Source organism: Ictalurus punctatus, chromosome 17 (assembly GCF_001660625.3).
Source record: "Ictalurus punctatus breed USDA103 chromosome 17, Coco_2.0, whole genome shotgun sequence".
NCBI lineage: Eukaryota > Metazoa > Chordata > Actinopteri > Siluriformes > Ictaluridae > Ictalurus > Ictalurus punctatus.
In genome coordinates, this window is record NC_030432.2 from 13,814,521 (window position 1) to 13,958,699 (window position 144,179).

The 144,179-nt window shown below is 36.1% G+C and overlaps 7 protein-coding genes across 9 annotated transcripts; 3 read left to right on the top strand and 4 right to left on the bottom strand.

Moving 5' to 3' along the window:
* Positions 1–23,035: 23,035 nt before the first annotated feature.
* LOC108277582 (olfactory receptor 1D2-like) lies at positions 23,036–23,974 on the top strand. The gene has a single exon (XM_017490399.3). It carries the CDS (start codon positions 23,039–23,041, stop codon positions 23,972–23,974), a length of 936 nt encoding a protein of 311 aa, XP_017345888.2. The 5' UTR covers positions 23,036–23,038.
* A 2,649-nt stretch (positions 23,975–26,623) lies between these two features.
* Positions 26,624–27,562, top strand: LOC108277583 (olfactory receptor 142-like). The gene has a single exon (XM_017490400.1). It carries the CDS (start codon positions 26,624–26,626, stop codon positions 27,560–27,562), a length of 939 nt encoding a protein of 312 aa, XP_017345889.1.
* Positions 27,563–29,964: 2,402 nt separating this feature from the next.
* On the bottom strand, positions 29,965–53,850 carry pgm2l1 (phosphoglucomutase 2-like 1). Its single transcript, XM_017491639.3, has 14 exons — positions 53,471–53,850; positions 45,909–46,076; positions 42,535–42,641; positions 41,970–42,054; positions 41,791–41,874; positions 41,412–41,605; positions 41,142–41,331; positions 40,384–40,481; positions 39,176–39,356; positions 38,559–38,652; positions 33,358–33,487; positions 32,798–32,987; positions 31,590–31,723; positions 29,965–31,400 (listed from the first exon to the last, which is right to left on the bottom strand). The coding sequence occupies exons 1-14, from the start codon at positions 53,570–53,572 to the stop codon at positions 31,298–31,300; spliced, it is 1,860 nt and encodes a 619-aa protein (XP_017347128.1). The 5' UTR covers positions 53,573–53,850; the 3' UTR covers positions 29,965–31,297.
* A 3,982-nt stretch (positions 53,851–57,832) lies between these two features.
* Positions 57,833–77,342, bottom strand: abcg1 (ATP-binding cassette, sub-family G (WHITE), member 1). Its single transcript, XM_017490425.3, has 15 exons — positions 77,259–77,342; positions 76,160–76,403; positions 70,549–70,666; positions 69,394–69,526; positions 68,933–68,983; positions 67,182–67,327; positions 66,096–66,219; positions 65,456–65,570; positions 64,644–64,789; positions 64,410–64,511; positions 61,709–61,877; positions 61,290–61,390; positions 60,109–60,267; positions 59,884–60,002; positions 57,833–59,529 (listed from the first exon to the last, which is right to left on the bottom strand). The coding sequence occupies exons 1-15, from the start codon at positions 77,319–77,321 to the stop codon at positions 59,301–59,303; spliced, it is 2,019 nt and encodes a 672-aa protein (XP_017345914.3). The 5' UTR covers positions 77,322–77,342; the 3' UTR covers positions 57,833–59,300.
* Positions 77,343–83,565: 6,223 nt separating this feature from the next.
* On the bottom strand, positions 83,566–86,568 carry spcs2 (signal peptidase complex subunit 2). Its single transcript, XM_053687265.1, has 5 exons — positions 86,434–86,568; positions 85,523–85,606; positions 85,272–85,436; positions 84,923–85,053; positions 83,566–84,780 (listed from the first exon to the last, which is right to left on the bottom strand). Exons 1-5 carry the CDS (start codon positions 86,524–86,526, stop codon positions 84,594–84,596), a joined length of 660 nt encoding a protein of 219 aa, XP_053543240.1. The 5' UTR covers positions 86,527–86,568; the 3' UTR covers positions 83,566–84,593.
* A 734-nt stretch (positions 86,569–87,302) lies between these two features.
* On the bottom strand, positions 87,303–93,330 carry rnf169 (ring finger protein 169). The gene is made up of 6 exons (XM_017491423.3): positions 92,903–93,330; positions 91,261–91,334; positions 91,024–91,113; positions 90,717–90,823; positions 90,510–90,609; positions 87,303–90,325 (listed from the first exon to the last, which is right to left on the bottom strand). Exons 1-6 carry the CDS (start codon positions 93,306–93,308, stop codon positions 89,129–89,131), a joined length of 1,974 nt encoding a protein of 657 aa, XP_017346912.1. The 5' UTR covers positions 93,309–93,330; the 3' UTR covers positions 87,303–89,128.
* A 2,119-nt stretch (positions 93,331–95,449) lies between these two features.
* Positions 95,450–99,109, top strand: lipt2 (lipoyl(octanoyl) transferase 2). 3 transcript variants are annotated; one of them, XM_017490129.3, is made up of 3 exons: positions 95,450–95,559; positions 97,827–98,313; positions 98,403–98,715. In XM_017490129.3, the coding sequence occupies exons 1-3, from the start codon at positions 95,536–95,538 to the stop codon at positions 98,636–98,638; spliced, it is 747 nt and encodes a 248-aa protein (XP_017345618.2). In that variant the 5' UTR covers positions 95,450–95,535; the 3' UTR covers positions 98,639–98,715.
* The last annotated feature ends 45,070 nt before the right edge of the window (positions 99,110–144,179 follow it).

The window sequence follows — 144,179 nt, forward strand, 5'->3', positions numbered from 1 at the left end:
GACTGTACCAAAAGAGAAGCAATCATCTAAGACCAAAACAAATCCGTGGGTTACTACATGCCACCAACAAACAGAGTTCTGTTTGTTCCATGTTAAAGGAATCGTATCATGATTTTTAAACATTAATTATTTTGTTTATTGGTTGTAATAAAATAGGTTAACATACTTTAATGTTCAAAAAATGCATTATTTGTCATAATGTACATTATTGCAGTGTCTCTATTCCCAGGCTGCCTGAAACGCTCCAATTTATTTAAAGACCCTCCTTCCAAAAAGGCCAGAGTGCTCTGAATGGCCAGCTTACGTGTTGCATGTGATTGGCCAAAAGCCTCACAAGTGTGTCAGAAAAGTAACACCCTTAGGGTTAACTTTAGCCTCCAGGGCTTCTAAAGCAATTCTAAGCTAGTAAGCAACATGGTATCAGAGCCAGAGTCAGAAAATGGGGTTGATCAAGCCAAAGCAGATTTGCAAGCACGACTTGAGCAGAACGTTTCACAGTGGTAAGTTTTTTTTTGTAACTCTCTTACCTTTCAGATACAGTGTGAAACCCCCCACCCCTTATAAGCTAGGATTCTTGTGATTCGATTGATATAAACTGTTTTAAGATACAATCACAACAGCAGCTACAATCAACATCTCAGTCAGACCACCAACATACAAACAAATACTTGAAAAATGGGGCAACTTAGCAAACTTTAGCTAGTGTGGCAGGGTAAGTGATTTGGCTATCCTATTGGTTTTGCTTGGGATATGGTTTTGGCAGACCAATGGGATGAGAGCTACCCAATTATTTAAGGACCCTTATTTTCCCTCGCTCCCCTGGCATTTCCGGGTTCCCACTTCCGTTCAGGTACATTCAGGCTTTGTCACGGCGTAATGAGGTGAATACCTAAAGGCTAATTTGCGGCGCTGTTGGTGCGTATATGGTGGCGCGTGCATTGTGGCGAATTGGCGCCAGAGATCGCGTAAAGTGATCGCAACATTTAGCCGGTGGCTGAATGATGAGTATATCTGTCGAGCCGCAGTGCCTGTGAGTAATTATACAACTTCGCGTCCGGTGTTTGTTCAATCTAAGGGTAAGTGTACCTCTCCCTTTTTCACATTGGGGCTTGGTAGATTTAGGTTGACACTCTGATCTTTGTGTTAAGGTAAGAGTGCGGAGTTGAGCTAAGTCTTCTCTAAGACGAACTCCTAGCCGAAGACGCTACATGTGACGCTGCTGCTGTTTTGCTTAGTGGACTGTTTTGCTTTATTGTGTTTTGCTTAGTGATTGTTTTGGTTTTACTTATTGTTTTGGATGTATATCTGGTTTGTATTGTAACCACATATAGTAAGAGTGAGTAATCTGAGAGTGGTACAATTAGTGTTTACTAGCCTGAAACCTGTTTCAGGTTTGTGATTCCACCTAACCACTTTACTACTGAGAGGGTGTATGTTGACCCTTACTGTCTCCATGCTATAGTGGCCATAATTGTCATATGTATTGTTTGCCATAATTCTGATTCTGCTTGGGTGCTATCCACTGCCTCCATTTCTTGTGGTGGTGTCAGTGGGCCTGGGTGGTATAGCTACCATACCACAGTGTTTGTAATATTTGTCTTTCTATGTCTTCTTGTTTAGTGTTTGTATAATTTTGGGTTAACTGGTGTCTTCTTTCTCTCCAGGAGTCAGTGAGTCTTGGTGGGACAGGGGAGGCTAGCTGCATTTAGACGGTGGTGTGCTTCACGGCATGCTCAGTGTGCCAACACAACTTCCTTATGGTGCAGGTAGTGTGATTTTTGGTGTGACTTGCAGTGGGTTCGGATGACCTCCCGAGTTGGAGCTGGCCTGCCTTGTCCCTGCCAAGCCTGGGCCTGGAGAAGTCCTTAGTTTTAAAACCCTTATTGTCATTTCATGGGAAAGTGATTTTATATTTTCATGTTAAGTTTTAAATGATGCTGAAGTGTCATAATAAAATATAATTTTTTATATTCGTACTCATGTCTCGCTGTCATGTTCCTTGCCCCGATTGGTGAAACTTATCTGTGTGCCTTTTGTTTGGGAGTATTTCCCTGGTTTTCCCCCAGGGTGGCGTAGTTGGATTTACTGAATTTGGGATAAACGTCTCCCTCCAATTGGGAATATTGCCACATTCTGGTGTGGTCGGCAGGGTAGATGTTTTCCCTTCATATTGGAATATCGCCACACTAGCATGCTAGCAGATGTCTACAACTGAGCCACAACACAAAACTTTGCATTTGAACAGTTAATAACAGATACTTCATAAAATAATCAAAGAGACTTACAGGTTCTGATTCAGAAGCACAAGATTGTCCAAGCAAAGTGGGAATTGCCCCAGTTTTCAGGAGTAGCCTTCATATATAGCCTGCCTTGTATTCACCCAGGCTCAGGACGCTGTCCTCTGTAAAATGCGCTGCGAACAATGTTTGGTTAAACAGTAACCACTGATCTGTTTTCAGAAGGGTAAACAAAGAGGTTTTGCTTTCACACCGAAACACACAGGGTATCCATGACATGGCACCTGAATTCACTGAAGCCTTGTCTTCTTTCTTCATGGCTGCCTTTGGGGGGGATTATGCTGATAGTGCACTCCATGACATAGAGAAATCCATCCATCCATCCATCCATCCATCTTCTACCGCTTATCCTCTTCAGGGTCACGGGGAAACCTGGAGCCTATCCCAGGGAGCATCGGGCACAAGGCAGGGTACACCCCGGACAGGGTGCCAATCCATTGCAGGGCATACTCACACATGCATTCACACACCCATTCATACACTATGGACACTTTGGACATGCCAATCAGCCTACCATGCATGTCTTTGGACTGTGGGAGGAAAACGGAGTACCCGGAGGAAACCCCCGCAGCACATGACATCAAGAGAACACTGAAGAGTTTTCCTGGAAATCCTTATCCCAGTGTTCTGTGTTTTACCTGCTAATCTGTCATACAACTTATAGAGCTTATAGAATTATTTTCTCTTACCTCTTCAGGAAGCTTTCGTGCCTCTGGGCTCGAGAACCATTGAAGTCCTTTCTCTTTCCTTTGAAGAAGTTGATAACAAAAGGAGTCGTACTTTTGCAGTGAGGTATAAGAATCGTCCTTTATATGGACTTCGGTTTATTAAAGAACAAAAGGATTACAATTATCTTTAACTTTTATATTTTAAAAATAATGAAAAACCTTAGACCATGCAGGATCTGAATAGTGGTTTTCCTTTTACAAGAACTTAAAATGACCGAATATTCACCCGAAATGTGGCAACTCTGTGCTGGCTTCTTCCAAGTATTTATACCTTTATCTATTGTGGTTTTTGTGCGCTAGCTCGCTTTCTGAAGAGAAAAACTTGGAATATAGCAGTCATTTCACAGAAAAGTGTACAGCGCTAGCTCGCTTTCATAAAGATGAAATAGAATGTACATGAGTTGTCAGCATAAAGGTCAACATATTGTTAAAGAGTGCTAACTTGCTTTGTTAAGAGAAAAACAGGATGTAAGCACTTACTTGCATTTAACAGAAAACATAAAGGTCAACATATTGGTGAAGAGTGCTTACTTGCTTTCTTAAGAGAAAAACAGGAAGCTGTGTTTTTTGAGATAACAAGATGCATATTCTTCTATGGTTCACGGACATGCTTCATTTTTATATCAATTTGTTTTATCAATCTTTCCAGTTCATTCACCTGTGTAGTAAAAGAAGAGGGCCTTGGCCACTCAACACAGATATGCGCTTCTTTTTTAATTTTCTCAGTGTATTTTCGCCCATATCTCTGATTTAGTCGTCTAATGTTTTCAGCACATCTAAATTTAGCACGGTCTTTTAACATTACAGCTTCAGCCCCCTTTCTATTCAGGACACTCCTTATATTATCATATTCCTTCATTAAATGATTACTTTCCAATATTAGTTCCTCAGTTCTCTTCACATCCAGCGTGTCGAGTTGTAAACCTCGTAGATCCGTCTTCCTCCATATTGCTGGATACCTCGGGACAGGCTTGTTCCCTTTTTTCTTTTTGGACATCTTTTTCCCTTGATGCGATTGTATTTCCCCGGGCTGCCAAGGTTGAGGTTCTTTACATAGTTTAATCATAAAACATATTTCAAGGCAGTTATAATATATGAACTTGACATATTATATCAGCTTGTATTTACATTAAGCAAGAAATAACAGCAGGGCTGAGACTACAAATTGCGGAGATCCAGGTCTCCTAGAACAACATGCAAACTCCACACACACACAGGGCCATGGTGGGAATTGAACCCCCGATCCTGGAGGTGTGAGCCACTAAGCCACCGTGCGCCCTACGTAGAGAAATTACAAAAGTAAATTTGGACTTTGAATGATGCGTTTCAGGCAGGTCTGGAGCAATGTTCTCTGTTAGACAGAATAAATCCCTTTTGGGATAACATGAGTTTTGGGACTTTGCAGAGCTTATACATGCACAAACAGATACATTACATTCCTAAACAGAAGGAAAACAATAAAAATCATGTTATGACCCCTTTAAAAAATAGACCATACATACCATGTAGTGATGGATGATTCTCAAATCCAACGTGTATAAGCGAGCAAATAGAGGACAACATCTAGTGAAACTATAATTAAAATAATATGAATCAAAGAACCTCATACAATGTCTGCTACTAGACTACTTATTGCTGTAAACATAACCCACACTTACTGATTACAAGTAGCAAATTTGCCTATGAATGAATGCAGGCACACTTTCCAATCCACCCTAAGCAAGCGGCAAACAACAAAGGAAATGCTGGCACCGGTAAAAAAGGCTAACAAAACTTATGTGAAGCAAACCCTGATGTCTGCATCTCTGTGTTTAAATGCCTCACCTCCTGCACCATCATCCAATCACCGCAAGGTAATGGGTGTGAGCACTCATTTTATCACAATTGCATCACACAATTTCTGCAGATTTTTTAGATGCACTTTTATTCTGTGTTCTATCACATCCCAAAGGTGTTCTCTGTAATTGTTGCCAGTGAGTCTGATCAGCTTGTTGTGATGATTATCACATCCTGCAGTGATATTGCTAGTCCAGAAGGCCACCAAGAAAATAATGCTGGCTACAGCAGGACAAACCTACAAGTTGGCCGCACACATTGAAAGAACAGGCATAGGAAGAAGAGCTGGTTGTCAAACCAATTTTCAGTCCAATCTGCAGTTCAGGTTGATCCCCAGGTAAGTGTAGGACTGCACCACCTCCAACTCCTGCCCGTGGATGGTTAAGGGTCTTACAGGCTCTTTAATACACCAGAAAACCACCACCAACTCGAGTCTCATGAACTGTGGCCTGTTGGAAAAATAGCCCAAGATACAGCACCCTGTGCTGCAATTTTTCTCAATTGCTATGACTCATTTCTTGAAACAGTTTTAACATTTTGAAAACTCTAGGTGCAGTTGTCAAAACAGATTATATGGAACAGCACAACACTGTAGTTCATCTGCAAAAGGTTATAACGCATCTGAAACAATCTACTCATGCTTCAAAATTTTGTCATTGTGTCAGTAAATTAGCCAATGGCACCAAAATGAAAGGTTATTTTGTCATTAGCCAGTGGTGGTCAAGATGTTTATATATTTAGTCACTATGGCAGTGCACCCTGATAGTGTTCTGTCATGAAATGCGAATGCAGATGAATGCAACTGCAGTAAAAGGCTTTTATTGATCAGCAGGCAGACAAATCCTAATCATGTTCAAAACATAACCCACAAACAGGCAAGGGTCAGGCGAGTTGCAAACAACAATAACAAGGACAATCCAAAAGCAAAAACCATGAAACCAAAACAAGATTAAGAGATGAGGAAACAAACATGGAAACAAAGGCTCTGTAAAGTTCAGAGAGGTATTCCTTGGGCTTGTACCTTGAAGCCAGTTTAGGTGGCTAGCCAGCTAAGGTTAGTTTAGTTTGTGCCAACCCTGGGTTTTAGGTGCCATGAAAGTGGTTTGGCTTTTACCGGTTTTCGTCGCCATAGTAACTTACACTCTATGGCTATCCTGCTCCGCGGCAGGTTAGGTTCTGGATTCGAGATCTCAGATTGAAATTTCACCAATCAGCTGTGAGCAAAGACACATATAGGTGATGTAACTAATTCAACTCTCCAGCGCAAACTGTAAGAAGAGCACTTCACGGAGAAAGAGTTTTTAGGGATAAATAATACTCCCCCTGGCTTTCCCTGAAACTTACTTGCATGAAAGATATCGATTTTCCACAGATGGAATCTCATATCTTTGTCAACTTGAGCTGCAACTCAGAGTTAATGCGCACACATGGTGAGAACATAAAGACATTGTTAATGGATTGCCAATTTCAGGAGTCACCATGGAAACCCAGGGTGAAAAAAACGAGCTGTTTACTTCAACAAACCAGAGTTAGAGTTTTTAATGCATGCTTATGAGGAATATATGTTAATGCACTTTATGGCACTGCAGGTTTTTACCCTAAATTCATGTGTGATTTATTGACCCAGTTTCATGAAATTTCATATGTCGGATGTCTGATTCAGGTATTTATTATTTATTCATCTGCTTTATGTGATGTATCAACTCTAACAGTAATGGCATATGACAGGTATGTGGCCATATGTAAACCACTCTGAAATTAACAGCCAAAAAGTTGTAAAATGTATTCTTTTTTGTTGGCTTCCACCAATTATTTCCATGGCTATTGTAGTGTTGTTAACATCAAGACTAACCCTATGTGGCTCAAATATTGAAAAATTATACTGTGAAACATGGGCAGTTGCTAAACTGGCCTGTTCCTCTACAATAGTGAACAATGTGGTTGGATATATAATTATTCTTGTTTATTTTGGACATGCAGTATTGATTGTTTATTCATACATTCACTTGATTAGAATCTGCACAAAGTCAAAAGAAAGCAAATATAGATTTATGCAGATTTGTGTGCCGCATCTACTTGCTCTGTTTAATATTGCTGTTGCTTTATTGTTTGATGTGTTCTACAGTCGATATGGTTACACCATATCTGTTCCTCAAAGTGTGCGAAATTTCATGGCATTGGATTTCCTGTTTGTACCTCCTGTTTTAAATCCCCTTATTTATGGATTAAAACTGGCCAAAATATGGAAGTAAGTGATAAGAATGATCTTCAGATTCAACATTGCTATTGCATAATCTGGAAATAGCTTGATTGCACTTGCATAGTGTTTTCAGCAAGCCACTGAAAAACTCGCAAAAAATTATTTTTATGTTAATTCTTACTAATTGGATAACATTCAACACATTTCATTTATTTATTTATTTTTCTTCAAATTCACCCTTTAGATTAGTAATTACGGACCTCTACCCTTTTAAGGTAGCACAATGGACCAGTAATACGGTTTTACTTTTGCAACTACAAATTTAATGAATTTTGATTGTAAACTTTTCCAAGTGCTTAGATATGAAATTCCAATTAAATATTTTTAGACATTTAGTATCCCCCACACACTAGACAGGACAAAACCATGACTTTCACCCTCTCTCTCTCTCTCTCTCTCTCTCTCTCTCTCTCTCTCTCTCTCTCTATATATATATATATATATATATATATATATATATATATATATATATATATATATATATATATATATAACCAACAAACAAAAAAAACAGACAAACAAATACAACAAAATAAAATATGCTGGCATATTTTATATTATATTATATTTCCTAGCACTACTTATCAATTAAACAGCTTTTACATTTTTTTTTTCTTTTTAAATATTTCTGAGGACATCTAAGTAATTTATTTATGCAGAGATACACTTCTAAAGGAGCAGAAAAAAATCCCATTCTAATATATTTAAATTTGATGTTGCAATACAGCAAAAAGAGAAATAATCACTCGGCGGTGTATACTTTCTGGGGGCACCATATCTAGAACTGCAAATAAACAAAAAATGTATACAAATAACTAAACAAAACTTTACACTTACAATTTATTTGCAGTATTTACCTATTACAATGATAAAATAACAAGCAACACTAGTAGCATAAAACAAGGTTCTACATAAAAATAGATAAGGATTTGGTTATGGACTGATTATTGTATTAATCAGTGAAAAACACATTAACAAACCAAAAATGTAACAGTAAATCTGAAAACACAATGGTCAACATAAAGTCTGAAACAACAAACTACCTAGCTACAGTTGCGGTCGGAAGCTTACATACACATGAACATGAATGTCATGGCAATATTGGGCTTTCAATAATTTCTCTGAACTGTTCTTTTTCTGGGGCAGAATGATTGTAAAGCATATATTATTAATAAAATCTAATAAAGTAATCTTAAATCTTAATAAAATAATAAAAAACCAAAACAAGAATTTGGTTCACAAGTTTTAATTTATTTGGGGTCAAAATAAGGCCAAAATTATACATACAGGGTCACAAATATACATACAGCACATGTAATATTTTGTTGAATGTCCTTAGTAAGTTTCGCCTCGAGCAGACACTTTTGGTAGCCATCCACCAGCTTCTGGCAGAATTCTGGTTGGATATTTGACCACTCTTCTCTGCAGAATTGGTAAAGTTCAGTGACATTTGTTGGTTTCCTGGCCATGACTCGACTTTTAAGCACAATCCTCAAATTTTCGATAGGGCTGAGATCAGGACTTTGGGAAGGCCATTCCAAAAGCTTAATGTTAGCCTGCTTTATCCTTTCCTTTGTGGTCATTGTCCTGTTGGAACACCCAATTGTGTCCAAGTTTCAACCATCTGGCTGATGGTTTGAGATTATGCTAGTACTACTAAGGTAGTCCTCTTCCTTCATTTTTCTATCCACTTTGTGCAATGCACCAGTTCCAGTGGCAGCAAAATAGGCCCAGAGCATAAGGCTCCCACCACCATGCTTCAAAGTTGGTACAGTGTTCTTTGCTCCTCCAAAAATACTTCTGGGTATTGTGGCCAAACAACTCAATCTTTGTCTCATCTGACCATAAAAACTTTCCTACAGAAGTCTTTTTCTTTGTTCATATGGTCAGCCGCAAACTTTAGACAGGCTTGAAGTGTAGATTTTGGAGCAGGGTTTTTTTTCCTGGAGCCTTTCAGTCCATGGCGATGTAAAACTCACTTGAGTGTAGACAGTGACACTGATGTTCCAGCAGTTTCCAGTTCATGGCAGGTCTGTGCTTTGGTGTTTCCTGCATTTTTCTTGACCATCCAAACCAATATCCTCTCAGCTGAGGGTGACAGTTTGGGTTTTCTTACAGACCTTGGCAAAGTGGCTACACTTCCCAATAACGTGTACTTGCGTACAATTGTTGGAACTGATGATCCTGAAATCTGCAGTTGTTTAGAAATGACTCCAAGAGACATTCCTGACTTGTGTAAATCCACCATCATCTTTTTCAGATCTGCACTGTGCTCCTTGGACTTCCCCATACATTTACATTTACATTTATTCTTTTAGCAGACACTTTTATCCAAAGTGACTTACAGTGAGGGAAAAAAGTATTTGATCCCCTACTGATTTTGTACGTTTGCCCACTGACAAAGAAATGACCAGTCTATAATGTTAATGGTAGGTTTATTTGAACAGTGAGAGACAGAATAACAACAAGAAAATCCAGAAAACTGCATGTCAAAAATGTTATAAATTGATTTGCATTTTAATGAGGGAAATAAGTATTTGACCCCCTCTCAATCAGAAAGATTTCTGGCTCCCAGGTGTCTTTTATACAGGTAACGAGCTGAGATTAGGAGCACACTCTTAAAGGGAGTGCTCCTAATCTCAGTTTGTTACCTTTATAAAAGACACCTGTCCACAGAAGCAATTAATCAATCAGATTCCAAAACTCTCCACCATGGCCAAGACCAAAGAGCTCTCCAAGGATGTCAGGGACAAGATTGTAGACCTACACAAGTCTGGAATGGGCTACAAGACCATTGCCAAGCAGCTTGGTGAGAAGGTGACAACAGTTGGTGCGATTATTCGCAAATGGAAGAAACACAAAAGAACTGTCAATCTCCCTCGGCCTGGGGCTCCATGCAAGATCTCACCTCGTAGAGTTGCAATGATCATGAGACCAGTGAGGAATCAGCCCAGAACTACACAGGAGCCCAGAACTACCCACTACGCCGTGAAGGACTGAAATCCTGCAGCGCCCGCAAGGTCCCTCTGCTCAAGAAAGCACATATACATGCCCGTCTGAAGTTTGCCAATGAACATCTGAATGATTCAGAGGACAACTGGGTGAAAGTGTTGTGGTCAGATGAGACCAAAATGGAGCTCTTTGGCATCAACTCAACTCGCCGTGTTTGGAGGAGGAGGAATGCTGCCTATGACCCCAAGAACACCATCCCCACCGTCAAACATGGAGGTGGAAACATTATGCTTTGGGGGTGTTTTTCTGCTAAGGGGACAGGACAACTTCACCGCATCAAAGGACGATGGACGGGGCCATGTACCGTCAAATCTTGTGTGAGAACCTCCTTCCCTCAGCCAGGGCATTGAAAATGGGTCATGGATGGGTATTCCAGCATGACAATGACCCAAAACACATGGCCAAGGCAACAAAGGAGTCACTCAAGAAGAAGCACATTAAGGTCCTAGAGTGGCCGAGCCAGTCTCCAGACCTTAATCCCATAGAAAATCTGTGGAGGGAGCTAAAGGTTCGAGTTGCCAAACGTCAGCCCCGAAACCTTAATGACTTGGAGAAGATCTGCAAAGAGGAGTGGGACAAAATCCCTCCTGAGATGTGTGCAAACCTGGTGGCCAACTACAAGAAACGTCTGACCTCTGTGATTGCCAACATGGGTTTTGCCACCAAGTACTAAGTCATGTTTTGCAGAGGGGTCAAATACTTATTTCCCTCATTAAAATGCAAATCAATTTATAACATTTTTGACATGCGTTCTTCTGGATTTTCTTGTTGTTATTCTGTCTCTGACTGTTCAAATAAATCTACCATTAAAATTATAGACTGATCATTTCTTTGTCAGTGGGCAAACGTACAAAATCAGCAGGGGATCAAATACTTTTTTCCCTCACTGTACAAATGAGGAAATATAAGCCAAGCGATATATCGAGCAGAGAACAATGCAAGTAGTGCTATCATGCAAGATTAATAATTGAGTTCTAGAGAAGAAAAGTGAGCAAAATAGAGGCGTAAGAGCCAGAGTAAATAAATATTTAATTTGTACTCATCCTTAGAATAATATCATAAAGAAAATATTTTTCTTGGTGATTCATCTAAAATAAACTGTTCTTTGCTCCATTATACAATGCCAACAGTATGTGCTTTCTGCCCATAGGTATAGTGTCAAGAATACACAAAATAAATATTTAACCTGTCAACATCTCTTGAAATATTTATATATGTCTTTAAAAAAATAGATATCTGTAGAGTAATCTGAATACTACACACAAGAAAATTCAGTACACTGCAAGCAGCAAGAGTCTTCCTGCCTTACGAACTACTGTACAAGTCACTTGTATGCAAAGAACATCAAACTCAAACATGTTCACATAATGCAATTTCAAATGATCACCCAATTGTTGATAACGAACAAATGTGAAATTAGTTAATTATCAGCCACAAACACAGGATCCATGATTGGATCCATGAAAAGGGTCTTCCCTTTTCAGAATTGTTTAAGAATTCATAATTAATATACAATTAATAAAAGTAATAGTACAAAATCTTCCATGTCCAAGAACTACCAATGTCACTGAAGGAATTTGGGATGATGGAATAAAATCTGTCTGCTTATTTAACCTTGCATTCCATCACATTCTGGCAATGACTGTGCTAAACCTGTGGTGCACAGATATGCAGTGCCTGACAAAAATGAAATATACTACATTGGATAATGCTTGCAATCAAAATCTACACTCTTAATGTATTTAGTAATGGATAAAAACTATACATTCAACCATCACTAACTTAAACTACATACAATTATTTCAAGATGTTCTATTAATCCTAGATGTTTTACCATAAAGCGTCTGCTTTACCATTATTAGTGCCTTTTTGAAATGAGATGGTAAACTGGAACCAGGTGAATATCAGGCTTGGTGAGAGTTAAGTCATTTAGCAGTTCTCAGACATTCAAGGTTCTTATGATTGGTCAATATGAAGGCATGCAGGATACTCTTGAACCAGTGTCTCTATTCTTCCAGTGCAAACTTTATAGCCAGCAGTTCTCTATTCCCCATGTCACAATTACATTTGGATAGTGTGAGTTTTTTTGAGAAGAAGGCGACTAGATGTAGTTTGGGATTCTCTCTGAAACTCTGTGAGAAAACTGCCTCAATTCCTATATCAGAGGCATACACCTTGACTATGAAACCTTTTGGTGGATCTGGGTGTCTGAGACTGGGGGATGAAGTGAATGCTTCCTTTAGTCATGTTGTTATGACCCAAGGGTCGTATATCTTGTTTGGTGTGCGTTTTCTCCACTTTCACTTTCCCTCCACTATCAAAACTCTTAGGTTCTTGCTATTGGCTGTATACCACATCAGTCATCATCATCATCATCATCATCATCAGTCTCCTTTACGTCACCACTCGAAGACCCAATCAGAGCATGATGACATTGTATATAAACCCGGGAGTGAGAAGGGAAAGAGAAAAGAGAGAAGGAGGAAGACGCCAAAAAGGAAAGCTCAGTTGTTTATCCAACTGACACTCATTCTGTTAATTGCAGAACAACAGTTAGAACAACCTTTGTTTATTCCTTACAGTTCAGTCATTTCAAACTTATTTTGAATGTTATTGTGCTAAAACTTTTTGTATAGTGACTCAGGTCTTCCATGACCTACCAGACCAGAGAGGAGTGGATAGGGTAGTACATCACATGATAAACATAGTACAGCATGTAGAGTTTGAAACTGTATATACACACTAGGTAAGGAGCCGGTGCCATCATTTGTATCTTTTGCTTATATAGCTAGAGTAGTTAAGGTACGCTGCTCCTGAGCTGAAGGTTGTTTATTTGTTCTCTTTATTTTTGGGACAGTAGTCAGGTAAGAATTGCGGGCATCAAGAGGTTGTGATCGTTTTGTTTTGTTTATTTGTTTGGTTTAGCCCAGCTCATTGTGTCTCTCTCCTGTGTTCAAACCCTGTTCCATGTACATACTGGTTATATAATTGCTATCCTGTTTATTGTAAATACTTGTTACTTATTTTGTACTATTGCCTGTAAATATTTGTATCATTTATATTTAATACAGAACCAAAACTCATTCCAGCGTCATTCTCATTCTGCATTTCGACACATCATATCTCAATAGTGGTTATTTCCTAATTCCCTACTTAAATTTCTTTACTTTAATTTACCTTATTTCAAAAATATGTTATGTCCCTTATACTCCTAGACATTAAAAGGAGGGCCATAACAAATGTTAAGACCTGATTCACCTCGGAATTCCACTTTCTTGAGACCTATCTTTACCAGAGTGGTTAGTGGGCTTGTGATTGAGCCAAAGCCCTGACTGAAATGTTTGCAGATGCTTGACTATAGTGGGTCTCAAGGTTTCTCAGTAATTCATTGACTGGTGGATGCAGTTAGCACTGCAGGCACATGAAAACATGATTTTTGGCATTGTGATGACCAGATGATGATCTCTCTTTCTGTCCAGGAAAATGAGGGTTGTGCTTTTGCATCCAGGGAAAACCAAGGACAATGGGATACTTGGAGGTGACAGTGATTAACAAGTAGATGGTTTCATGATGAAGGGCACTGTCTTGAAGATGGAGCAGTTTGGTGCGAAGGAATCTCCTCCAATGGGGCCTCCATCAATGGCTTGAATTTGAAGAGGATGTTGATATGTTGGAGAGGTTGCAGGCAGAGCTTGAGATCTTTGGAAATGGTTCATTCTAGGGATGCATCAAAATGAAAGTTCTTGGCTGAAGCCGAAACCGAAAATAATGAAAAACTTGGCCAAAGGCCGAATACCGAACACGGTTTTTCGTGTTTTTTCCATTTATTTTGCCATTTTCACCATTGTATAAATAGTCAAAATGTGCTTTTCATTATTTTGTCTTACTTTGCAAAGAAAAAAAAAAATCAACTAAAAAAACAATTTCAAAATATTTATTTAACACTGAACATTTTTTTTCATTCCAGCAGGCATAGGCTACCAACAAGGCACAATATAGCTTTAAATAAATAAATTAGTAAAATAAAAATAATTTTTATGTGGTCACCTTTGAGCCCCCCTTGAATAGCCTATGTTGGGCCTATAACTGACTGCTGAAAGAATGTAACACTCGGTAGCCTACAACAAAAAAGTGCATTAAAAAGTGCATTGACAAGTGCAAAAAATGGTTCTATTCGGTTATATACGGCTGATTATATTGGGGATATATACTGCTCGCATCCCTGTAAACCTTGCAGAGTATTATAGTAGATATAGTATAGTTAGATACGTTGTTAATGTTATGTTCCTTGATAGATTTAGTTAGTTTAAACTATAGATTAGTTCATTTAGTCTGCGCTGTTTTTCTGCTCTCAGTCCGTAGTACTAGTTCATGTTTCTTGTTTTGTGTTTTGACCCTGTTTTCTGTGACTGCGACTTTGATTCCTGCTTTGCCCCGTTTATGCCTGTTTGCCGATCACCTGACCCTTTGCCTATCTTGATTACGTTTTTTGGATTACGATTAGGATTTGTCTGCCTGCCCTTAAATAAATACGTCTTTACCTGCTTCTGTACTCTACTCCCTTATGTCTCGCGACGTGACAGAATACTCTGGAACAGAAACAAAACAAACGCAAGTGTCCACAGTAAACAATGTCATGGTTGTCAACATCCAAAGAGCATGCGCTCGCTGACCGCCTTTGCACGTAGCTCGTGCATGTGCGTGCCCCCTCATCTCTCCGAGCGCACTGCCGGAAGTGGAGGTCATGACATTCACGCGTCTCACTCTGGTTGCTAGGCTATTTGGTCGCATCATCAAATACGTCATTGTTCGGTCAAATTTATTCGGCCTTATCATTTATTTGGCCGAACACCGAAAGTGCTTTTTTTGCTATTTTCGGCGGAATAATTCCGGTTGCCGAACATTCGGTGCATCCCTAGTTCAGTCGATGAAGTTTCCTGCTGCACGGATTCAATCAGTGCTATAAGAGTAGAGACACCTTCTGAGTGCCTTAACTGAACAGAAATCAAGGAAGCTTGAGGGAACAAATACTTAGAAAGACTCACTGAAAGTGGGCATTGATAGAGTGGAAACTGATCCTTCATGATGGGTGATGGACTTGGAACTGGACATACTGGACACTGAGCAACTCATTGTTGCTTTCGTTAGTGTTCGTTAGTATTCATTAGTCTTCTTCTTCTGCTCTTATGTCTATGGCAGCCCATAGAACCGCTAGCGGGAAAGTTATGAAATTTGGCACACAGTCTCAATATTAACCAGAGAAATTTTTGAGTCTCTATCTCAAATCCTCTAGAGCCACCAACAGTAAGGGGAAATATTTATTCTGACACTTGTTTCTTTGAATCGCTTACCCATTTAATTACTTTATAGTTACAGCACAAATAAAAATCATAATACACTACTTTCACAGTTTGAAATATGCTTTATGACTTAAGTTGCATGTAGTCTTTAAATATCAGATACTTACAGCTAATCAGCAATGTACTTACATGAACACAAAGGGAAATCCTTAGTGACCTGTCATATACCATATAAGCTCAGGCGTGTTGAATGCTTAGATATTCACATGGAACCTTTTCTTGCAAATATTAATGCAGTTCATTTTAATTGTAATAAGGCACAGTATGCTTCCCAGTTTATTAATGAATTGTTTCATTAATTAAGCATAAATTTATATTATAATATTACTGTCATTTATTTAAATTTTTATCACTTTTTTATAATAATGAGAGTAGAGTATTGGTAACATTTCTGAGGATAAAATGTCAATGTATAATGTACAAAATTCTCTGTTCTTTTATTTCAATTCAAGACAATGACAAAGTTTTTGAGTGTAATGGAAAATGATACTCTTCTTTATTTCTCCATGTTTGAAAACCTGGGCCACTTTCGATACCTTTACTTTATTTTAGGATCTTCTGCTATACTGTACTATCGTATTCTTCAATGTCAATATTATTCTTGTAATATTAATGGAATCTCCTTTGCACCAGCCTATGTACATTTTGATAGCATGTTCATCAATTAATTCTCTTTACAGCACTTCTGGCTTCTTTCCAAGATTACTAACTGATTTGTTATTATATTCTCACTCAATTACTCATTCTGGATGTCATTTATACCTATGCATCATGTGAATTTACAATCTTAACATTAATGGCAGATATGTTTAACATATGACAGATTTGTTGCTATATGTAAGCCATTGCAATACCACAGCATTATGACACCCAGGGTGCTTACACTTATGGTAGCTATTTCTGGGATTTATCCAATGCTTTCTATTGGTCTTTGGATTATTTTCACTGCTAGACTAAGACTGTGTGGTAATGACTTAAGAAAATTGTATTGCAACAACTGGATCATTGCAAAGCTCTCTTGTGAAAATGCTACTTTTGACAACATGTATGGTTTTGCTGTACTGGTAACTACAGTTTTGATCCCATGTTGTATTCTTATATTAAAATTATGATTTGTCAGAAATCTTCAAAAGAATTAAAGAGCAAAGCTTATACTTGCCTTCCTCATCTAGTGACTTTTCTTAACTACTCAATTACCATTTTCTGTGAAATACCTGTTTTGAAAATTTACCTCCAATAATAGCTATCATTCTGTCATTAGAGTTTCTGATTATACCTCCCCTGCTAAATCCTGTTGTTTATGGACTTAATTTTCCTGAATTTCACAGAAAAATTCAACATCATCTTAAAAAAAAAAAAAAAAAAAAAAAAAAAAAAGGACTGCTCCTCTACATGCAGACTGAACCTTTTGCCATGCTATCATGTATTGAGTAGCTACCATGGTTTATTAATATCAGGAAATATTTTTTATCTTAAATAAATATACTGTCATAGATACAAAATGAATACGTCCCATTCTTAATTCTAACCTATAATTAATACATATACTCTACTTGTCATATCTCCGCAAACCAGCAACTTCATTTCTCTGAATACAGGATGGCCGACAACAGCTACACTTCCCAAACACACACACACACTACTCCTTTTAAGAGACTTTCATTCACTCATCTAGTTGTGAAGTATACGCTCAGTTGGCTTGTGTCTCTGTTTAAACCCTGTCTGTTTATTCTGGTTTTTGACTTTGCTCACGTTTTTGACCTCGTCTCTTTGCCCTGCTTTGTTTGTACTGTATGCCTGACCTCTACCTGTTTATTATTATTGACTTCTGCCTTATCCTATGGACTTCTTGCATTATTAAACTGCCATACCGGCACTTGTTCTGTCTGTACCTCCATTACGTGACAGTACTATTATTCTGCCCCCGCTGCAAGTAGTATGCACCTCGACAGATAGCTAAACTGGTTGAGGATGGAAGGAAAGTCGAAACTGAATGAATTCCTTTTCAGTGTTTTACTTTGAAACTTCAAATCCACAACGTCAATTTGTGAAACTACAATACACACAAAAACACACATTAAATATAAAGGTCAAGGTACTGTAAAATTAAGGAAAGTGCTTAGAAAGAAAACATAGCCTCACATTATTATACAAAGAGAGGTAACTATAAACTCCTTCGCTAAATGTACAGCAAATGTTTTAAATTCCATAAAATACACCTTTAAACATAGTTGACATTAAATAAACAAAAACTTACAGACAATGGCCTCTTTGGCATGAAATACGAGAATATGCCTTTTTATCCTATGAACATCTGCTGCTACATCACTGCTGTGTGCAGCGAAAACTAAAATGGCGGCCATGACCTCTAACCTAGGTGATATGACACATTTCAACCAATGAAATAAAACAAGCTAAATAACTACTTCAACAGTCAGAACAACTATAATATTAAAATGTTTTTTATTCATTCAGAAACTTTCAGTCATAAATTTGTTGTTTTATTTCTTTCACTGTTAATGCCAACATTCTACTAACAGTTTCCAAGTCTTTTCCCATACTTCATTACCAAGCATTAATTAAAAAAAAAAAAAAATGTAATGCTTAACAACAGTTAAATTATAAGTATATGAAAATAAATGGACACGGGGTTACTAGATCTTCAGTATAATAAACCCAAAGGTGAAGAAATTTTTGCACATAATTATTTTTAATTATATCAGTTACACAAAAATAATAGATAGTGATTGTTTTTGAAGGGAAAAAGTTAAATAAATTTAATTATGATATTTTGTGCAAGTTAAGCTGGAGAACTTTTTTAAACCTATAAAAGAGCAATATTCTCTCTTTAAATTTTCTGTTGTTATTGTTGACTTTTTATTGTCTCTTTTTTTTTAAACAAGCTATGTCATCACTTCACTAATAAGACCAGAAATGTCATAGCCCAGCCAGTCTTGCTTCTGTGTGTGTGTGTGTGTGTGTGTGTGTGTGTGTGTGTGTGTGTGTGCGCGCACAGCACTTCATTTCACTCCTCGTCTGACTGAAGATTGATCTCAAATGGTCAGACTCCCCCGACCATTTAATCTCCCTGGCTGTCAGGATGGATAACCACATACGGGAGCGGGGCAAAGAGAGAGCCAGCCAACCCCAGGCACCTTTCACCTCCATTTCTCCTCTCTGTTCATCTGCCAATCCTGCCCCTGAGCCTCAGCCTCTTCCCAGAATTCTGGCACCTAACTCCAAGTCACCCGGGGAAGACAAACATACTAACAGACAAGAACACTCAAGGAGAGGTGTGACAACGTTCTCCATGTAGTCTGAGATTCAGGTTTTTCCCTTCATTTTAATCTTCTATTCTAAGTAACCTGTAACTTGCTACTTGAGTAGTCTTCTCATTGGATACTTTTTATTCTTACTCAAGTAATTATTAACATTATTAACAATACAATGAGTTACAGATCTAAAGAAACAATAATACCAAGATTGTTACAAATAGTCAACATTTTAATAGCTTTTTTTATTCTCAAATAAAGTAATAAATTTCAGATACTGCTCAAACTCCTTATAAAAGACTATGTATGAATGCTTAGAGTGGAACTTTTCATTTATGAATATGAAATTAAATAAGATTGCAATTATTATATAATAATTCTGTTCACTGGCTTTTTCATGATGAAGAAACACAATCACTATATATTTCCACAATAGCGACAAATCAGCAAAAATTGTGCACTATATCTCTTGTCATAGTCTTTTAAAATACAGACAGAAATACCCAAATGAGTTGACCACTTACCTTTGCTCATATACCCTCACTGAACACTTTATTAGGAACACCTGCAATTATCTATTTAGCCAATTGTGTAGCAGTAGTGCAATACATAATATCATGCAGATATGGGCCAGCAGCTTCGGCTAATATTCACATTAACCATCAGAATGGGGAAAAATATAATCTCAGTGATTTTGACCACATCATGATTGTTGGTGCCAGATGGGCTGGTTTGAGTGTTTCTGTAACTGTTGATCTCCTGGGATTTTCACACACAATAGTCTCTAGAGATGTTAGAATGGTGCAATAAAGAAAAAACATCCAGTGAGTAGCAGTTATGTGAACAGAAATGCCTTGTTAATCCCGTTGACCTCTGGCTGGAGCTCAGCAGGTGAGACCACCTCGAAGGTGTCGATCTGGAGCTCTGAGGTCACCACGTTGACCTCTTTCTGGAGCTCGGCGGGTGAGACCACCTCATGGCTCTCAGGTTCGAGCTCCGGTGCCGAGGTCACCACGTTAACCTCTGGCTGGCGCTCAGCAGGTGAGACCTCCTCGTGGGTCTCATGCTGGAGCTCTGAGGTCACCACGTCGACCTCTGGCTGGAGCTCGGCAGGTGAGACCACCTCATGGGTCTCAGGTTCGAGCACTGGGGTTTCCATGTTAATCTTCTGATAATATGTCCAGTCTGGAAGAGGATGTGTGTCTATATTGTCTCAACGCACTGTGAAGAGGATGGTTCTAGTGGCCAAGAAAGGATCACAGCTGGAGAACTGTAGAAGGTAGTTGCATCTTGGGGTCAAAAAGTCTCCAAAACTACAATCCAAAGTTACCCAAGTTTTTTGGAAGGGTTGCAAGAAAAAAGCCTCTACTCTCAACCAAAAACAAACTCAAGTATCTTCAGTTTGCCAGACACTACTGGAACTTCAAATGGGATCGGTTCTATGGTCAGATGAAAACAAAATAGAGCTTTTTGGCAATAAACATCAGAGGTGGTTTTGGCACACACAGAGAGGTAGCCATATGGAAAAGTACCTCATGCCCATGGTTAAATATGCTGGTGGCTCTTTAATGTTTTGGACCTGTTTTCCTGTCAGAGGACCTGGACATTTTGTTAGGACACATGGCATCACGTACGATCAAATATCAACAGACATTAAAAGAAGTTACTGTAGCTTTCAGTCGCTTGGGGCAGCTCCAAGTTATTAAAAATTATACATTATAATACATTATACACTTAACTCTAAATGCAAAAAAACAAAACAAAACAAAACAAAAAAACATTATCTCATAACAATAAATGAAACCATAAACTGTACCATCATTTTATCCATATTTCCATGCTTCTTAGGACAGAATGTGGAATTATCTAATATTTTGTAATCCATGATATTTCTGGTTCCTTGATAGTTTCTTTCAAAACTAGCTGCTTTTGATAAAACTAGGCTTTAAAGTTTAAGATATACTTTTCTTTTACCAAATTGGCATCTGTTGATATTCAGCAGTCTTTACATTCTTGGCAGTCCTAATCCATATGCTATAATGCCATCAGAATGCTTAATTTATGAGTGTCTCAGGTCCCCATACAGTGACTTATTGTTTGCTCTTGGTTAGTGGTCGTAGTGAAATAGACTTATTTATTAATATAGGCCTAATATCAAGATTAATTTCACAATATTAATATTAGAAAATAAACTAAATTATTATTATTATAGTAATAGTAAAAGTAGTAGTAGTCATAATAGAAGGTGGTCTATTTTTGGGGAATAAACTTATTAGATATGGATTCGTGTTAGTGTTAAAAAATAAAGTGTTAGTCCTGATTGAGGAGTTGTACAGCTGAGTGGTGCAGCTCTCCTACACTGCACCCAAATGATGTCCCCTGACTAGTTAACATGCTGTCTTGATTGTTTTATATTCTTTGTCACACTGTTCTTCTGTTTTTGTTTGCCTATTTTATAAATATTACTTGATATCTGTTCAGTGTTATTTCAAATAAATGTTTAAATAGTATTTATATTTCTGCATTATGTTTTATGCTAGTAAGTGATGTTAAAAATTGGTCTAACCATCGATGAGCTGGTGTGTTATGATGTGACCTGTTGTGGGTGGGGTGTGGTGCTCTGCTCTGGGTCAGAAAGTCCAAGGCCACTTTTTGGTCTCAGTTCAACTGATTATTGCTATTAATGCTAAATATTGTATGGTGAAAATTAAAATATTGATGTTAAAATGATGAAACGAGGGGTCCATCTCTATATTTTGCCAAGGGCCACCAAATCAATAAATCCATCCCAGGCGGAATTCAACATTCTCCTAGTCAGGAATATGGGGCCCTCATGTGTTTTTGAGTTGTGGTGAGTGGCTCTTGGTTGTTTAAAGACTTGTGTTGTGGAATGTTTGAGTGGAGGCTTCATCGGATGGTGGAATAATCCTGAAAAAAGTTTCCAAGAAGAACTGAAATACTTCCTCAAGGCTGGTGTGGAGAGAAATCTGGATATTTTGTGGGTAAATTGTGGACAGAATTTTTTTCAAGTGGCCAATCGTGAAAGTTTGAGGATTTTGCTCCAAAATGTGATCTGTGTCTTGGAGGTGACAGTACTTGAATTTCGTCTGTGTCAGGGTGATTGGATTGTGTCTCATCCATGACGTCCATAGATTGAGGGTGTTTTTCCGAATCAGAGCATGCCATTGTTATGATGCTCATGGTAAGGACTATAACTTTAAGTCTTTCATATCAATTACTTGCATAGTGAGGCAATTATATCTGTGGGTTTAGCAGATATTTGTGTGATAGACTGGTGAGCATGAGTTTGAATGAGCTTATACACACCATGGTTAATTGATTGTGGGTGGAATCAACTTATCAGCTGAGCATCAGCTGGTACTGGTTAGCAACCGTGTTCTGCCTGAACTGTGTTTAAGCTCTATTTGATCAATCATGCTATATTTAATTTTGGCCCAAGAATTAACCAAGATTTCTTCAGTTCTGAGTGAGGTAAAGAGAAAACACAACACTACTTTAAAAGAAGGCATCTACAGAATTTGCTTTGATTTAAACGTTTGCAAAGTTTTTATATGTTAATGACATTTGCTTGGAAAGATATGAGGAAAAACTTGCTTGTCTACGCAGTAAGAAAATACAACAATAAATACTAAGCCGTTACCCCAGAGTTTGTATAAACTACCTACCCAGTTAATGAATACAATTTAAATGTTTGTAAAGGATTACCCTTTTTTTTGGTGGATGAAAAAAAATCCTCAGAACAGCAGTGAAAACCTGTTATGAAAATGGCACTTTTGTATTGTTGTGATTAAATAATGTTTTTTCTCTTGGGGGAGTCTTTAGAGAATTTTCAGTAAGAAGGATCACGACTGCTTATAAATTGGTCCAACCATCTCTTCATTGGAAGAAACACCAGACATAGGATGGTATGGCATCATTATTTCTTGACTTTTTAAGGACTAATACAATACAAAAAAAAATTTTAGCATATTAATCTGTTCAGAGTCTAAATAAACAAGCAAGGCTCTGATTTTTTTTCATTATTATTATTATTAATAATAATAATAATAATAATAATAATAATAATAATAATTATTATTATTATTATTATTATTATTATTGCTGTTGTTGTTGTTACATTTTTATTTTTTTACATTAAATCTACATGACTGTACATAGTTAGATTTTTTGTTCATAGGCAAAGGGTAATAAACAATAATGCAATAGTCATTAATTAAACCTAACAAATTTTCTGTTATAGACTCAATCCAGAATGGATAATGTTTCCAGGATCTTCATGTTCTCCCTCTCTGGATTAAATGTTACAATGGAAACCAGATATGTTTTTTTTTCATTGACCACACTGGTTTATCATGTGATCTTGCTGTGCAATATTATTGTTATTTTATGCATTGTCTTAGACAAGCAGCTTCATGAGCCTATGTACATATTTTTGTGTAATTTATGTATCAATGCACTTTATGGCACTGCAGGTTTTTACCCTAAATTCATGTATGACTTACTGACTCAGTTTCATGAAATTTCATATGTTGGATGTCTGATTCAGGTATTTATTATTTATTCATCTGCTTTATGTGATGTATCAACTCTAACAGTAATGGCGTATGACAGGTATTTGGCCATATGTAAACCACTAGAGTACCACTCTGAAATGAACAACCAAAAAGTTGTAAAATGTATTCTTTTTTGTTGGCTTCCACCAATTATTTCCATGGCTATTGTAGTGTTGTTAACATCAAGACTAACCCTATGTGGCTCAAATATTGAAAAATTATACTGTGAAACATGGGCAGTTGCTAAACTGGCCTGTTCCTCTACAATAGTGAACAATGTGGTTGGATATATAATTATTCTTGTTTATTTTGGACATGCAGTATTGATTGTTTATTCATACATTCACTTGATTAGAATTTGCACAAAGTCAAAAGAAAGCAAATACAGATTTATGCAGACTTGTGTGCCGCATCTACTTGCTCTGTTTAATATTGCTGTTGCTTTATTGTTTGATGTGTTCTACAGTCGATATGGTTACACCATATCTGTTCCTCTAAGTGTGCGAAATTTCATGGCATTGGATTTCCTGTTTGTACCTCCTGTTTTAAATCCCCTTATTTATGGATTAAAACTGGCCAAAATACGGAAGAAAGTGATAAGAATGATCTTCAGATTCAACATTGCTATCGCATAATCTGGAAATAGCTTGATTGAGTTTGCATAGTGTTTTCAGCATGCCACTGAAAAACTTGCATTTTAATCCTTTAACAGGAGCACAATAAAATATTTTTGCAAATAATTATTTTTATGTTAATTCTTACTAATTGGATAACATTCAACAGCATTTCATTTATTTATTTATTTTTCTTCAAATTGACCCTTTAGAGTAGTAAATACAGATGTCTACCTGCCCTTTTAAGGTAGCACAATGGACCAGTAATACGGTTTTACTTTTGCAACTACAAATTTAATGAATTTTGATTGTAAACTCTTCCAAGTGCTTAGATATGAAATTCCAATTAAATATTTTTAGACATTTAGTATCCCCCACTCACTAGACAGGACAAAACCATGACTATCACCCTCTATAAAAAAAGAAAAGAAAAGAAAAACAGACAAGCAAATACAACAAAATAAAATATGCTGAATATCCTATATCACTTAGTCCTAAGTCACTTCAGTTTAGCACTACTCATCAATTAAACAGCTTTCAGATATTTTTTATTTTTAAATATTTCTGAGGACATCAAAGTAAATTATTTAATTTATTTCTTCAGAGAGTCACTTCTAAAGAAGCAGAAAATAATCCCATTCTAATTTATTTAAATTTGATGTTGCAATACAGCAAAAAGAGAAATTATCACTAGGGGGTGAATACTTTTTTGGGGCACTGTATCTAGACCTGTAAATAAACAAAAAAAAAATTATACAAATAACTAAAAACTTTACACTTACAATTTACTTGCAGTATTTACCTATTACAATGATAAAATAACAAGCGAAACTAGTAGAATAAAACAAGGTTTTACATAAAAAGAGTTATGGATTTGGTTATGGGCTGATTATTGTATTAATCAATGCAAAATACATTAACAAACCAAAAATGTAACAGTAAATCTGAAAACACAATGGTCAACATAATGTCTGAAACAACAAACTACCTAGCTACAGTTGCGGTCGGAAGTTTACATACACATGAACATGAATGTCATGGCAATATTGGGCTTTCAATAATTTCTTTGAACTGTTCTTTTTCTGGGGCAGAATGATTGTACAACATACATTATTAATATAATCTTTAATAATATTTAAATCTAATAAAATAATCTTAAATCTTAATAAAATAATAAAAAAACAAGAAATTGGTTCTGAAGTTTTAATTTATTTGGGGTTTTCTGTAGTCAACACAAGGTCAAAATTATACATACAGGGTCAAAAATAGACATACAGCACACTTAATATTTAGTTAGGGTTAATAGCAAGTTTCGTTTTCTCAAGTTTTGCCTTGAGCAGACGCTTTTAGCCATCCACCAGCTTCTGGCAGAATTCTGGTTGGATATTTGACCACTCTTCTTGGCAGAATTGGTATGTCATTTCAATGACACTTTCAATGTTTCCTGACCTTGACTTGACTTTAAAGCACAATCCACAAATTTTCGATAGGGTTGAGATCAGAAGGCCATTCCAAAAGCTTAATGTTAGCCTGCTTTATCCATTCTGCAACCAGTCTTGTTGTGTGTTTGGGGTCATTGTCCTGTTGGAACACCCAATTGTGTCCAAGTTTCAACCGTCTGGCTGTTGGTTTGAAATTATGCTATTACTATTACTCTTTCTTCATTTTTCTATCCACTCTGTGCAACGCACCAGTTCCACTGGCAGCAAAACAGCCCCAGAGCATAATGTTCCCTGTACAAATGCTCATCACTGTGCTGTGCCACTTTTAGTGGCACAGCAGTTTGCTGCAGTATCTACAATGCTTACACTCCACTGCACAACCACATCACACTCTTTTACTGTATTCATATATATATATATATATATATATATATATATATATATATATATATATATATATATATATATATATATATATATATAATGTGTATGCTTCATTTATAGTGTTATATCACACTTAGTATGCTTAACACTCTGTGCTGCTGTAATAGGTGAATTTTCCTCTGGGATGAATAAAGTGATCTATCTATCTATCTACTTTGAGTTCAAAATGTCAAAGTGCGTTACATAAAAAAAAGTAGATGATAGATTAGTTTAAAGCAACATGTGTGTATATATATATATATATATATATATATATATATATATATATATATATATATATATATATATATATTACTAACCATTTAACTCACTAACCATTTAACTATACACCTATACTTTATTATTATTACAACACTTTAATTACTATAAATCATCCATCCATCCATTTTCCATTGTGCTTATCTTATACAGGGTTGCAGTGGAACCAGGAGCCAATTTATGGATCTGCATTGTATTCATCACCAGGATAACTTGCAAAGTTGGTCCCAGATTGAATCACCCTTGGCAAACTCTGTCTTCTGGGAGACTTCCCGGTTGTTCATGTATAAACAGCAAATGCCTCACATAAAAACAACTGCATATATAAGCTAGAGAATCAGAGACTCTTACTAAAGGAAACACATTGTAACTTACAATTCCCAATCAGTGACCATGCTGTGAGCCCTTTAAACTTTGCATTGACATTTGCACAAGAAGGTGTAAACCATTCAGAGGATTCTTATTTTGAATTATTTTTTAAATGCTTGCTGTCTGTTTTTGTCTGTATACACACTGAAAAGAAGTAATGGAAAATTCCTCTGGAGAGTTCATGTTTGTGCTTCATGGATTGAAGGACACAAGGACAAACAAACATATTTACTTTGCATTTGGTGTAATTGTCTATAGTATGACTCTATTTATAAATTTGATACTAGCTATTGCAGTCATTCTTGACAAAACACTTCATGAACCTATGTATATATTTATATGCAGTTTGTTTTTTAATGGAATGCTTGGGGCTTCTGCGTTCTATCCAAAGATCCTTGCTGACCTTTTATCAGAATATCATGTTATCTCATATGTAGGGTGTCTCTCACAAGTTTCCATAATTTATTTTTATGTTTTCTGTGAATACACATGTTTAACAGTCATGTCATATGACAGATACATATCCATTTGCAAGCCTTTGGAGTATCATTCCATTATGACCCTTCAGAAAGGTTTTAAATTATTGTTTTTTACTTGGCTATGCTCCCTTCTAGAGTCCTCTGTTGGGGTTTTGTTGACTGCCCAACTCCCGTTATGTGGTAATGTCATTGACAAGCTTTATTGTTCTAACTGGGAAGTTGTTAAGTTGTCTTGCACAGATGTGTCTGTGAACAATGTGTATGGTTACTTTATAATATTCTCTCATGTATCTCAAGCTGTGTTCATCATTGTGTCATATATCTGCATTATCAGAGCTTGTTTAAGGTCCAAGAGACAGTGGCCAAAATTCATGCAGACATGCCTTCCCCATTTAATAGCACTCACAAACTTCACTATTGCCCTGCTCTTTGACTTAATGTATGCTCGTTATGGCAAAAGCCAGGGACTGCAAGCTCTGCGCAACATCTTAGGCATTGAATTTCTTGTTGTGCCTCCTCTCTTAAACCCAATAATCTATGGATTTAAACTAACCCAGATACGGCAAGGGCTTCTGAAAATGTACTGGCATAGATGTAAAGCTTTGCAACACAGATGATACGTGTAAAAATGGGTAAATTTTTTTATATTTTCAAATATATACTGTACATTTCTCAAAAGTACAGGTTTTCTTGAATTAAATATATTTCCCTGCAGTTAACTCAATCAGAAGTAAAGATGTAGCATTTTAAAATCTGGTTACCTGATTAAGTAAAAAATGTAAAATTCAAAGATTTTATTGAAATTCCACTGAAAGATGCCCACCTTCCCCTATATTTATTATCTAATCTACTTTTGTGAAAGCATTATTGCAAAATTATAAGTTTACAATGGGAAACAAGTCATCCCTCTGATTATCAGCACAATCTACATCAGTCACTGTCTCATCACCTGTGGTAAAAGTCACTCTCAGCATTTGACATACCAGATCCTTATCACTGGCTCTTCACTCAACTCATCATTGTCTTACATTGATGAGGAAATAATCACTGATTAATTCAGTCAGAACTGTTATGTTGACAAAATTTATTATATTAAACTCTGTTTTAACAATGTGATGGCATGGAGGTATTGTGAACATTTTGACCACCAGTATCTGATTACAGTCTGAATTGATTAGGCTTATGTCCATTTCACTATGGCATTTAAATATCCAAAAACTTCAAATCATGAGAAATACACTTTTATTTATGAAGTTTTTAAGCAGACTGACTGCATGTACCACTGTAATTGATAAACCTTACCAAACATTATCTTTACAGGCAGACAGCTAAGGCTAAGTAACCCTAAGTAAAAACATTTGCACTTCATTTATGGTGAAAATTGTTTGTTTTTCTTAATTATTTTATGTAATATTCCAGAATTCAGTTGATGACATCCTACAGGTTTTCACAGATTGCCACATACTGTATATCAGTGGGGAGTAGAGGGGATCCATACAAGAACATTCATCTGCCAGGAACTCAGTCAACCATGTGCTGAGGATCTGGCATGATAGAAGTGCTTGAGATAACTTCAGATCTTTTCCTCTCCTCTCCACCAATAGCTGGTGTGTGGTGGGCGTTCTGGCACACTATGGCTGCCGTCGCATCATTCAGGTGGATGCTACCCACTGGTGGTGGAGATTTCCCTCTCATACAATGTAAAATGCTTTGATTGCGTAGAAAAGTGCTATATAAATATAAGTTTATTTGAACTGTTCGGGGCCAAGCACAAAAGGTGCTCTGGCACCTATTGTATCCGTTAGTTTTCCTATTGTTCTTCTTCTTCTTCTTGAGTCTATGACAACACAGAACTGCTTGCTGGAAAGTTATGAAATTTGGCACACAGAGAACAGTATATTTTTTTCAGCGGTTTGTCCGATTTTCACCGTAACTGAATCAGATCATCTTCAGACAATGATGGCAAAGAAGTTATCAAAAGCTTTTTGATCAACTGAACTGTTCTTGTATAGCGCATCAACAAATTTGATGAATAGCATGCCAAAATGGACATGAGGCTGCCTCTCCACAATGGTTTGGCATATTAAGATGAAACTTGGTATCGGTCACATCACAAGCATGAGTTGAGGCCTGCACGGTTTCGGTCACAAGATATGAAAAATGGTTATTTTTGTTTATAACTTCTGAACAGGTTGGCTGAAAATCAAAATACTTGTCTCATTAGATTCAGTACAGCATACCATGTCAAACTGTACCTAATTTTCCCATTTTCAATTTTAGAGTAAAATGCTACATACTACAATATTCTACAAACGCATTGGCATATCATTATGTACACTGGTAGGTGTCATCAGCACCATGCCCTGAAGTTACTCAAGAAGATTTGAGACAGCTCCACCTTGTGGGCAAAAAGTATAATTAAATTTTTTAAAATGCTAATAGCTTTGAAATAAGATTGCTTATTGTAATGAAAGTGGTCTTGATAGATTCCACGAGTCATGCCAAGAACAATACCAATTATAAAACCTACTTTTTCGAACTGCTCCTAGACTCCTCCTGATTTTCACCAAATTCGATTCAAATCATCTTTAGACCATGCCAGCCAAGTTATCAAACATTTTTCAATTGATGAATCCATTTCATTTAACACATCAACAAAATTGATGACATGATGCCAACCTGATTCTGAGGCTGTACCTTTGCATAACTTTGGCATATTAACACTTTGTGTGTGGCATTTACACCAAACCCTGACTACAGCACATCAATTTTGTGATTGTCTGTGTGTGTTTCATCCATCTTCTACCGCTTACTCCTTTTCAGGGTCACGGGGAATCTGGAGCCTATCCCAGGCAGCATCGGGCACAAGGCAGGGTACACCCTGGACAGGGTGCCAGTCCTGTCTGTGTGTGTTTGGTGTTTTTAAAATTATAGCTAAAAAAGTATTAATTAAGCAGGGTGGAAATGTGCTTCCAAAGATTTTGTCATATAGTTTAAAAAATGTACTCTTTGACAACAGTGTGATTTGTATATTTTATTTAATTAAATTCACTTAAGCAGAAATGTAATTGTTATGGAACAAATGCAATATATTGAATATATTTGGAGTATCACCACAAATAAATATTTCATTTGTACTCATCCTTAGAATAATACCATAAAGAAAATATTTTTCTTGGTGATTCATCTAAAATAAACTGTTCTTTGCACCACTATACAATGCCAACAGTATGTGCTTTCTGCCCATAGGTACAGTGTCAAGAATACACAAAATAAATATTTAGCCTGTCAACATCTCTTGAAATATTTATATACGTCTTTAAAAAAAAAAAATAGATATCTGTAGAGTAATACTACACACAAGAAAATTCAGTACATTGCAAGCAGCAAGAGTCTTCCTGCCTTATGAACTACTGTGCAAGTCACTTGTATGCAAAGAACATCAAACTCCAACATGTTCACATTTCAAATGATCACCCAATTGTCGATAACGAACAAATGTGAAATTAGTTAATTATCAGTCACAAACATAGCATCCATGATTTTGAGGTCTTCCCTTTTCTGAATTGTTTATGAATTCATAATTTATCTACAATTAATAAATGTAACCTTGCATTCCATGACATTCCTTCAATGACTATGCCAAACCTGTGGTGCGCACAGAGATATGCAGTGCCTAAGAAAAACTAAATATACTACATTGGATAATGCTTGCAATCAAAATCTACACTATTAATGTATTTAGTAATTGATAAAACTATCCATTCAACCATCACTAACTTAAACTACATAAAATTATTTCATGGTGTTCTATTAATCCTAGATGTTTTCATTAAAATTTGCCCATTCTATAAAGCAGTACAGCAGAGTAGCATTACATAATCTCCCAGTAGCATGCTGGACAGTTATGGCATAATGTACTCCTGAGCAAAATCAGTTTTTAACTTTAGTGAAAGGAACACTATGTTGTGAATGACAAATAACCCAGATCATTATAACAACCACTGGGACACTACATTAAAACACAGGAACTGACATTCCATATTAGGAAAATTTATTTAGTTAATTTAATTAGTTAGCCTCTGATAATTAACCAAAGTTTTCTGGAATTGATAAAGCCATAAGGACATTTCAACATAATGACACTAGAACAGCCAGGATACATAAATCATAATGGCAGAAACAGGCATGTTTGCTGACTCTAATGTTTCACACCTTAAGACCTTTGCACCAATGAATTAATTAAAGCTGGACATAATTTTATAGTGAGATAACATTGCAGGCATTGAAATTATATTAAGTTGAAACTAAACCGCAAAGATGCCTGCCCAATTGCTCCTGGTATGACAGAGCTATACTGATCTTTGGATCAGATTGTTCTTCTCAGGCTCCAGATACTCCTCCAGTAGAGCACAGGTCACTTTTGCTAACTCCTCTTCAAGACTTGAAATATCTCTGTAAGGATAAGAAAAATTATTTTGGTTCCTCTTTTTTTATTTATTTTTTTAAAAGAAATTCTCTTTTCATCCTCCCATCCAAAAACATCTCACATTTCTTAGAGTTGCATACTGCACATACTGTATTTGTATCCAAAATATGAATCAAGTCTGAAAAACTCCTTTCATGCCCCTTGAAGACATGTACCTTTTTCCAGGTGGTGCACAGAACTCTGTGTAGTACTTGATTTTGGGCTCTGTCCCACTAGTCCTAAGGGTGGCAACAATACCATTTTGAAATGTAAATGTCACCATTTGGCTGTTTTTGGACACTGGTAGGACCTATGAGAAGATGACATACAATCACAGATTCTTTAGTATGAATTTTTTCCCCCAAACATCTCCAGTCCTGGAAACATGATGCCTCGGACAGTTTGATGCTTTTCCTACTCTCCACATACACATATTCCAAGTGATTAAGCACTTCATAATGAACTGATCTACTGAATATGAGAGTCTGTATTTGCATAACGGAGTATGGAAAACCTTAAACTGTGCAGGGCATGGCACTTCCAGAACTGGAGCTGAGAATCTCGGAGCTAGCAGGTGCTACAAGTGTACATAATTATCTTGTCATTAGCCTAGCTGTAATATAAAAACAAGTCTCTGAAACTGTACTGGAGGTACAAAGATTTCCATTTTTAAAAAATTATCTAACATGTCACTCCAAAATCTCACATATGTGTTTAATTGGATTGTGATCAGTGAAGGCCATAACATATGATTTTCATTGTCATCAAACCAACCAGTGAGCCCTCATGTGGAAATGGCAGAGTCATCCTAGTACAGACCAATTCCAAATACCATTGGCATTGATTTGCAGTGATGCTCCTGGTATTTATATCTAGATGTGTTAAGTGACATAGAAAATAGCATATTTTGTATCAGACCACCCAATTTGTAGGAAAGCAAAAGATATTGTAACATGTTACTGACAGGTGTTTCTTGTTACCCAGTTGTGCCCTATTAGATTGAATGTTTAAACAATTAATAGCACTGAACATCTGCTCTTGGTTTTAGTCTTCAGTTTCACCTGTAAATACTGCATGTGTTGTTAAAAAGGATAAGCCAAGATGAAGATCAGAGAACTGTCAATGGGAGAAAAGCAAGACAATTTTGAAGCGGAGAAAAGAGGGAAAATCAATCAGAGGCATTGCACAAACATTGTGCATAGCCAATACAAGAATTTGGAATGCACTGAAAAAGAAAGAAACCACTGGTGTACTGAGCAACAGACACCGAATTGTGACAGCCAAGGAAAACAACATCTTGTACTCGGTCCATCTCAAGATAACTTCGAGGAAAAAACCATACCCTATCATGCATTATATCCACTGATATCAAGAGGATACATACACATTTTTTGTCAGAGTGGCTGCTATCATATCCTGTAGTCACATCTCTGATGTGTGTAATGCAGCATCCGCCACACTTCTTTGGGTAAACACCTTCGCCTTCAAAGTTACGTAAATGATCAAATATTCTCTTGACAGTTGGGGGGTCATTGCAGGTAACATAGGAAGTTCTTGAAATGTGATAGCCATAACTGAACAAAAACAGTGGAAAAAAGTGGTCACGACACAAACAGCCACATAAGCAAATTTTGCATGTAAATGAATAGCAGCTTGACATATTATACATCAACATGTTTGTAGACACCATTACACAACATAATCTCACAAAACTTGTGCCTTAAGGGCTTAGAGAATTAATACTTATATTTAAAAGACATGCATTGGCATATATCGTTTGATTATTCAAGAAACAAGATTGACTGGATAATGCTGATAAATATACAGTAGACTGCATTTAATTTTAATATTTATTATTTTACATCACTTAAAGGGATTCTTGGAAAGCATTAACAACAACAAAAGAATGATTAAAAAAAAAAAAAAAAAAAAAGCAGGACTCACGTTTCATAGATGTTTTGAAGCTGCTGGTTAAGTGTTACATTTTTTGTATGCAAATATACTGCCATCTCAGCAACAACTACAGCAGCACTAACTCCATCTTTATCAGGGACCATTCTTCCACACAGAAAACCTGGCACCAAACACAAGCACAGCTAAGTAACCATAAATTACATAGGCTACAAAAACTTCTTGAAAGGACAATTAGGGTTTACAGTCCCCTCTGAAACTATTGGAACAGTAAGGCCAATTCATTGTTTTTGCTGTAGACTGGAGACATTTGGGTTTGTGATCAAAGGACGAATATGATATAGTTTTAAATTTCAGATTTTATATCCAGGTATTTATATGTAGATGTGTTAAACGACATAGAAAATACCATATTTTGTATCAGACCATCCAGTTTGTAGGCGAGCAAAAAAAATTGGAACATGTTACTGACAGGTGTTTCTTGTTACCCAGGTATGTTCTGTTAGATTGAATGTTTAAACAGTTAATAGCACCGAACATCTGCTTTAGGTTTTAGCCTTCAGTTTCACCTGTGATTACTGCATTTTTTGTTAAAAAGGATAAGCCAAGATGAAGATCAAAGAACTGTCAATGGGAGAAAAGAGGGAAAATCAAATCAGAGGCATTGCACAAACATTGTGCATAGCCAATACAACAATTTGGAAAGTCCTGAAAAAGAAAGAAACCACTGGTGTACTGAGAAACAGACACTGAATGGTGTCAACCAAGGAAAACAACAGTGGATAACAGAAACATTGCAAGAGCTGTGAAGAAAAATCCAAAAACAACAGTCATTACTGACATCACTAATAACCTACACAGGACAGGGGTGAAGGTATCACAATCCACTCTTCAAAGACTTTGAACGCAGAAATATAGAGGACATACCACAAGATGCAAACCACTAATCAGCCTTAAGAATATGACTGCCAGATTGGAATTCACAAATAAAAATACAGAGATGAGCCACAAAAGTTCTGGTATCAAGATTAACCTCTACCAAAGTGATGGAAAGACCAAAGTGTGGAGAAAGTAAGGACCTGCTCATAATCCAAAACATGGTAGAGGTAGTGTCATGGCTTGGGCTTCCATGGTTGTGTGTGTGATGGTATACGAGTGTGTGAATGGATGAATAAGCGCTTTGTAGTACCAACAAGGTTAAAAGGCACTATATAAGTACAGAACATTCCTTGGCTGCTTCCGGAATAGGTTCACTAATGTTTATCGATGATGTAACTCATGATGGTAGCAGCAGAATCAATTTATAAGTTTACAGGAGCATTTTGTCTGCCAATTTACAGAGAAATGCATCCAAATTAATCAGGAGGAACTTGCAGCAAGACAATGATCCACAGCACACTGCCAACTCAAGAAAGGACTTTAGGGGGGGTGGGGGGGGGTGGTGGTGGAAGGCTTTAGACTGGCCAAGTCAATCACCAGACCTTAGCCCAATTGAGTATGCATTTCACCTCTTGAAGAGGAGACTGATGGGAGAAAACCCCGAAACAAACAAAAACTGAAAGAGGCTGTGGTAAAAGCCTAGAAAAGCATCACCATAGTAGAAACTAACAATTTGGTGATGCCAGTGAGTCGCCAGCTTGATGCAGTTATTGCAACCAAGGGATATGCAAACAAATGTTAAGTGTTATTTACTTTAATTTACTTCAAGACTTATTTGTTCCTATACTTTTGCTTGCCTTATGACATAACATGTATATATATGTAAATACCAAAGAAATAAAAGCTGAAATGCTAAATTCACATCTTGTATCCATATTTTGATCTCAAACATAAATGACTTTACTATATAGCACAAACAATTTCATTAGCCTTGCCATTCCAATAGTTTCAGAGGGGACTGTACTTTGTTTCCATAAGAAGTCATTTCAAAACAATAGCCAAGAGGCATATTTAATTTATTTCAGCTTTTATTTACTATCACATTTTCAGTGGGTCAAACGTTTACAAAAACTTCGTTAGTATTTGGTGGAATTGCCTTTAAATTGATTGAACTTGTATCAAACACTTGAAGTAGTCTTCTACAAGCTTCTTACAATACTTTGCTGCTATTAATTTTTATTGTACCAATATTTCAGCATTGAAATATTAATTCTTAACTAGTAATTCTTCACTTAGGAATTTAATGTTTTATATTACTTTCTGCCAGTAATTTTATATCAATCAGTAAAGCCTTTAAAAAAATTAGGATGGTGTATAAAAGTACTGGCAGAAAAGTTGTTATAGTGTCCAATACTCCAAAGTACCTCTGGTGATATTTTGAGGAATCAGCCAGCTTCCACAGAGAAACAAATTTATGAATGCCCAGGTGAAAAATCATATTAGTAGTTCAATGCTGACATCTAGTGGTACAATTAGTGGTTAATTCTATATGCTTTGTCAAAGCAAAGAAGTCTTAGAAAAATGTGAGTAGCAGCTACTGTAGCTGCAGCAAGAACATTTCTGTTCCTGTAGACATTGAACATGCTGGAACTCAAGCCTGCCCCTAATTCTGATTCTAAGAAAATTTTAGTAACCATAATACTTGTTTGTTTGAAAATAGCTACCATAAATATTTTCATAGTGGGAAACAGGTTACAATGCAGCAAAAAATGTACAAAAGATTTTAAAGTTTATCTTATATATATATATATATATATAAAAATAAAAACTAAAAATAAATCTGTCCTCAATTCATTAAAATATTTTATGAATATTTATATGAATCAACCAAGAGGGAAAAAAAAGTCCTAGAGGAGTTGAAGCCATCACAATCATAAAGGAGGATATTCACCTGTTAACAGAAACTTGTGAGTGATTCTGGAGTGACCTATTCAGCAACAGGTGTAGATGATATGGTTCCAGTGATTATCCAAGTAGAAACAACATTTTCTGCCAACAGCAGGGTTGATTTCATGAAGTTTTTTATTGTACTACACTGATCCCAATCGGTTTACCATTTTTTGAAGACATGAGTTTCTAATGGGTTTGAGGTCTGATTGAAATATGGCATTTTTTGAAAATGCTGCTAAGGAGGCCTCATTTTCATGAGGCCTCCTTAGCAGCATCTGCATGCTCATTCCCTGGAATTCAACAATGCCCTTGTACCCAACTAAAATAACTCAAATTCTGTGCCTCCAAAGGCTGCAGTCCATTTAAAGTTTCTACAAAAACTGGTTGTTCGTTTTTAAGAGGTGCCAGAGTTTGAAAACATTACTCCGAGTCTGTCATTATTAGAGAATTCTGTTGTTGAAAAGTTATAATATGATCCAGTGCCAAAATAACAGCACTTGCTTCTGCAGGGACAGACTTCCCCCAGGAATAGACGCATGTCTTGGTGATGGACGGTGTCAAGATATATGATTTGATGAGTGATGGATGAGTTTTTTCCAAAAGTTTCTGCAACAATATTAGCAATTTTTTTGCTTTGTGGTTAATACGCTTAACTTGAATTCTGCAATTCTTGCCCATCATACCGCATATGTGATGTGATTGCCAAGGAAGACCACCACCCCTCTAAAAACCAGGTATTCAATTCAATTCAATTTTATTTGTATAGTGCTTTTTACAAGAGACATTGTCTCAAAGTAGCTTTACAGAAATGTATAAACACGGTATACAGATAGTAAAAGTGCGAATTAATCCCAATTGAGCAAGCCGGTGTCGTGTACTGTGTACTGTGTCTAACCATGGCTGAAGTGAGGAAAACTCAATGCAGAGTCAACCCACGGAGAACTGCTGGACCAGACAACATTCCTGGCAGAGTGCTCAGAGGATGTGCAGACCATATGGCAGATGTTCTCACGGACATCTTCAACATCCCCCTGAGCAGCGCTGTCGTTAAATTATGCCTCAAGGCCACCACCATTGTCCCCATGCCAAAGAAGTCTTTAGTGTCCTGCCTCAATGACTACAGTCCCGTTGCACTCGCACCAATCATCATGAAGTGCTTCGAGAGGCTCGTCATGAGGCACCTCCAGACCCCGCTGCCCCCTCACTGGACCCCCTGCAATTCGCGTATCGGACCCAACCGCTCAACAGATGATGCCATCGCTTGATGGCCTAGACTTCAGTTCAACATTCAACACAATCATTCCTCAGCACCTGATTGGAAAGCTGAACCTGCTTGGCTTGAACACCTCCATCTGTAACTGTATCCTGGACTTTCTGACTGGGAGACCACATTCAGTCCGCATCAGGGACAGCATCTGCTGCAGCACACCCCACCCCCACCCCACCCCCCTCCATGGCCTCATATTTATGCCCCTGCGAAACAGGAAGTCATGGTTGAAAAATTTCCTGTTCCTAGTCACCCAAATGTACTAAAAAATTTTTTTAATATGAATGAGAATATACTACAAATATATTTTTCTCATATGTATTCATAGGGGTGCCAGTAATTGTTGCACACCTATATTTAACAAATATATATTTTTTTTATAAACCTGTGTTGTGTTTGCAACTGTTGATATCCATGAGAGCAGAGTATTTTTGTGCATTTTTTTTTAAACAAAAGATCAAAAGGTTAAACAATAAAGACAAATTTTCACAGCCTTTTTTGCTCATATTTACCAAGGGTGCCAATATTAGTGGAGGGCACTGGATATACATGAAATACTTCTTTAACTGCATATCCTGTATCACTGATTAAAATAATACTAATAATAATAAATAAATTTATATATATATATATATATATATATATATATATATATATATATATATATATATATATATATATATATATATATATATATATATATATATAAAAAAATTTTAAAAAAACAAAAAAAAAAAAACCACTTCAGTTCTACTGATAGAGCTACTGAACAGGTTAAGTGCTCAGCAAATTTCTGGTTAGGTAAAAGTCAAACACATTAAAAGGGATATGATCATATATTTGCCTTTACCTGCAACTAATTTAAATAGATTTTGTCATTGCCCAATATTAGTATACGAGCATCAAAAGTAGTTTAACTTTGGCATTGCACCTAATAAGTAAATGTTATTCTTCTTACAGTTGACCATGGTGTTGATTGAGCAAGAAACTGAGAAAACAGAGCCATGTTTACTGGTGACCCAATATGCTTTTTAATGTTAAACAATTAATAATAAAGAAATGACATGAGAAATGGAAATATTGTATGCGTCAGGCTTACTATATGGGTATTCTGTTACAAATGTATATGTCTACTTACCAATGGACTCCTCAAAGGAAAAAATGACCTCCTTTCCTGTTTTAGCTAACTCGTGGATTTTATTTCCAATCCATTTGAAGCCAGGTAGTGTTTCCTGAGATGGTGAAACGTCAAACAGGACAAATGGAACAGGACACAGGCAGCCTTTCAATCGACAAGAGTGCAAAAGTTTAACAAATATGAATCAAATCTATAATATATATTTTATATGTCTTATTTGTGATTTTCTTAGAATATATGAAATTCAATTAAGGTTTGGATTTCTCTCATAGCTTTTTACCTTCTTTTAACTTTACCAAGAGTGCTGGAACTGGACTGTTGGAACTGACTGTACACTTAATTGCAATTATATAAATGCAGATAATTTGAGTGTTTGCCTAACACTTACACAGACATTAGCAGTAGTATACTGAATAATACAATAAAGCACAAGAGATTCTGAGTAAAGCCCCAAACCGGGCATTATGCAAGGTGTTTAATTTACATCAAATATACGTACTGTATATCAAGGGCAAGACGCCTTAGCTGTGGCAGTCATCCATCATACACTGATAAAAGACAAATAGAATGGTTTTCCTCTCTCACTGATGATAGCCCTCCTTACGGTTTTCACTAACCTCAAAATGGAAGCCCTCCATCTCTGCCATGGTCTTGAGGATTCTAGAGGAGACTGCTGTGGCCAGCATGTACACACACTCAATCTCAGCTGGATCTGGGTGAGTCTCCTTCCAGTTTAACAGCATCCACCAGCCCAGCAAAGCAGCCAGTTCATTCCCAGTAAAAATTTTCCAGCCACATCTGCCCACAAATTTTTTTGGGGGGAAATATTATTTTATCAACAAAATAATGACATGATAGCCATGGGAAATTTCTCGGCACCTATTTGAGAAGAGGAGGTTAAAATTTTAGGTAAATTAATCATTTTTTGAAAGTACTAAAATGTGCATACAGAGTTTAATCAATGCAGAGTTTTGTATTTCATTATTTTTGTGATAATTACACTCAGCATGACATTCAAAAAATAAATAAATAAATAAATAAATAAATAATTTTTTTTTTAAAACACCGTATGGTCAAAAGTATGGGGACACCTGACCATCACACCCACATGGGCCTTCCCCAAACTGTTGCTACAAAATTACTGGAACTAAGGGGCCCGAACCTGTTCCATCATGCCAATACCACTGTACACAAAGTGAGGTTCATTAAAACATGGTTTGCCAAGGTCAGAGTGGAAGAACTCAAGTGGCCTGTACAGAGACTTGACCTCAACCCCAAAGAACACCTTTAGGATAAACAGGAAAGCCGACTGCACCCCAGGTCTCCTCGACCTACATCAATGCCTGACCTCACTAATGGTCTTGTGTTTAGGCTTCGCACTACATATTTATAGGAGCAAAACGACACACCGCAGGAGCACAATGTGGGTAACATAATATTTCACAGCACAAAATGCTTCAACAGGCACCACTCTCAGCACCGCTAATGGCCCACATTTAACACGCAAAAATCATCAAATCATATTGTGTATTTCGCTTTGGCCATCCTGGGCCTGTGCCCAGGTGGACCTGTTCGGTAATTAATCCTTACATAAATGCATAATTTAGGCCTTCGTTTCATAAGGTTCTGATTTTTTTTTAACAAATGAGTTAATGTTATAATATTATAATTTTTTTTAAATAAATGTTCCATCAAATATTAATAATGGAATTTCCATGCCTATATATTTTTTTGTCTAAAGTACCAAACAAAGTACTATATCTATGTATATATTAGTAGATATATCAAGTTACTATGTGTGGGCCTAAAACCAAGAATGACTGACTTGTCACACTGCTCTGCAACAGCCAGGCGATCAGCATCAGGGTCTGTGGCCAGCACAATCCTGGCTCCCTCTCTCTCAGCAAGGCGAAGAGACAGCTCCTGCAAGGAGCAAATAAGACAATGTATGATTTCAACATGACACTGTAGCATGTGCTATAAATACTAAATTTGGTGATAAGGCTAAATGAAGTAGCCTTATAGTTATACAGTAATAGGACACTGAACATTATAACATTTCTGATTTGGCTATATAATCAATATTTTTTCTATTAAAGACAAAAATAAATATTCTGTACATAAAAGTATAGAATGTTATCGTTATTTTATTGGAATGATCATGTATTGAAACGATCATCTTGGGTTTTCTGGCATATGCTTTAGGGGTGCAGTTAGTATTGTGATCGCTGGCTGAACTGTGATATAGTTTGGTTAAATGCTTTTTAGTTGCACTGACTGGTCCTTGGTTGTTGCTGTTGGTGCATGTACTGTAGATTTAAAAATGTGGATTTAATTGTCAGTGACTTCATGTGGACCACCACATAACTTATTTTTTGTTTGTTTTTTTATTTAAACAGACAGGCTATATATACACTAGAGCCTTTTACAGATGTTGATGTGTGAAAACCTTTCCTTGGTTCAAGCTGTATGGTGAAATTCATGCTTCTGAATACATTTGTAACCACTGAAACTCTACAGAATTCAGTTATTAACAGGCACGACAGTCTTCATGTTTATCTTATCTTGGTTTCGTTTTCTCACCAAAACTGACTCTCCCTCTTCAGGGTTAGGGCAGCTGACAGTCGAAAAGTTTGGATCTGGATCCATCTGCTCTGGTACAGGGATAGGAGGTGGAAAGCCAAATGCCTGAAACGCCTTCTGGACATAGGCATGTCCAACTCCATGAAAAGATGAATGCACAAACTTCAAGGGAGACTGTGTGTTGAGCTCTCTAGAACAAAAGAATTACATCTCTAAATAACTACATACTGCATATAAAATCTTTTTTTCAGCAGTGGTGTTAGACAGTACCTATGGAAGCAGAGAGTACTCAGCTCCTCCATATACCAGGTGCAAATGTCTTTCAGTGGATCAGTCCTTAATGAGCTGCTCTCAGCCAGGTCTTGATTCCAAGACTCAGCCCAGGGCTCTGCATTTTGTTCTATACAACGTAGGATCTCCTTATCATGTGGAGAAGAAATCTGAGCACCGTTCTCCCAGTATACCTTAAAAGAAAATGTAAATAAAATAAAAAAACACTTCATACACTGACCTTAGGCACACATTTATAACACATGAATATGTACCAAATAAGAGACTATGATACAAGAGTTTATAGTAAAAAACTATTTTAAAAAATTTGCATCCAATGCATTCAATGACTTGGCATTTATTGAGGACCACTGTTTACCTTGTATCCATTATCCTCTTTTCTGTTGTGAGAGGCAGTGATCATTACACCTGCAACAGTTCCGCACTTCTTTACAGCATAGGGCTGCAAAGGTTAAATTATTTAATAAGTAAAACATAATGAGTAAACTATGCATATTAGATGCAATTCAAAACAACTTATTAAACATAGTATCTTACCACAAACGGGGTAGGCACATATGTTGAAAACAGATAAACTGGAACACCCTTACTAAGCATGACCGCTGCAGTCAAACTTGCAAGTCTGCAAACAAAAAGGTGGTAATATAAGGAAACCAATGCAGACAAATTTTCTGTACAGTCCATTACTTAGTTGAGTATTAGGATGGCAAAGGGCACATTTTTGTATTAATCAGAAACCACATTGATAAGTTTCACTTCCTTGATTTAGTGCCTATTGTCCATTAACAAATTGTTCTCACTGAATTAACGGTAAGATGCGAGTTACAACTAAAATATCCTTGTGAATGAAGCCCAAATTAAGTAAACTATCAAATAAATATTTTAAAGACATAATAAACATAACACACATGCCTGTAATTAATTTTATTTCTAAAATATATTGAACATTGTTTGATAATTCACAATAGCACACAAAATATTTAGAATTTGAATATTGCAAAAAACTATCTACTGGTTAATCAATTAATCAATCAATAAATAAAAATGTTTATACATGTGAAACCTTAAATGTGCAAGTGAAAAGTTTATGAATGTTGATTACCGTTCACTGGTGCAGCCACTGCACTCCTGTGCTCGTGTGTCATATCCAACCACCAAACCTCTGCTCCACAGATCAGGGAAACATTTAGCCAAGTATACATACATCCCCTATAATGAAATTGCACAGGTGGTTACTGGCATGTGATACAGATTTACAGAATACTCAGATTCAGGCTAAAAAAGGAAATGATTTACCACATTTTGAAAAAATATAATAATACCCTCTGGAATTATTGCCACTATTAATCAAATTGAACAAAGAAGAGTGACTCCCCTACTTCAGAGGGTACAGAAAAGCAGAGCACAGGGAGGCTTCAAAAGAAATATTATGAAACGAAACTCAGTTCATAAACTCTGCAATGACTCATGTCCCTGAAAATAAAAATTGTAAACAGCAAAATTTATAAAGTATTTTTTTCAATCTTAAATTGAAGATGTCAATCATTCTGGAGGATTATGTATGGAAGTATACAAATCAGACCAAATACATTCTGCGATAGATAGATAGATAGATAGATAGATAGATAGATAGATAGATAGATAGATAGATAGATAGATAGATAGTCATGTGAAACAATAAGCACACCCCATGTAAACTGTTGGCTTATTTTACATATTTGGACAAGCAAACATTTGATCCTCTTCGAAACAATGCCTATAAATATAGTTGATACACTATCAAATAACACATAAAATTAACATTTTGTAGTAATTTTCACAATTTAAATTAACAAAAAAAAACAAAAATATCAGTCACACAGAAAAAGTAAGTACACCCCTACATTTATTACACCTTCTAATCATAAAATTAGAATCAGGTGTTCAATATTGGGTGCAGGTGATTAGAACCTGCTTAGGGAATGCAGGTGGAACCTGGTGGTCTTATTTAAAATGCTCATATTTACTGTCTGGTGTTCCCTTTGCTATTGAGGTGTGTGGTGTCATCATGCCAATATCTAAAGAGTTCTATATGGCCTTCAGATAAAAGGATGTGGATGCCAACGAGTCTGGCAAGGGAATTAAAAAGATCTCAAAATTATTTAAAATACATAATTCCACTGTAAGGAAAATAATCTACAAATGCTGTAGATTTCAAATGACTGCCAGTTTGTCCAGGACTGGCCGTCCCAGCAAATTCAGCCCAGGAGCAGGCCATCTGATGCAAAAAGAAGTCTCCAAAAACCCAAAAATTTCATCATAGGATCTGCTAGTAAGACTTGCAACTGTTGGTGTCAAAGTGCATGCTTCTACAATCAGAAAGAGATTGCACAAATTTGAGCTGCATGGGAGAAGCACCTCATACCAACTGCGAAGCACAGTGGTGGAAATGTTAAGGTTTGGGGTTGCTTCGCTGCCTCAGGGACTGGGCAGCTTGCATTCACTGATTTAACAATGAATTCTGCATCATATCAAAGTGTGCTTGAAGATAATATGAGGCTGTCTGTCCAAAAGTTAACGATGAACTGAAAGTGAACATTTCAACAGTATAATGATCCTAAGCACACTAGCAAATCCATCAAGGAATGGCTCAAAAAGAAGAAATGGAGGATTATGGAATGGCCTCCTGAAAGCCTGGATTTGAATCCCACTGAAATGTTGTGGGGGGGATTTGAAACGGGCAGTACTTGCCAGAAAACCTTCAAACATCTTTGAAATTCCAGGAAGCCTGGTAGACAATTATGCAAAATGCCTACAAGACGTTATTTCTGCTAAAGGGGTCAATACTAGCTTCTGAGGCCAAGGGTGTACCTACATTTTTCACAGAAGAATGTCACATCTATTGCCATTTCTGTTGAATAAATGACTGAAAAAAGTAATTTTCCTTGTGGTTTTGTGCAAGTATATCAACTTTATTAATAGGCACTATTTCAAAGATGATAAAATGTTTGCTTGTCCAAATATGCCCAAAAAAAAAGCCAAAAAAAAAAATTTTAAAAATTCGCGACTGCAAATAAATTAATAAATGTTATTTTTCTGTCCTGTCTGTCGATGTGTTGTAATGGTATTGTGTGAGTGCATGTGTGTATGCATTTAAAAGTTGTGCAACATTTTTTATACTATAGAATCCTATTGTATTGAAATGCATGCCATGTTGCCAGAATATACCCTGGTCCATAAATATTTGGACACAGACATATGTTCATCATTTTAGCTGCCTACCACCGCATGTTGTATATAAAATTAAGTTATGAATATGAGCTCAAAGTTTGGCTTTCATTTGAGGATATTTACAAGTGAAAGGTGCAAGTTATAAGAATTACATGACTTATTATATGTGCTACAGAAACCAAAACTAAATGGTCATAAATTAAATTGTCATTTTTAATATTTGGCTGCAAATACTCTGCAGTCAGTGACTCAAGTCTGGAACCTATAGACATCACCAGAGATTGGGCTTCTTTCTTGGTGATGATCATCCAGGGATTTACTGCAGCTGTTTTTAGTTCCTGCTTGTTCTTGTGGTGTTTTGCCTCCAGCAAGTGAAATGTTGCTTAATCGGATTCAGGTTGAGTGTATCACTTGGCCACTGCAGAACATTCAAAGCCTTGGTTTGCTTTCGAAGTATGCTACAGGTCATTGTCCATCTGCACTGTGGAGTGCTTTCCAATGAGTTTTGAAGTATTTGCTAAATCTGAGCATATAATGTAGCCCTATACACTTCAGAATTCATCCTGCTCCTTTGGTCAGCAGTCACACCATCAGTGAATACAAGGATGCTGTACCATAGGCAGCTATACATGCCCACACCATAAGGTGAATTGGTATGCTTTGGATCATGAGGAGTTCCTTCCCATCTTCATACTCTTCTCTTACCTCTGGCACCCTGTGGGCTCATGCCTACAGATAAATCACATCTGTGCCAATATTCAGTATAACAACTTGATTGCTAGTGCGATGTTACGTTTATACATCAGTTCTATAAACAAGAATCTGTGTTCATTATTAATATCAAGTAACTGACATTTTTGACACAATATGGCCAAAAATGTTGTGTTTATTTTTGTTCTGCTAGTGGAAATAGATCCTGAAGAAGCCACACTCACTTTATAGCCCATCAGCTAGCTCGCTAGTTAGCGGACACTGATTTATACATTCTGGTTAAAGGTATTATTTTCATATTTTCACTCAAAAGTTACATTCCATTAAGAATTGTTTGTCTGCTGATGATGTCACTAACAATAACAGTTTCAAACTAGGAAATGGAATTGTACATGGTGAACACAGACAAGAGGAGGGATACCCACAATGAAACGTCCCAGTACAGTTATAGGAAAGCACTCTTGGACAGCAACCATCCTGCAATCAAATTGTTGGACCAGAACTAACTATTGTATAAAATTATGTATATATAAAATATAATAATTGAAGCCAAACCTGTGTTGACTGGATGACAGTGAGATCATTAACATGGGAAAATCCAGCTCCCATAGCTGCTCTTAATCCAGCTGTTCCAAAAGTCAACCGTGAGCACAGTCTCCTCCTGAGTTCTTCTACATGGGTTTCCTGGATCAGGCTTTTAATCTGTGCCTGCGTTGCTGCATTCTAACAGCACCACAAAACAAACAAACAAGCAAACAAACAAACAAACAAACAAAACACACACACACACACACACACACACAGTTAGTCCTGAAAAAGGTGACTAGAGAATTTTCTTTAGTGTCATTAGTGCTGGGAGATTTTCACAATTAATTCAGATAATTTTAATTAATGTTTTAACACTATTTTCAACATGTTCTAATCGAAATGTTATGTTTATATATGCATATTTACATTTTTAATTAAAACATCCATAAATGGTTAAAAGTTACCAATGCATTGGTTAAAACCAAAACAATGGAAAAGCACAGTCTTTTTAACACAGTCTCCTACAGCCTGTGCTACTCCCAAACATGGCATGCTTAGATTAAAAAAAATAATAATAATAAAGATGCCAAGATAAACAGCCAACAATTTGCCGAGGACCGAGATCATAGCAAAGAAATGTGCAAATATCACTTCAGATGTATGGAATAGAGCTCTGAAAAGTCAAATGAACAAGTTTATCTAAAATACAATGCTGCATGACATTCTAAGTGGAATTACATTGTTTTCGACCACAGCACGTTCAACAGAAAGTGGGAAAATGGAAGCCTCCATGTTCGTATTTTGTTAGCAACAATCTAGGCAGCTAGCTCTGATAAGTGATGTATATTTTCTAATGTTATCTAATACTTGTATGTAAAGTATTACTTAAAACTTTTACTTTATTTCTAATGCTGTGTGCAACCATGCTGATTTGACGTCACTCTATAAATCAGAGAAGGAATTCGAATTTGAGAAGAATACCCCAAGTTGACTTCTCAGTTGCATTTCATTATTTATTTATTTTTTATTCAATGCCACAAGAAAAACAGGTAATGAACATGGTTACATTATTTACAACATTAGTGCTGCCAGACAAAATTCATTACACAAAATTCAATTATTTTAAAACACTGCATATTTTCAGTGCTTTTTTTGTTATTTGTTTGTTCCAGAAAGTTTATGTATAATTCAAAGTTACTTATAAAATTCATTAAATTTGGTTTACAAAGAATCCATTTATTCTTATGTATATGGTGTTTACCTAATAAAATAAGTAACTGAACAATGTATTATTGCTTACATACCAAAATCTAATTTTGAAAATTAAAAAGCACATCGAATACACAAATTTCTTTCACATATCCCAGTTTTCTATTAATACAAGTTTCTAAATCCTTTTTTGAAGAAATTCAGTTTATGAAAACAAATATTCATTCGAATTAATAAACTGCCTTACTAAAACAATCCATTCATTGAACCAAGTATAATAGAACAGTAATTTGTTTTTAAATAGTATATCTTGATTGTTCCATATGAAATAACTGTGTGGTGATAAATTGTGCTTGTGGATCAAATTCCATGCTAACAGGGTTTGTTTATGGAAATTGGCCAATTTGACAGGAATTATGCCAACAAAAATTGCACTTCAACAAAAAGTAGAAACCCCAAAGAGTTTTAAATATATAATTAGGAAATACATTCCAAATACTTTTCTAATCCTTCATAAACTCCATCAACCATTTAATTTTGAAAGTGCTCCAAAATCTAAGACCTCAAGGCCCCCTTGCTCTTTAGTGCTCAAATTACCTCCTTTTTTTTAAATAATGTGGCTTTTTCCTCCAAACTAAGTCATAAAGTATCTTGTCTAATCCTTAGTCACCTTAGGAGGGACATCTAATGATAAAAAATATACACATATCTAGATATTCCTTCTGCATTTGACAATAAAACCCTTCCAAATATTGATAAATCGCTCATTAACAAAGTAAATTTGTTTTTAATTTTTTCTATATTTGGGTAAAATTTAATTGGCTCCTTTGTTTTTCATCTTTACAAAATTACTATACCATGATATGTTACTTTTTGTTTAACTGGAATACTTTCTATTTCTGTAAAAGAATATTCTTTAAAGGGAAACAACACAGATTTGCAGTTGCATTTCATGACAGGAGATATGGTCCCCACTTACTCTGTCAATAAAGAAGGGTTCACCAAGGTGTGTACGAGTGCCTTCTATAGCAAATGTGCAAAAAAAAAAAAAAAAAAGGTTTTTTAAAATATCCTACATACATTACATATATTTATATATATATATTTAACAGAACCATTATTTGCTATAGATGCTGCCATTTTTGCACATTTACATTTTTCAAAGTGCATTTTAATAAATAAACTGCAGAATTTTACTATTGCATTATGTAAACACACACACAAACAACGAAACTGTAATTGACAATCATTCATAAATTTAAACAAAAAATCTAGATTTTGATCTTTTATTTTATATTGCCCAGCCCTAAGTGTCATCACTAAATCTTATTTCCTTTTTTTTTTTTTTAAACCTGTTAATGTCATGGCAAACAATCTTTTCAGCCTAACAAAAAACTTCAGAGCGTAAGTAGATGCCAAAAAGTCATTATACTTCATTGAAACAATAAAGTGACAGTCTGCAGAAAGTCTGAATTATACAAACACGTCTTTATATACATGTTCAGATCATGTCGGGGTCAACAAAAGTAACTGTTTACATTTTCTTCAGTCATACAGTGGGCAGCCAAGAGATTTTACATTACCGTTGTTTATTAAAAGGCTTCCTGAACGGTGTCTGCTTCTTGCAGAAGGGCAGTAATGCTGAGACTATGCACAGACTGTACTATATAATTCCAAAGCAAAGCTGAAGCCAACAAAACATTTTATACAGGCCAAATAACAACTCAGATCTAATAGCAATACATCCAATGCATGATTCATATATAATCTTGAGGAATGAGACCAGATTTGTGTGATTAGTCTCTATAAAAGCAGAAAAACAGATACTAGAACCTGCAAGGGAGCATCAAAAGAAACTAATGATAATGAATCTTTATTGGTCACATATACACTACAGCACAGTGAAATTCTTTTCTTCGCATACCCCAGCATGTTAGGAGGTTGGGGTCAGAGAGCAGGGTCAGCCATGATACAGCATCCCTGGAGCAGAGAGGGTTAAGGGCCTTGCTCAAGGGCCCAACAGTCGCAGATTGGCAGTGCTGGAACCCCCAAACTTACAATCAGAAACCAAGAGCCTTTACTGAAAAGCCACCACTGCCCACTGAATAACTGGATAGAGCTTAGTGTTGTCACAACACTGGAATTTCCAACTTGGATATTGTGAAATATTTTTCCTTATTTTCCATGATTATGATTCAATCATTTAAGATCAGTTCAATGTGATTTTTGCTTACTCATGGTCCAATGAAGTTTTTGGGTTTCTGTCCTTGAGTATGTTTTTTGTCAAGGCGTTTTATCTTTTGTCTTATGTTTTTCTCTCATGTTTTTCTTAATTGACCTTGGGTATGTTGCTTTCACGTACAAAAGCCAACTGCGTCCAATTTATGTTTAGACTAAGATTGAGACTACGAAACGCTGTAGTGCCCAGGGTGTCTCTGTGAGCATAATAAACCATCTCTTTGACTATACCCTGGCTCTTGGTCTCCAGATTCTCCAAACATATTACTGTACTTCTGGTGAAGCTGAAGCATTTTAATCATCCAGAAAAGATTTACATCAATACAATACCTTGAAAAATATCGATATACGATTCCATTTCCGATACCACGGGGAACATTAAGGGCATAAAATTGCAGATTTTTATTAAAAGATAAATATAATAAGGCTACAGCATGACACCAATGCATATTTTTACATTCATGAAAACTTCTTGAGGTAGCGCACTTGTTCAAAAGCCTCTAAGATTGTCACTTAATCAAAAGGCAACAGAGTGCAGGGTAAATAAATCAAAAAACAGTGCAATCTTGTGTATTTTCAAGCAAAAATAAATATCTTTCGCACACACTCCACACCATGTCAACAGCTGTCAAGTGCAAAAGCCACTAAAGTGCAGGTAAAAACAAAAGCAGTGCAATCTTGTGAATTTTCAAGTAACAAATGAGTAAAAAAAAAAAAATGGAAATAACTACTATTCTCATATATACAGACGTTCTCTACAGAGGTGAGTAAGAGTGACACCAATTACAATGACACCAACTAGCAAACTACTTGTAACAGGACAACAAACTTATCAACAACAGTTTACTGGGCCATCTTGTATAATCCTTCACTGGTGTTGAAATGGGAGCTGTTACCAACCGTGTCATCCTTCAGGTGCTTTGCTAAATTAGTGTTGTTAGTACCTTTTGTAAGAATTGCTCTGTAGCAACATTTGCATATTGGCTTGCTTGTGTCCTTTGGCGTTCCGTGTTCATTTTCCTCAAATCCGAAATATTTCCAAATAACACTCCTGCTGTTTTCTGTATCCACCAAAACCGGTTGCAGAGGCTATGCACTTGCCATCTTTCTAACGCCATAACAATTCTATGGGAAGCCAAACAACTCAAAAGCTGGCCCAAACTGAGCTACTCCGAAGAACCGCACAGTGAGGACCAAATACCTGCACAACTCACTGGCTAGCGTGGCGCTAACCACTGAAGAGAACAGCGCTGACCAACTGACATGCGTGACCCACTGGACAGCATGGTACAGGTGGGTTTTAACCAGGCTGTGCAGACCATTTTGGCCTCCCAGCACGAGTGACAACACCTGAGAGACCCACTGAGCAGTGCAGCACAAATTCATTTGAATTCTTCCACAAATTTTTACTATAAAATACTACTTATATCAACAGTTCCTATAACAGATGGCGAACAGGGCTAGGAGAATATTTGAAACTACTTTAAATAGTCCCAAGTTTTATTCATAGTCATATTCAAACTGTTTATCTTTAAAGAGCAGGAATACGTAACTGTAGGCCTATCTGCATGGCTGTAAGTAATCAAATGATTATCTATTTAGTGTCCCAGTTTATTTTGCGCTGCACTGATCAGTGGGTCGTGCAGATCTCATGCTGGGAGTTCCGAATTGGTCTGTGCAGCACGTTTAAAACCTGCCCACCCGCACTGCCCAGTGTGTCATGCATATTAATTGGTCCCCGCTGCGCTACCCAGTGGGTCGCACAGGTATTTAGTCTGTGCTGCACGCTTCTTCTGAATAGCTAAATTTGGAACAGCTTTTGAGTTGTTTGGCTTCCCATACAAAACGCTATTCAACCAGAGCGAATGAGACGAGTGGCGAGAAGACAGCACTGTGAGTGAGTGAGTGAGTGAGTGGAGGCGGGCTTATGTGGGCAACGTGGTGTGTGTCAGCTCGTTGTCGGAGAGAAGAGAGTGAGAAAAAGCCACTGGTATCAGTGAATCGGTACTGCAGAAAATCAGTATTGAAACTGTTTCAAATATTCAGAATCGTTATGTGAAAAATATAGATTTTTCTATACAACACTAGTAGAGTCATTAAAACATTCTCATTTACTATTGATGTTTAAGCTGTATTCACCATAGCAATTTGATTGCTAGCCATTGCTATGGTATGTGAATACTTTTGCAATTACACTTTACAAGCTGGATCCAGATTCATACATAATTACAGATTTAACTTTTTAATTTCATTTTCAGGCCAACTAGCCCACCCAGAAAGCAGACAAAGAGTTTAATTCAGAATGTGTACAATATATGTGAGCATATGCTCCTTAATATAACATACTGTATTTATTGTATATAATTAATCACAGTGTGGTACATCATCAAATTCAGACAATGACAAGCGTTTTGAGTCATTTGGGCCACAGAAGATATAGTACGAGGCACTGTGATTCAATACTCCTATGTCCAAGCATGCATTAGATGTACGTCTGTGTCCCTTTCAGGCCAATAATAGACAGAAATGTCATTTTTAATCATATGATGTATGGGTTACTTTACAGTTTTATTTCGTTTCTCTGAACACCAAATTAATAACAGTAGTACAACATGTTACATCTTTTTTAGCTTTAAAAAGGAAAGACATTTTAAGAATACCATGTGAAATTAAACTTTCCTAAGGCCTGCATAATATCCCCATAGACAAAATATAACTATCAAATATTAAAATATCTGTGCTAAACACAATTTTTCATTAGATTTTTAATAATCTTCTTGTCTTAAAACTCGGCTAATTCATGTCTCCAGCAGGTTTAAGAAAATCCTCAATTAATCCAAGGACTCAACAGTGGAGTTTAAGAGAACACTTTTCTGGTTGAAAAAAATATGCTACATTTCATACGGACTGTGTAACTGCTCTGAAAGATACATGGAGGTTTTCACACAATATCATCCGCACACGGTGCAGATTCACATGCATTCACCCCTTACGTTTGGACTAAAATTACTTATAGAACAAAAGATGCAGACAGACCTTGCAATCTCTGATGCTGGTGCTGTCACTTCATTAATTTCATATGAACATGTAATTTATGACTTGTGAAATGCTGTTTTCTCAAGAAGCCCTTATGCAATAGCTTATAGTTTGTATTTGCAGTTTGCAATGCTTTATGACCTAAACCTAGATGGTGCATTCAGTGTGCACTTGCAATGCATTGAACCCCAAAAGTGCTGCTGCAGATGTACTCCCCAGCAGCAGAATTTAGCCTGCAGACTAATTTAAATGTCTGCCTCATAGCCTCCGTGTGCATATAAATTATAGCTTGTTTTGTTTAATTTGACATTCAACTTTGCAGGTAGGTGGATATTTAGAAGCAGAACTTTACATTTCAGTGATCGGCTGCCACCTTCAAATCAATTTACAGCATTTTATTTGAATGAATCACAAAGAAAGTGTTTGCGCATGTATTCCAGCCTTCAGAATTCATAAGCAGAGCTTCCACTGCAATGATCCAACAGCCAGGAGCCATATAAAAATACTGACCACTGATGACAAAGCACATTAATAGAAAGTGACTTGTCTCATATACTAAATTAGTAAGACTGCCCTTTAGATCTCTGTGTGAACTCTGTACGATATAATTCAGTTGAAATTGAATTTAATTAATCATTATGAAGATGAAGCTGGATTGGTTATATTGCAATTATGCAAAGAAGGGAATAAAAATATATTAGGAGCCTTAGTCTCATACACACAGACAATTTACTTTCCTGTACAATACAGAAAATACCGTAGAAGGCACAGTTCAATATACAGTTCTACTATTTGTATTACGCACAAAACAATGTTTGCACCTCTATATTTTATTCTTATTTTACTGCTTTGCTGTTGAAGCTCTGAAACTTAATAATTCCGCGCACGTTTATACTAGTTATGCTATGTAAACCCTATAAACTGTGAAGTGACCATAAATTTTAATCTTTCCGAAGTTTTGCTTTAAAGAAAACTTAAACTATGACACGGTACAGTATATAGATCACATTATCGTCACTATGTCTGACCCAAAGCCCATATCGAATTTAACATCTAATGGAAAAAAGGTGGAAATCAAAATGTATCTAATAAAAATAAACACTAACCTTATCCCAGCTGATCCACTGATTTACCAGCTTGTCCAAAGTGGCATCTCCAGTGCTCACTAGAGCATTGTCGTTAGCGTCGAGATCTTTATTTGACCACATGCTGACCAAAAACACAATTAGGCACCGAAACGTGGTCTTCCCAATATCTCTTACGTTGGACTGGATGTTAATTTACCCCGTACAAGCGCTAGATGGGTTCAGCGGTTCAAAATCAGTTAGGTAAACATTCCGACACTGTATATCGGACACGCTTGAATATGTTAGCTGAAATTAAATACAGAACCAGCAGTGCGAGATTCTCGAGTAATATCGCGAGACGATTATACGAGAAGGCTCCAGTTCGGTTAGTCCAGAGCAAATGCGGCAGACGTTCTCTATAGACCCTTCTCACAATGACGTCAGAAAGCTTCCGCCTTTCCACAAAGCAGTGTATACATACTTCCGTTTTATCTTACGTTTCCATAGTACCATGCGTGCCGCAATTATCATTCTACTGTTTTTGACAACAAAAGAGTTTTCTTGCTGCTAAAATTAAACATTCTGGAGGGAGAACAATCTTATATAAAATTCACCAGTGTATATATCCTACTAGATGAAGGAGAATCGGTGTGTGCTCAGCTATCTACCTGTGGCAAAAGCACAAGTGCAAATTACCTTAGCTTAGCTTGTGGCCTTAGCGTGTTAAAGCAAAATAATAATAATGAAGCACACTCACTTTTTGTTGCAATTGAGCTAAATCCCAGTGTAGCTCCTATCTCAGTGTCATCATCGGGGTGACATCCGCTGTATGTTCGATGGTAACCGGGAGCCGGTCCGCAGCTTTTTGGCAGTGGCCTCTGTGTTTCCTGGGTGAAGTGTCCGAGTTGGTGCTGCTCATTCCCGGCCGCTGAAGCAACAAGAAGTCGAACACTTCACCCAAGATAGGAGCTACACTGGGATTTTGCTCGATTTCAACAAAAAGTGAGTGTTTCATTATTATTTGTTTAATTTATTTATTTAAGATTAAAATTAAGATCCTAGGCTAAGCTAAGGTAATACATTACTGACTTTTATCTAACAATACACAATCTATAGCTAACATCAGTAATATGGAAACACAATTGCAACAAGAGATTGCGGTCTGTATTACAGTAAATTAATCAAGAATAAGGACTTAAAGACTTTCTATTTTCAGCTGGTCAAGTAAATTTGGCACACTGGGGAGGGTCTAAGGAACATTCAGACCAAATTTGTGCCAAGTGAAGTGGCCAAACAAGATGTGAGGCTGCATCTCAGAAATGTCTTTGTGCACTAACATAAAACCTGTTAGTCAACTTCAGGATCACGACCCTGAGGCTATGCAACAAATATCATGACAGTACCACTTACTGGTCAAAAGTTACAACAGCATGCCAAAAATGCTTTCATCTAAGTGCCATTTTGCTACCCCTCCTCCAAATTTTGTCTTCACCAAATTTGGCTCACTGCATCTTGAGACCTGTCTAAACAAAACTTATCAAAGGAATTTTGGTATTCAAAACCGTTTTCCTGTAACTCACTGGCAAATGCAAAAAGCTACCTATATCTCCCTATCATCACAGAACGTATCACATCTTCAAGATCCATGCCCTGAATGGATGTAACCAAAGAATATAAACAAAGAAGTAACCAAAGAAGTTTTGTGACTGTCCCACCTTGTGATCAAGAATTGCAACAACTTTCATTTTTTCCTTTATAGCATTTGTAGTATTTGTGCAAAATTCAGTTCTTTTTTCCTATTATTCCCTGGAATATGCTGAAGTGAAATCACACCAGCATCTGAAATTCAAGTGTACTTCCTGTCGACCATCTTTTTTCTCTTCTCCTCTTACAAATTATGCCCAATCAACACGAAATTTGGCATACATCATCTTCAGACCAACCTGGACAAAAGTTTTCAAAAGGTTGTTGATATGCCAAACAGTTTGCCCGTAATGTGTGCTTGGGCCCCTGAAAATGCTGCTTGCGGCTTTAATTTTATTATTTGTTTTTCTTTAATCTCATTATCCTACTATTAAGTTTAAGAACCTTTAGTTCTTTATGAGTTATCATTCTTCTGATTGTTCCAATAAGAAAAGTATTTTTAGTGTACTTATACCAATGTTTGTCTGTTTAAAACTGTAGGTTTGGTGCAATTGCTTTTCTCCACCACTGATTTGATGAGTCAGATTTTTTTTTTCCTTTAGGTGAAATTAATCCAGATTTCATTATGGCTGCACTGTATGTGGGTGATCTACGCTCCAATGTGACAGAGCCCATGCTTGTGGAGAAATTTAGCCCTGCATGGGATAGGAAGATAGGCTCCTCACTCGCTACGCTTACATCAACTTTCAGCTGCGGGTCAATATTTTTATAAGACATTTATTTTCGTCAAACAATGACATGGGAGATTAAGTTGACAATTAAAGGGGAGATTAATTAACAATTTACACTGGATAGCTACCCTTTAGCAATCAGTGTTAGGTCATTACTGTTTCCTGTGACTGTGTTACAAGTTGCATGCTACTGTAGTAAATAGGGTGTAAATATAATATGGCACCTACTCATAAGCTATAGTGTTATACTATTTAGAATGGTTGGACAAGGTTTGGGATGCAACCACAGATAGGGCTTTTGTGTAGCAATTGAACCCTCTAGCCAGTTAGCTAACAGTTTATGCAAAATAGTTTTCACCACAAATGTATTAGCATAGCAGGATATGGTTAAGAATGCAGCCTGTGACAATATGTCTTTGTTTGCTCCTTTTTTTCTGGATGTTTGTATCATTTACCTGCTGCTAGCCTCTAATTCATATAACCACTGCTGTGGAACCATTGTTTTCTAACAAATCACAACTACAGTGCTCGTTTTTAAAAAATGAGAATGCCACTTGTGTAGTTTGCTAAATGGTTTTCAATTCGCTTTAATATCCATTTTTATCTTACAAAATTAGACAGCTACCAAAGTACACAGCTTAGCTAAATAATGCTAATGCCACTCATCACCCAAGTTTATTTGAGGTATGGACTCTCTGGGTGCAGGCGGAGATTTATCCTGACATTTTAGTACCTGCTCTCAAAAAGAAGCATAATTTACTCCCAGTTGCTGTTAAATAATTAAATAGACAATAACGATATTTAATTATTTTGAGTATTGATTTGTTATTTGTTATTGTGTTTCATGAAACCTCTTACATTAGGGTTTACATTAAGAGCTTACAGTTGGTTTTACTTACACTTAGAAAGAGAAGTGTACAGTATAAAATACATATTTTTTTTAACAATTCAAATTTATTATTGCTCTACCATGTTAAAACATCACATAAAATCAACATGCATTCCCTTCAAAAATGAACTAACTACTATAATACAGCCCCAATGACTTAAAAATAGGAAAATAGTTTGTTAAAACTGTCAAGAGGTTTAGATGGTATGTCAAAAAATAAAAGAATAAAAAAAACATGAAGCCAATATACAAAGAAAAAAGTAAGGCAGATAATGCCTCCTAGACAAACCTACCAAAAATGGAAAGACCATTTTGCATCTACATGAAAATATATAAAAATCAATGATTGCATTAATATTTCCACATGAAGGTCCACAGCAAAGAATTTCTCCCTTATATTCATATGTAACAAATTGTATATGTGCTGCCGTAGAAAGCACCATATGTAACACAATTGTAATAGGTTATAATAATCTTGTTTCAAATCAAATGGGAATATCAACTCCTGGGTAAATATATTTTCATTCTGTTTCAGTTACAGTACCATGTGTGATATCCTGTGTCTGTCAATGAAAGGCTTTAAACAGGGAAATAAATACAAAAATCCAAAGATTGTTATAAAGGTTCTTGGTAGATAATATGCTGATGTGCTTATAATTGCTCTGTATTCATTCCTAAACATTTGTGTCACAACCAGCTCACTATGATAATAAATGTCATTTTTGCTAAAGCTGTCTGTATTATAATTTGTCAAGAGATCCTAGCATTAAAAATCTTACAAAACATTACAAACATATCAGAAAAATATTACTTCATCTTTTTCTGGATAAGTGTTTCCAAATAATTTCACATTGAAAACAAGTTGCTGTGACATAAAATGAACATTTAATATTTGGAATGTCAGTACCTTGGCAAACACAACATGTATTTAAGATGCCAATTTCATAAGCTCCATCTGCATTATTAGCCAGGGTGAATGCTTTAGAAAAAAAACAACCTACAGTGATCATTTGACATCAAAACAAATCATGCTAATTTATAAATAGCCAGTGTTGTTTTAAAATGATTTTCAAACGTTTACATTTTTGGAAATATAAACATCTTTTTAAAATATTTTGTGTAGAATAGTATATTTGATGCCACCTTTGAGAAGCTAAATTATTCCATATTGTGTGTTTTCTTTTTTTAGTAAAAGTTTATGTGGGCAAAAACTTTATTAATTTGAAAACTCAAAATGGTAAATTCAGTGCACCAAGAGTAAATATTGAATTTTATGATTTCTTGACCTAACCCATACACTCAATTGGGTACACTGTGAACACAATGTAATGGATAAGCTTACCAAGCTGGATGCAAGTCTATTTAAGAAGGTGTAGTTCAGTCCCCATTATGAATATTATTTAATTGAAGTACTTTGGCATTTGGATGTGTTATGCAGGCATGTTACAGGCTCAGTGAGAGTATTGATGGTGTATGAGTTTTACTGTCCATCAATATCCAGTCATTGAATTTCAATGGCAATGGGAGATTGCATGGCTATAGTTGTGAATTCTATAATAAAACGCATTAGGTGCCATGGGCTGATAAATCATTACCCAGTTTCACTTGGGCCACATTACAACTAGTCACAGCTAATTTAGAGCCTGCCAGAGCATGCCAGCTGGCCAAGGCCGATTAAGTTTCATTTTCAGATGCTGCTAAGGACAGAGCTGAATGTTCAACTCCCAAGTCAATATCAGCCTGGTAAAACTTCCCTGACACTATTGCACACATAGCATCCTTCATCCAGTGAGCTATAAGGTGGGTTCTGTTGATGAGCTTCCACACTGTGCTGTCTCAAGTCCAGAATCAATGACTTCAGCTGCTCTGCCAGCTCATTCACACGAGTGCATTTTATGAATCTGTATGTCCATAAATAGTGTAATATGATACACAAATTTATTATTGCACATATTTCTGTCATTAACTGTAGCCTAAAAAAGCATTGAAGCTGGAAAGGTAATTCATACTGTAGCTTGTGTGTGGTAGTTAATTGAAGTGCAGTTTGGTGTGTTCTTTGGTGCTGTTAATGACTTTTTACTGTAATAAAATAACCTAAATTAGCAATATTCTGAAACAGTTTTTGCTTTAACTATGGAAAAGATGATTAGTCCTTAAAAGTCACGCTACCCCTAGTAGAGACCAGCTCTTAAAATTGTGAAACCCTTTCCTATTTACCTAATTGATTTGTTGTATCCTATTTATTAAGGATTGGATCCATCCTTCCCAGGCAGACAGAATGTTATACATATAATGTACACAGCATAACACAAGACAGGACATGAGTCCAACTCCCTGATAACTGTTCAAACCAACTGTAGATTGTCTCTTGTACATATACTTATATTGTCAATCCATACGGGTATCCTTGTATTTTTTTTGTTCAAAATAGTGCACCAATGGTGAGTAGAAAAAACTGTTCAGTGTATTGCTGTATGATAGGGGCATCCACAAAGATAGCAGTCCTTTTTTGAAGCCAAGTTTGAAGAAAAATAACCCACTTTTGTTCTCTCTGCTCACCCTTCCTAAAATGTAAGTCTTGTCAAAGTTGTCATTGTCTTGCTGTCTACCTCTCTGCACTGATTTTGTAGCGGAGGACAAAGTAGGCAATAAGACGCAGGGAGACAAAGAAGATGCCCAGCACAATGAAGTCAAGATACAACTCAGCGTTTTCGACATCTAGCTCCTTCAAAATGGCCTTGGATTTTTGGAAGTGGCATGTCTCATCTTTGTCACAGTGTAGGTCCTCACGGTCCAGCCCATAGATGGACAAGATAACTCCTTCAAAACCATACCTGAAAACCATAGAATGGCTGCATTAGACAACTGCCACATTAGAAGAATTATTGCATTAAAAGGCATTATTTTTTGCTTGAAGAAAAAGGTAATTTATACTGAATAAATAATTTTACTCTCCAATGATTATAAGCAAAATCAAACAGTCATCCCATTTCCCCACACATACAATACTGATTTGTAGTAAACATCACCTTAATACATTATTTTCTATTACCAAAATTATTAGTGTGCTTGACAATGTATTTTAAGATAATTATAAGCCCAGCTACATCACTTATCTATTTTTAAATATTCTTAATAAAGGCAATGTATAAAAATTGTTTCCCAAGATTAAGTACAACAATTATTACCTGACATAGGAAATATAAGATATCCACTGGAGGTATTTTGGGATGGTGTCAAAACTGACAAAAAAGCCTGAAAATAGCAGCACAGGTATGGCAGTCACTGGCCCTACAAAAGTGGCCACCTAAGAAACAGAATATCACAAAAGAAAAGAAAACAGTAAAGTCAGTATTTACATTAAAAAAATAATAAGAAGTAGTATATAAAAAGAGATCTCAATGTAGTATCACCTGCAATGATGTAGATGCCGCCCCAATCAAAAGACCCAAAGACTGTGCCACCAATGATGTCAGCGTACCCAAAGCCAAGAAGAGGATGAACCTAACAGCGTCTGATGGTTGAGAGGTCATCCAATAAACAATGCTGCAATATGTCACTGGGAATACAATCTATAAGCCAGAACCAATTAAATCAATTATAGTTACATTCCATTTTTTAAAGAACTTACAGTGTTTTAGTACTAAACATTTAAGAGACAAGACATTCAATCTTATAACTGGCTCATAACTCTTTAAAAAATGGGAGTATTTAAAATCTGTTTTTAACCATTTGCATTTTTTGGCCTGCTCAGGGCAACAATTAGACTGTAGCAGTATTCGTAGTTTCATTGTTTTAGGCATGTTACACTATTAGACTGATGAATCAGAAATATTTGAACCTAGAAATTTGAAGGATCTGGAGAGATTCTGTATGCAGGAATGGTCTCATATCCCTTGCCATGTATTCTCCAACCTTATCAGGCATTATAGGAGAAGACTCAGAGCTGTTATCTTGGCAAAATGAGGTAGCACAAAGTGCTAGGGTGGCAATAATTGTTGCACACCTATATTAATTTATATATATATATATATGTATATGTATATGTATATGTATATATTGTATAAACCTGTGCTTTGTTTGCAATTGTTTGGTATCCATGAGAGCAGAGTATTTTTGTGAATTGTTTTGAACAAAAGATCAAAAGATTAAACAATAAAGACAATTTTTCACAGCCTTCTTTGCTCATATTTACCAAGGGTGCCAATATTAGTGGAGGGCAGTGAAAATGATAACAATAAAATGTGTACAAGCTCAACTATGACAAAGGATTCAATATGAAAAAGCTTATATTCACAGTTGTTGCAACCATTAGTGAATATTAGTTTTAGAGAAAAAGCTTAGGGAGCACAGCCTGCTTATATAATGCTACTGCTGGATCCTAAATTAGGAGCACTATTCTCTGACCTGATAAATCCCCTCTTAGCTTATGAAACATATTAGTGCCATCAAAGCTTCAACCTGTTCACTGTTTTCGTTCTTATGGTACCATGAAAATGTGATCTTTAACCATCCTTTTAACAAAAGTGTGAAATAAATTTTTATAGCTATCATTCGATCACTATAAGACATTTCATATGATAAGACATGTTACCTGGAATGGGACATCAGCCATAGTCTTTGCTAGGTAGTATGCCTTCAGACTGTACCAGTAATTTAAGTGTTCTCTCAAAAAGACACCCATCTCAAGAGGAACTAGAATTGAAAATACAAATTAAAATATATCAACTAATGTTTCTTGATATACGAATGAGAATGAGAATATACATTAGACTGTTCATTTAATTATGCACATAATTATGTAGCTTGAGAATATGCAAGAGATCTGATGACACATTTTATATTACTATCAGATAAAATTACTCATGATACAAAACCATCCACGCTTTCATGTTTTCAGACATGCAAGTAATTAGAAAGATACAGTAGATACTCTAGATTGATAGAAAGGTTAATAGATATTTAACAAAAAGACAGAAAATGAATAGAAATTTAGCTATTTAATCCACTCACAGGTAAGCACAGTAGGCATCAGAGCAGCAAACATGAGGAAGAGCATAGAGAAAAAAAGGAAACCAGAGTTGCTGAGGACTTTCTTGGCCTCATTTCCGATGCCGAGGTACAGAAGCCCTATCAGGAACCCAATTCCAATATGAGAGGTGATGCGCAGGTGGGTCAACACCTAGTCAAAAAAAGTAACACTATACTATTTTATTATTCATTATGCAAGGATGCATAGTAATGCAAGGATCGGGCACAGAATTAAAAATAAATCCCAAATGTCAACATTCTCACTGTACATTCACTGTGCTAATTATGATATTAAGCAATGTATGTTAATATATAATATATGCTATTATATTTGTAGATAGGGCCAAGAGTAGTTTTAGTAACTGGGTCAACAAAATGTGATCTTTTACTGCTGATTATCATACATTTGCTAAATCTATACCTCATAATTACAGTACTGCATTCAAATTTCTGCTCATTTGGAACTCATTTCATAACAACTTTTCACAACCAGCTACCTATTATAGTGCAAGTTGCCATTAATATTTGGATAACATCTAATTCTATAGGGGACTCTAGACTCTATTTAGGTTGGATGCAGCCATCTTATTATTGATGACAGCCCCCACAATGTATAGTCAATCACTCACAATTAATTGATTGAGCCTGTTCGGCACACACTGCAGCATGATGCAGTGCTATGAAAAATTATCTGATTTCTTCTGTTTTTGTGCATATCTCATACTAAAATTGTTTCAGAAATGAAAAGAAAAACTAAGATAAAACAAAGGCAACCTGAGGAAACACAAAATACAGTTTTTAAATGTTATTTACTGAAGCAAAAAAGTTATCCAATAGCAACTGGGCCTGTGTGAAAATGTATTTGGCCCCCATAGTTATGAATTCCACAAATCTATGAAACTGCATTCATAATGGGGTTCAGCTGGAATAGACGCAACCAGGCCTGATCACTGCAAATCCTGTTCAATCAAATCAAAGCTTAAATACACCTTTTTCAACAGCATGAATTTGGTTAAAATGTTAGGCTTACCCAGTGACACACTATGCCAAAGTTGTAATAAGTTCAAGAAATGATAAGGAAGAAGGTGATTGAAATACATCAGTCTGGGAAGAGTTACAAAGCTATTTCAAAGGCTCTGGGACTCCAAAGAACCACAGTGAGAGCCATTATCTCCGAATGGAAAAACTTGGCAAAGTAGTGAACCTTCCCAGAAGTGGCCGACCTTACAAAATTCCTCCAAAAGCCCAGCAACTACTCATCCAGGAAGAGCCAAGGACAACATTAAAGGAACTAAAGGCCTCTCTTGCATCAATAAAGGTCACTGTTCATGACTCCACTATCAGAAAGACACTGGGCAAAAATGGCATTCATGGAAGAGTGCAAGCCTCTGTTAACACAGAAGAACATTGAGACTCGTCTGAATATTGCCAAAACACACCTTGATGATCCTCAATCCATTTTGTGAAAACATTCTGGGTAGTACACCTGGGTGACTTGGAACAGGAAATTGTTCAACTATGACTTCCTGTTTTGCAGGGGTATAAATATGAGGTAAAACATAGGCCAAATTCTATTACTCATTTATAACAACGGGTAAGCCCAAAGAATATAGCTATAGTGTGCGGCAAAAGGTTGTTGAGCTTCACAAAATGGGAAGTGGCTAAAAGACAATAGCACAAGCATTGAAAATGCTCTTTCCCACTATCAGGGCAATGATTAAGAAGTTTCAGTCAACTGGAAATGTTATGAAGCAACCTGGAAGAGGATGTGTGTCTGGACTGTCTCAACACACTGTGAAGAGGATGGTTCGAGTGGCCAAAAGATTAATCCTCACTTAACGATTATGCCTCCGTCTGATGGTGACCAAGGTCATGCTGGGTATAAAAGGTAACGCTGACATAAACAGTAAACTGAAGAAATTTATTTTCGTTGACCCTGGGTATTATCTTAAAGCTAGCAACATCACGTTACATGTGTTTGACATAATGTGTCATCGCCTGGGTAATGGCTTATACTTCTGGTTAGTAAAAAAAAATTCTAGTGTTCCATTTCAGACTATACTATCCTTCTAAAATTCATCCACTAGACAGAAAAGTCCACTGTGTATAGTGTAAGTACATAGTACGTCATTTGGGACACTTTGGTCCGTACTCTCCAATGTGTGTTTTTGTAACAGAAGTAACGCAATGAGTAAATGTGCCCTGTGCTGTACGCAGACTAACTAATCGATAATGAGATTCGTTGACAACGATTTTCATAAACGATTATTATCAATTTTATTGATTAGTTTTTGCAGCTCTAGTATTCACCCATTGGAAGGCACTTGTAAAGGAAACATAAAGGAAATTTAACTGTTGGGCAGAATTTATATATTTAAATTTTGAAACTCCTGGCTGTTAGATCTGTTGTCAAAATGCAAATTATATACTCTAACTTCAGGGACATTGTTATTGTGTATTTAATAATTCAATGCATATTTGAGTTTACAGCCCTGTGCACTGTGCTCATGTTCATTAGAGCTTTGTTTCTGGACTGAAATTTTTTAATTTAATCAACTTATTTGATCTATTAGACAGCATATTAGATGATAATAAATGTAGTGATTTCATAAAATATTTCTTGATCAAACATGGTGTTACTAAATCTATGTAAATGTATACAATGATCAGCAGTTTTGTTTACCGAATCCCTAATGATGCTGAGGAAAGTTCTTTTAAAGAGGATACAGAACTGCGTATGACAACTGGCAGAGAAACTGTGACAGCCGTCTGTGGAAGAGGAGCCCTAGAAAAAATAAAGTTCTTATTTAAGTGAGCTTATATTAGCCCATTGGTTGAATAATACCTCTTTTCATTTCCAAACTGAAAAATTTTGTATTACATTTTGTAGGATATAAAGCATTGTCTGTGATTGTACCTCAGAAGGTTTATGCCAAAAGTTGGATTTAAGAGTCCCATCACCATTCATCTCACTTTTGTAATCTTTCTCACACTTCCCCTCATTAACAGCTTTTACCAACCGAGTCATGTGGTCACCATAGTCTCCAGAGGCCACTTCCATTACTGAGGGCACAAAAAAATTCATATATACTTTCAGAAACATGCGGAACATGCACTATTTACAATATAAAGTATACATTATAGGGTCTCTACTCCATTTTGTGCAACACAACAATTCCAAAAAATCTTTTTATGGCAAGACTGAGATTTACATTTACATTTACATTTATTCATTTAACAGAAGCTTTTATTCAAAGCTACTTACAAATGAGGAAATACAAGCAAAGTGATATATCAAGCAGAGAACAATACAAGTAGTGTTACCATGCAAGATTTATAATCGAGTTCTAGAGAAGCAAGGTGCGCAGAGTAGAGGTGTAAGGGCCAGAGTAAGTTTTTTTTTTAATGTGGGGTTGGCATTTTAGGGGTTTGTTAAGTGCTCACAGAAGAGGTGGGTCTTTTTTTTAAAAATAGTGACAGATTCTGCGGTCCGGATTGAGGTTGGATGTTCATTCCACCACTGAGGGACAGTTAGTTTGAAGGATCTGGAAAGGGACCTTGAGCCACGTTGAGTAGGCACTACTAAGCGTTGGTTGTTAACTGATCACAGATTGCGTGAGGGAACATAAGCCTTAAGGATATTCTGTTATGAGTATGCATATAAGGATAATCATCATTTATATCTACTGATATACATTTGAATTTTAACAGCAACAATGAATTTCTTACTGAAATCAGCAGGGTTGTGATATGTAGGGCAGTTGAGTCCATGTTCCCTTAGATAGGGAATTAGGTTTGATACTTTCCCCTGGTAGATGCACTGGCCTTGGCTCAGAACATAAAGCTGTAAAACAATTAAAATACAGCTGTCAAATAGTGAGATAAAGTTGTATTCATATCCTATCCTTGCATTAGAATGTTCACTTAAGGACAATGGCAGATCCTGGCATGGGTAAGATGGGAGGCCATCGAGGCTGGCATCGTTTTGGGGGCGGCTTAGGGCACCCACACAAAAAATGTCAGATACAGACATAAATCTACAGTTACTATTCTGTTGCTCATGTGCATGTCAGTGATGTCATGTCACCGTATCAGGCATTTAACTTTGTCAGAATGGGCATCTTGTACTGCATTACTTGCTGTCCCCCCTGTTTGCACAGCTTAGAAGTCTGAAATGGGGGACGGTGGGTGATCCTGTCTTTTTAATAATTTGCTGAGGCTGCTAAGTAAGCCAGAACTGCCAATGCTGAAGAAATGGTGAAGGATTTAACTAAAATATGGATTCTTTGTTTTTTATTATCAATGAACATAATGTTATTATATTAAGTTATTACAACCTCACTTTAACACTTAGCATAATATAGCTTACTTTGTCAAAGAGCTCAAAGACTTTGGCACTGGGCTGGTGAATGGTGCAGATAACTGTTCGGCCTCCTTGAGCCAGAGCTTTCATCAGTGAGACCACCTGGAAACAGGAGGCGCTATCCAGTCCACTGAAAAGAAAGCAAAATCTAAAAAGTCAGATTAGCTCTTCCGTCCCCCCTTGTCTATTTTTTCCACTGAAATTGAAACAGTTTAACTTGTACATTGTAAACTGTATTACACCATAAATTTATGCATGTACCCATAAAAATACACATGGGTGACAGATTAAAGAAAAATAATAATAATAAGATGGTGGGCCATGACAAGATGCAAAAACAACTTCAGCGCACCTTGGCATAGATACTTTGAATTGCATAGAACTGTAGGTTTGAACTGAACGGTTTCTTTCTTTATCAGAGCATTCCAAATTGTTGTACTGGCTATGCCCACTGTTTGTGCACTGGTTCTCATAGATTTCCCCTCTTTTCTCACCTTCAAAACAGCTTGCTTTTCTCTCAGCTTGCTTTTTAGCCTTTTAGAAAATGGAGTTTTCTCAGGCAAAACCAGGACTCAAACCAAGAGTAGACATTCAGAGTGGGTTCAAACAAAAGGTGCCATGTTCTAAGTTGTTTAACACATCTAGATGGAAATATCAGTAAATTAAATTTTAAATTCTGATCTATCACCTCATATTCATGTTTTGAGCTCAAACCCAAATGTATTCAGTGTATAGCAAAAACAAAAGCATTGGCCTTGTTGGTACAGTGGGAATCATTTTAATTATATGGCTTCATCAGCAATCAATTATATGGTTTAATCCCCTAGGAGAGACCCATAGGAAGAATAAATGAACAGATTGACTAATCATCCTCTTAGGAGCCTAAGTAGTTATCAAAACCCTCTCACAACAGCTAACCATAGCAACAACCTGTGTTCATATTTATTGTTATTCTCTTTTTATGTTATACAACCTTATATTTGGCTCTAGTGCATGCTATGATGCTCAGTGAGATTACTAAAAATAATCATTATTACATGTGAGGGCACAAAAGAACATGTATTATGAGTGAGTGTTTCTCAAGGGGTTCACCTTGTGGGCTCATCAAAAAACATGACAGGTGGGTTGTTGACAAGTTCCAAGGCGATTGCCAAGCGTTTCCTCTGGCCACCAGAAAGGTTAGATGTGCGTGTTTTAGCACACTCCAACAAGCCAAGTGCAGTCAAGATCTCGCTCACCTGCAAAGACAGAGGCATTATTAAGTATTATACAACAGTTAGTTCTGGACGACTAATTTGACTGGGCACGTGGAGTCCCAAAAGTGCTAATATTTAGTATCATAACACTGCTACATTTAACTGTTTTTATTACTCTGCTTCTCTGTGCTTGCTACATAAAATTCCAACTCCAGCAATAGTTTACTATACTCAAACCATTGCAACATGCAACAGTCTTTCCAGCTGTGGTTTCTTTGGTAAATATTTTCATTGATGGAGCAAAAATGCCCTAAATATTTGGCCATAACATGTCTGAAATGTCAGTTAATATATATTTATTTCTTGTTTTTGAAATAAGTTGTATAAAAGCAATATCACACTTTCAACCATGCTGTTGTACTAAATATAAGTGGCCTTGTCCCTATGTATGAATTACACTGTGTTGAAATATGAAGGCACCAATGATAAACGATCAGAGTCACATTGTACTTGAATTCTAGAATTTGAATTTAAAAGTTCAGAACCTTCTTATGTCATAATAGTTGAGAACAGAGAAAATCTTGATATGTTCACTAGACCCATTCATAATCTTTATGAAGACACCAAAAGTTATCAGCCATTATTGTTTACATTGTGTTAATTGAAGCATGAAAAAATGCTTGTGCAGACTCTGATCTTTCTTTCATGGGTATTCACAGTAATACAGTGATGAACTTACACTAATTATATTCAACTGAGCATCAACATCACTTAAATACTGAAAACTCAAAGAATATACATTATACATCAATCTCAACTTGAATATTACTAATTATTAATCATTAATATTAATTAATATTAATAGTAATTAATTATTTATTATTACTATTATTATTATATTATTATATTAATATTAGACCAGTTACTAATGAGATATGTTGAAGAAATTTGACAGTAAGTTAACAATGAAATTCACTCAGCCGGGCGTCCGCCATTATTCAAAGCCTATTGGCTGATTTCAGTCATGTGACTGGACTGTGATCATTTTTCCATAGCATGGCTTTATTTTAAATGGAAAATTCTATGACTGTGATCTTTCTATCATCCAAGTACATTCATGAGCTCATTCTTCAATGCTCAATCAACAGCCGTGGATGCACAACTCCAAAAATACAGTTTTGTGACTCTGATTGTTTTTTCATTGTGGTCTTCATATATAAAGTGCTCTATAAAATATTCAATCAATATTTGGATCATCAGAAATCTACAAAAGTAAATTAGCTATGACAATACTATTTTCCATCATCGAAGTGATAGTTACTTATCAGCTTTTGTAATTGAAAATCAAAATCACGCAAAATACCAGAAATAAAAATCACAAGTTTAACTGTAACTAGCTGAAACCGGCATACTGGTACTGAAATACTACGGCATTGATTTCCAGAGGACAATATCTCCCGATAGACCTATTTCATTTGGAGAATGAGAGCATTTCAAATACCTACATTTTCCTTTAGGTATTTTTAGGCAAGTTATTGCACAATCCACCAAAATGTAATAAAAATACAAAACCATGCCCTATATTCCAGTTCTCTAACATCGGACAAGTAGTTAATGTGTGAAGAGGTTCACACGGTTTTCTCTTACCATTTCTCTCCTTCCCTCCTCCTTTTCCTGGAGCTTCAGATTAGCTGACACCTGAGGAGGCAGAGTTCAGAGGCTTTTTAATCAAAATTATACATTATAAGCCTATGTTTCACTTTTTCTCATTACTGTCAAATACCCATTAAGGTCTGCAATCCATATATCTTTAGCCACTGAGAGCTATATTGCAGCTACCTAGCTTGTGAAGGCTAAAAACTGTACTAGTAATAACAAGGTGACGCATTAGTTATACATCTAAAATAAATCTAAACTAAATGCAAAACCTAAGGTGAAAAATATAGGTACAGGTATTAGTTAATATACATATTCTGCACAAACTATGTTCTGTGCATCAGTTTTCTTCATGTATACAATAAATTTCAAACAAACAGCTGCATACAATTAAAAGACATGAAAATAATTTTGTTGCTTTCACAGAAAACACTGTTTCAGTAGCTCCTTACCATCATGGCCTCCTGGACCGTCAGGTGTGGCAGAAGCATGTCGTCTTGCATAATATAACAAGACACTTTCCTAAAGGACCGCAGATCTCTGGATTGTCCGTTTATCGAGATATCTCCTTTCATTCCTGTTTCTCTAAAAGACAAAGCAAACTTTTTTGAGCATGTATTTAAACTTTAACCTGTGTCTTTTTTTTTTAAATCAAAATGTCCATTATAAACATAAACCCAGTAATGTAACCTACATTATTATCGCTACAGTGTGATCTAAAGACAAATTATCACTGAGTCAGGGAACAAAAATTCTATATTGGTGTTCAAAAGCTGCTGTACATCTTGCTGATAGTCCTGTAATAATAATTCTCAGTCAGCTCTCTGTTGGGGATGTCATTTGGAACTGGTAGGAAATTTATAATTACACATCAGATCAGACATGTCAAATTTCATCACACCCCAACCAAGCATAATGACATGAGACAGCCCAATATAGTCAAATGCCGAGTAATGTGCTGTGACATTACAGAAGGTCAAGCCTTTCCTCTTCAACCAAAAGTTATATTTTATCTAGCAAGCAAATATTAGGTGACAATAGTTCATTCTGTAGGCTATATGCTGTCTATAATGCTGTAGAATGAGCACAGTTACATTGAGGCATCAGTGAAGCCATGATAGCCAACTTGATGACAATAGTTAAAAGACCAGATCTTGTTGACTAAAAAGTGTTTTGCTCTTTTATTTAATTCTTAGAAAATGCTTTTTGGAACACAGGTTTGAATTCATATTGAATGTGTATTGAATTTGCACTTGCAGCTGAGAGATTAGTCCATGCAGTGGGGAACAAAGTGTTCTTCTCTGAATAGCATGCAGTAGCATTTTTCTAACAGAGAGGGTGATTATGATGTCTTTTATTTTACGTTTCTTCTTTTACAACAATCAATACATGAAAAAACACAAAGATATATGATGAATGATTAATAATTCACTAAAGGCTTCTAAAAAGGGAATTTACAAAGTTAAATAATGCTTCTATTGCTCCTAGTGCTCGCATTCACAAAACTGCAGACAACACTTTCTCACATGTCCATATATAAAGTACATACAGCAAATGGTGAATAGGCTTGTGTGTATATGTGTGTGTGAGTGGCATGGCTTGTTCACCTATATCCTGCCAGGATGTTCATAAGCGTTGACTTCCCTGCTCCTGAGGGCCCCATGATGGCCACTAGACCTCCACTGGTAAAGTTGCCAGAGATGCCTTTCAGCAGGGTCTTGTAACCTAAGAGGGAAGAGAACAGGCCAATGTGTACCTGAGAAACATTTCCCAGTGTTCACAGCAGAGTGCTGTGCCTGAATAAAACATATTCACTTAGCACCTCCTCCTCACATAAGTGGTTCTTTGTGAATGGGGTGAAAGAAAGCATTTGTTATACACCTTTATGTTTCTCAGATTTTTTTGACAGATAATGCTCATTCTCACTTGTCATATGACCCTTGCAATTTTTTTCCCCCGGTTCTACTAGTTCACTTACTATTGTCCGATTTGACAATGCATTTTGAATTTGATCCAAGGTGTTGAGTGTTGAGACATTTTGTCACGTTGCGAGACGTAAGGGAGTAGGATACGGAAGCAGGTGCACGTAAAGACGTTTTTATTTAAGGAGGCAGGCAGACAAATCAAATCGTAATCCAAAAACGTAGTCAAAACAGCCAAAGGGTCAGGTGATCGGCAAACAGGCATAATCTGGGCTAAGCGGAAATCACAACGAGGAAACGAGAAACAAGGTCATACAAATGGAACACGAAACATGAAACTAAGACTGGGAACGGGGAGCGGAAAACACCAACGTGGACAAAGTGAACTAATCTAACGTTTAAACTAACTAAATCAATCTAACTATATTGACTTTATCTAATACTCCGCGCCGTGGACTGGGTGGTGTGCAGTATATATATCAAATATAATCAGCGCTAAGTGCTGGCAGCTAAAAACAATAAAGACACCCCCCTGAACAACAACCAACAACAGAACAGGGAGGAGACAGAACAGAAATAAAACAAACGCACTTGTCCATAGTCAACAATGTCACGGTTGTCCACATTCGAAGAGCGGGCGCTCGCGCACCATGCACGTGCGTGCCCTCCGACTCGACAAGCGCACTGAGTAAAGGGAGGACCGTAACACATTTCTAAAGACTTTTCAGCAATGCACATTTTTTGTAATCTGCATTTACATGGCTATGTAGTATGTATGTATGCATGTATGTTTATATACAGTATGTGTGTTGTACGTACTCTTAAGAATGAACAGTGTCAAATGATTTTAATTTCTATATGTACTGTATTCAGTAGTGACAAGTGGATGGTTGGAAACCCCAAGAAAAATTTAAAAACAGTAAAGTTTCTCATCACCCCTCTCATCATAATCATTGTCCCATTCAAATTGTAATTTTTCTCTCAGCAGGTTTAAAGGGGAGACTACAGAATACATCAAACAAATAATTAAAAATAAAACAGTGGCAGTTTGTGAAAAATGTCCAATGGTAACCTGTTATTTGTCTAGCTGAAATGCTAATCCAGTTGATTTCAGTGCCTGCAAGCTTAATTGGATTTGTAGTCTCAATCCGTCCAAGCAATACACAAATATCTGTGACCTTCACTGTCCTCTTTTAGTGTGGGATCCCCATACGACCTCTTCAAGAGGATGGTTTTTCACACTCATAGCCTTGCATCACCATAAAAAATAACTATTGTCAAGAAAAACAGAGACAGTCCCAAAAGCAGGCATTTATCCAAAAAAAAGTTCTTGATTACACATGTGTAAACACTAGGACTAAAGTCAATAACAAAAAGAGTCATTGATTCCTTCATAAAGTTTTCAAATGTCTCAGCAACTCATTGACCAAGATCTTATAAGCTGTTGTTTCTCTACTAAGATTACATGTATGATATATTATTCAACTCTCTTTAGTGCTTTTATTTTCTCTTGATATGTTTAACTGTGAGGTGCTTATGCTTTGTGTATTACAGCTCTGTGTCAAACTTTATTTAACACAGTTTGTCACTGTTTGAACAGTGAATACATGTTCTTGATAATGAACAGATCATCTGTCATCTGTGCAAATTAATTAATGCGCTTGGTAAACAAAAATCTTCTGTCAGCCAGATTGCACCTCAGCTGATGTGAGTGGTGCAGCAGGTGGTAGGATTTGTGACAAATAGCACATGCTATAGTTATAGTATTGAGGTTATAGTATTGAGGTATGTTGCACAACTGTGAAGCACACTACATTCCAACATAACCTACATACAGAAGGAAAGATTTTGTTTTCAAAAGTCAGCAATGACTGTTTTGTTGTTGTTGTTGTTGTTGTTTGGACGGGATGTTAAACCTACTTGCCCTCTTTTGATGCACATTTTAATCTTTAAGCAAAAATGTCACAGGTAGCCAGATACTCTCTACTGTAAATACTTCGTCTATGCTATTTACAATATCTGGTTCCCTGTGCCACATCAACAAACTGTTATTTCTTGCACCAAATGAAGTGAGATCCCAGCTACATGTCACACAAATTAATGAAGACAAAGGTGAAGTCACATTTGTGTGTTGTGAATGATGGACACATAAAACTAGAAACTGCTCAGCACTGCCAGCTCATACATCAGTGTTTAGTAAATACACCTGAAACAGGGTTGGCTTCACGTAGACTGAAGCTGTTGAGATGCTTAGTACAGTATATTACTTACTTTATTGGCCATGGAGACAATTTTGCTTTTCTAGTACCTTTAACAGAGGCAAGAAAGCAATTCTCTGAAAAAAATATTATAACAGATAGAGTGTGCACCTACAGTATATGGAAGTTGAAGAATAAGCCTTTTCCAGGCTTGTTATCTGATATTAATCTAATTTATTCCCCATCCTGCAACACTACATGTGTAGTCCTAATGTCCTGAACATAAGGTTGGGGAAATTAGAGATAAAAATTTGTGTGAATTCCCAAGTATTAACCTCTTCCAGTAATATTAATATAACCAGTAATATTCTGAAAGATATTCATTCCTTGCCGTGTTGCCCAAGAGAAAATGTCTTATTTCTTAGAAGCAGATCAGGTGGTCATGAAACTTTTTTTATGACCAAGTCATATGTATGGAGATGAACATCTTGAAATTTGAATGTTGTCTTACAATCAGTGTAGCATTATGTGCATTTTAAAATGTTTACTGAAGAACTATGAAAACTGATTGCCCAAAATGTCGGTAAATCACAACCTATGATTAAAATGTGCATGCATCCACATAAAAATCTTGAACCCTAAAAGCTGTATTACAACACTTATTAAATCAATGTAGCAGAGTGTGCATTTTCAAATGTTTTTTTAAATGTCCACTGAACAATTAATCATTGGCTAAATTTAAATCTAATTTTAAATACTGTAGTATGTGGCAACACAACACATGCCACAAAATATCACACTTACCAAACTAAACATCATGTTACCTTCCAAACAAAAAAGTCCATCCTACACAGCATCACTCTGTACTGCTCTTATCTCCATACGTGCACAGCTGTTAGTTTCATCCTAACTGGAGAAGCCCAACCCAATCCCTTTGCTCATAACTGGGGTTAATACAGTTTGTTGACCGACAGTTACCAACTGAGCTTTGAGCACGGATCAGGGTCGCTGATACTACTGTAGCCAGATCTCACTTTCCACTAAGTATGGATTACAAAGATTTGTTAGACAGCTCAAAGGCATTGGATACAGTTGCACTCAGTTAGGGATGAGGAACCAGTGAAGGACAGATGTCTTAGATGTCTTGGTCCAATGAAATAATTACCCATCAATAGTATTTCTATATAGTTCCATAAAGTGTTTTTGTTGGGTCTTTCCCTTAACACTACGTGCTAATATAATATTATACTAGATGCCTAAATTATACTCCTGAATAAATCAGTAAAATAAATGTTGTTGTTTTTTTTTTTTTTTTTTTTTTTTTGTCAAATTCATAAAACAGAGCTGTAAGTACATGAATGGAAGGGTATTAACCTGATTTAAAAAAAAAAAAAACTGGTGTAAAGTTGTTATTATACGTAGGTGGATAATGTTACAATATAGTTGCTTATAAACTTGTGGCATTAAGACATCAACAAAGAACATAAGATTTATATAAATTAAGATTTATATAAACAGTGACACAATCATGAAAATTATGTATTCTACTAGATATTTATTACCATAACCATAATAAATGTATTATTAATTGGAAAGGATGAATAGTTCTATTTCACTGGTCTGCATGTAATCCCAGCATTTATTCACTAAGACCTCCATAGTGTACTCTAGCTACAGTACATCAGGATCAAACTGGTCCTCTCCACTATGTTAACAAAATGAAACATCATGCTAACTGCTGCCATTCCTGACCATTTTCGTACAAGCTCAATACCAGCCCCAGGGCTTTATCTCTGGAGTTGCATGCTTAATGTGCCGGCAATACTATCGCACTGGCTTTTAAGAAGAAAGGGTTCAAAAGAATCGATAGCCATCTATGAAGGGTGATGAAGAGTCAAACAGTGTAGCCAACTGTGTGTGCCAACCAGTCACAGGGACACATTCATGAATATTTCATAACAACATGATTGTGTACTCAGTAATAGTATGACTACTGGACATACAATATTGAAATACTTTGAACCAGACCTAAATTGCAAGAGAGGGTTGAGAAATACCCAAAGGTGGCCAAATTCTAAGAGGCAGCACAGAAACTACAAGAAAATAAGAAAAAAAATACATGAATACGGCAGGCAAACAATACTGTATACAGTAGGTCAAGTTCTAGGCAGCCTATTCTTGGCTGTCTATAGGATGCATGTTGTGCAAATAAATAAAAAAAATAGAAGCTTGCATGCTCATTATTGTAAGGTTATGGCATTCTTTCATTCTGTCAAGAAGTACACAACACAAAATCCTTTAAAACTTTTGGACATTTTGAGTTATGTGTTTCATAAAGCATTGTAAATAAATTACTTTTCTTCTTAAAAATCTCAGCACCCAAACTGAATTAAAATTGTGCATAAAATGACACTGGATAACACATTATCACTTAAAGCCCTTTTCAACTTATTTTAATAATTAACTTCTTTCTGTTATCTTCTGGCTGATTTGATTTGGGCATCACTATATTTACTAGATATGGTGTCAATATGTCAAGATTACCAAAGAACCAGTCAGAATGATCCATTTGCTTACATTAACTCCCCTTTTAATGTAGCCAGAAAAACTGAACTGACTTGTTCCTATTCATTTAATTCAGCATGTTTGTGAAGTGCAGATCCAAGAATGACCATGTTGGAGCTTTGATTAAAGTGTAGTTCAACTACAGTATATGCTGGGACCATATCCTGGTTTACTTTTGAGTCATTTTTGAATGAAAGAATCTACCAAATGGCTAAATGCAATTTGTATGTTACAGTATATTTTAAATATATAATACTTATAAAATGTGACAAGTACAGTATGAGATTAAAGATACCCTAAACTTTAGTTTCACAGACTGAAAGATTTTAGTATTTCACAACTCACATTCCTGTGTGCAAATACAGGTCATGCAAATAATGATTCAATATTCAAAATTTAAAAAAGAAATGTTTCAAAATAGAAAAAATGGTGGTCTTTTAAATAAATGACTATAAAATCGGACTAAATTATGCTCTTACAACAAAGTCCCCTTCAGTCAATACTCAGTTTGTATTCATGAAATTAAACGATACCTTTCTTTCTCCACCATGGCCCCTCAGGAACTGAGTATGAGAGGTCTCTGAATTCAATATTGACTGCTGGTCTGTGGGGCAGGTACGAGAAGCGCTGTGCCTCTGTTAGATTGTTCTCCACTTTTTTCAAGTGTGCATGTAACAGTGGGATCTGTTGGTTGCCAGTATGGTTGGTCATTACATCATCAACAGAAACACACACTGACTTGGTGTCCAACATGAGATCAGGAGGTCCGTTAGTGTTCTGAGATAGGAACATAATAAAACAAGGTATAAAACATCTCCTATAAATCAGGTTTAAAAAAAATCATTATACTATAACTATTATTTTCCTGAATATTCAGTCTTACTACAGACGTATTAGAATTCCTTATGTGTCACATTGTTTGTGAACCCTTTAATTTTGGCATTAATAATGTGAGTAAACAGTTAAAATAGAGACTGCTTTCCTTTGTATTGTGATTCTGGTGTATGCAGTAATCGTGTTGAACACTATCTGGGAAGTGTGGATAGCTAACTGCAAAGAGACATGCAGGTGTCTAATCCCTGTCCCTCTGGTCACAGAAGACATATGGGCTATCAGCCAAAGCTTCCATTTGGCTAAGCAGAAAGAAAACATCCAGTCTATAGCTTATGCTTGAATGAATAACATGCTCACATGAAAACAATCTACAGCAGTGTCATATCACTAATCAAGCAAAGCCACAGTCTACACTGGATATGAAAAAAAAAATGTAATAGAACAGACTATGTCAGGATGTGAGTGGACACATAACATTTTTGAGTCTCTATACACACTTGCAGAAGTCATATTCTGTTTATAATTATTTTAGATATTAAAAACGTTATATGATAAAATATATATTTTAAAAAAGTTATATAATATTATACGTATTCCTATGCACTTTTCTAAAAGGTCCTCTGTTGTTCTTTATTTCCAGTCTCAAATGAGGTAACTCAAGTTCATTTGATCAGCACAGACACTATCGAAACAGCTACTGTTTCACCGTTTCAGGTATCTTATAATGGTGCACATCAGACGGTCTTATCGACCCAGACATAAACAGCCACCGAGGTAAACACTGATTGTCTTTCTTACCATTATGATAGAGTTGGTCACAGTAGTATTGCTGACTGAGAAGGCTGCCATAAGGTATGCCATTCCTCCCGAGTGTAACCCTGAGTACCTGGCCTGGTGGGAAGAAATCTCGCGCATGATCCTTCAACGCGCGCTCTCCGTCACTTTCTCACGCGCTTTGTTTACAACCTGCGGCTCGCGCTTGACGCGATGACGTCACACACTGGCTAGCTGGATGTTGAGGATTTTGATACAAGCGACTGATAAAGTTTGTTGTTGCATGATCATCTTCATCATCTATTGTTTCATCTTGTCTTAATGATGATACTCGAAATACAGTATGATTAGCTTTTTTAGATCTCAGTGGTACCTGTGGTGTTAATTTGAGCTATGATGTTACAAAAAATTTAGCCATGATATTACAAAATATTATTTCTTGAATAACGTGGGATGTTAGGCTATGTGTGAAATACTTTTGTCTTTTTCATGACTGTTTGAACAGCAAAAATCACATGGAGTCTAACATTTTTAATGCCCTTTTTTGGGGGACTTAACTGGAGCTCTTGGCCTGTATTTGCATAGATTGTGCTGCTGCTGCATGATTGGGTGACTGGATAGTTGCATGAATCAGCAGGTGTATAGGTGTTCCTCATAAATGTGCGTATAATACATTTCCAGGTTGTTACACGACAAAATATGAAAAAGATCAAGGAGGGTGTCCATTTATGAAATATAACTAGCTATATATAAATTGCAACCTGTTCATCTGTTTAATCAGGTTGTGCATTCCGATTATATTTGTCCTATAAATGCTGAAAACTGAACACAGTTAAGTTGACTTGTTGATATGTTTTTGGTCTACTAAACTGATATATTTATTTATTTATTGTCAGGTCCACTTTACATTGGAAAGATATGTAAAAAAAAAATGAGTTTAAGCTACCAAATAGATATAATAGACCAAACACAACTTCAAGTCCTACAAGTCCATTAAACGTCTCTGTTGAGTTGGTGAGGTCCCCGTTGATCTGAGATCTTGAACACGCAACATGGCACAGATTTTGGTTGTTAAATGCCTATAGTAATTTGTTAATCTATAAAGATGTGGGCAGGTTATTCGTAAATAGAAAGAACACCACAATGAATACAAATGTTTACATGTTTACAAATATCCGTGGAATATTGTCAGAAAGAAATTTCCCCTGCACATCCTTTTATCGAAGAGATGAAGGCAGAGCAGATACATACGTTATTACATGCGCCCCCTTGCGGACTTTCTTACAAATAACATTTGCCTACTGCGAGAGAGAGCAATAATAAAGACCACCCGGCATCCTCGAGGAAAATCGACGCTGTTCCTCTGACAGATAGAAAACTATTATGACGCCAGAATTTTGAGCACTTTAAGAAAAGTGTATCTAATAAACATTGCACAATATTTATTATTTGTTTATCGTTTAATTTTTTTTTAAATAAATGCAAACAAATTGTTATCTTTGAAAAAAGATCTCAAGTAACATTGCTGTTGCTTTTGATTACACAAATGTACAATCCTTATCCAGCAGGGGAACACTTTTAACACAAAATGACTAGATGATTTGACTTACAAAAACAGTCAGATAATGAATGAAAATCTTCCTTCTTTCATTATTTCCTTCCTTGACCTCCAGTGACCATTTTATCCTGGTTATTACTGTTGTTGTTGTTGTTGCTAATAATAGTGAGGAGGATGCTGGTCCAAATATCATCGTTTCAGAATATCACAGTTTAATTTAGATTTGTTTAGGTTGTTGTAAACAAAATCAACCTATGTTGTACTAATATATTTTACATTTAATTAAATTTAACCTGAAATGTTTACACCAAAAAGTTAATTGACACCCTCATATATGTATAAACATTTAATATCTGCAGTTATATAATCAATGTTTATCTCTTCCATTTTACACCTATCATGTTTTCCAACCATGTTTATGTGTAGGAGGGGTGTCTGGTCACAAGGGACTGCATGTGCCTCTTTTGCTGTTGCTGTGGAATCTGAATCTTTTTTGCTGACGAAGCGTCTCGTCCACCACAGCAGCACCACTGCATGTTTATATAGGTTTAACAGTTAATTTTACTAACACAGAAACAATGAAAACTAAGAAAAGGAAATTCATACTTCAGATAATGATGTGTGTGGGATGTGTTTAGGTAAGGGGCATATGATATTTAAACAGAATCATTAATAAAGAAAAGCATGCAACGTTGTGTAAACCTTGTGTAATCTGTACAATAGATAAAAGACACATGAAAGCTAATATAATTATGCATCAGAATATAATATTTCATTCCTGTCCTCTTTACTAATAAGACTTTTATGTGTGCATTGAAACACCATGTATATTATCTCTAACCTCTTAGTGGACTTGTTTTTAATGGGTTGTTTCTCAAAGTTCAGTTTAGTGTCTGAACAAAATGTAAGAGAGAGATTATTACTAAGCCTCTCCCACCCACCCCTCCCCTCTATGGGTGTAATAGTGCATAAATGGAGCCTGGCACAGGCAGCTATGATGCCTGAGATTGTACATTTTGGGTTAACAGCATGAAAATTTGGGGATTGATCATCTTTACTATATTGATGCTGACAGCTAGCATAGGTATTACATGACATATTTTTGCAGTAAATGATCAGATGCTGCTAATTAGGGCTGTGTTAGTTTGGATGGATATATTCCTTACATTACCTGTGTGATGGTTCTGTTTTTCAGCTTGTGATACAGATGTTCATGGCTGGACATGTGGCTATCGAGGGCTTTGCAGAAAGCAATGCTATGCCCAAGAATACATGGTGGGTTACCATGGCTGCCCTCATAGATACAGGTACTATATATTTAATATTTAAAAGGTATTATTATCACAGTAAATTTAATTTCCTATGCAAATGATAAATAGCTAATGTTTAGTAACCAAGATATTAAACACATTATTAATTAATTAAAGGATCAAATGTACTGCACTTATCTCTGCTCATTTCCAGATGCTGTGCTTTGAGATTTTAACCATTAGTGACCAAATCCTTTCCTGAAACAGCATTCACTCTTACTCTTCACATCTTGTTTGTCGTTTTACAAAAATATTTTTTTTAGATTTACATTACATATTTGCATACATATACACTAAATGTTTCTCTACTTATACTATGGAATTATGTAAAATAGTATTTACAGAAGAAAACAAATTTACAGACTGCAAATGGTAGAAAAATACTTAAACCAGTTATTGTGCTGATTTGAAATGATTTTAAATGGAGCAAATATTTGCATTTTGGTTGTAATTGTATTAGAGCTGTCAAAGCAGCTCAGCTCATGTCCTGTATTTCACAACACATAATTGTACAATAACAAAGCTGATTGACACAATGACTAAATAAAATGTGATTAACTTTGGTCTTGAGGTTATACTCTAGCCATCATCCCCATATCAACTTCCCCACATGTCTGTTCCATTGACTCCTTTCCAGATTTGTTCATAGTTTCCTGTTCCTTTTCATTTCCCTCCCCAGTGTTTGTGAAATATTGCATGATTGTTCAGCATTTTGAGCAGTATTTTGCAGTTGTTTATTTCTTAGTTTGCTCTTTTTGTGTATAATGAATCTTGTTTTGTTTTCTGTGAACCAATGTTTTGGCTGCAGTCTGATATAACAGCAACAAGGGTTGGAGTAACACTATTAAACATGTCAGTTACACACTTGCCCCTACTTTGTGCATGTTACAAATGACATGCACTGAGTGCAATCTAAGAGTAACTGGAGTGATATATTCAAGATCTGATTTGAAAGATAAGAAATCTTTTTATGGATAATAATCACTTTAAAAACTCAGTATGATACATAAAACGTTTCCCAGGCAGTTTTAGATATTTTAAATTAGGTGACTATAGTAATAATAAGTACTCAGAATAGCTATAAATGTAATATCATTCATTAAATGATTAATAATCATAATAAATAAAACCAGATTATTAATCCTATATATTAAAGTACACAGATATTTTAACTGTTGCATAATGTTGCATAATCATAGACATGAATATTATGTTGTCACAACTGTTGTTTATTTTAATTAAAATGCTAATTGTGCTGTGAAAAGTATTTGCAGATTTCTTCTGTTTTTGTGTATATCTCAGAATAATTGTTTTAGATTTTCAAACGAAATACAAGATAAAACAAAGGCAACCTGAATAAACACACAATACAGTTTTCATTCAATTAATTTTTTTATTGAAGTAAAAGGTTATCCAACACCTATCACCCATGTGAAAACAAATTTTCCCCTTAACCTAAAATCTCGTTGTGCCACGTTTAGCAGCAATAACTGCAACCAAATGCTGGAGATCAGTCTTTCACAGCACTGTGGTGGAATTTTGGCCCACTCTTCTTTGCAGAACTGCTTAGTTCAGCCACACTGGAGGGTTTTCTGTCCTGCCACAGAATCTCAATTGGGTTCAAGTCAGGACTTTGACTAGGCCATTCCAAAACTTAAATTTAGCTTTTTTTGAGCCAGTCAGATGTGGACTTACTCCTACAGTATGCTTTGGATCATTGTCTTTCTGCATAATTGAGTTGCGCTTGAGTTTCAGCTTACAGATTGAAGAAAAGTCATTCTCCGTTGGGATTTTCTGGTAGAGAGCAGAATTCATATTTCCCTCAATTATTGCAAGTGGCCCAGGCCCTGAAGAAGCAAAACATCCCCACACCATCACACTGCTACCTCCATGCTTGACCATAGGTATGATTTTTGTGGAATTCCATGCCAGATGTAACGGGACCCCTGTCTTCCAAACAGTTCCACTTTTGACTCATCAGTCCACAAAACATTTTCTCAAAAGGTTTAAGGATCATTAAGGTGTGTTTTGGTAAAATTCAGACAAGCCTCAATGTTCTTCTGGGTTAGCAGTGGTTTTCACCTCACCACGCTTCCTTGGATGCCATTTTTGCCCAGTGTCTTGTAGACAGTGGAGTCATGAACGGTGACCTTTATTGACAAAGAGAGGCCTGTAGTTCCTTTGATGTTGTCCTTGGCTCTTTTGTGACTTCACTACTGGTTCACTACCGTGCCAAGTTTTTTCCCATTTGGAGATAACAGCTCTCACTGTGGTTCTTTGGAGTCCCAGAGCCTTTGAAACAGCTTTGTAACCCTTCCCAGGCTGATGTATTTCAATCACCTCCTTCCTCGTCATATTCTGGAATTTCTTTCAATCTTGGCGTAGTGTGTTACTGGGTAAGACCTTTTAACCAAATTTTTAACTGATTGAACAGGGTTTACAGTAATCATGCCTGGTTGCATCTAATCCATCTGAACTCCATTATGAATGCAGTTTCATAGATTTGGGGAATTAGTAAGTAACTACAGGGGCAAATACATATTCACACAGGCCCAGTTGGTATTGGATTTTTTTTTATTTTTTTTTTTTTGCTTCACTAAATAACAATCATTTAAAAACTGTATTCTGTGTTTACTCAGGTTGCCTTTATCTTAGATTTTGTTTTCATTTCTGAAACAATTTAGTATCATGTACACAAAAATAGAAGAAATAAGGATACTTTTTCACAGCACTGTATAAGGTTTTACATTTTAAAGTTTTTTTTTTAATGTGCTTTTAGTATTAAGCTTGTAGAACCAAACTGCAATTTAGTTATCTCCAGGTATATCAAATTAATGATTAACATTAATTAATAAAGGTTGAACAATCATCCTTATAAAAACTCATAAACCAGAAATTTTGAAGTCTGTGGGAATAAACACAGTAGTAGAGAAATGTCAATTAACAGAGAACTTAAGGATTATGAGAAAACATTGCAGAGCAGAAAAGCAATTCAAACCATTGATACGATGCCTCAGTATAAAGGCACCAACATAAACAGACAGCCACCATCCACACAGCAATGATTGAGCTCGCTCAGTCATTGTGTCAACATTCCAGCAGTACAATGAGAGAAGAAAACTCATTAATTGGTAGCACCAGTCATGAATTCACACAGAGAAACTAAAGGTATGAGATCATAAGGCAGAGTTAAAGAAACAGCTAAGCAGTATCTTTTCTCTTCTTCAATCATGGTACAGCCTGCTTAATGTTAATTAAGGCCTGTTTCAAGTGTAGAACTGAGTGTAGGTACTGGGGTGTCCTGTACACAAAAATTGGATAATTTGAAAATCATTTTCTTACTAAACAAAAGTCCTCCTATCTTTTTATGAAGTGCACTTAACCACTATATAATTAGAATTCCCAAACATCAAAATAAACTGTACTTACAAATGAAGAGAAAGAATAAAAGCACAGTAAAATCTTTAAAAAATGACAAAAGCTTTACTTTAATTGTATGCTTTTTTTTAAATACAAACAGCAGGATAATAGCTAAAACAGTGAATTTAATGACAAAGACTGCAGCTATTTAATTCTGTAACTCAAATAAAACCATATGCAGGTGTAGGATTCTAACCATTATAAAATAAATAAACATTTTTTAAAAACCATTTGAATGATATACTAATTTGTTGATATTTAAATAAAGCCACACATTTCTGTGTTATCATCTGGGCTCCCTTTCATAATTTATGCTTCACACTCAAGGTATGGAAGGACAAAAACAGAGAGAGACAGAGAGAGACAGAGAGAGAGAGAGAGAGAGAGAGAGAGAGAGAGAGAGAGAGAGAGAGAGAGAACACACAAAGAACAGTAGAATCTACAAATACATTTTGTATGAACAGAACTTGAAGTTTATTATTACCATTTGACCTTTAAAGCAATAATAAAAAAAGGAACAGATTTCACAATAATTCTAACTCCGGCTGTCTGAATAAACAATCTCTTAGATGTTCAAGGAAGAAGAGAAAAAAAAGATTCAAGAAATTGACACCAATCACTTTAATGATTCTTAAAACAATAAATGTATGGTGGGGGGGGGGGGGGGGGGGGGTGGACAAAGACAATTCAGGGACATCAGCACTTGAATAAAACATTTAAGTCTTTTAATAGATGCTGCTTATGACAGATACTCAATATGTTGTTAACCACTCACAGGTTCCCCATCAAGAGGAATCAGTGAAAAACAGTATTTTTCTTCACTTTCAAACTAAATGTTGAACTGAGACATTTACTCTAACTGAACCTTTAGGTACACATATTGTGATGCCAACTGAAAACAGTTATACTATGACAACCTTTACACAAAATTCTTGACCAAAGGCTAACGTTTGACAGACATTAACATGACAATTTTTCCCAGTGAAAGAGTCAGCCCCACCCCAAACATCCCCCCCTCCCCAAATCAGTGTGTGCTGGGGCTATGCTGGTTCACCGAGTTTCGGTTCAATTTTACTTAGTTTTCTTCTCCATCGCCAAGGTGTCATGAAGCTTTGACACACACTTTTCATACTGGTCCATCACCAATGTTCCATTTCCATCAAAGAACACACCGACTGACTTAGTGAACTCAGTCGCCCTAGACTGCTTGGTTTTTCCATCTGTAAAGGATGCTTTCAGCGTGTACTTATCATCAAACCTACAAAAGATAGTTCCATCATTTAGTACATATTTCCAAGCAAACATTTAAAGTTTCAGAAGTGATGGGGGCTACAAGTGTTTAAAATAAACAAAAACAAACCAAACACAACAACAACAAACAAAAAAAGACAAACAACAACCTTTTAAGACTTGATGAAAGCTGCCAGATGTGATCCGGGTCCATGCCAGTTGGGTCTTTTTGGACAGCCACAAGAAAGATATTTTTCTCTTTGTAGGAGGTATACAAGGTTAGGATGCCCATCATTATGAAATATGTGTGAGGTCATTAAGGAAACAACAGTGAAAGTACAGAATCTAGACATTATAAATATTATTTTCAAACAAACAATCCAGGATTAAACTCCAATTTTATAGGTTGAGGAATAGATATGAAAAAGCATTATACGTATTAACTAAGCTTCAAAAGCTGGATGAAAAATTAAAAGGTAAGGTGTACTGTAAAAATATCTTCTGTTTAAGCAGAAAAGGATATGAAACAACACAGCATGCTAGGACTGGTTTGGACTCTGGGAATGGGTGCAAGTAGTCCCAAATTAAGGCTACAATGGCAAAAAGGCAGGAGACTGTGCAAATGAAAAGACGTCCATCAACAAGGTTGAAGTTCTCAGCGTAACCATACTTCTCAATAAGTACCTAGCAATAAGAAAAATGACAGTAAGCCAAGAATAAATGAAGCATGACCCTAACAAAACAACCACAAAAATAACGGTTTCACCTACCTTCTTAGCTGCATCGTCAAGAGAATTCTTCACAGCTGCACCATCCCATTTATCAATCTTGACAGGTTTTTCATCAATCCTCCACTGAAAACATGCAGATATTCACAGAAGAGTTTTTTTTTTTTTTTTTTTTAGCAGATTTTCACCTCCATTTAAAAATTCACCATGTATAAAATGCAACATGTATCCTGATTTCAAATTCGTACAGACTAGGTCTTCAATAATTAACAAACAACTAACAAATATCAATCTTTACATGTTAGATGCAGTGTCATGCATCCATGAATTAAGTCATGCACATGACAAATGGCTGATATAAAAATGCATCAAACAGATTTTCTTACTTGATTGTATTCTTTTTTTAAGATGAGGTTCAAGTGTAATGTATACAAATTCTAGCCCTCGTTTTTAATAGAGTTAGATACCCTCGCGTTGTATTGCCTAGCAATTGTATTTCCTCGCATGGCTAAACAGTTAAACCGCTCTCTCATTATAGCGAAGTGCTCCTTGTTCATTTGGCGGACCTTATGGCATGTATTGTCACATAAGAATAAACCTTGTTACAAACTTTAAACGAAGTTTAAATACATGCCGAGATAGCGGGCATGCCTTTAAACTTTACAGGTCAGATTTACTCATGTGCTGAGATTTTAAAAAATAATAAATACATAAATAAATAAGTTTATGTTTAAGAACGGATGTGTTTTTCTTTCAGGTTTCCGTTCTGAGCTGCTAGCTGTTAGCATGCTCATACTGTAGCTCGTGCACATCACTCTGCTCTCACAAATAAAGTCCGTAATAAAGGTTGTAAAGAAATACAGAAGAAAAATATGCCTTGAACTCAATAAACGTTTGAAAGCGAGGGTGAACAGTTTCCACACGAACTGTGAAATGTAATACACAATTCTTACTTTTTGTAGCAGACCATTCTTTCCATTCTTTGCAGCCATCTTCTCTTCCTGGTCAGCCGTGTGACCTGGCTCACTCTGATTGGCTGAGCTCATACGCCACGCAAGCAGCCAAACCAAAGCGCAGAGGGCTCGAGCTACCTAATTTCTGGCTGCGGCAGCTTAACGGAAATGTACGTTGTGCGTGCTGTTCATGTTCATATCTCCTCTTAGGATTTCTAGGCATGTTGTCTTGAACTATATAGAGTCCGTTATCTTATTAGGTCCACCTATATCTACACTCATTTGCCAGTTTATTAGACACACCATCACTTACAGTGTAGTTGGGAAAATCCATCATGGATGTTGTTGCTAGACAGGCTGGTTTGCTGCTGATCACCTTAAAACTGGAGAGTTCAAGAGCCCACTGTAATCTCAGACAACTGTTTTGGCTAACATGAATGGAACCCAATACAGTTTTCTGCTGCTGCAACCCATATGCTAGGTGATTCTGCTCACGACAGTTGTATGAAATGCTTATTTGAGTTACTCTACCCTTCCTGTCGGCTTCCTGGCTATTTTCTTCTGATCTTTCCCATCAACAAGACGTTTTGGGCTGCAGAACTGTCCCTCACTGGATGCTTTTTTTTTCTTCCTCAGAGCAATTCATGTAAACTTCTGTTGTGTGTGAAAATCCCAAGAATTAAGCCACTTCTGAATTACTCAAACCAGCCCATCTGACACCAACAACCATGCTACAAATTCCCCATTCTGATGTTTGTTATAAACATTAACTAAAGCTCTTGACATATAGTTGCATGATATTAGGCATTCCACTTGTGTCATGTGATTGGCTGATTGGATAATTGCATGAATGACCAGGTGTACAGGCGTTCCTAATAAAGTATTTTTATTTTATTCGAAATGTCAGATAACATATATACAATTTTTAAAAAAAAATGAATTTACAGCATTAAATTTTTTTATTTACATGTTACAATACATTAGTTGTCCTAAGCAATTGTTGTCTCATTATCCTAGTTGGACTTATCTTAACCTGATTCAATATTATCCTGAGCTGGCAAGCTATAGCCAGCCCACATTCCCATATTTGAGTTCTACAATTTTGAACTGGCCTTTCTTAATACATGAAATATTTCAAACAAAAACAGTCATTCATCTTCAGTAACTGTTTTATCCTGCTCAGGGATAATTTATAGTCACCAATCCACAGAACCCAGAGGAAACCCATACAGACAAGCAATAAAATAGTGTTTTATTTGGTATTTATAATTTATTTACTCCAAAATTCATGATTTAATTCAATAAGACTGTTTCCATCCTTATGGAAACAATAAATTGTTTGTGCAAACAAAATTTGTGAATTTATGCATTATAAAATTTAACAAACTTTAACAGAACTGGATTACTAATTATCAACATTGCAATGCAGACTAATAGTGTTAAACTGAACTGATAAGCACATAATCCTATGGCTTAAAATGTCATATTTATGGAATATTATTTTTTTTTAAGTATATATAAAAAAAAGAATGCTTGCATTTGGTCTCATCATTCACACATTGTTCAAATAATAAACAACATTTGTCAAATGCAATTCAAACATGCATGGGAATATATCCAATAATAGTCAAAGAGATGAGATGAGATGAGATGAGATGAGAAGGCTCAACCATTACTCCCTGTGCATACATCCACATTAATATACAATCAAAACTCAAGCTTTTTTTAAAAAAAAAAGTATTATTATTATTATGTTTCAGAAAATAAACGTGAGAGAAATATGAATAGATGACAAAAATTTGGCATATGAATAAAACCTCACAGCGATTCTATTGTTTTTTTTGTGTGTGTGTTTTTTTTAAAAAAGATAATCATTTTCAAAGAAGTCTACAGTGATTACATGTAATATGTGTATGCTTATTCAAGCATATAGTGCAATATATATTTTTCATTAAAAGGTCAAGCTGGCCAAAACTTTTGCAACACCATAAAATGAATCACATCAAATTCTAACAGAGAAAAAAAAGACGTACCTAATGCACATAGGCAAAACTCTGAACATAAATTAATTTAAAGATCAAGCAGCTTTCAGAGGAAGAAAAGGGAAAAAAAACACCTTTTAAGAGTAATTGTAGCAAGTTGGGTAATGTAAAGCTTTTACAGTTCTATACATATCAGTCTAATTTGAGACACAACTGTATGGGGCTCTTATGCAGAAATTCAAGCCTTTGAACATTTAAACTTAAAATCTGAGGCCAACTGCCTATTAAAGTAAGAACTTTACAACTAATACTAAGCATTTCCTTTTTAAACACAATCTATTACATTTATATAAAAAAAAAAAAAAAAAACAATAATGCATTGGATAAAAGAAGTGCATTGTTTTTAGTATTTATGTTTAATGCCCCAATAAGAATAGACCGACAGGAATTTTCTGGCTGTTGATTAGGTAGTGCCAAATTAAAGAGAAAAATAGTAAGGGCAAAAAATTCTGCAATATTTTCATCTAAGAAAAGAGCTGTTATTTGGTACAATTATCTGAGATATATAGTATGAAATAAAAATGAAATGACAAGCATAACCAAAGTTGTCCCTAACACTAAGACCATTCCAAAAGATATCAGTATTCTCTGTCCTACAGATAAGGTCAGACTCGTTTGCTTTTGTCCTTTGTCAATAACTTGATTTAAGACTTTTAATTAAAGTGTTTTATCTTCCTAGAAATCCTTCCTGACCTGCGTGGATTACGAGATGCTCTACCATCTACACAAATCCAGGACCGTAGAAGATATTTATCAGAACTCATCCTATGCCTTTCTACTTTCTGGCCTTCTTTGTCAAACTGTCTTTGTAGCTTTAGTGCCAGTTCTCTGTCCATTCTTTCTTGATGGATCTGTTCAACATATAAATCATTTTGTCTATATTGTGGGTCACAGCTATCACAGCTTTCTATTTTGGATATTTTTATTCTCTTTGCCTCTTCCAAATGTTTGGTCTTCTGGCTCCTCTTTTTGCCCCTTTTTGAGGTAGGTCTGTTAAGTACACAACTTCTGACAGTTGGATCATTCCGTAAGTCTTGAAGGTCCTCTATTCCCTGATTATGACTTACTCCGATATGTTTGTCCACTATTGGTGATTTCAAGTTTTCAACCTGTCCTGAAAGTGAACAGTGTGGTTCAAGAGCACCACACTGATTGTGAGTATCAGAATTACCCAATGCCATCAATGTAGGATGTGCATTTGTAGACTGTGAGCCATCATCTCTGTTACACTGATCAAAAATCAACTGCCGCTTATTGTACAGCAAAGACTTTCCCCTCTGCTTTCTAGACAAGTTTGTATTTGCAGTACAATTACAATGTTGACCCTGCAATGTTGAGCCTTTTTCCATGGGACCACAGTTACAAGATTTGTTCTCTTGGTCTTCTTCAGAGCTCTGTGTGATGCTGTAATCGTCTGCCACTGGACTGGTGATGGTTCCTTTGGACATGAACTTGACACGCTGCCGATCTAGCTCAACCTGCTTCCACTTTTGCAGGATGCTAGGACTGGCTTCATAGCTGGTGCTTTTCTGCAGGTTGTGGGTCAGGTTCCTAGGTGTAGACTTTACTATGGTGGGTTCCATTAACCGGCCATCTGGTAGTCTCTTCGGTGGCGTGCACGGTGAACAAACTATGGGCTTGAAGTGGTTCAGCTCTTCTGAGATGCTGTCGTTGCTCTCTGGGCTGACTGAACGCTCGGGTTTAGTATGAGGCACTAAAGAGGAAGGAGGAGAGGCCAAGATGGAACGCCAGTGATGCCTCTTGTCAAGGGGAAGAACTGGTGCTGAGAAGGAACGACTGTTCTCAGAGGATAAGAGTATTCCTGCATTGAAACTATGACAGATACTGGCCTATATTAAGGGGAAAAACAGGAATTATTATTATTATTATTATTAACAACAACAGGAAAAAAATAACAAATGCTTTAATATTAGATGAGGGTAAACACAATTCTGCCTATGTATGTCTGATATATATTTAGCATGACAACAATCTGTGCTGAAATAATTTTGCAGGTGTTTAATTCTGTCATACTTTTTCTGGTAAAGAAAGGTGTGACTGAGCTCTGATTTTTCTTCTTCCTTCCTCAGAGTCAGTACAACTTTGGCTCCTTTGTACACCGATGTTGTACAGACTGCATAAATACAACAAAAAGGCAGGGACATGAACAATAATTTGCACACTCTATATAAAAAATTATGTAGTATAATGCAGATCTTTTGTTATGAATTGTGTTGATACCTTTTACAAAAAGATGGGGAAAACCTTGATCGGCGCACAAATGCTGATGCATGCCTGGTTCTCATTCTCATAGGTTGTTCGTTCTCAGAGTCGGACAACACTAAAGACTGAAAAATATAACTACTTGTCATGAACATTTTTCTTTTTAACTAGGGCTTGACTGATGTATCAGCTGAAAATATTTACTTCTGTATGAGTATGAACTATGGAGTTGTGAGGCAGCAACACAGAACCAACACTGGCTGAACCCCGCTTATTAATTGAATGAAATTAATGAATTATATTAATATAAAAACTAAAAACGTACAGTATCCTGAGAATGTTGCAGTCCACTTTCCCCTTTCTTACGGCAGGGTAATTTTTTCATTCTATCTTCAGTTTCTTCATCCTTCATCATCTGGAAGCACAATGTTTAGATCAAAGTGATAACTCTACAGTGGATAATCATACTCAATTTATGAAACCTATCACATTCCTGAACATAAATAAGAAGATCCTTAGGTTACATGAACATATTTCTTATGATTATAATATGTCAACTAACCTTATTCTTTTGCTTATCATACTCATGCCGCATATCTCCAGGCTTACATATCTGTATAGGTGAACAGAAAACATCTGTGGAAAACAAGACAATAAAACACATAATTAGAGCCAAACTCTGACAATCTCAGCAAACACAAAAGATATCCAAACTAAATCAATTATATCTCTTTTGTGTCAAACGATTTTTTTCTTGTTTTTCTCCTATAGTAACAGATAACAAAGGGATTATAAAATGTGTGCAACATCGTATTTATACCCCAGCGAAATAGGATATGGTTAAAGATAAGGGTTCCTCTGGAATTTTTCATGGCGAAACATCGAAATTTGTGACACCAACACACTCACGACGTGCAGCGAAAATTCAAAAGCTTTGCAATTTAACAACATCAAGGCCTTTCGATGAGACAGATTTTTTTTTTATCTAAATGGTTGATTTCCTGTTGAGTTTAGGGCATGGGTATAAGAGACTTTAGTAGGTATTGACATGTTACACGTCAAGACATGTTACACACCGAATTACGTATATGCAGGTGAAACATAGTGCGAGGTGCACATAGTTGAAATTTTGTAGGTGGCGCTATCGAGCCATTTTGCCCCAATCAATACTAGACCCCCATCAGGTGTAAATTTTCACCAGTTCTGACGCGTCTGCAAAGTTTCTTGAGTTTTCGGGTATACTTAGGCCCTCAAAAATGCGATTCATTTGAAGATGATGATGATAATGAAGAAGGCGAAAAGATTAAGAAGATGAAAGAAACGGAGCAGATCCAACAGGGCCTCACACCAGCGGTGCTCCGGCCCTAAATACCGCTGTTACTCTGCTTGCGTGTTTGTTTGTTTTTTTCCTGCTGAAGTGACACATTCTTGGGCTGTTGTGTTTAATGGTTCTGTGGAAGCAAGCGCACGTACACTGGTGTACAGTAAAGAGTAGGAAAAACTACGGTGTGTAAGGTTGGGGACGTTTTTTACTTTCCGGAGTTGCTTGAAAGCTAAAGGAATACGACAGATAATCTACCACAGGACATCCAGCACAGTGCACTGTAGTTGATGAAGTGTGGTAAGAACATTTACACAGCGATCACTCCGGCGCAGTCCGTGCACGAGCTGTCAGTGTTATTTTGGCAGTGATATAAATAAGTGTTCTGACTTTTGGAGTCGACTCCGACTGAAAATCGATGCAGTCGATTCCAGTGTCCATTTTTTTCCCTCGATTCCAAAAACAACTACACAAAACAGAAAATGATCTCTTGTAAAAAAAAAACAAAAAACAATGCAATAATAATACATAATTGTGGTATTATTAATAGTATGACTGAGAAGGAGTGTTTATTAACATCATTTTACCCATTCACAACAAACAACTACCATTGTATACATCAACGTCTTCTTTTAAACCAGAAAACCCTAAAGCTTCAGGCTGGAATTGAAGAGTCGATTCTTTTGATCGGATTCCTTTAAGAATCGACTCCCAGGCTTAAGTTAAATCATACCGTATCTTTCCGTACCTGCGTCCAAGTTGACTTAAAACTTGAAACTGCCAGTTTCGTCGGCAAACATTTTTTCGCACAAACAGTTAGTCGATTTAAATCATCCCTGTATGTTTCGCATGATTTTAACTTTAAACAGCTTGTTTACATCACCTTCCGTAGCAATCACTCGGTCCCGCTGCTCTAATCTACGGCCGCATCGTTCCGGATAAGTTTGGCGCACCATTTCCCAGAGCTCGGTGTTGACGAGGCTTTTCTCTCGGGACTGTTTATTTCGGGCCCAGCTGGACACACGCAGCCGGCAGGACGGGCAGCACAGTCCGCTACACTCCACCGTCCGCTTAAAACACTGGAGGCAGACCGAGTGTCTACACGGCATAGTCACGGGCTCCAGTAATATCTCCAAGCAAACCGGACACCGAGCTTCCTCCAGAGTAAGACAGCGCACATGACGATGATTAGAAACGGCTCCAGGCCTCGCTTTAGCCTGCTGTCCCGGTCCGCTGACAGACCCGGCGCACCCCGCCGCCGCCATTTTCAGCTGCTTTCTTACTTGCATGGTTTGAAAACAAGCCCCGCCTTTTTTTTTTTTTTTTTTTTTTTTTTTTTTTTTTTTTCACACATCAGTGAATGAAACGCGCTTTCCTCCTTTTTCTTTTTTAAATATGTAGTCTTCTAACTGTTAAAGCTCGATTTATGTTTATTCCTACAAATCTTTACAAAACCCAGGTCAGGGAATACATTGTACAGTAAAGTTATTACTTTCATTGTTTTCTAGATTTAAAAAAAAAATATCTTACAATTTAATGTATGGTTCTCAGAGTGGGTCCTAGCGGTCCATGAAGCACTGCGGGGAGATCCGTTTATAAAGGTACTACAGGTGAATGAGGTATTCAAATAAATAAATACATACATACATAAACAAACACACACACACAAACGTTTTTTTAAGAGCATTGCAAATGAGGCTTGACTGAATTAAATATGCATACAATTTGCATATTTTATTAAACAAAAAAAAGGGTGATGTTAGAATTAAAATATTAATTTCACCGTGAACACACTTAAGAAAAAAGACATTAATTTATTATTTAATCAAGAAAATACCAAGGTTAGTTTTTTTTTTTTTTTTTTTTTTTTTTTTTAATATAAATGTTTTTAAAGGAAACTACAAAGGAAAGGACCCAGAACCTGATATTCATAGCTTTTCATGTATATATCATATGATTTGACTGGGAAGTGGGCGGAATTAAAGTATAATTCTCTATAACTTTCAGATGATGTGGTGGTCATACATTAAATGGACAAAAACAGTGAAATAAACATATTACATATTGACATATTGACATAAAATTGTCCGTCTCACAGCTTACAGGACACCCCTTCCACAAATATATGCAGCAAAATACACTACTGTTGAAATGTAGAAATGTTGTTAATACATGCCAATACAAGTTGAACTCTTCCAAACATGTCCAAAAAGTGCACAACACACATTTTCAGATAAAAAAAAAAAAAACGATTGCATATGTATTCGGGCATATTTGGTTTGTGTGTTTTGATAGAAACAATAAATCACTGACTAAAGTATGAAGATGTGTTATAATACTGTGAAATACTGAACAGTTTCGAATGAAAAAGATGATTGATACAGATGCACACTGACAGGTAATGTGATGATTCCTCACAGAATAATGTGAGAGACACAGCAACTGAAATGAAAAAATAAAGGAACAGTTTAAATGATTAAAGAATTGGGGAAATTCAGCAACACAGCGATGTTGATTAGTTAGTAGTAAATAAAACACAGATGAAGATTAAACTTACACAAATCCTTTTGAGCAACCAAAAGGTCCAAAAGGTAGTTCTGTGAGCAGGCACACTGGACGGCACACACCACTGTAGTTTGTACAACCCCAGGGAAATGCCACCATTGCATTACATTCACCTGAAATGTAATATACACACTATTTTATGTTCACTTTAAGGAAGAACTATCTCTTTACTGATTTAGCCACACAGGCACATAATTATACATAACATATCTCTATTCAGTTTTGCATGAAAAAGTGACTAACAAATTTAGCAAATAATTACCAGCAATGGCCAACATGATCAAAAAACAAAGGAGTATCATTCTTTGATATATCATGATCATTCCCTGATGTTGTCTTTCCTTAGTTCTGCTAGAATGCTGTACGATCTTTAATGACTATATATATATATATATATATATATATATATATATATATATATATATATATATATATATATATATATATATTTTTTTTTTTTTTCTTCCAAAAGGAGGAGCAAATGAGGATTATGAACAAACTCTTGTACTCCAAACTGAGTAATGCACTTCAGAAATTAAATTAGGGCACATATAAATGAAATTGAGTTCATGTGATGTTGCATAATTATGTTTAGTTAGCTTCACAAGCTTTCCTGTGGGATGATCTTGTCATGAGACTTTCATGCACTGGATTGAAAAAAAGATGGGTAAATTTATCTGGGGTAATATTCAGAGTGAAGTGTTTTATAATTCATACTTGCTTATCTAACATGTTATTAATTATTGAATAACTTTTTTCAGCATTTTATATCCATTTGCAACAGTTACATTGATCATTTCATCGTTTTTCTTAATGTTTCACAGTTTACTAAGTTTTTAGTGAATTGTGCAGCCTGTCGCTGATGTTAAATAATTATCTGTTGAATAACTTCTTCTCCGGACCACTAGATGGCACTGTATCACGAGTCCTGCAGAGAGAACAGCACCAAAGATGCTCGACAAAGAAGATGTACAAGTACGGGTCAAATTTTACTGCTGTGTCTACACACGCATACTTAATACTTAGTAAGTAGTTATAGTATGTCTAAATATCTTATATGTTACTAAATGTATACTACTGTGTTAAGTAGGGTACTAAGTAGTATAGTTGATATACTACGGTCCATGCTGGACGCTTTGAATTGAGTACAATTTCATCTACGCACATTCGATTGTGGCGAATGTGTAGTGGGGAAAGAAAATGTTGAAATGTGTTTATCACATTCTCAGTTATGCACACTGGAATAAAAACGGTGACAGCTGAGGAAACGATTCTTTAAATAGACGAATTTGTTTCCATTGTAGTTTAGTATAGAAAGATGCGTTCCAGGAAGTTAGCCTTTTTTCTTTTTCTTTTTCTTTTTTACGCCTCTTGTTTTTTGGTTGAGGTCTTCGGCCAAAATGGCGATGTATTAGTAACAGTAATGACAATTTCCAGTTATTTATTTATGTTATTAATTACTTTCACCAGTAGAATCTCTCAAAACGATACGAAGAACGATTAAGTTGAGCAGGTAATGTAATTTAAAGTAAACGTTATCGTCATTAAAGAGTGTGTGATCAATGACTTGGGTAGAGATTAACAGCGCACCCGTCTGTAGGAAAGTGTCCTTCTAATGTTAATTAAGATAAAGGAACGCTTTTTCCTACACCATTTAAAAAGTTTCCGCCTTTCACTGGATATTACGGAAATATCCCATTTAATATAGTATGTAATGATTGCTTTGGCTTTGTAAACAAAATGAGGTTTGATTAGTGAAATTCTGATCAATAGTTTTGACAGTATACAGACCAATAACTCTGTCTTACCGCTAAGTGGCGCTAATGTTCTGAATAAATTGTTGTACAGACACTTACAGTATTCACTGCACTGCATTTCTTTGCACATCTCGGAGAGCTTTAAATGAAATTACATTTGAATATTTGTTTGATTAAATTTCGTTTACTCACATCTGAATTTAAGTGACATTGTATGGTAAGACGAATGCTCAGTCACTCAAGAATTAATGCTCAGTTACTCAATTAGTGCCACTAACACTTCCCTACCTGTGCTTCCCCATCTGTCTCTGTCTGCTGAGACTGTACACTATAGCGTGAGTTTTCATGGGGAGAAAGTGCAATAATTGAAAAGTTGCCAGAATGTTAGGGGAAGGTTTTTTGAATCAAGCCCTGGACTCTCAGGAGGTTCAAATGATTTAAGAAGTTACGGGAATATTTGGGGAACCTTCTCTGAACCATAATAAGAAATAAAATGCAAACGTTATTTTCCATAATGTAAATTTTACTAGAAACCCAAATGGGAAGTAAAAAAGATATGTTCTCAGAAAGTTTTGGGGAGCACAAAACAAACATTCCCAGAATGTTGTAGAAGGTTCTGGGAGCCAAGAATTGTTAACCAGGTTATAATTAAGCAATTTTGCACGAGTTAATTAGTTAACTGACATTTAATTGAGTAACTGACATTTCCGACATGATATGTCCAAAAGTTTTTTTTATCTTTGCTCCGCTAGCAGAAATAGTTCCCGAAGAAGCTATGCAAACTCACTTTATAGCCTGTATTCTAGCTGACTCACCTTCATTTGGACATTCCTGGTGAAATTGTTCTCCCTTCTTCCTTTTTATCTTCATTTGACAAGATTTCATATTTTAAGTCAAAAATTATATTCATAAAAATTGTATCATTTGCCATGTCTGCTGATTATGTTGCTAACTCTGTAGTAAGGGTTTCAGTGGGATTGTTGCTAGATTTGGTATTTTATGTAGCAAACACAGACAAGCGCATTGATGCAAACAGCGAAACCTTCTGCTGTGGTAATATTAAATATCAGCACTCTTGGAACACCTCTTGTCTAGTCAAATTAGTGGACCAGAACTAATTGAATAATAATAACAAGAACAGTATAATTGCAAGTATATTTTAATATTTTAATGTTTTATTAACGAGAAAAGGTTGAGTAAATGGAATAGTGTGCTCTTACATTACTAAAGCTAGCTACATGTTTAAAAAAAAAAAAATAAAAGCTCAATGCAACTACAGAGCTAATCCTCAGTTTTTGGTTAAGGGGTTTGGTTTAGATGAGTGATTTTAAGAGTGATGTCTTATTTAAAACAAATTTGAAAAATAATGTCCACAATTAAAAATTATTCAAAGACAGTATTATGCAACCTGCCACATTGTAGCCCAGATGTTAAGGCTCACATTAAGTATATTATATGTATATATATTTAACAATATCTCATCAGGTCACACGGCAGAAGCTGCAAGCCTGCCATTCTAATATCAAGATGTCACCTGGAAAGACCTCAGTCAACATTGTGAACTTGGGGAGAGTTGCTTATCGCAGTGCCCTACAGATACAGCAACAATATGTCAGACAACATTTCGATTCTTCAAGCCAAACTCCAAACACGGTACTCTTGTGTGAACATGATCCTGTTTACACCACTGGCATTCGGAGAGCATCGTACCCTGCTGAAGAGGAGCAGAGACTGAAAGATGTGGGTGCAGAATTCTTTCGGACAAACCGCGGAGGCCTTATAACCTTTCACGGACCAGGACAGATGGTGTGTTATCCTATTCTTAATCTGGGCTGCTTTAAGAAGAGTGTGAGGTGGTATGTGTGTGAACTGGAAAAGACAGTGATTAAGATGTGTGACAAGTTCGGAATTAAAGCTTCCACCTCGCCAGACACTGGGATCTGGGTTGGAAATAACAAAATATGTGCAATAGGTAATTGTGTTTTTTTACTTCTCCATTGTTGTACACAGACTGAAGGTCAAATGTAATAAAATATTTGTAACTTGCCAATATATCTTCAGGTATCCACTGTGGTAGATACATCACTTCTCATGGTTTGGGACTGAACTGCAACACTGACATGAGATGGTTTGACCACATTGTGCCCTGTGGTATTGTGGGAAAAGGAGTCACCTCACTCAGTCAAGAGCTCGGCTGGGATGTCACGATTGAAGAGGCGGCTCCAGTGTTTCTGGAGGCTTTTAGTGAACAGTTCAATTGCACTCTGAATAAAGCTGATCTTCTGCAAAATCACTGAATGCCAGACAAAAAAGACTTTAAACCGATAAATACTGTAGGTAACCCTAATAAAATGTTAAATATTTTGCCAGTCCATAGTGAATATCACTGTCTCCTGTTTTATATGCTCACCTGCTACAATTGGAATGTAATTTATTTAACTAATTTGTATGAGTAGAAATATTGAGTAGTGTGCATTCTTTTTACACTTTGTTTTTTATGTAGATGCTTTAGTAGCTATGCGTAGCTAACATACACTGTGTAGTAAATTTACATATACACTATATAGACAGTCATACAGTAGTGTCATGTTTTAACTGCTACGGTTTTGAATATTAACTTCATTCATCTTGTAACAGCCTCAGAAGTTTTTGGCTTGTACACCTGAGAACTTTTGTCCAGAACATCCTGTTTCTCTGAACACTGTGTTTCTACAACCCCAATACCAAAAAAGTTGGGACAGTATAGAAAATGTGTAAAAAAAAAAAAATCATTTGAAAATGTAATTCACCCTGTACTATATTGAAAACACATTGTTTGATGTTTTACTTTGTGAATTTCATTTATTTTTGAAAATATACACTCATTTTAAATCTGATGACTGCAACACACTCCAAAAAAAGTTGGGACAGTTGACTGTTTACCACTGTGCAACCTCACCTTTTCTTTTAATAGCTTATTCTTATTTCTTATGAAGTGTTTGTGTGCTGATTGAAGACACCAGTTGGTTAAGTTAAGCAAGCAGAATCCCCCCCATTCAACCATTTTGCATTTCTTCAACTGTGCAACTCTACGGGGCCTTCATTGCCTTATTTTGCGCTTCATAATGCACATTCTCAATCGGAGACAGGTCAGGACTGCAGGCAGGCCATGCTAGCACCCGCACTCGCAACCATGCACTTGTAATCTGGGCAGAATGTGGTGTGGTGTTGTCCTGCTCTGGATGGCATCATACGTTGCTCCAAAATGTGTACATATCTTTCTGCATGAATGATGCCCTGACAGATGTGCAATTTCCCTATGCCGTGGGCACTGACACACCCCCATACCATGACAGATGCTGGCTTTTGGACCTGACTCGGAAAACAGCTTGGATGGTCCGTTTCCTCTTTAGCCCCCAAGAACACTAAGGCTGTTTTGTCCAAAAACTAAATGAAATGTTGACTCGTCAGGTCGCAAAACACGATTCCACTGTGCTACTGTCCATCTCAGATGAGACCGAGCCTAGAGAAGTCGGTGGCGCTTCTGGACAGTGTTGATGTATGGTTTCTGCTTTGTATACTAAAGCCTTAACTTGCATCTGTGGATACAGCGGTGAATGGTGTTGTTTGACAAAGGTTTACCAAAGTATTCCTGGGCCCATGTCCGGATATCCATTACAGATTCATGACGGTTTTTAAGACAGTGACGTCTGAGGGATTAGAGATTGCTCATTCAGAAGTGGTTTTCAGCCTTGCCTTTTACACACCGAGATTTGACCAGATTCCTTGAATCTTTTCATTATATTGTGCACTGTAGAAGGTGAAATGCCCAAAATCCTACTGACTTGTCTTTGGGGAATGTTCTTCTCAGACTGTTGGATTAATCGCTGACACATCTGTTGGCAGATTGGCAAGCCTCGATCCATCCTTGCTCTTGAAGGACTAGTCCTTTTTTGGAGGCTCCTTATATACTATGATTAAACAATTGCCTCAGCTGTTTCACATCACCTTCTTATTTCAACTTTTCACATCGCTATTAATCCTAAATTGCCCCTGAACCAACTTTTTTGGAACATGTTGCATTTATCAATTTGAAAATAAACGTTTACGTTAAAAAAAACTATGCAGTTGATTATGTAAAACATCATATACCTTATCTTTATACGTTTTTTTGTTTAAATACAAGTCAAAGTGCATTTACAAATCACTCCTCTTTGTTTTTATTAGCATTTTCCATACTGTCCCAACTTTTTTGGACAATTGGGGTTGTACATACATAACAGAAAAGAATCCTTAAAGTGCTTCTGAAGCTGTAGGACATGAAAATAATTTATGTGCCTAATTGAATTTCAATGTACAGAAGAATGTTTACTACAAGATGATTTACTAAAGAGCTGACATGCTGTAGCACAATACTCAAAATGTTATAACATTCATTAATTAGTCTGTCTTCAGTTCAGCAGGTTTATCCTGTTCAGGTTGCGATGGATTTGGAAACATTGGGTCTGAAAATCCACAGAAAGCCAGTCCATTGCAGACATTACAAAATTCATTAAACAGTAAGCACTTTATGCTGGTCAGGTTTGCAGTGGCTCCAGAGCCTTTCCCAGGAACACTGGGCATCTGACAGCAATAGATCCTGAATGGGTCTATTTTGTAATGGATCATTAATTTGATTACTGTTTAATGATTATTTTATTTTATATATGAATTATTTTATTTTTTATTTCTATTTTAATCAAGATGTTGTTTACCAAGTGGGTTTTTGCCCCAGAGATCATTTTCATGATGAGAATGGATCTTCACGAATGGTTTTTTATAGTGCCCATGACATTCTGTCATTTGTATTCATTCCAAAGCCAAAATTCTTGAGACTTCATATAGTGACAGGCAGTATTCAGGTTTTCAAGTAATTATATAGTATATAGTAATTATAGCTGTTTTGGCACTTGTTCATGGCACTGCTTATGTAAGTATGATTAATTCTCTTTGAGGCTTGTTGAAATTACATCTCTGAAGAGTGACCAGCCATGATCTATTGGTCTGATTTTATCATGGTTGCTGCTGTGGTGCAGAATAAACAAGCAGTACAAACCTCTGGACTGAATTCCATTACACATTCCATCATTTTTCAAGGATGTGACGTCAAATATAATAACCAAACCAGAGACTGATCCCAAAACAATATATAACCTTTATTCATATGCAAAACAGTAAATGGACTAAACTATACTGTATACTTCTCATAAATGTTTATGTGATGTTTATGTCTCATTAAAAAAGCAGTACAAATAGGCCTAGTAGTATATTGTGACAATTTTTTTCTGCATGTGCTTAACATATGTACTTACATACTCTTGCCTAATTTGTGGTAACATGAATGTTGAAAGGATGGATAATATTTACTGAAGTTTAGTCATGTATAAGATGCTATCATGTACTTTGGAATAGAATTTGCACCTTGGTACCATGCATGAATTATGAGCATTTACAGACTATGGCCACTTGATGGTGGTGTTCTAAAGCAGCCCACACACTGTCAATCAAACTTGCCATTACACCTATTCATTCTTAATCAAAAGTCACTCATTACCCAACATGAATAAAAACTGTAATTTTGGTGTTTTCACATAGACAAGATAACAGAACTTTTCTTCAGAACAATGAAACATTGCCCAATTATTAACCAAAAAATTAATGATGTGTTTAACATTTAGTAGCATAGAGTTGCTGCCTTTGGCTTTCTTAAATGAGATTTGTAATTGCTTTGACTAAAGTAGCACCTATGTGAAGGTGAGGATATACCGTTTTGCTTTACACAGTGGAACAGAGATGTTTAAGCTGATTTGCACAAATAGCAGCTACACTATATGGCCAAACATTTGTGCACACCTGACCATATCACCCATATGTGGTTCTTCCCCAAACTGTTGCCATAAAGTTGGAAGCACACAATTGTATAGGGTGTCTTTATTTACTGTAGCATTACAATTTCTCTTCACTGGAACTAAGGGGCCCAAACCTGTACCAGCATGACAATGCCCTTCTGCATAAAGCAAGGTTCATGAAGACTTGGTTTACCAAATTTGGTTTGGAAGAACTCAAGTGGCCTGCACTTGCCCCACTGAACACCTTTGGGATTAACTGGAATGCCAACTGCGCCTCAGGACTCCGCACCCCACATCAGAGCCCGACCTCACTAATGCTCTAGTGGCTGAATTGGCAAACCCAAATAGCCATGCTTCAAAATCTAGTGGAAAGCCTTCTCAACATCAAAGGGGGAACTAATATATCTGGAAAGGGATGTTCACAAATCACAAATGGGTGTGATGGTCAGATGTCCACAAACGAGTAGTCTGTGGCAGCATTTTATCCAGTATCTCCTCTTCTGGGTCCCATTATGTGCATAATGTAAGCTCGTGTCTTGGTATTGGTACATTTACAATTACATTTATTCATTTAGCAGACCCTTTTATCCAACGCGACTTACAAATGAGGAAATACAAGCAAAGCAATATATCAGGTGGAGAACAATACAAGTAGTGCTACCATGCAAGATTTATTATTGGTAAAGATTTATAATTGGTAAAGAGCAAAAACCTACACAGTACACTTGAGAAACAAATATTCTGACCTCATAAATCTTACAATAAATCTAATAAATTTTACATTTAAGTCCCTTTACCTTTCTGAAAAGAAGAAATTGGTCCTTTCTATGATTTGTGTCTCTAAATGTACTTCAGCTGAACCCAGTAGCTTGACCCCATGAATCTTCTAATGGCACTCAATCATTTCAATTTGAAACAAGCATTGTGATGTCCTGTGGTCAGAGGGACTGTTTCCCAAGGCTCACCATGACAGCTAGTTTAATTGAAACATGTAATGAGGAGTGCAGTGTCAACATGCATGGCTACTTATGCTTTCTGAATAACTGTATACTTTATGTCCAGAAAGAGCTCTCAACAAATCAAGGTAATTATGTAAATAATTAGCCCCCTGCCAAAAATGTTTATGCAAATATGAATATGTTAGTATGAGCTGATGCATGGCACTAGCTAATGATGTCAAGTAGTATTAATAAATAAAAAAAACTGGAGTCATGATATAATCAAATATGTTTTGCCACTCATCTGAGAGGCCTTATTGGTTCATCAGAATCAAACTTGTACGGTAATTCAGAACTGATTTATTTTATGAAGCATATTTGAGATTATACCAAAACTCCAGTTGCCATACTTACACAACTCATACAACTACTACTTTCCAGGATAGCCGAAAATTTTCATCACTACTGCGAACATTCTTAGAAGTGAACAGTGACAGAAGTAGAACTGGTGATGACTCAGAAACTTCCCAAACCTTCACAAGTACAAGCAGGCACCTGTGCCTTTTAGGAAGCAGTGGTGAGAAGGAAGTGAAAGAGCTAAATGATAATGGTAAAAAGAGTGGCCAGAGTTATTACTTTTCATACACTGACAGCATCTAGTTACAGCATATCAAAATAGCCCCCAGCTAAACAGAAGCACACACAAACACCCCAGACAAAAGCACAGTATTGCTTTACTTTATGTGTTAAAGGAAAATGCATGCTCCACAGCAACTATGCCGAGGCAGTGGACTTCAGTACTTTGACAGGAGAATCCCATGGGGTTTTGAGGTGGAAGAGTCGGGAAATGCTCAAGAATGGACCTTACCTTTATATATATGTGAATGGCCAGATTTATTGTCAGACTGGTGACTCAGGGTCTCTTACACACTCACGCACATGCATAAATAAATTCACATGTGCACATTGACAATTTAGCTGCTGTATGCGATTAGAATTTAGCTTTTATCTCTCTCACCCGAGAGGGTTGCTGTGTAAGTGATATATTTAACCTGAAATACACAAGAAAACATCACATTAGTTCACATAAACATCCACAAACCTGTAAGGTTTAGTCACTTTCAATTATTCATTCATATTCAATAACTGCTTAATCCTTGTTGCAGCGGACCCAGAGCCTATCCCAGGAACACTGGGCACAAGGTGGAAATACACCGTGTATGGGATAGGAGTCTGTCACAGGGCAACATGTATACACATTCACAATAAGCAGCAAATTAGCATAGACAGTCCACCTACCAACATGTTACTAGCAGATGGGGGAACCCAGAGGAAACCCATGCCGCACAGGGAGAACATGCAAAACTCCATACAGATAGTAATCTGATTTTAGGATTGAAACGGGGACCCTGAAGCTGTGAGATGACAACATTACTCACTGCATCACTGCAGCACCCTTGTCACTTTTAAGAAACTTTAGTTTTACAATAGGATATTACTCAGATGTCTGTGCTCGCTTTTGCACAACAGACCACTGCTTAGATATATCATTTAACACAGTCTCATAAACATTCATGCAATTAGGATTGAAGATGTTAGTATTTACTAATGAGAGTGATTGAAATTATATATATATATATATATATATATATATATATATATATATATATATATATATATATATACAGTATCTCACAAAAGTGAGTACTCACATTTTTGTAAATATTTGATTACAACTTTTCATGTGACAACACTGAAGAAATGGCACTTTGCCACAATGTAAAGGAGTGAGTGTACAGCTTGTGTAACAGTGTAAATTTGCTGTCCCCTCAAAATAACTCACCACACAGCCATTAATGTGTAAACTGTTGGCAACAAAAGTGAAAATGTCCAAATTGGGCCCAATTAGCCATTTTCCCTCCCCAGTGTCATATGACTTGTTAGTGTTACAAGGTCTCAGGTGTGAATGGGGAGCAGGTGTGTTAAATTTGGTGTCATTGCTCTCACACTCCCTCATACTGGTCACTGGAAGTGCAACATGGCACCTCATGGAACTTTCTGAGGATTTGAAAAAAAGAATTGTTGCTCTAAATAAAGATGGCCTAGGCAATAAGAAGATTGCCAAGACCCTGACACTGAGCTGCAGCACAATGGCCAAGACCATACAGTGGTTTAACAGGACAGGTTCCACTCAGAGCAGGACTCGCCATGGTCGACCAAAGAAGTTGAGTGCATGTGCTCAGCGTCATATCCAGAGGTTGTCTTTGGGAGATAGACGTATGAGTGCTGCCAGCATTGTTGCAGAGGTTGAAGGGGTGGGGGGTCAGCTTGTCAGTGCTCAGACCATATGCCGCACATTCCATCAAATTGGTCTGCATGGCTGTCGTCCCAGAAGGAAGTCTCTTCTAAAGATGATGCACAAGAAAGCCCGGAAACAGTTTGCTGAAGACATGCAGACTAAGGACATGGATTAATGGAACCATGTCCTGTGGTCTGATGAGACCAAGATAAACTTATTTGGTTCAGATGGTGTCAAGGGTGTGTGGCGGCAACCAAGTGAGGAGTACAAAGAGAAGTACCTACAGTCAAGCATGGTGGTGGGAGTGTCATGGTCTGGGGCTGCATGAGTGCTGCCGGCACTGGGGAACTACAGTTCATTGAGGGAACCATGAATGCCAACATGTACTGTGACATACTGAAGCAGAGCATGATCATTATGCAGTATTCCAGCATGATAACAACCCCAAACACACCTCCAAGACGACCACTGCCTTTCTAAAGAAGCTGACGGTGAAGGTGATGGACTGGCCAAGCATGTCTCCAGACCTAAACCCTATTGAGCTTCTGTGGGGCATCCTCAAACGGAAGGTGGAGGAGCACAAGGTCTCTAACATCCGCCAGCTCTGTGATGTCGTCATGGAGGAATGGAAGAGGACTCCAGTGGCTACCTGTGAAGCTCTGGTGAACTCCATGCCCAAGAGGGTTAAAGCAGTGCTGGAAAATAATGGTGGCCACCCAAAATAATGACACTTTGGGCCCAATTTGGACATTTTCACTTAGGGGTGTACTCACTTTTGTTGCCAGCAGTTTAGTGTGTTGAGTTATTTTGAGGGTTTTATATATATATATATATATATATATATATATATATATATATATATATATATATATATATATATATATATATATATATATATATCCAGGGTGTACGCAGTATATATGCTAGAATCCTAAAGTCAGAATCCTTTCATTTAAACTATTAAAGGGTGATCTGCCTGGCCTAAATCCTTTGGCAAGGTTCTTAGATATCTGTAAAGATACTCTTAAAGAAAAGATGCTTTCAAAAATAATACAATGGTAACTTTCTAAATATAAAAAAATACTATGAATATCAAGAAATAGCAACATTTTCATAGTGCAGACTCACTTATGTCCCTGCAGGGAAATTCCAGACTGGTTGGGTGGTCTATTGCTTAATGTGTTATTCTCTTAAAATCTCTGTAATATGGGAAATGAAAATTTGCAATTTTCCCTTGATACAATAAAAAGTGCCTAAGACTTTTGCATAGTACTGTACCTTTTGTTTGTTTGTGAACTGAGGACAATCAGTTGCATGTATTTTTGATGGATTTTGAGGTTCTAGTTCAAGGGTCTAGTTCTAAGAGAGATCTAAACCAACAGTTAATGTAGGTGAGGCAGATATAGCAGTCAAATAAAAAAAGTAGAGGTAGATACCATCATAAAACCAACCAATCAATAAGGCTTAGAAATGCAAAGCGAAACAGAATGGCACACAGCAAAATCACCAGTGTTGAATTCACACCCTACAGTGTTTATATGAGTCCATTGGACTCATATAAACACTCTGGGTGTTAATTCAACACTAGGGATTTTACTGTGCAAGACTACCAAAAAAGTTTATATATACATATATATACTGGAGTCTGAAGGTGATAAATTACCAAGTGACCATTTTAACAGAGAATTAAACTATTTAAATCATGTGCTGCTACCCTCATAGACACAAATCACCTCTTATCTGAAGACAGCATTTATGGAAGAATCTACATCATCCAGAAGATTTTATTTTGCATTGAACAAATTAGTAGATAGTACAGTTTCAAAGCATTGGTTTCATAGGTTTTGTAATCCTTTTAACTCCACAAAAATGTAACTTCACAGAAAGGATGGGATAAAACACAGAAAAGAATAGAAGTAAAGCAGAGTATTTCCAATATGTTTGAGTCTCCCAATCTGTTACAGCAGTGAAAACCCCAGGTTACATTTGGCAATATTCTGTTTTTATTAGGTCAGGAAAGTATTACTCATGTACTGTAGGTCATCTTACCACCATATATGTTGACAACAATAGTTAAGGTAAGTGTGCTCTCTAATAATTTGAATTTGTTCCATGACTCCAGGTGTCCCTCCTATTGCATCAGTTCTTTGCCTGCAGTATGAGGTGACATTTGTGAGGTGTTAGTACCAGAGCAGTCAGCCGTGGGATTAAGGTTCTGGTTGGCCTAGGTCCAGTAATTGGACTGTTGCAACTGAGTCCAGTGATGGCCAGGGTTGAACAGCCTGTCAATCAAAGCAGTTGGCCTGTAGTTTTGGTATTTCAGCAGATTGGCAGGGAATGTAAAGAGTGGGATTTGGAGGCAGGCTGAAAATGGCACAAACAAGGAGGCAGACACCTCACGATTCACTGTGAAAATTACTTTTAAATTAGTCAAAGTAATGATGACTATTCTGATGAGTTGTCAAGACAACATGGCCAAAAGTAATAACCTTAGAAAATTGCATCTGTTGTTTTTGAAGAACCAATATGCTTACCAGTAAAACATGTCGGGGCTGGACTTGTTTCATACGAATATATATATATATATATATATATATATATATATATATATATATATATATATATATATATATATATACAGTGAGGGAAAAAAGTATTTGATCCCCTGCTGATTTTGTACATTTGCCCACTGACAAAGAAATGATCAGTCTATAATTTTAATGGTAGTTGTATTTGAACAGTGAGAGACAGAATAACAACAAAAAAATCCAGAAAAACACGTCAAAAATTTTATAAATTAATTTGCATTTTAATGAGGGAAAAAAGTATTTGACCCCCTCTCAATCAGAAAGATTTCTGGCTCCCAGGTGTCTTTTATACAGGTAACGAGCTGAGATTAGGAGCACACTCTTAAAGGGAGTGCTCCTAATATCAGTTTGTTACCTGTATAAAAGACACCTGTCCACAGAAGCAATCAATCAATCAGATTCCAAACTCTCCACCATGGCCAAGACCAAAGAGCTCTCCAAGGATGCCAGGGACAAGACTGTAGACCTACACAAGTCTGGAATGGGCTACAAGACCATTGCCAAGCAGCTTGGTGAGAAGGGGACAACAGTTGGTGCGATTATTCGCAAATGGAAGAAGCACAAAAGAACTGTCAGTCTCCCTCGGCCTGGGGCTCCATGCAAGATCTCACCTCGTGGAGTTGCATTGATCATGAGAACAGTGAGGAATCAGCCCAGAACTACACGGGAGGATCTTGTCAATGATCTCAAGGCAGCTGGGACCATAGTCACCAAGAAAACAATTGGTAACACACTACGTCGTGAAGGACTGAAATCCTGCAGCGCGCGCAAGGTCCGCTGCTCAAGAAAGCACATATACATGCCCGTCTGAAGTTTGCCAGTGAACATCTGAATGATTCAGAGGACAACTGGGAGAAAATGTTGTGGTCAGATGAGACCAAAATGGAGCTCTTTGGCATCAACTCAACTCGCCGTGTTTGGAGGAGGAGGAATGCTGCCTATGACCCCTGGAACACCATCCCCACCGTCAAACATGGAGGTGGAAACATTATGCTTTGGGGGTGTTTCTCTGCTAAGGGGACAGGACAACTTCACCGCATCAAAGGGACGATGGACGGGGCCATGTACCGTCAAATCTTGGGTGAAAACCTCCTTCCCTCAGCCAGGGCATTGAAAATGGGTCGTGGATGGGTATTCCAGCATGACAATGACCCAAAACACACGGCCAAGGCAACAAAGGAGTGGCTCAAGAAGAAGCTCATTAAGGTCCTGGAGTGGCCTAGCCAGTCTCCAGACCTTAATCCCATAGAAAATCTGTGGAGGGAGCTGAAGGTTCAAGTTGCCAAACGTCAGCCTCGAAACCTTAATGACTTGGAGAAGATCTGTAAAGAGGAGTGGGACAAAATCCCTCCTGAGATGTGTGCAAACCTGGTGGCCAACTACAAGAAACGTCTGACCTCTGTGATTGCCAACAAGGGTTTTTAAACCAAGTACTAAGTCATGTTTTGCAGAGGGGTCAAATACTTATTTCCCTCATTAAAATGCAAATCAATTTATAACATTTTTGACATGCGTTTTTCTGGATTTTCTTGTTGTTATTCTGTCTCTCACTGTTCAAATAAATCTACCATTAAAGTTATAGACTGATCATTTCTTTGTCAGTGGGCAAATGGACAAAATCAGCAGGGGATCAAATACTTTTTTCCCTCACTGTATATATATATATATATATATATATATATATATATATATATATATATATATATATATATATATATATAAAGATTTGCAGATTTCCTGTCGAGTGTAGAAAAGTACAAGGAAAATGCAGCATGCTGTTACAGCAAAGTTTCTGTCTTGTTTCTCTCCACAGTTTGTGAACTGAGGACAATAGATTGCATGCTCAGCCTTAAATCAGACACTGTGAGGACACGAAAAAGGTACAACTGAGATAGGCTTGCCCTCAGAGAGTTTCAAGGTGTACAGAAAAGTTAAGCAAGAAGAATGTTTCCCATCTAAAAGTCTCATATGATTGTCAACATCCAGGAGAGGAATTACAGAGTAGGAGTATTTACATTAACTGTTGGTTTAGATCTCTCTTTTGAACTATAACCTCAAAATCCATCTAAAATACATGCAATCGATTGTCCTCAGTTCACAAACTGTGGAGCAAATCAAGACAGAAACTTTGCTGCAGCAGCATGCATTTTCCGTGTACTTTTCTACACCTCAACCTCATTGAACACCTTCGGGATGAATTGGAATGCTGACTGTGCACCAGGTCTCCTCTCCTCACTAATGAACTTTTGGTTGAATGGGCACAAGGCACACTCCAAATAGAGTGGAAAGCCTTCCCAGTGGAGTTTATAATAACAGTAAGGGGGGGACTAAATCTGGAATGAGATGTTCAATGAGCAGATATTGGTCAGGTGTACATATAGGTGACTATTTTGTGTTGGTTGTAAGCATGGCAGGTAACAATGCTATAATGTCATACTAATTAGAATTGTACTATAAGTACAAGAGCATACTTTTTGTTGTTTGTAAAATTACTCTTGATTATAAAGCCAGAAAAAAAAACCTACTCAGGATTCAAATTTCTGGAAACAACAGAAATGCACTTTCTACATAGGGTAAGACTGCACATGACATTTTTGGATCTGAAGGTCTACTGTAGGAAAGCAAGTGGAACATGATAGGAGGATTTTGAACAGTAATTTGGTGGAAAATTATAGTGAGTATATACTGTTTGTATAAAATGGTTATATACCATTAATTATTATGGATACTGGTAAGGAGGAGAAAGCTAGTGACAGAAATAAAGTGTTTGTGTGGGACCACCCCAATTCCTGTGGGCAGCAGTAAACTAATGTATTTTTCTTGTCGGTTCAATCAAGCTAACTGGCAGTCCTTTGAAAACTGGTTTCTAGTAACATTATTATGAAGGATTACATTGTGTGGCAGAGATGAATTGAGCATTTTCCAGTAAAGAAGAGAAGATGACATAGTGCACCTATTTCTAATATACAGGAAGCCAAAAAAGGAAAATGAAAAAAACACTTTGAGGACATTTATGAACAAAGGAGGGATAGCAGAAAATGACACACATCTGTCCTTTTCCCCTTCCAAATTTCTAATCACCATTCAGTTTGGTTGTTGAAGTTATTTGAACGGTATGCTGGTACTTGCATTCAACAGAAGTTCCATAAATGTTCTCAATTTTCTTTTACTTTAATGTTTATAATATTTAATGTAATGTTTTTTTTCTACTCCTCTGTAGCTTCATTTGAGTGGATATAATCCATTTTTGTTTGACGTGAGCATAAGCCCCAACCCATCTGCTTGTGTCCTCTGTCTCACCCTTGTCTGTCATAAAAGGATAAGTAAAAGAGCCTCAGTCCAAGAGGAAAATGGCCACATGCCGCAATGATTAACGTATAATGTCCGCTACTAATGTTACACATCTCTCTCAATTTCAAGGCAATGCTCTTTTGATTGAGGCACATATCACCATAGACATGCAAGAGGAACGCAGTAGATGAATGTGAAATGAAATGGTGTTACTGATTTAGTGAGCTGTGAGAAAAGCTAATGTAATTTCTCCATTCAGTGCTTTTGTATCATGGGAAATCAAGGCCTCCTGCCTCAATGCATACTTTAGCAGAGAATGATGCCATTGCACTCTGATCTACATTCTGGCCAAGAAAAGGGGCTTTGCCTCATACATAAAATAATTTCAGCGCAAGTTTGATAGGCTAGACTGATGTTTATTGTGGTTCTTTATGTGTAGAATCATTAGAATCTTTATTAGAATCATATTACTAATTAAGCTGTGGATTGCAGCAGTAGACTTCAAAGATCAACTTCAAGGATCTAATGGTTATTGAACTACAGACAGAACTTTGAGAACACAAAACAACAATAACACAAAACCTTTCATGCAGTCTGAGCACATTAACCTGTGCAACAACCCAAGCACCTTGTTAATATCCACAATGCGTCTCAATCAGACTATTTCCTACTCTTACCTGCACCTAGATTTTGTAAGTTTGGTTTTCTTGAAATGCTCTTCTATGACATTCCATGCAGTGGAATATTGCTGATGCGTTTTGCTCGTTTTTATATGCACTTATGTAAGACATTTTCTTAAGTCTGTAAAGCATAATGTGCAGAGAATAACAATCACTTATACTACAATTGCACTTATTTAGTTACTGTGGCCGTTGATCATATGTTTAATAATAGTACTATCAATGTGCAGTGAGTTGTGTGATGAATAATAAAGTACGTTTTATGGTCTTAGAGATAATGTAGGTTTGCATTAATGAGTATGCGTATTCACTTAATGAATTTGACAATATTCCATGAATGAAACATTAATCTTTGTAAGTAATATTTTACAAATTCTTGGTGTGGTTGATGTCCTATCCATATATCTTTCTTGTCCAGGTTCACTGTTATTTTAAAAACAGATATTTCAGAAGTTAATAACATGGTGATGGATTTTGTCATACCTTAAGAAACATTATAAAAACAAGAGAATTAGTCTGAACCAAAAAAAGCATACAAAGTCATGTACAGTTCCATTGTTTATGACAGACATAGTCTGATATTGGAAGTTAAAGTCAACCCCAGAATAAGTTGTTATATTAGATCACACTGAATGTATTATTCACCAAAACGTAACTCTCAGTAAGAGGTGGGATGTGGAAACAGTGTGAATGAACAGCCTTTCTGAGAGCTAGGTGAGACACTGTTAGTGTTAAAAGTTATTTTATAGGTCACAAACTGTAACCCTTTTGAACCAGAAATAGTTGGATACAAATACATTATATGGAATTTCTATGCACTGTAGTCATTAAAAGTCATTAAATTACATGTATGCACATTAATTAATGCCAAATACACAATCGCAATGCACAAGAAGAAGAAAAAAAACAAAACAGAAAATACAAGAACTCTCGAATGCATGTAAACAAGGAAATGCAAGTAATTATTGCAAACCACCGAGTAAGACAAGAATAACAGGCAATTCTGAAGCTGGCATGAGGTGAAAGGAAACAGACGTAAATTCCAGGACACTGTAAGCAATCCGAGCAATTATGTATGACTTAATGGTTGCGATGTTCAACTACACTCATCTTGAGTTATTAAAAAATTACAATAGACAAACTTAGTCTAAATTGTGACTTGATTATTCTCCGTAAGCCATATATGAGCTTAATTCTTCTAATAATATAGATACATATGCAGAAATGGCTGGTTGTGATATTACCTATCAATAACCAGATAAACTGGTGTGGATGCCAAAATGTTACATTTTTATCTTTGAATGACAGGGGGTTCTAGACCACATTTAATCCTGTGTCATGTTTCGGTATATTTAGTTCAGTGTGTTTATATTATAGTTTCTAGCACTTTATTATCCTTTAATATGTGCTGTAGTGATTATGGGTTTATGAACCAGGAAAATTTGTTAGAATCTACTCCCACAATATTATCGAAATACATTCAATATACAAAATATTTTCAGAATGTGTTTCCCTTTCCCAAATAAAGTTATATATATATATATATATATATATATATATATATATATATATATATATATATATATATATATATATATAATTGTGATCAGTAGCAGTACATTTTCATGAATTGCACAGTGTGACCAAGGTAATTGAATTGTGTTGTGTAAGTGGATAAGGATCTCTACCATACATGTAAATGCGATGAATGTAAATGTGAAATGTATTTTATACAAAGCTTCTACTGGTTTAATATTGTGTTAATAACTAGTTAATTATGCACCACATCTATTCACTGTCACCCAGAGTGTCCAGAGATATTATAGGACAAGGATTATGGTTGGTTGTGACACTTGGATCCCATATAACTGAGGAATTTATTCAACCTTCATCGAACCAATTTCATAGATTGTGATTGATTGTTTGATTGATTGATTGATTGAATGAATGAATGAATGAATAAAATATAAACAAATTATGAGAAGAAACATGGTATTCAGTGACTATACTGAAATGAGATGGATTTAAGCACTCCCTCAGGCTTCATTTCTCAACTGTTATTGAATTTGCTCAAGCCACACAGGTGCAGTGTCATTTGAAAGCGTGTATGTGTAGAGAATTGCTTTCATTATATCCTACCCTGGTTGAGTTGACATTACTGATCTGCTTGTGTCCCCCAGCCCTATTACACAAATGACCATCCCCCCAAAAAGAAAATGACAATTAAATCACTGCAAATCAAATAATATGATGAAATATGCTGTAACACCATGGAATGAATTTATATATATATATATATATATATATATATATATATATATATATATATATATATATATATATATATATATATATATATATATATATAATGCCACCCTTATGAATTCATATGAGAAAAATATATTTTCATTATATTCCCATTGATATAAAAAAATTAGTACACCTTGGTGACACAACAGTAAGTTGTTCAACCATGACTTTCTGTCATGGTATAAATATGAGGTATCACAAAGGCCAAATTCCCTTAGCCATTCATAACAATGGGTAAGACCAAGGAATATAGCTGTGATGTGTGGCAAAAGGTTGTTGTGCCTCACAAAATTGGAAGTGGCTATAAGAAAATTCCACAAGCATTGAAAATGCCAGTTTCCACCATCAGGGCAATAATTAAGAAGTTCCTGTCAACTGGAAATGTTATGAATCAACCTGGAATTGGACGCAAGTCTATATTGTCTCAATACACTGTGAAGAGGATGGTTCGAGTGGCCAAAATATCTCCAAGGATCACAGCTGGAGAATTGCAGAAGTTAGTTGCATCTTGGGGTCAGAAAGTCTCCAAAACTACAATCCGAAGTCACCTACATCACCACAAGTTGTTTGGAAGGGTTGCAAGAAAAAAGCCTCTACTCTCATCCAAAAACAAACTCAAATGTATTCAGTTTGCCAGACAATACTGGAACTTCAAATGGGAACAGGTTCTATGGTCAGATGAAACCAAAATAGAGCTTTTTGTCAATAAACACCAGAGGTGGTTTTGGCACACACAGAGAGGCAGTCATATGGAAAAGTACCTCATGCCCATGGTTAAATATGGTGGTGGCTCTTTAATGCTTTGGGGCTGTTTTCTTCCAGAGGACCTGGACATTTTGTTAGGACACATGCCATCATGGACTCTATCAAATGTCAACAGATATTAACCCCTCAGGTGAGGTTGCTCACATGAGTCACAACTGGCAAGAGAAAACCAGAACTATAATCAAGCAGCTGTCTATATTGTTTTATTTTAAAAGATTAATTTCTTTGGTTTTAAATGTAAAAAATTGTAATGCTGATATTATTCCCATTTTTTGGAACATGTACCTGTAATCTGATTACTTTGGTTTTTGATGTAAATGTAATGGCTTACAGTTACCTTTTTTTTGTATCCTAATTATGTAATGCCAGTACATGTATTCCTTTACTACCCAAGTCTGTTGAGGACTTCTCACTGGCCTTGATACACTTCAATAATAGCCTATTCACACACATGTGTCAGGTATAATACAAGTCATATCTGAGATGCATCCATGAGAGCAAAAGTTGTGGAAAGTAGAAGTGCATTACCAGTAACTGTAGTGGGACTTAGCCTGAAAGAAAGAAAACAAATATATGTGAGGAGAGGTTGACATAAAGTTATGAGGTCAACAAGAATGAAAAAGAAAGCTCCGAAAATATATCACTGTGATCCCAGGAAAGAATTTTATAATTCAGGTGCTATAAGAGAAAAAAAAAGAATATGATTAATAAGAAGAAGAAGAAGGAAGAAAAAAAAGAAGCAGTTGTCCTGCACATACAAACCAGTATAAAAGGTATACATATGCAGATATATATATATATATATATATATATATATATATATATATATATATATATATATATATATATATATATATACACACACACATGGATGGAATCTAATTTTCCCATTACACTCATTAGAATATTATAAAATATAAAAACTTATGAGTATCCTTAATGAGTTATTTAATATTTATGTCTTATTTTGCTGTGAAGGAGGAATCAGATACACTGCTTATTCAGCAAATGTGAATAAAATTTGAGGGAGGTAGCTTCATCACTTATTAATATTTCATGAAACAAGAATTGCTGTTCTCTGTAGGATTCAGTCTATCTGTTGTCCAAGTAGCTACCTTTCATGACATGTAAATATTTTCCAGTCTATGGGGTAGCTCTTTGTTATCTATAAGCAGTCTACATATCTGAAGTGGGATAATTTTTAGGTAAAATCATGGTCAGAGACTCAACAGTGAGCACAAAACAGGCCTCTCACATGCTGAATTGGTAAAATTCCAAGGATAAATCTCACACCTACTGCTGTGTTAGCAATCTGTCTCACACTTAAAGGCAGTCAGAGAATTGCAGCAAGGTTATGCCGCATAGTACTTGGGGTCATAGCTGATCGAATGCCTTTGTCTCCAGGGAAATGATAACCCTCTGGTACTGGTTAGCGGTTAATTAATTTCACTGCCACAGTGCCTGTAAATGAATTGGACACTTTTGTCAGACAGAGGGCATAGCTCAGAGGCACAGTGCCAGAAAACAGTGAAACCTGCCTACTCTGTCTCTGCTGTGCTGCATATCATTGTCTTAAAATTTTCACTACAGCGGTTACCTTGGCTTGTGTCCAATTCCCATGAAATTCCATATAAAGATGGCCTCACATGTGCAAACCTATGAACAGTTTGAGTGAGCGTTAGGTGGGGTTAATACCTTTCTAATGTGATCATTTAAGAAATTAATAGAATGCCTAACAGTTAGAACAATTTTGAAAAAAAAAAATTCTATAAGGTTTTCTACAAATGTAATTGTTTACTTTAAGCAGCTGCATAAGATTCTTAATTATAGATTGATTAATCAGGAAATATGAAGAGATTCTTGATTGGAACCGTTTAATTGTAGTTTTTAATATACAATGGGAGATCACTGTTGGACAAGCACCTGTGTACACAGGCAAAGGCAGAATGCTGTGTGTATGTCCAGACAGCAGTGAGTGACATGTCAGACTAGGTTAAGTTTGCAAGGTCTGTGAGCAGCAGCCTTTATTAGATTTCCCTGCACCTTAATTGACTACGCTTTTCTAAGCCAAGTTTTACTTACTGTACAGAAAAACACTGTATTCTGTTGAGAAAGAAGGGAGGAAATACCAGGGCTATCTGAGAAGAGCTGAATCATTTTTAATGTACATTAAAGTATATTTGTAAAAAAAATCTCTCCACAACATTAATTACCCATTACAACCAAACTACATGGCCTTACACGACAGTGAATTTACCAGTGGGACAGTATATTTGTGAATATAACCATCACGGTTAGTGGACATTTTGAGTTATTATAAAATAAAATTATTCTATTGCTAACATTGCATTATAGAATATTGTGGAGGTGAAAATATATCATTGAATATATTATTTTCAATGAGTAACCAATATGCAACATAAATGACTTACACTCTCAATTTGTCTCTTTTGGGGAACCCTTAAATGTTAAAGATTTTCCTGTTCTAAGTAGATAGCTAAGTCTAACCCTTAAAACACGTAATACAGGTAGCTAGCCAGCTAGTCACTTCCTTTTATACTTCAATCTGCTGAAGTCTGTCTTAAAGCATCAATCTTACCATTGTTTCCCATGCTCATTTTAAATCTTTTTGGGTCGTTCCTTTTACAGCTCCAAATGAACTTTCTTGGCCATTATCTGCTTGCTTCTAAGTGAAACTCCTGTCTCTAGAAAGCAATTTTGAAGAGATGGTGTTACAAATTACTTTTAGGATTATGATCTTCTTATGTCTTGACTTTATTTGTTCACCTGTTTTTCTGACAGCAATCATCAAGCTAATGTTCTGTCAAGAGGGTTATCTTGAAGTCTTTTGACGGGACATCCAGTTAAGGCCCCACAAGACAACTGGATACAACTGTTATTTCACAATGCAACATATTACCTATGCTTCTTCATCTGTGTCTGTAGATGCAGTCGCCTTAAATCCTGCCTGCTTTCTGAACTGTTCTTTTGTGCTCTATATTTAAAGGAATTAGGCTTCAATAGGGTGACAGAGTGGCCTAATTAAGTGTCCTAGATAATGTAAAAATGACTTTTCCACATTTTACTCATTTTAAGTTTATAGGAACACATTAGTGTTGGCACCCTCTAATTGTCCTTGCTGATTATCTCTGATATATTTTCTCATAACTAATTATAAATTATTTTAATTAATCAGCCCTACTGCAATCTACTATTCAAGCTGCATCACATGTGGGAGCTATTGCCAAACTCAATGTGGCTGGAATGACTGGGGCATCTGAAAATCTAAATTGACTAGAGAAATTGATTTTTGTGCTAATTTACTGTAAGGGACAACATGGCAACTCTTAATCCCCTTCAGGACCTCATGGTTATCAGTGTTGGACATGACAATGATGTGTTGCCATCCAAGAAATCAAGAAGCCTCTGAGGCAATTTACAGAGTACATCTGGATTCACCTATTAAGCAGAGGGACATAAGGATATGACACAAAGCACAGCGCTAGCCTGTGGGGTCGCTGACTAATACAAGCAAGAAGGTGGAAGCCAGAGCCCAAAAACCAATATCTCTTCTCTCAGTGAAGTTATCGTCAGTATGACAGGCAGGCAGCTCAGCAGCGTAATTAAAAGACCAAGCACACAGTCCTTAAGCAGGTGAATGGTGGTGAGATGCTGTTGCAGTGCCTCATGACAGACCTACTTAACAATATATTTGGTGTCAGTCAGGCATTTCCCTCAGGCCTTAGTTTACTTAATAGATGGTTTACTATGTAATACTGAATAGTGCAAAGGTTTACAAGTTAAAGTGGCACAAAAAAACAGTAGTTTTTTTATTTTATTTTATTTTATTTTTTAAGTTTATATATTGCCTTCATTAAGGTACACATTTTTGGACATTATCAATGTAATTTATTTCTGAAAGAGGTGTAAAGTTCATACATTTTGAAAGGGAAAAATCACTCAAAATGTTTGAATATAAAAAATGTAGTTGGTATCATTCCAGCACTTCAATCTAACCCCTTGCCGGTTTGAACTTAGCCTCTTCTGTATTTAAAAAGGGACTTTAAGGATATATAACTAAAACCAGTGCAGTTCATAAGACTATGGAAAGGAGCATTTTTTTTTTTTTGCTGCTTTATGAGGTTCTGGACAACCAGATGATTAGCAAGCTCTGCTCTAGCTTCTGGTAATGTCCTTGGAACAAAATGCATTAATCAAGACAATTTTCTCTTCCCCTGGCACTTCTGCAAGTCAGTGAAACAGTGAAACTGAGAAATCGATAAATTGTTTTGCTCTCTTCTTATCAGCAAAGTGAATTGCTATATTGAGCTTTTAACAGGCTATGTGAAAGAGGAAACCAGTCTCAGAAATAAGTAATTCTTTGATGCAGGGTTTCAGCAACATGAAATACAGAAATATAAGCTTGGTAAAATATTTGTAATTTATCAATATTAATAGCTCTTAAATATAATTCTTAAATTCCACTAAATCCTACTAGTTAATTACATAGTAGTATAAGGGTTTGTTTTCAAATGTTTCATGCCCATAGCTTCTATACTTGATTTTTACTTTGGTGATAATAATTGATGTATCAAACAAGACCCATCACTTTTACACTTGCAAATTCATAATACTTTACATGACTCAGTTCGTAGGATATATTCCAAAGTGGTTAGGATAGGGAGCAGTTGTAGTATTCATGTGTTCCCTTACGACATCATTTGTATGAAATACAACGAATCCAATTGCATTACTTGTGATCAAATTTCTTTCTTTCTTTCTTTCACATGATAAAATCCCAAAATAATTTTAAAAAACCACACTGCAATAAATGATACCTGATAGAGTGAAAATATTTGTAACATAATTGTCAGATAATTTTGCTAATTTTAAGCATTTATATTTAGAGAGAACCATATTACTGTATCTGCCAATAGAACAAAAATGACATGTCATTTTTGCAGTATAATATAAGCATTCTATATAACTAAACATTATGTTGGCGCTGCTGATTTTCCAGCAGCCATTTTTATTAGAATAAACCAACGTGTTTCAGAGCACCTAAATCAGATTTATCACACAATCAGGTAATAAAACCAAGACCATACTTAGTGCTTTAACATTGGTAGTCGTTGACATTTGCTTTGTTTCAGAAGATGTGCACAGATACGGAACTCTGTCTAATATAGTTTTATTTAGTTTTGTTTTGCCCCCCCCCCCCCAAATATCATTTGTAACAATTAAGAGAATTTATTAGGGTTCAGTTAGCCTACAACCCTAGCATACAGTCAAATATTTTTGTGTTTATATTTTCTATTTATAGTAGACAAAACATAATTCTTTTAGTTTCTGGAATGAATTATGACTTACTTCAGCACTGCTTTATGTTACTGACAACTTGATTGATTTTAACAAGTAGGATTTCAGTTGTTTAATGACACATTTGTCTGGAAGGGATTACTGCTCTGTACCCACACAAAACACTCTTTCACTTGGCCCTCCTACTCTCCTTCAGTTCCTCTTAAGATGCCTCAAGCCCCAACTGCAACAGTAGCTGGGGGCTGGAGATATGGAAGAGGCAAAAAATAATAGGAACTGTGGATAAGAAAAGTGGTCTCTGATTTTTACTCCTACTACTTAGGGTTTTTAGTGTACTAAAGCAGAGGCGTACATGTTAACAGATTAAAAGTGGGAGGTAGGGAAAAATACATATTTATCTTCCCACACAAAGACACTCAGAGAGTGCACGAAAAAGATGGAGAGTAAAATAGAGTGAGAAAGAGTGGCATTTGCAACCGGGCCCACAAGTGGCCAAATGTGTGGGTATTTTCTAATTCTTCAAATTCTACAAACATCTAATTAAAATATGTTAAAAAAGAAAACCCTGGACAGGGTACCAACCCATCACAGGGCACAATCTCACACGCACATTATGGACAATTTAGAGACACCAAACAGTCTACGACACATGTTTTTGGACTGGAGGAGAAAACTGCAGTACCTGGAGAAAACCTGTGAAGCACAGGGAGAGAGCATGCAAACACCACCTACACAGGGCAGAGGCGGGAATCAAACCCTCAACCCCAGAGGTGCAAGGCAAACATGCTAACCACTAAGCCGGTTAATATTAACATTAAATAAAATTTGGCAGTTGTTTAGTGTATACACAGCAAATGCCCAGTTGACATCTTATAGCATCAATTTGGGTCCAAATATAAACAGATAAACACTGTAGATGTTAATTCAACACTGGAGATTTTACTGTATATCATACTACATGTTACAAAACCCTATCCGGTACATCAGGTGCAATGCCATTATGGATAACAAGCAAGCTCATTTCTCTCTGACTAATATAGATAAAGATGGCATTTTATATATTGGGAGTGTGAGCAGTAATTATTCTTGTAACTTTTAATAAGAGCAACCAAAATGTCTTCTCACTTCTTATTTGTCACCATGGAAACCTGAAAGTAAAAGTGGGTCTTAGACATATTATTGCATGGAAGAATTTAAATTGAAATCATAAGGGATATTAAAACCCTTAACAAATAACTTATACTACTATGATCCATTTTCTTACCCTCTAAACTACTCACTTCCTCTATGATGGCAATGCTGTACACTTTCATTTAACCATTGAATGAATAGTTTTAATGTATTATACACTTGCCATCCACTTTAATGGGAAAACCTTATTCAGTTTCCCAATCAGCCAATTATGTGGCAACAGCACAATGCATAAAATCATGCAGATACAGGTCAAAAGCTTCAGTTAATGTTGACATCAAACATCAGAATGTGGAAAAGGTGTGATCTCTGTGACTTATGGTTGTTGGTGCCAGATGGGCTGGTTTGAGTATTCAGAAACTGCTGATATCCTGGGAATTTCGCACACAACAGTCTCTAATGTTTACACAGAATGGTGCAAAAAGCAAAAAATACTGAGTGAGCGACAGCTCTGTGGTTGGACATACCTTGTTGATATCAGAGGAAAGAGGAAAATGGCCTCATTGATTTGAGCTGCCAGAAAGGATATAGTAACTCATATAATCGCTCATTCCAACCATGGTGAGCAGAAAAACATATCTGAATTCACATCAGAAGACCACATCAGATTCCCCTCCTGTCAGCCAAGAACAGGAATCTGAGGCTATCATGGGCACAGACTCACCCAAACCGGACAATTGAAGATTATGAAAAAAAAAACGCCTGGCCTTTTTCCAGTCTTTAACTGTCCAGTTTCATCCTGCAGACCCTTGACTCACAGGGTGATTTTTGTTTTTCGCACCATTCTGTGTAGATTCTAAAGTCTTTTGTGTGTGAAAATAGTAGGAGATAATCAATTTATGAAATATGCAAATCGGCCCATCTGGTACCAACAAGTCTCAAAGATCCCATTTTTTCCCCATTCAGAAGTTTGATGTGAACATTAAGTGAAGCTCTTGACCTGTATCCATTTGATTTTATTCCTTATGCTGCTGCCACATGATTGGCTGATTGAATAACTGCATAAATGCGCCGGTGTACCAGTGTTCCTTTTAAAGTGGACTGTGACTGTATTTGTATCAACATGTGACATCAGTCTATTTGAGCCTATGTTCTCTTGCATTGTATTTTTATTTTAAATAATGACTTCAAACCTACCAAACTCAGCTTGCTCATTCTGCCCAAGTTTGCTGACAATATTATTCACTGTAAACGCTACAAAACATTTGTTGTATAAGTCTCTGAGCTGCAAATCCATGTCATGTCTCAAGTCTTTAGTTGTGAACATTAGTAAACACTTAAATAGTTAACTGTTAGTGTTGTATTGCACTTAAGTAAAGCAATGCTATATTAATTCTAGGGAAATTACATTGTTTACGGTACACCACACTCGTGTTAAATGATATGCGCTATATGCAACAAAATAACACTTATTTGCACATATATTTTAAAATATAACATTTAAAAAATTTATTATAACTTAATTTTTTAGATATCAGGCTAGATTAATAACATGCTTGCCATCCAAACCAACCAACTTTTCTTAGCATATTATTTTGTGCCGTACAAAACTTGGTTGGAAGGGTTTGGCATGCGTAAGCCCAAGAAGGTGCCCAAGTGACTCTCACCACCTCTGCAGTTTATCCAGTTTTGATTGTACCATAGTTAAATATATAATTACTGATATGTTAGCTTTTTTGTCATCCTAAATTTAGCAAGATAAAGCTTTGTGCTTGCAATATTTGTCCTGTTGTAGCTTTTTCTGTCTAATAGTATTATACCAAGAAATAAAACCTGGTTTGTAATTTGTGTTGGAGTTATTCTATGGACAGGATTCAGTGCACATCGACAGGTGAAATTCAATTAGAAATTTCATAGATCACTAGTTTGTATTTTAGCACTGTTTTGTCATTTTAAACAGTAGTTATGTGGATATATATTTGCATATGTATTTTCCATTAACAAGTGTCTTTCAAGCTTATTCATTGCTGTACACAGGTTTAGGGACTGGGTTATACACTGACTGACTTTATGAAAATGTATGTATGAAGAATTTAATGAAAAAGAATGTAAGGCTCACTCTGCACTGGGTATAAGTTATGTGCATTTCATTATAACAGCACTGGAGTGATTTTTTTAATCCTCCAAAGCATTAATTTTTACAATATGGAGAAACAAATAATCATATCCATCTTGCCATCTTAGTATCTGGTAAAGTCATACTAATTCTCTGATTGATAAAGCATAAGAGCCTCGAATTGTAATACCATAATACCATTTTATATAAGTATAAAATGCTGCTTGTGTCTCAGCATAGTGACTTGTTTGAATATTTGCCACTGCACCATTTAAAGCGCCATGATCCTGCTTAAAATGTATCGGGGAATTAGGAATCCACAATTTAATATATCTGTCATGTTAGCAGATCATGTCTAGCAGCAGAGTCATAATTACATTGAAATGATTAGAGCCTGGTGATCACTGTTGTGGCATTATAGTTTCCATGAAAATAGTTCAGAAAACAGTGTGATTCCATCAGGAGGTCTTAACGAGCACTTTTACTACCACACAATAACTAGAGATAGGAAATAATGACAAGCAGAGGAATATATAAACTACAGTATAAAAAGCAAAAGTAAAATGATCTTTTTCCCCCTTCCATAGCAAGCAACTATTTATTGTAGTGAACAATACATTTCTGGATGTTTTTGTTATATTAAGCCCATTGTACAGCCAAAAAAAAAAAAAAAGTATTGAGAGCTCTCTTTAAATTTCACCTTTCCGGATATATCTTCTGAGTTATTTTTTTCCAGTGAGGTCACCATCTCATGACCACTAATTTTCTTCATCTTTATTCAGCCATGTAGGGCAGGGTGAGCATGGTGACCATAGCAACAAGCTTGTTAAATATAACTCAACACATGTGAGCATGGTGGCTTCACATTATGTTAATGTAGCAAGCTGTTTGTGCTTATCCTATTTCTGTTTATGTGGCTGTGCCTCTCTAGACAACCATAAATTGTGGTGTTAACTGAACTGACATGTACATGTAGATCATAAATACATGTATGCTATAACCTGGTACATAATAAATATTCATTATAGTAATAATGTCATGTAAATCCGAACGTGTTGGGATGGGGAATGGAGGATGTTGAATCTGTTATACAGGAACTGAATTATGCAAAAACTTTTTTTTAAATTACTTTATTAATACTACATAATTACTTCTACTTTTGTGTCTTAGTGATTTAAAATGCCCTTAACTTTAAATAAATGACAGCAAAAAAGGTGGCTTGTATGAGTATTAAATATATTATGTTCAATAAAAAATTTGCTATTTCAACTTAAATTGGCTAGAAAATTGGAATGGAATTGAATGCATACTCCACATACTTAAGCTCAATATACAACACATGGCTTTGGAATTTCACCAAAGCCATATGTTGTATATTGAGCTTAAATGTCTGTCTCTGTTGTACTGTATAAAAGGTTTAATTACCTTGTGTTGGGAAATGCTTAAATCTCACTTATTGAAAATAACAATTGTACAATAACCTTAAATCTCAATAGATCTGTATAAACTTTGCCTGTCAGTTTCAGGTGTGTCAATACACAGAAATGTGCTGTGAATATACTGATGTGTGCTGTGTATAGGCTACTGTTGCTCATATTTGTGCCGTGGTTATTACACGCTGAATTAGCTCTAAATGCATGTAGGGGTTTTCAAACCTCCTTTTTATATGAACCGACATGTAATCACCCATAAGAAAAAAAACATCTGTTCTTATCTATTCAGGAGCTCTGCCAAAAAGACAGAGATTGCAGCATGATATCTTGGCTGCCCAGCACTGCATTACCATTCGATTAAATTTCATTTGAAGAAGGATATGCCTGAATTACCATTTCATATGCTCAGTATTCCTAGCCACTCGCTAAACTTTCTCAATCAGCATGAAGACAACTTAAAGCTCAGTATGGTAATTTTGCAGTGAGCAGGCAATTGGATTGTATTCCAAGCCAAAAAGAGAATCAATAGACATGGAGTTAGAAATAACTGTCTTTCCTGTGTGGCTGGATAGCTTACCTGAGCTGTACAGTTATATTTATATGACATTTGCTAAGTTAAACTGGAAGAAGTTTCCTGAGTAATTAATCGAGTAATAAAACACAATATCAGTATGTTAAATATGCTTGCATTTGTAACATATACAAAGGCACTGATATTATGTACAAAGGTACTGAACACCTGTACACCTGCACATTCATCCAGTTATCTAATCAGCCTATCATGTGGCAGTGGTGCAATGCAAAAACTCATGCAGACACAGTTCAAGAACTTCTGTGTGATCTCAGTGACTGTGACCATGTCATGGTTGTTGGTGCCAGATGGGCTGGTTTGAGTATCTCATCCAACAGCAGAATACCAGGTTGCACTCCTGTCAGCCAAGAAAAAGAATCAATAATTCTATGTGACTAGTGGTTAATATGCTATTTTAATATGCTATTTTAAATGGGTCCTTTATCCATCCTACCTTAAATATTGTAAGCAACGACATTATCATTGTCATGCTCAGCTTGACAAACCCCATGTGGTTAAACATCATGTGGTAAAGTCAGGTTTAATATCTATAGCACATTTAAAAGACAGCAAGTGCCAACTAAAGTGCTGCACAGTAAAATTAAATCTGTATAAGATTAAGAATAACATAAAATTAAAACACCACAATTAAGAAATCAAATAGATTTGATTTAAGCTTCAGAGTAAAACAGTAGCGATACAACAAAAGTTAAAGACCATCAATAATAAGACAAAAACAAACAGATTATGGAGACCTTACAAGGACTCAAATGCCTTGGAAAATAAACATGTTTTCAAAATGGATTTTTAAATGTCTGTTGTAGGGGATGACTTTTAAAACAATTGTAAACTATTTCACAATCTTGGAACCGCAACAGAAAAGGCCTGGTCACCTTTGAACTTCCTCTAAGAGCATGGAAGAGTTAACAGCTGCTGATGAGAGGATCTTAAGATTCTGGCAGTGTAAAGGGGGTATAGAAGGTCAGATGTAGCTTAGTGTAGTACCACTTAAAAGGTTTAGAAGAACATGCAGTTAAACCATCATCACACTCTGCATTACCTGTTGGCTCATTTAAGCCTGAAAGCTCAAACATAATGACACAAGCTTTTGCCACCCACACACATTTTAAAGTACACCTGCTTGTCAGACCACACTGTTTTTTTGTATCAAATCCTCAGTCAAGAGTTGTTAAAATAAACTTACAACCTAATTTCAGTCCTGTCAGCCAGAATTTCTTTAGGAGGAAAACATCACCAGTTCTAATTCAATTTAAATGAGCATATCGCTTTCATCATAAATGGTACAACAATAAAAATGACCTCTCTTATTTTATGTGAAGAAGAGAAAATAAATAATTTATCACAAGTACCACTACAAACTATAAATTGTTGTGAGGGGAGGACCATTTGAGTCTTTAATATTTCAGACTTTCAGAGTCAACTAAGAGAATGATGAATATATGAATGTAGTGAATATATGGCTACATGTCATTTTGGGGTCACATGACTTCCTCACACATGAATTCCACTATGGGTGATTACAGTCACTGAATATGAAATCTTTCTAACCAGGGACAAAAATCTATGATGTTTCTGTGATGATGAGCTAACTGAGATCTAACTGATCCAATAGAAATTATATGACTGACTTCACTACATTGACATAATGTGTTTTAATAATGTATTTTCTAATGTAGTTACACTCAGATCCATTGTTAGTAATCTCAAGAAATTAGCACCCTTCTAGATCTACTAAGTATATGCTTGTATCATGTATGAAATATCCCTGTTTAGCTCCAGTTTGTTGCTGGTTTTGTCCATGATTGATATAACTTTTATAGCTTATACCTCAATGATATAGTAATAGAGTAATGTAAAAGCATTTTTATTCTTATAACTTTCATACAAGTGTGCTTCTCTTTATTACCCCGATACTGTGTTCATGTGGCCTGATAAATATAAGAATTCATCACACTATGAGGTAAAATAAAATAAATTTATTTCTCTGCTTCTAGATAGTGATACCTCAGCAAATTTAAGGATAAATAACCTTACACAAGAGATGCCTGTGCATGCCTAGTTATTATAATAAATTTTCCTGAGATTGCCTAAAGTGATTTGAGACATGTAATTGGAGTGATTTGTTTTTATATTTGCCTATACATGGAGGAATAGTAATAAATTGTGCAGTTTGTTAATATTAAATTGCATATAGGATTTACAACCCTGTAATACAGTATATTCTGCCATTTTGGGAACCAGAAGCAGCAGAACACAACAACATAATATGAAATAAGACTTTCTTGTTTGATGTAACCGCAACTGTCTGAAATAAATTACTCTGACCCATACACTTCACACTGCAAAAACAAATTATTCAGTGCTTCAGTAAATATGACAAATCTGTGAATTTTACACAAAAAAAGGAAATTCTTAGAATTACATCAATGTTTTAAGTGCTGTACTAAATTAATTTGTGTAAATATTCAGCTAAAACCAAAAGTGTATATTTTATTTATTGTACTGGGTTAAATTTAATATTATTTTGCAAGTGCTCACAAAACTAGTAAAAATGAAGTAATGTAAAGACAGGGTATCGTTTTTGAACTTGATTTGCACACTGATTAAAATGATTCTGTGGGGTTATAATTTTAACACAAAATTTTTTATCATTTTCAACAAATAAATTAATGTTCATTAATTTACTTTGATATTTTGAATATACACAGTAAAATCACCAGTGTTGATTTAACACCCACTGTGTTGAATTCACACCCTACAGTGTTTATATAAGTTCATTGGACTCAAATAAACACTCTGGGTGTTAATTCAAAACTAGGGATTTTACTGTGTACCTCATGTAATATGTATTAGTTGTTAAAACACTTTTTAAGATAACACTTTTTAAGAATCAACCATATTATATTGAGTAATCTAGAAAAAGCATTTAAACCATGTGCATTTGTGAAATATTTACTTTAAAATGCCACTGATAATTTTGGCTGATGCAACTTCAGATCAAATAATTAGACAAGAAATTGTTGTGTAGAACTCTTAATAGTAAATTTATCTAACTGTTTGTATTTGCAGCTGATGTACTGTTGTAATTGAATTTCATGTTGCTCTAACATTGTACAGTACATGCAAGTACTATTTCTGCTTGGGGGTTTCAGGTTTTAAATAGATCATTGCCAGTGTTCATGTTGAAATAAATACTGTTGCTGCCTACTATTTTTTAAACCAGGCCTGTTTCTTTGTACACATATTTATGTATTTGCCTCTTCATAACTGGCTGAATTGTATCTGAATTGAATGCTCTTGTAATGATACAATTACATTTGCAACACTGGAAAATTAATAAATGTTTCAAAACATTTGTTTTGAGACACTATTTAATAAGATTATTCTTTAAAAATATTCTACAAATCTTTTCCAACATAGATTAAATGCATTTGGAAAATAAGTTTTACCAACTTAAAAAAAAATGAGTGAATTACATTACTCACAGTTCAGTTTGAAGTCAGAATTTAAGTTAAGTTAGAAGTCTGAAGGTTAAGGTTAGGGTTAGGGACAGGTTTAGCATTCATACCCATTCTTATGAACTTGTTTATAGGCATTTGAAATAAATCCAACCACATCATCTTTACTCAAATTCATACCAATTTCTCATAAGATCAGGTTGGGAGCAATCATTTGTGACCTTTACACGTAGAATCATTTCAAACAATAAGCATAAAATTTTGCTGAACCTACTGAAAATGTGATATATGTATATAAAAACATTTGTATATAAAAACACCACACAGAATGTGCCATATTAGACTTTTTCTGATCTATCTGATCACTACCTGTGGTCCCACTTGGGCTCTCTGCTCTACATTCAGTTTGTCATTCTCCTGTGGCCTGGCAATGAGAGAGTATACTACTCCATCTTAGCCATGTCTGTCTCCCTGAAGGCAAAATATTTTCTATATAATAGAAAAGAATATTATCTGTCTGTGCCATAGGGGAGCAGGCACATTGTCTAGGACAGCATGGTTATTAGCAAAGGATGATAGAGGACTGGCACAGTCTAGATTAAGTTTTAAAGTGGCCCATGAGCTGCAGGCTGTGCAACCTGATAAACCAAGCAAGACTGGAGAGAGTGATGGGAGTGATGGTGATGAGGAAAGTCAGAGAGGCAAAGCAAAACAGATTTAAAATTTGAGTGTGGATTTAATTGAGTTTCATTTTTGCAATTTGTGGATCCTTCCCAGGCGATGAATTTGAGTAAGACTGAGGGAGTTGCAGAAGTTAGTACTATTCATCTGGACCTGCTCTCTATTGCTCTTTTATCTGCTCTCTGCTCATGGTTCAGCAGAGAACAAAATATGTACATATGATTTGATGCTAGACTTTTAGTGCTCTGTTTGGGTAATAAGGGCTCATGAGGAGCTCTGGTAAAGCAGTCAGCAATGGGCAGTCTGGCTTTGTTGTATATACACAAAGGCAAATAGTTTTTTTTAGATATTCCTATAAAAAGGCAATTCTAATGTCTTAATTCCTGTTCCATGTGCACTAACCTAAAATTAAATCTGTATCATATAATAATTCAGTTACATTCATTTACAGTACTTTGCAAAAGTGTTCCACCTGTGAACTTTTCCACTTAACTGTGATTTTTACAGATAATAAGCCACAGATAATTACTTACATTGAGGTCTAGGTTTTGACCAGGCTTGTGTTTTTGGTTTTGAATCACTCCAATGTTGCTTTGGTAGTATGCTTAGTTAATTTTCTTTTTGGAAGGTGACCCACCCTCCAGCCCAGTCTCAAGTATCTGTCAGACAAGGAAAGTTTTTTTTTTCTAGCATTGCACTATATTCTATAAGTTCCTACTGATGGAAAGCAGTCCCACAACATGATGCTACCTCCACCATGCTTTACTGTGAGGATGATATTCTCAGGATTATGAGCAGTGTTGGGTTTCTACTAAATGTAGTGTTTTTTCTCCATATGTTTGCAGAGTCTCTACAGGATTTCATATGACATGTATTCAGTAATGGCTTTCTTCTCATCACTTTTCCATAAATCCCAGCGGTGTAAAGTGTCTAGAATATCTACGTTGTGGATCTGTCCAGCTCCATCAGAATTACACTTGGCTTCTTAGTTGCTTCTCTGCCTAATGCCCTCCTTACTAGTCCCTCACATTTTTAGATGGCATAATCACAGTTGTACCATATTCTTTCCAAGTTTTAATCATAGATTTCATTTTGCTCTGTAGGATGTTCAAAGTTTGGGATTTTTTTTTTTTTAAATAACCAACCCCTGATTGATACTTTTCAAGAACTTCGTCTTGTTTTGATAGCTCCTTGGTCTTCATGAAGCTATTTGTTTAGGTATGTTCTCTAACATATTCTGGGGCCTTCTAGGGACATATGTGTTTATATTGAGCTTATGTGACACTTAAATTGCACACAGATGGACTCCGGTCAACTAATTATGTCAATTCTAATAGCAAGTGGTTGTGCCATGTGCCAATGGGGGTGAATACTTATGCAAGGCACAGTACACACATTGCAAAAAAATATTTAGCACTACCATATAGCCTTTATATTATACAGTATATTTGATATATATGCTATGATTTTAACTGTAGCCATAGGTATACTTTAGCCTCTTTCTCAGAAAATCAAGTTTACTCACATTATGCCATATCACTTTCTTCTTCATGAACAATTTCTGGAACAAACTTTGTGATTTGCTTTCACATCACATTTGAATCCTGAACAATATTAATGTAATCAAATATGTGCAGCAGTGACATTTCAAAGACTAGCACTGACTATTACACATACTGATTTATTGCATGGTTGCAGCATTTGCCATTTGCCCTGGTGTGCTGCTCAGAAGATGTAGCTAACATGGTTAATCATCTTATGACTTACATTCTTCACTCTCATAACTGCACACCTTGCCTATAATTTCACTATAGTTACAATGTTATTCATACTAAATGAAATGATTTAACATAAATGGTTGAATAATAAGGAAAGAATATTGATTGTCTAAACGTGGTCTTGTCTAAATAATAATAATAATGCAGTGAGCAGTACCAATACTTGCTTTCTTCCACATATTATAAGGCTCTACACTTTACTGTATCTATGTATCTATGCAACTCAATTGCAAATACCTTAGAGTTGTTTAGAGTTCCATCAAAATCTGAATTTTGAACTGTTAGCATTCAGAAGTAGGGAGATTTTGTGAGATCTGGGAAAAAAAGTAGCAGCCTACAGATCTCATGCATCTCGAAATTAATTTGAAAATGTTCTATGGTCTAACCTCTTTTTACTTTTTGTTTTAGGTCCACTGCCATGAAAATACAAACAGCATCAGAATAAAGTTGAAATAGTACATATACTATTACATAATTTATACAGTACATACTTCCATATTTAGATACTGATGTAACTAGTTTCAAAACCAAAATTTTTGTCTTTTTTTCATGTGATAAGTGATGTGTGAGCTAAATAGCAGGCACTTGATCAGGGGTATCAGACTCCTAATTAAAGCACAAATACTACTATGAACATGAAGAGAGTGGAAAGTTGCATGTACTGCATGTATTATGGGTGGCATGTTGGCACAGTGGTTAGCATTGCAGTTTCACACCTCCCAAAAACATGCCAATAAGTAAACTGGCTTTCATAAAGTGCCCCAAAGTGTGAATGAGTCTGTGCATGGTGCCCTGCAATGTAGTCCTGCCTCATGTCCAGTGTTCCTATGGTGGGCTCTGGATTTGTCCCTGAACAGGACAAAACAATTACTGAATGAATGTATTAGTATAAGATATTTGTTCTATTCGTTTTCCTTCTAGACTCAGTCTGACCAAGTAGTATGGAAAATATACGAGCTTCATTTTTTTATTTGTAGAGAATATGAAAATGTAATTCAATCTTAATTTCAGTTTTTACATAATTCAACAGACTACCCTGAAAGACATTATTCTTACAGACAGCCTACATAACCAGCTATACGTGTGCAGATCTTTCGGAGGCTTGTATTCAGCTTTCCCAGACTCTCATTGGATTTAAATAGATTAATCAAAACAGGTGCCATTTTTATTCTTGTTGTCAGGGTTTGAGCTACTGAAAAACACCCCGGGAATCTGGTAGTAAATAGTAATTATATGTATGTCGTTTGTGTTTTGATGAAAATTCATGGCACCAGGTGGTGTGTTGATGGAATCAACTGTGACCTCAGCACAATTTACCACATTCAGGAGGTGAATGTAGGAAAAAATAGATGATGGGTTCAGATGCAGTAACACAGAGAATGTGTTAAAGACTTACTTGTGAAAGAGATATTTAAAAGTTTAGAATTATGTAGTCCATGTTCATTGAGCACCTGAGATTTTAAAAGTATGAAAAGAAATGAGTCCATAGTTGGGACTGTCAAGACATGTTTAAAAAGACTACAAATACAATAACCTTTCTTATACTTCAGACCATTAACAGCTTTGTTGCTGAAGGTTTATTAATGGGGTTGTTACTAGTATTTGGGTCATTTGTATTAACTTATGACAGGTTGGTCCTTTGTTCAAGTTCCTTTCACAATATGCAGGACACATTTTGACTACTTAATAAGTATTGTCACTCTTGAATGGGTGATGGAATTGTCATATGCTGAGTGTTCCCAGAATAGGCTCCAAAATCCACAATAACCTTAACCAGGATGAACTGCTTCTTGAAGATGAATGAATGAAGGATGTTGGAATTCCCATATAAATAATCTTGCATCAATACAACACTGTTTAATATGGTTCCTTGTTTAAATGACTGTCACTATAACTATGTGACTACACACACAGCTTAGGAGAGTGATATGACATATATAACTTATCTTCAGTACCTTCTTTACAATGAATATCAACATTCAACATGTCACAAGCCTACGATGCATATCAACATAACAAAGATTTGCTCGAATAGTCTGTATGCCACATTCTGCACCAATGTAATTTAACCCCACCCACCTCTGCCACTATGCTATTTGAATAAGTTCAGTATATAATAAATAATTTTACCTTTTTAAAAACATATTTAGTATAGCCCATTTCATGCATAAAGTTTGTGCTTTTCATGGCATATGTCTCATGGTAAAGCAATATGATAAACTGGGTATTTTCAAAGTGCTGAAAGTACTTTCTTATATGAATAAATAATACACGAATTGCAAGAAATACACAGCACATTCAAAGCATTCCTATTTTGCTCTTTCTTTCTTTCTCATTGAATTTTATCCCACTTTTATTCCATAAACACTACTGAAATTTGGCTAGCTAAGATAAACATTATTTCTGTGTGCTGCAATCAATTATAATAATAGGTCAGAGCCATCATTGTTCAAGTCTCTCTGGGAGTGAAAGCTCTCACTACACAGCAAAGAAACTTTCATCTAAGGTTAATTTTCTTACTGTTGTTTTTTTTTTCATACTAATTTTTTCAGTGGTCAATAACTGCATGGGGGAAGCTCAGTGTATGCTATGCATTTTACAGATGTTGATTTTTGTACAAGAATGTATATTTTGTGATTTAAGCAATGTTAGTCTTCATGTGACCTGAGCTCCATGTGAACTATTCTTAATGATAACGCAATACTTTGCAATCTTTCACCATATATGAGGACGTTTCTGAACATTAACTAACTAGCATAGCTGTTTAAGTGGAAACGTAGCTAGTTTGTTATTGCTAATGAGCTAACTATTGCAGCTAGCCAGTTAATTACAGCTGCTAGTGATGCTGAGCACTTCTGTACTGAGTGATTTGAACTACATTGTTGTTGCAAATCTTTTTTATTATTATTTATTTATTTTTTATTTCTGTTCATTCTGTTGTGAGCAAATCATTTTGAGTTGTCTCAAACCCATTTATGCCCAGTTTTGTACTACCAATGACCAACTTAAACAACTTTATATCAACAATTATATTCCATGAATATTATTTTTAAAAATTGGATTTTATTTCTTGTATACATTGCTGTGAAAAAACAGCTTGCAACAGCTTGCAATGCACAACTACTATATTCACAGTCAGAAAAGTCATTGCTTTCAGAGAGCTATGCTCCTTCCCCACACATCTCTACCCTCATTATCCTTCAATAAAACCCGTTTAACCTTCAGCCCTGAGTCAGTGTTCAGCTTCTAGGTCCAATACTCTTTCTTCGGCTATAACAGGTAAGGTGAAGTACAGTACTATTCTGATGAAATACGATTTCCAGACATGCACTCAAAATCCACTTTATTAGGAATACCCATACACTTGTTCATTCAAGTCAAATGTGAATTTTTGTTTTGTTTTGTTTTTTAAACACCAGAATGGGGGAAAATGTGATCTCATTAACTTTTGAACATGGCATGGCTACTGGAGTTTATACAGTATGGCGTAATTAAAAAACCAAAAAAAAAAACATGTAGTGAGTTCCAGTTGTGCAGGCAGAAGCAACTTACTGATGAGAGAAGTAATAATTACATTACCACCTTCCAATGTAAAATTAGTGCAATCGAAAAAGAGCTTGAGAATACATGACTAAGATGACTTTTATATTGGCTTCAGTGTCAGTGGTACTATCATGGTCATGATATAAAAATAAAAAAGTATTATCAAAAGATGTTCACTTATTCTCAACCTTAATTTAACTGTCTAATGTTGATGTGTATTCATGTTTAGTTTACTTTGCCATTGCTACTGCTTTTGTGGTTTTGTGAAGGTGAAGGCCACTGCACAGTCTGGGAAATGTTTGTTTGGAAAATGTAATGTTTGGTGCTTAAAAGTGAAATGGCTCTGTTTAACATCTTACAGTTCATAGATTTGTATGAACTACTTTATGCGAGAAAGTATGGCACTGCAGAATAGAAAATCCACTGAGGCAGCATGCAGGAGCCATAGATCTTTAATCAAGCCAAGGTCATCCCCTCCGCTGCAGTTTTACTCTACTCACTTCAGCTGCAAATAAAACAGTGTTCATATCTACAGCATATCAGTAAACAATTTTTGTTTTTGCAACAGTGATTTTCTTATTGTTATATTAAACATGTACATATGTTATTTTAAGTTATTATATTATAATAATATAATAATTATTTCATGTGTATATATATATATATATATATATATATATATATATATATATATATGTATATATATATATATATATATATACAGTTTAAATGTTGTTTCTGCTGTTTAAAAAATGTCATTGTTATACTAAAACAGTCAAAAAAAAGTTAAATAATTTGAGCAGGTGTGGTGAGAAAAATACAGTTCAAATATTCAAGCTGAAGAGTATTTGGCACATTATATTCAAATGGTTGTAAAAGAACAAATTGGTCAGGAGGAAGAACATCCAGGATACTCAGAAAGAACAAACAAGTCAGGATCACAGTCTTGTCAAATTACAGCACATCTCTGAGGTTAAAGGTTTATATGTGCCTGAACATGTAACGGTTGCCTCAGGAACACTGTCTCATTTCAGTTCATGTTGCATTTATTTATTTGATATTCATTACCTCACAGAGCCTTCCATAAATAGAAGTCTCATTGAAGCCCCCTACATGCAGTGCTGTGATGAGAAACATAAAATTTTGTTTAACATTGTATGAATGTTTCATGATCAATGGGCTAGCAAAATTACTCCAAAAATACCTGGAATTATATATATATATATATAAATATAAATATAAATATATATATATATATATATATATATATATATATATATATATATATATATATATATATATATATATATATATATATATATATAAAAGGATAATACTCAAACATCAACATTCCTGAAAAGATTGAAACTGACTGATTGTGAATATTTCACAAGCTAGCCACACTATATGCAATAAGACCAAGTGATATACTGTTTGGTATCCAAGGAAAGAAATTCACTATAAAAAACATGGGTTCTGGGGTGGTCATTTATCTGGGAGACAGGAATTTGCTCTGATTAAACCATTTCATCTAGTTGACTAGAGTTTTCTTTAGTTTTTAATGTTATATAGCATGGCTATTGCAGTTATATTTCTTCAAAGAATGAAGCAGTCACACAAGACTAATCATATCTCACTAACAATATGTTACATTAAGACTTTCCTGATTCTTGTACCCCATTTTTGCTATTCTTCACATTCACCTGTATAATATTATTTCATTTTCCTGCATACTGCAACTTGTTGTCAGATAATTTATTTTCCATTTTGGGGTGATCTGATTAGCTGCGTGTGGACACGCCTCTTCACTGCTGTGCTGACAAGCAGTGTAATTGGCTCATCTGGAAACTGCACAGCAGATGATTTAAGCAAGAAGTGGTGAGCAAACAATTTGTAGTACAGATAGAACCCTAAATAACTATCAACAGCACAGTGAACCCTTATCCAGATGTATGGCATGTTATGAACAATACGAATGATTCTTGAATGGGATAGCTGAGGGATAACTAAAAGTGTGTATATAGCAGCTCCACTATGTTACTGTCCGTTGTGTTTGGTATACTTTAATGGAGTGCTGCCATACTTACAACTGAAAAATAGGTTATTTTGTCTGCATTTTCCATGGATGGGCTTTATATCTTTATATGAACCCATAGATCCCTACTAAAGAAAATAGTTGTGCTCTGTGTCACACATCAGAACCAAATTCTATTATTGCAAACCCACAGTTTGCTCTTATGGGGCTAGAAAAAAATGTCTCTTTAGTGCCAACAGCATATGTTTGTCAGTTTGACTCATGTGTCATCAATCATCTGTGAAACAGCACCTGCTTTAGTGAGCCATATGTCAGCAGGCAATCTGCATAAGTCTGGCTGCAGCCCCATTTCATCATAGCAGGCCAGAAAAAAATCCAGACAAATAACTAACGCTGTGACCACTGAAAGCAGTAAAGTGCTAAAAATGACCAAAGCTGTGAATACAGAAAATAGTAAGTATTGGATATACATCTGCTACATATGCTGCCAGTTGATAACTGTGCAGAAATCTAGCATGACTCACAAATTGCCATATGGATAGGTTGTGTAAGTGGCACAGAGGTTTACACTCACTGATATGAAATGAAATAATGACATAAAGAACCAACTGTTAATTGTTTAAACAATCAGTCTAACAGGGAACAAGGGCAGTCACGTGTTGGTTGGGTGTTCTGCCACCAAAAGTGTCATGTTTTAAGTTGTTTAACACATCTACAGTGCTCTCCATTTATATTGGCATCCTCGGTAAATATGAGCAAAGAAGGCTTTGACAAATTGTATTTATTGTTTCACCTTTTGTTCTTTTGTTAAAAAAAATCATTAAAAATACTCTGCTCTCATGGATATCAAACAATTCCAAACACAACGCAGGTTTATCAAAAAAAAAATCTTTGTTAAATATAGGTGTGCAACAATTATTGGCAACCCCATGAATTCATATGAGAAAAATATATTTTAATTATATTCCCATATATTCCCATATATATATTGTTTGGAAGAGTTTCAAGAAAAAAGCCTCTACTCTCATCCAAAAGTCAAGCGTCTTCAGGTTGCCATACACTACTGGAACTTCAAATGGGATTGATCAGTTGAAACCAAAATAGAGCTTTTTTGCAATAAACACCAGAGGTGGTTTTGGTGCAGACCGAGAGACCATATGAAAAAGTACCTCATACCCATGGTTAAATATGGTGGTGGCTCTTTAATGTTTTGGGGCTGTTTTTCTGCCAGAGGACCTAGACATTTTGTTAGGATACATGGCATCATGGACTATATCAAATATCAACAGATATTAAATTAAAACCTGACTGCCTCTGTCAGAAAGCTTAAAATGGGCTGGATCTTCCAGCAGGACAATGATCCAAAGCATACATCAAAATCAACACAAAAATGGTTTATTGACCACAAAATCAAGGTCCTGCCATGGCCATCCCAGTTCCCTGACTTGAAACCCATAGAAAACCTGTGAGGTGAACTAAAGAGGAGAGTCCATCAGTGTAGACCTTGAATTTTGAAGGATCTGCGGAGATTCTGTATTTAGGAATAGTCTCAAATCTCTTGCCATCTATTCTCCAACCTCATCAGGCACTATAGGAGAAGAGCTGTTATCTTGGCAAAGGGAGGTAGCACAAAGTATTGACTAAAAGAGTGCCAATACTTGTTGCACACCTAAAACAAATTTTTTGTTTGTTTGTTTGTTTTTTTGATAAACTTGTGTTTTGTTTGCAATTGTTGGATATACATGAGAGCAGAGTAATTTTGTGAATTTTTTTAACAAAAGGTCAAAAGGTTGAACAATAAAGACAATTTTTTACAGCCTTTTTTGCTCATATTTACCAAGGGTGCCAATATCAGTGGAGGGCACGGTAGATGTAACTATCAGGAAATGAAAGCTGAAATTCTGATCCATCATCTCATGTTCATCTTTTGATCTAAAACCTGTCTTCAGTTCATAGCAAAAACAAAAGAATTGGCCTTGCTGTTCTAATACTTTCAGAAAGGGCTGTATTTAACCACAAAATATCTGAAATATTTTGACTCATGGTGTAATATATATGCTAATTTGCTTAACGTGTGACTTTAGGGTTTTTTTCCTGCCTCTATTAAGGAAAACAAGCCTGCTGCAAAAATTTTGATGACTTTTATGATTTATTATTGAAACTCTGCTGGAGGTCTGACTATGAGAGCATCTGTGTGCTTTCACACTGTTTCAAAATGAGAATGTTTTGGGTCATTTGTGGGGCTGAAGCCATTTAAAATAGTTATTTATGATTTTTTTTATTTTATTTTTTTTTTTACATTTTGATTAATTGCATTTTACCTGTGGCAGTGCAATGTGCTTAGCACCCATAAGCAGCTCAAAGCTCTAAATTAGTTCATGGTATATGAAAGAATTAACAATATGTCTTTTCAGTGACAAACTGAAGGACACCAGAAATTTTTCAACTTGTAAAGTATGGTCATGCAGTTAATGAATGCATCTGCATTTAGAATATGGGCACTTTGTGTATGGTTTTCTCAATTTGACAATGAAATCCTGAGGCTTTAACTGAAAGGGAGATGCTTGAGTTGACTAAGTGGGCATGTACAGTCAATAAGGCCAACAACTGTGCCAGGTGATATCTCACAGGTTGTGTCTCTTTCATAATGAGGGTAAAGAAGCAGCCAGTGAAAAAAGCTTCCAACTTCAAGGGGATTGTCTGGCTCACATCCTGTACAAATGTCCCACTCAATGCCTGCCTCTCAGTTGCACATTGCAACAAACAAACAAGCTAACAAGCTCTACAGCTACCAATTCTCTCTGGAGGATACTCATTATTTTCAGTGGTAAAAGCAGCAAGCCTATATGCCGAATCAGGTCTCTTTCATATATTCTTTATTTATATATTTACTTATTTCTTTAAAACCACCCCTGTCAATTATACAGAGGTAATCCTGATGCTTTTGATGCCTTACTGTTTTTAAAATATTGAAAGCTATCAGATGAATTCATTGATCTGCCATTTCCTGACCCTGGGATAAAGGGCTTGGGTAAACAGTGGAGCTGAAACTCCCATCACTAACTGCCTATTTGAAGATTAAACACTTTTATGGCTCTTTATCCTACTCTTCAAAATATCTCTATTATAAATAAGACCATACTCTGAAATTTTATAGGCTCCATGCAAACCTATTTTAATATGTTCAGTGAGATGTTTGTAAATATTGCAGATCTGCTCATTGGACATCAGTTGCAAGAACCAACTAGACTGCTCCCAAACTGAAAACAACAGCACAGAAGAAATCAATTGTACGAATGAGTGAACACTGCCTAATGTTCTCTCTGTCTGTCTGTCTGTCTGTCTGTCTGTCTCTCTCTCTCTCTCTCTCTCTCTCTCTCTCTCTCTCTCTCTCTTGCAGTATTTATTCTATATACTAACCAGAAGATGCCAGCCTTCTAGCCATATACTGAAGCTCACCCAGAACACTTCACACGGTGACAGATATCCACAAGAGCTACTTATGCTCACCATTCTCTTTTTCCCTCCAGGTAAATAAAATTAATTACTTTTTGAAATTACTTTGACACTTTTCCAAGCTCACACTTGGTTACCATTTTTCACCAGTTACAACCTCCATTTAAGCATGATGAATTCCTTAGAGTGAAAAAAGTTACAATTTTCACAAATGTTCACAAGGAATGCAATGATACTCACATAAACAATTAATTTCAATTGACACAGACTGACAAACTTTTAAAGGCTTGTTCTAAGTTGACATAACACTTGAGTCCAGTTAAAATAGTTTTTGCTGACATTAGGTGACTCCAACATACTAGACACACACTGAGCTACAAAGTAAGCTGTCACAAAAATCTGCCTGGAATATGTCATAGCACAAATCTATTTCATTTCACTCAAATCTTATATCAAGTTGACATGATAATTGACAAAGGCAGACTTTACGCTAGCTGACTCTTTCTGGAAAAAGTCCAAAGATGTTTACATAGGGCTTATTAAGAGCTTGTGTAGGTGTATGAACACTTCCCTATGCAAAGTGTTACCCAATATTACAAATTATATGAATTTTTGAGTGAGATTCAAGTTAAAAACATCTGCATGGTAACAGTAGGTGCGCAAGACCTCCATTACAAGTCTGCAGAACATATTTAATAAATGTTGGATTTTTTTTACCATCTAATTTTTTCTACTAACTCTGTATAGATCCCTAGCAAAATGAAAGAAAAATAGGCAGTATTTCATTTTTTATAATATGTCATTCATAATAAATGAATATGCTCTCATGTGCTGACATTTGCACAGAGATTAGAGATATAGAGGAAAGCAGTATGGCAATGCTTTCAGGCAGATATGAACTCAAGAATAAGTGGCAGTTGATTCTGTGTGAGTTTAGTTAGAAAGAGAAAATAAATGAAAAATGCAATAAGAATTAGATGATTATGTATTAAATTGGCAGAAATAAATATATGTAGAGGGTTATAATAAAACATAATGTGTTCTGGAACATACAGTAGTTTAGCGGAAATATACTGGTGACACCTGTGTTTTTATTTATTTCCATATTACTATAGACTCACCGGCCACTTTAATATAAACACCTGTATCCCAGATCATTTATGCAATTATCTAATCAGCCAGTCAAGTGTCAGCAGTGCAATGCATAAAATCAGATACAGGTCAAGAGCTTCAGTTCTTGGTCTCAGTGACTTTTTACAGTGGATTGGTTTTTGGTGCCAGATGGGTTGGTTTGAGTAGTTTAGAAGCTATTGATCTCCTGGGATTCTCATGCACAAAAGCAACTGGAGTTTACAACGAATGGTGTGGGAAGTTCTGGAAGCAGGAACACCTTGTTGATGACAGAGGTCAGAGGAGAATGGTCAGACTGGTTCAAGCTGACATGAAAACTACAGTAAGCACTGTTTACAACTGTGGTGAGAAGAAAAGCATCTCAGAATGCACAACACATGAACCTTAAGACAGATGTGCTACAACAGTATAAGTCCATATCAGGTTCCACTCCTGTTAGTCAAGAACAGAAATTTGAGGCTATAGTAGCCACAAGCTCACAGAAACTAGAAAAAATGTCACCTTGGAAAAATGTCACCTGGTCTATTTCCAATTTTAACTGTCCAGTTCTTGACCTGTATCTACATGACTTTATGAAATGTGTTGCTGCTATATGAGTGGCTGATTAAATAATTTCATGAATGAAAAGGTGTACATGTGTTCCTAGTAAAGTGGCCAGTGAGTGTACATTGCCACCAATAAGCAGACTCTATGGGGATAAATATAATCCTCTTCTCATAAATTACAGTTCTTTTGTACCACTTGAATGTGTGCAGGTACAGGTACAGTGGATATAGAAAATCTAAACACCCATGTAAAAATGCCAAGTTTAGACTTTTTATATTCTATGCATTGTAAATGCTCTACCACTACCCAATCCACTTTCTTAGTGTTCATGTGCCACAGATAGATAGATAGATAGATAGATAGATAGATAGATAGATAGATAGCATAGGTGCACTATGCACTATACATTTTGTGACTGTAGCTTGGTTGTTGGCTTCTTACTGACAGTCTGAAATATTAAATTACATATATATAATTACATATATGAGATACTACAAATATCTTTCATTATTAGACAAATCACTACTGGATTTCATTTCAGAATTAAGGTTGTAGACTTTTACTGGTTTATTGACAGTTATGGTATTTTTGGATGTTTTAAACTTCTATTCCTGACACCAGTGAGACATTCTGTTGGCACATTCTTTGTCTCCAGACTCTAGAAAGTGCAATGTTTTTTTTTGTTTTTTTTTGTAAAATTCAACAGCAAGGGCTAAATTAACAGGAGCTTCAGAGAGCTGAGCTGTCATGGCATAATGGTATTAATAATGATCTTATAGTTTCACACTACTTTAGAGTGATATGCTTTTATTTCATTATTTTGAATTGTATATCTCCAACCATGGCACTTGTTCACTGCCATGCACTGTATATTTGATTACAAAACGCAAAATGTGTTCCTTTTGTTAGTTGCTTAGTGGTTAGTGTGCTTGCCTCGCACCTCCAGGGTTGGGGGTTCGATTCCTCCTGCATGTCACGGTTTGGAGGCGGAGATGGATGCAAGTGCAGATTTTAAGTTTTAATGAATACCCAAAACACAACACAAGAACTATGAACAGGCAGCAAAACACTAAGGCAAGAATTTCCTTCTCTGATGTTACCTGACAGATACGCTCAGTTTATTTGTCTCTGTCATTTACCAAAACTTTACCTCGTGTCATTGCTCTGGTTTTTTGATTTTGCTTTTCCCTCAACTTTGATTCCCTGCCTTGCCTAGTTTGGATTGCATGATCGTGTGACCCTATGGTTATTGATTTCTGCCTAACCCTGCGGATTTGTCTTCTCATTAAACTGCGTTACCTGCAATTGCTTCCGTCTCAGCCTCCACACAGCAAAATCTCCAGTGTTGATTTAACACCCACAGTGTTCAGTTTACACCCTACAGTGTTTATATAAGTCCACTGGACTCAAATGAACACTCTGGGTGTCAATTCAGTACTAGGGATTTTACTGTGCATTATCCAAAGATACATGTCCAGGGTGTCTCGTACCCTGAGTTCCCTGTGATAGGCTCCAGGTGAACCTGTGTAGGATGTATGTATTATTTATCTCTGCTAGACAGAAATTAGCAGGTAGTTTATCATTTTGATCCTAAAATTGCTAAAAATACATTTTAGACCAGTGAAAAAGGAAGGTTTCTTACACCTCTTAAATCCCATTTAACTCCTTTTCATGGATCATTGTATAAACTAAGTATGTTGTTAGGAAGAGAGAGTAAATATGATAGAAGTAAATAGAAGTAAATATGGCAGGTGAATAGATGTTTAAGACTGATACTAATTCGAAGGTCTGTTTAAGTTTTCCAACAGTATTGCAAAACAAAGATCATGATTAGATGGCAGACCGAGCAACATAGGCCCTGTTTATATTTAGTTGTTTCAT

Excerpts from the sequence above, each read along its gene's own strand:
- LOC108277582 (XM_017490399.3), top strand. The coding sequence starts at position 23,039 with ATGGATAATGTTTCCAGGATCTTCATGTTCTCCCTCTCTGGATTAAAT.
- LOC108277583 (XM_017490400.1), top strand. The coding sequence starts at position 26,624 with ATGGAAAATTCCTCTGGAGAGTTCATGTTTGTGCTTCATGGATTGAAG.
- pgm2l1 (XM_017491639.3), bottom strand. The coding sequence starts at position 53,572 with ATGTGGTCAAATAAAGATCTCGACGCTAACGACAATGCTCTAGTGAGC. Across the intron at positions 46,077-53,470 it reads AGTGGATCAGCTGGGATAAG|AATGCAGCAACGCAGGCACA; the intron begins GTTAGTGTTTAT and ends TGGTGCTGTTAG. Across the intron at positions 41,606-41,790 it reads AAGAGGATAATGGATACAAG|GTATACTGGGAGAACGGTGC; the intron begins GTAAACAGTGGT and ends TTTTCTTTTAAG.
- abcg1 (XM_017490425.3), bottom strand. The coding sequence starts at position 77,321 with ATGGCATACCTTATGGCAGCCTTCTCAGTCAGCAATACTACTGTGACC. Across the intron at positions 67,328-68,932 it reads AGGAGGGAAGGAGAGAAATG|GTGAGCGAGATCTTGACTGC; the intron begins GTAAGAGAAAAC and ends CTGTCTTTGCAG. Across the intron at positions 59,530-59,883 it reads TCTTATATTTCCTATGTCAG|GTATGGTTTTGAAGGAGTTA; the intron begins GTAATAATTGTT and ends TATGGTTTTCAG.
- spcs2 (XM_053687265.1), bottom strand. The coding sequence starts at position 86,526 with ATGAGCTCAGCCAATCAGAGTGAGCCAGGTCACACGGCTGACCAGGAA. Across the intron at positions 85,607-86,433 it reads AGAATGGTCTGCTACAAAAA|TGGAGGATTGATGAAAAACC; the intron begins GTAAGAATTGTG and ends GCATGTTTTCAG. Across the intron at positions 84,781-84,922 it reads CTTTCATCAAGTCTTAAAAG|GTTTGATGATAAGTACACGC; the intron begins GTTGTTGTTTGT and ends TATCTTTTGTAG.
- rnf169 (XM_017491423.3), bottom strand. The coding sequence starts at position 93,308 with ATGCAAGTAAGAAAGCAGCTGAAAATGGCGGCGGCGGGGTGCGCCGGG. Across the intron at positions 90,824-91,023 it reads TGCAACATTCTCAGGATACT|TCTTTAGTGTTGTCCGACTC; the intron begins GTACGTTTTTAG and ends TATATTTTTCAG. Across the intron at positions 90,610-90,716 it reads TCCCCATCTTTTTGTAAAAG|TCTGTACAACATCGGTGTAC; the intron begins GTATCAACACAA and ends GTATTTATGCAG.
- lipt2 (XM_017490129.3), top strand. The coding sequence starts at position 95,536 with ATGCTCGACAAAGAAGATGTACAA. Across the intron at positions 95,560-97,826 it reads TCGACAAAGAAGATGTACAA|GTCACACGGCAGAAGCTGCA; the intron begins GTACGGGTCAAA and ends ATATCTCATCAG. Across the intron at positions 98,314-98,402 it reads TAACAAAATATGTGCAATAG|GTATCCACTGTGGTAGATAC; the intron begins GTAATTGTGTTT and ends ATATATCTTCAG.